This window comes from Bufo gargarizans, chromosome 3, assembly GCF_014858855.1.
Source record: "Bufo gargarizans isolate SCDJY-AF-19 chromosome 3, ASM1485885v1, whole genome shotgun sequence".
Classification (NCBI taxonomy): Eukaryota; Metazoa; Chordata; class Amphibia; order Anura; family Bufonidae; genus Bufo; species Bufo gargarizans.
Genome location: NC_058082.1, coordinates 259,635,197 through 259,779,375, shown reverse-complemented (window position 1 = coordinate 259,779,375; position 144,179 = coordinate 259,635,197). Strand labels below are relative to the sequence as shown.

The following is a 144,179-nucleotide window of genomic DNA, read 5'->3' as shown; positions in this document are numbered from 1 at the left end:
AGAGGCTTTGGAGGCACAGTTGCAGCTGGCCTTGAGAAATGGGTTCTCAACACTGTATGGACCCTGTACAAAGTTCCAAGAGGATGGTGATGTCAGAAGATCCGATACAGAAAGATCCTGCGAGTTGGTAATTGGGGGAATCTCGCTGGGGGTCACTCTAGATGCCCGCCAGCAGGTCTCTCGCGTCAGGCCTGAAGTGCTGGACTTTCTGGAGAGAGGGCCAGAGACAGATGTCACCGTGTCTCTGACCTTTATAACAGACTATGGCCCTGTGCAATGGGAGCTCTTAAAATGTGAGACCCTGGAAGTGGAGTTTGTGCTTGGCAAAGACTTCCCATTATTTTGGCAGCTGTGGAGCGGAGAAAATGCTACAAATTGTGTACCTGGAGAATCCGATGAACAGCAGATATATGCCGTTGCCAAGGGCAACCGTCGGGAAGACAAAGAGGGGGAGAGCGGTGCGGTTCTCAGGACTGCATATCTTCCCTGCGACTGTGTCCGGAGTCCTAGAGAGGAAGTGCGGAGGTGCGGTAAAGCTGTTGCTAGGAGCAACCACAACCTTGATGAGTCCGCGGGAGAGAGTGTCACTGCTTTACCAGAATGGTTGATTACAAAGGGTAAGACTGTTCCTGTTATTAACTATGTGGCAGAGCCAGTGACAGTGAGCCAGCGGCAGGGGATATCTGCTGGGCCGGTAGGTGATAAGTCACACAGAGAAAAGACTGTGTCTGGACAGACGGATAAGCCTGCTGTGATTGCTCTCTCGCAGAAACCTGCAGGGGAGAAGGTTTCTGTGTTACCTCAGTTTCCCATGACCAAAGCTAGTTTTGGGATGACAAGGATCCGGGATCCCATGCTAGCCCGGGTAAGAGGTAGCACAATATTGAAACCTGAGACTGGTAAAATAATAAAGGTGCTGGACAGTCGTGCGGAGAAGGACTATCCACTGATTTTCACTGAGCGCGAGACTCCAATGAGAACAGAGACTGATGAACTTGATGTTACAGATAAGCTTATGCATGAGGGAGTGTTGGGGTGTACTTTTCCCTTATGCTGGGAGTTGTGGAGTAATGGAGACACTTCTGCAGAGAGTGCAAAAACTCCTGCAGAACCTGTACCTGTCCCTTTAAGGGAGCTGCACTTTGACCTGCATGGGGAAAGAATATTGACCATTGGAAACAATGGTGCTGGTCAAATGCAAAGTGATGGTGACAAAAGTGCGGAAATGCATAAGGAAAATGTGATGTCATATGAAATATGTGATAATGACATGCCTTTTCCTTTGCAGGCTGTGATTGGGGAAAAAGCTCCCCCTGTTGGTAAACATGTGTCTGATATAAAAGTGTTGATAAATGTTGAAGAAACACCGCTAGGAGACCCCATTGTAGACAATGTGGCTGGGGCTAGAGGGTGTACCACACGGACCAGAGGTGGATGTGCAGTCTCCACAGGTTTCTATGATTAATAAAATGTCCCAGGTGGGGATTGACTCAGGGGTGCCCCTAGAGGCCAGGGTTAATAATGACTCGAGCAGTATAAGTGGCCTATGTGCCGTGACAGTTAGCAACTCCGAGAGTGAGACTACCATGTCAAGACCCAGCAAAACTAAAGTGGTTACTAGTAGCGAGTCTAGCGACCAGATGACAGTTATATCTGACGAGACGAGAGTTCAGTCGGGTGACAGCCTAGTGTCTGAAGCTCATATCCTGACAGTTGTAGATGACCTGACAGGACAGTACAGCTACAAACTTGAAGATGTTTTCGCTCGCTCTGCACAGTCCCTAGATACACTAGAGATAGGGCTAGCGGTTCTCACAGAGCAACTGCAGGAATCTCCAGAGGAGTCACAGAAAGAGATGAATGAGCTGAAGGAACTAGAGTCACTAATAGAAGCGGAAATTCTCCAACTTCAAGAGGAACTTGCCGCTTCTGAGCGATCCAGACTTCATGCAGAGCAGGAAAGAGATGAGCTGGCTGATGAGGTTCTAAACAGCGCCTCAGAAAAATCTGCTCTTTTGGAGGAGAAAAGACATTTGGAAGCCAGGATGGCTCAACTTGATCAAGAGTTATGTGATCGCAAGGTGGACCTGGACCACCAGAGACAAACTGTATCTAGATTGGAGAAGAAACAAAAGAAGTTTGACCAGCTCTTGGTTGAGGAGAAATACATATCGGCTCGATATGCCGAAGAACGTGACCGAGCGGAGGCTGATGCTCGGGAGAAAGAGTCCAAGGCCCTCTCCTTGGCTAGAGCCCTTGAAGAAGTGCTTGAGGAGCGAAATGAATTAGAGAGGCTGAACAAGCAACTCGGAGCAGAGATGGAAGCTCTCATGAGCTCAAAAGATGCCATCTATGAGGTGGAGAAGCCTAAGCGTGCTCCTGCACAGCAGGTGGAAAAAGTGAGAAACCAGAAGAGGAAGATCCTCTGGAAGGTGCCAAGAAGTCAGAGCCTGGTAAGAGTGGGTCTGGAAATGGTGGTGCCAGGGTGCTGGCCAAGGCAGAGAAGGTGGAAAAGGTATCGGCTGAACCAGTTGATGGGGCTGATGTCGATGCAGAGGCCAAGAGTCTCATGACAGTGTGTAACCAGGACCAGGTCGCAAAAGGCGTCCCCTCCGCCTACAAGGCCTTCCAAGTAGCCAGCTGCCTGCTGGGGAAGAAATATGAGGAGATGGACGACCAGTATGCAGATCCGGGCTATTACGATGGGCTGTCTCTCCTGACTCCTCCCCAAAAGGAGAACAGTGTCCTGGGTGAGCCTCTGGAGAAAATGACAGAAGATGAGGAGTCTGCTGAAGACCCTGGTGCCTCCTGCCTCGATGAGAAAGAGGGGGAGGGGTTAACAGGGCAAGTGTATGGTGCCATGTCCGAGAAGGATGAGAAGGCGGTCAAAGAGACTGGAGACTTCAAGAAGACAAAGACTGAAAAAGTTAAGGCCGATGTGTTGGTTGACGTGAAGTCCCCAGGTGCTACAGAGACCAAAGTTAAGCCAAAGGGAGCCGCGGCCGAAGTGGCAAAAGCCGCTAAAGAAGCAGAGGTCTCTAAAACTGCCATAGTAGCTGGGGTAACTACTGCTGGAAAGAAGGAAGAAGTGACCCAGATGCATGTAAAAGAAGCAAGTAGGGGCAAGCATGCTCTGCTGAAGGAGCCCTGCAAAGCAAAGGAGAAAGTGTCGGGATATGACCATGACTGGGAACAGTTCAGGCAAGAGCTGCAGCAGTCTAAGAAAGGACGTGAGGAGCATGTACAGGAGCCAGAGGATCTAAAAAGAGAAAGAGATCAAAATATACGACAGCACATCATTATCACTCGGGAAAAAGTAGGAAAAGAGTATCTGGTCATGAGATGGGCACATGAGGCCTTTAGGCAGTTTCGGTTAGGCAAGATGTTGGTTTTGGTGATAAACCAAGCTCTGCTGGCGTGGGTCTGGCAGAACAAAGGGAAGGTACGTGTCACCGAGGTTCCTTGCCTCGGTGAAATAAGAACCAGTAATTTTCTGTGTCAGCGGCAGCTAGTGTTCGCTGACACTGTGTTACTTAGTGTGGCTGTAAAGCCAATCTGGGCCGGTTCTTATTGGGAGCAGCCAAAGAGCAGGGTGGGTGGCTGTTCCCCACTTCCAGGCCAGGTGGATGCCCTCTCACCAGCCTCCCGTGGTTATACAGGTGTTCACCCTCACGGGCTTGAACAAAGGGGGGGGGGATATGTGAGACAGTGACAGGTCTCACACAGGTTAGAGGCAAGGAAGGGGTGGATAGTTCGGTCCACACCCCTATTCCACCACAGGTGAGACCAGCTGGAAGTAATCGGGCTGGCACAAAGCACCTCCCAGGGTGTCAGCAAGGGGGGAGTGTGTTGCCTGTGGACAGAGGCCTGGAGGCGCTGTGTGGTCCAAGCCAGGAGGGCTGAGAGACCACTATTCCCCATATGTGCTGAGACACTGGACTGGAGGCAGTGGGCGTACTGTGCTCTGTACAGCCAGGAGGCTGTGGGACATTGGCTGAGAAAGCCGCTTGTGTTCACAGGGTGTGAACAAGGACTTAGGTGAGTCAGGAAACTCTGTGTTAGTTAAAGCCTAGCCGGGCAAGTGTTTATTATTTTATGTGGATGTCACATGTGTTAGGTGAAGCTGCGACTTTATGATAACCTGTATTAGTTGGAGTGTGCACAATAAATGCACGGTTTGGACCTGAAACCTGGTGTCCTAAAGTTGTATCTGTGAGAATGACCCCCAAATAAGAGGCGATCCCTTACACCTCCTTTCACTGCACAGCCCCACGGAGCTGTGATTGATTGGGACAGCCAGAAGCTTTGCCACTCGTATCCTCCACTCTGGCTCCTCCTGGCTTACTGTATTTCTTAAATAGCACCAACACTGACCGTATTCCAGTACAAATATTTTCATCACACACCCTAGTTCCTGTGCCTAATCTAAAACATCTAAATACTATGTCAAATTTCACAGGATGGCAATTAACCTACCAGTATGTTTATGGAGTGTGGAAGGAAACCTACATATCAACCTACACTGATGATTGTTGAGTTTTGATCTATTGTAATAACTGTGAACTGAGCTTGATTCTGTTGGTATATCTGTACAGAGATTTTAGTAACAAGTCTATGCAATGTGCTTGGTTCTGTCAACATAATTCTGGTCCTCTTACTGAATCTATGCAATAAACTTGGTTCTTGTATGATATATATGTACTGTACTGAGCTTTGTTATTGGTTTTAGTACTAAGAAATGACCTAAGTTAATACGGTATTTATACAACAGCCCTAGGTCTAGCACTGTATTGTTCATTTCTGTTAGAGAAGAACAGCGAAAATGACCGCAGTGCTGGATCCATCATATGATGGACAACAATGATGCCCGACAGACCCCATCGACTATAATGGGGTCAGTTGGCTGTTTATAATTTGTCCATAATTTTTTGGGACAAAATAGAACTGCATGTTGTGCTATTTCGCCATTTTTACAGAATCTTTGAGGGCGTCTCCAATGCAGTTTTATATTGACTCTGGAAAGAAGCTGCAAAGCAAAGCACCTCTCTCTCCTCTTTAGTACTGTAGTACTCCAATAGGAAAATGATATATAGGAAAAATGTGAGAAGTCCACCTGTTCACACGTTTTTAACGTATAGGTGAACCCCTGAAACCATTTGTATTAATGCATGGAGACTCTGCCTGCACAGAAGTCCATGGGGTCAGGGGAAAGGGTATGTGCCGGAGAAAGGTAGGACTGAACCTGGGTGTTGCGGCGGTAGGTCTTAGTTTGCTGATTTGTCTAAGTCTGGCGCAGCACGTAAAGAAACTGTTCAATCATGTTGAGGAGAATTGGTGGTTGCTGCTGTGGCATCTGCTGCTTGTAGCAGCAGAGATGGCGGGAGGCAGGTAACTCTGCAGAGGCATCTTCTCAAAGACAGTTGCAACAAGCTGCGCACATTTCCTGGTAATAAAGTAATTTGGCCTCCCTTTTGGCAGGAGGAAGAGATCCCCTCATTTTGCTTTGATAGTGAGGGTCTAAAATCATGGTTATCAGTAATCATCAGACAGAATGTGAATGAAGCATGAGGAGCCAGTTCTTTCCAGCTCCGCGCCCCAATGAGATGATTGGGTGTCGTGGCCATTTTGACATCCCTCTCCTCCTCCACTTGCAGCTCCTCATCTTCTTCCTCCTCTTTCATGGGAGTTTCTCCTTGCGGGTCACCAACAGTTACAGGGTGTTCAGCAAGATGCAGTAGCTGTTCTTCCTCTGTCCCCTGTTGCATTAGCGTCTGTTCTAAGATAAATATCAAAGTGATGACATCGTTCATGCCAGTTGTTTCTACTGACAAATTTCATGGCCTCGTCTGAATTTAATAATTCCAGTAAATGTCCTTGAAAGATTTGAAGCTGACAATTTCTGCATACAAATGCAGCAAAAATGGCAGCAAAAAATATATTAAAAGCACAAAGCACCTAAATAAGACCATGGGTGTTATTTGTCATTTAAGGTGAAGTGCTGCAACTTAATAATATATCTGGCATGAGTGCCCTGTGGTTTGCACTTTTAGATGCATCCTGGAGTAGGTTGCAACTTTTGCAAAAGTTGCACATAGTAAATGAGCCATAATCCAGGTCTAATCTCACGTTTACCTCTTAAACATAGACCAATGTGAAAAGTGAGGATCACGAAAGGTCGCAAATTTAATCAAATGTCGCAGAAAATGTCATAGGTGCCATGACGTGCAACTTTTTTAGACCACAAACTGACATGTCTGATTTGATAAATGTCCCCCTATGTGTGACACCACACTAATTATAGCAAACAAAAAAAAAAAAAAAACTGGAGCACCAAAAAACACAGATGAAAGCCTTGTTCACGTCAGTGAATCATGGACAACACACAGATAAATTGAAATCAATGAGGATATACAGATTGGTTCACAGACAAAAAAGGGGAGACATGCAGTACTTTGGTCTGTTTTCCAAACCAAATATGCCCATTCAAGTCTATGAGCCTGTGAAAACCATGAACAATACATTGATGCCATCCATGTTTGGTCTGTTTTTCATGGACCGTTGCCAGGAGATGCTCTGGAAAGTGGGATGGATTGATTTTTTTTCACGCATCTGAAAATGGATGACAAGGAGGGAAAAAAACAGACATAGGTAGCCTTTCACACTTGCAGCAGAGTGATCCATCGCCGGAACTGCCTGCTGGATCCGGCAATCTGCATGCAAATGGACAGCATTTGTTGACTGATCCGGAATATATTTTTTTCAAATTTTTACCGGTCTGTGCATGCGCAAACTGGAAGGACGGATCTGGCATTCCAGGATTTTTTATGCCGGATCTGGCACTAATACATTTCAATGTAAATTAATGCCGGATCCGGCATTCCGGCAACTGAACCGGAATTTTGGACGGAGAGAATACCGCAGCATGAACTGAACTGAAGTGACTGAACTGAAGACATCCTGATGCATCCTGAACGGATTGCTTTCCATTCAGAATGCATTAGGATAAAACGGATCAGTTCTTTTCCGGTATTGAGCCCCTAGGACGGAACTCAGTGCCGGAAAAGAAAAACGCTAGTGTGAAAGTACCCTTATGGAACAAAAACAGATGCAACATGAACATTGTCAAATTTTCGTAAATCGAAAATATGCGAAGACGTGTGAATAAGGCCTAACAGCTCAGTGTATTGTAATGATCCGCGCACCTGTGTGTTCATAAGATGATCAGAGAGATTTTTATCCACTGGAAGTATACAGAGAATTTTCCAACTGAATGACGGCAAGCAGAGCTATGATACAGTCAGTATATTAGAAAATTGCATAACATTATAGAAAAACAAGCCTTTTTTTTGTTGAAGCTGAAATACCCCTTTAATTAGGCAGGACAAAATCACAGAGCCACAGCCAGAAATGAGAGAAAATGGTTCTCAAACCGCAGATCTACAAAATCCAGCCGTGTGCATGACGCACTTTCCTCCGTCCCTTTTGTAGAAATGCCTACTCTTGTCCGCAAAATGTTCTATGATTTGACATCCGTGTATTCTCCACGTTGTTTGTGGCTCCATTGAAATGAAAGGGTCCTCAACTGAACTGCAAAAAATGAATAGACGCAAACCAAAAATATGGTTGTGGTCTGAGGTTAGGGTTACTTGGCAATCTTGGCTTGATTTCCTGCATATGTACTGCTGCAGTTGCTTTAGTGACTGCGACACTACACAATGAAACTGCAATATTCAAGTGCATAACAGGTGTCATTGCCAATATTGCTGTGTAGCCCTGGTCCAATAGTGAAGATGACAGCATCATGGTGGTAACAAACATCCATGTGATTGTGAGCACTTTACACACTATGCTTAGTCAGAAAATGACCTATTGTTTAAATCAAGTTTTTTATGTTGAACTTTTTTTTTTGGGGAGGGGGGGGGGGGGTTTGGTGAATTTAGATTTTTTTTATGGCAGAACCCCTGCAGAGGGAATCATACTAACCTAATCCCAACTGCGACTGTAGATCTCTGGTCAAAATCCAATAGGACCCAGGTCATGTGGCCACTTCATCCAATGACTGACCGCAGTAGTGACGTTTCCCCAGGTTTAATGTGACCCACTGACATGACATATAGAGGACATGTCACCACTGGGGCCAGTCATTGGCTGAAGCGGCCACGTGACCCACGTCAAATCGGATGTTGACATGGGGAGACTGGAGATCTGCAGCCAAGGCAGGAAAATGAAAAAGTAGCTCACCTTCAGCGATACTAGGACAAGATGAATGAGCAAGTGGATTGTTTTTTTTAAATTACCCACAAGTCACAAAAGATGCTGAAAGTGGTCCCTGTTCAAGTCTCTGCATCTTTAGGCAGATCGGATTATGTCGGCTGATACTGCTTGTTAGGCTGGGGATAGTGTTTGTGATGTTTTCCTTGAGTTCATCCAGGGGATGTGGATTGTTAGCGGACACTTTCTGTTATAAATTTCCCCACAGATAATAATCGCACGTGGACAAGTCTGGGGAACGTGGTGGCCATAACCCCTTGCTCACAGCTCGCTCCTCCGTAAACAGTCCATGATCCAGTGCCAGTGAGTGCCATGAGGTGCGGCATGCTGCCCCATCTTGTTGGAAAAAGCAGCATCACAAGCAGTATCAACCAACATAATCCGAACTGCCCAAAGATGCAAAGACCTGAACGGGGACCACTTTCAGCATCTTTTGTGACTTGTGGGTAATAAAAAACAACCACATGCTCGTTAATCTCGTTTTACTATCACTGGAAGCGTTCTATTTTTTTTCATGGGCCACCCTGTATAATATGTGTTCTAGGCTGTCTAGGCCCAACCCAATAAGTGTACCAAATACTAGCCCCTTTTTTTTTTATGGAAGCAGGGCTTGTGTCAAAATTGTCAACTTTTTGACAGTTTTAAACCCACTGATCAGCTGGTTGAAAAGAATGTGAAGACAAGTGTACAGTTGTGTTCAAAATAATAGCAGTGTGTTTAAAAAAGTGAATAAAGCTCAAAATCCTTCTAATAGCTTTTATTTCCATACACACAAATGCATTGGGAACACTGCACATTCTATTCCAAATCCAAACATGAAGAAAAATATATCAAATTTGTGTTGTGAATATTAGACTGTTCAAAAAAAAATAGCAGTATTTGTATTCTTCTTTACAAACTCAAACATTCACTATATAAACTCAAAAATGTTTGAAGATAATATTTAGTTGTATAACCAGTGTTTCTGAGAACTGCTGTACATCTGTGGTGCATGGAGTCAACCAACTTCTGCCACCTGTGAACAGGTATTCCAGCCCAGGATGATTGGACTACATTCCATAGTTCTTCTCTATTTCTTGGTTTTGCCTCAGAAACTGCATTGTTGATGTCACCCACAAGTTTTCTATTGGATTAAGATTCGGAGATTGGGCTGACCACTCCATAACGTCAATCTTGTTGGTCTGGAACCAAGATGTTGCACGTTTACTGGTGTGTTTGGGGTCGTTGTCTTGTTGGAACACCCATTTCAAGGGCATTTCCTCTTCAGCATAAGGCAGCATGACCTTATCAAGTATTCTGATGTATTCAAACTGATCCATGATCCCTGGTATGCAATAAATAGGCCCAACACCGTAGTATGAGAAACATCTCCATATCATGATGCTTGCGCCACCATGCTACACTGTCTTCAGTGTACTATGGCTTGAATTCAGTGTTTGGGGGTCGTCTGACAAACTGTCTCCAGCCACTAGACCGAAAAAGAACAATCTTACTTTCATCAGTCCACAAAATGTCTCTTTAGCCCACTCAATGTGCTTTTTGGCAAATTGTAACCTCTTCAGAACATGTCTTTTGCGGGGGCATCTTGCAGATAGCTTGGCTTCACATAGGCGCCTTCTAATTGTAACAGTACTCACAGGAAACTTTAGACCTTCTTTGATCTTCCTGGAGCTGATTGTTGGCTGAGTCCTTGCCATTTTGACTATTCTTCTATCCATTCGAATGGTAGTTTTTTGCTTTCTTCCACGTCTTTCAGGTTTTGGTTGCCATTTTAAAGCATTTGCAATCATTTTATCTGAGCAGCCTATCATTTTCTGCACTTCTTTATATGTTTTCCCCTCTCCAATCAACTTTTTAATCAAGGTACGCTGTTCTTCTGAACAATGTCTGGAACGACCCATTTCCTCAGAATTTCAGAGAGAAATGCACTGTAACCAGCATGTACAACATTTGCTGCCTTCCTTCCTTAAATAAAGGCAATAATTGCCATCTGTTTTTCAAAGAATGAATGACCTCACTCATTGAACTCTTTTTTTTTTTCATTTGATTATCTTTATTAATTAATATATCAAAAACATTACAAATAGAAAAAAGGATGCAATTCCCCCCCAACCCCAATTCCCTAACCCCTCCCCTCTCCCCCTACCTGTGGTGCGTCAAAGAGAAAAAAAAAAAAAAAAAAAAGGGAAAAAATTTATCACAGCTAATCAAGTCCTCCAACCACCCCATATCTTAGTCCACTTCTCCTCGGCTTCCCTCTGTTTATACATGATTTTCTCATAATTTTTTACCTTATCAATTAGATTTATCCATGTATTTATATCTGGAATATATCGAGCGAACCAGGTCCGACTGACCAACACTCTGGCCAACATCAGTATCCTACTCATGGGGAACTTTTGATACTTATGATTATTTATTTTGGAAAGATCATTAAGCACGAATACTTGTAGTTCAAAAGGGATTCGTATTTTTAGTTTATACATAATACAATTATTTATAGTATTCCAATAGTTTATGAGTTCTGGACAAGTCCATATCATATGAAGATAATCCGCTCCTGCAGTGTCACATTTAGGGCAGTTAGACGTGTCTCTTAATCCACATTTATTCATCCATAAAGGAGTGATATATAATCTATGGCAAATATAAAATTGTACTAAAACATGGTTGAAGTTCTGGGATAGTGAGCCTAAGTTCCCAAAAATATTCTCCCACCCTTCTAATTGTAAATTCGGACAATCCACCTCCCACGCTCTTTGTCCTGGTGACTGTGTATCACTAAACCGTGCCTTAAGTAGTAACTTATATATATTTGAAATCTTTATTCTAGACAATGTACCCCCTACCCAATCATTCAAAAAAGATGAGTTATCTATATCCAACACCAGTTTATCGTCCAGACTGGATAGTACTGAGCGCAATTGAAAATACCTAAACCATGAAAGGTTTTCTATATTATGTGTCATCTCTATAAATGGTTTAATATCTCTATCCTTAACTACCTGTGAAATATACAAAATTTTATTCTTCTGCCAAAATGTGTCGGCTGCAATATCATCTAGCCTTTGTAAGTACACATTATGCCAAAGAGGCGTAAATGTAAGTGAACCCTTAACCTTCAACCATGTCCTAGTTGTAGCCCACACTTTCAGGAGTAGTTTTATAGTCTCTCTGTAGCCTCGCTCATAACTCTTCAATAGCCCGGATTCCAACAGGGTAAATATATTATTGTGAGCGTGACTGTTTACCAACTTCCCCAGCAGTGCGCTGTTCTCTGATTCATAGCACATCAATAACTGGGCTGCAATAAAATACCCTTTAAAGTAAGGGAGATTTAAACCCCCGCACTCCACTGATTTATACAAATATTCCAACTTTATTCGAACTCGCTTTCTTCCCCATATTAAATCATTAATTATTCTTTCCATGAGTTTAAAATACTTATCATGTATCCAAATAGGTGTATTCCTGAGTACATAGAGAAATTGTGGTAATATCACCATTTTAACCAGTGAAACTCGGTCAGCTCTGGATAGGGGAAGTCTCAACCAGATCCCTATTTTAGCTCTAATCCTTACCATTATGGGGATCAGATTAAGTTGTACAAAATTTTCAACCCGGGGTGATATAGTCAAACCCAAGTATTGAAAAGTGTCAACAATGTCCAACTGTGTCACAGGAACCTCTTTCTGTGGCAGGGGGTCTATTGGCATCAAACTGGTCTTGGCCCAGTTTATAAGAAGACCGGACACCTCACCAAATGCTTTAACCATTTGAATAATCCTAGGAAGAGTAATTTCTGTATGGTCTATAAAAAAAAGAACATCGTCCGCATATAAGGAAATACAGTCTTGTGATCCTAGCGTACCAAATCCTTTAACCTGATCGTCCTGCCTAATGGCCATCGCAAGGGGTTCGATATAAATATCGAATAAGAAGGGGGATAGTGGACAGCCCTGCCGCGTGCCTCTATTTAAATCAATACTACTACTCAGGATTCCATTAAGACTCAATTTTGCCCTTGGAGATCTATACAATAACTTGAGAGTACCTATAAACTTTTCCCCAAAGCCCATCCTTGCCAGGACCTTCCAGAGGAAGCGCCACTCTACCCTGTCAAAGGCCTTGGAGGCATCCAATGACAGGATGGAGCGAGCGGTCCCCCCAGGGGCCTGAATATTAGAAAAGAGCCGATGCAAATTATGATGTGTACCCTTGTTTTGAATAAAGCCACTCTGATCCGGGTGGACAATAGAGGAAATAACCCTAGAAAGCCTTGTAGCCAGAACCCTCGCAAGAAGCTTTACATCTGCATTAAGCAGTGAGATTGGTCTATAAGATTCTAGATCTAAGGGGTCCTTGCCTTTTTTTTGGAATTAATGTTATTACGGCTTCCATCATTGAATCTGGCAACTTCCCATCCTCCATTGATTCAGAAAAGACTTCCAACAGTCTAGGGAGAATACAGTCCCCATATTTACTATAGAATTCATATGGAAGTCCATCTGAACCAGGAGTGGAATTAGCTGAACATAATTTAATAGCTCCCTCAAGTTCCTGAATTGAGACCTCTAGTTCAAGTGCTTTCTTTTGCGCCTCAGTAATAGTTGGAAAGACGATCCCGTCAAGATAGGAATCCATCTTATCATCTGTGATCTTGGATTCAGCTTTATACAAATCAAGGAAATAGTCCACGAAGGCCTTCTCTACCGGACCCTGTCTAGTGACTATCCTACCATCAGTCAGTCGAACCTTATCTATATATTTTTTGGATTGTTGACTTGAGATTACTCTGGACAAAAATTGACCAGGTCGCCCTGACTCCGTAAAGTATTTTTGCCCTTTAAAAAAAAGGCTCTGTTGGGCCTTGTCCAATAAAAAATTAGAATATATTTGTGTGGCTCTTTGCATATTTTCCCTATTCTCCTCCGTCTTATTCATATAGAAGGATTCTGTCGCCAGTGATGCACGTTCTTCTAGATTTTTCTGTTTTTTCCCGTACTCCTTTCTGAGGTTCGCGATGTTACTAATCATCAATCCCCTCATATACACCTTAAAAGTATCCCATACCACTTGAATTTTTGCTGAGCCATAGTTATTGTCCCAAAATCGGCCAATTTCATTTTGGATTATTTCATGTGTCTTTATAACTGATAACCAATAAGGATTTAGTCTAAAAGGAGGTTTTTGTGTGTATCTTTCGTGAGATAAGCAGAGTTCAAGTAATAGCGGAGAGTGATCCGATATTGACCTCGTTTCATATTTCATTCGCTTTACCAGTTTCACATGTTTACTACTTATCAGTGCAAGATCTATTCTAGACATCGATTTACCTGCTTTACTAAAACATGAAAAAGCCCTTTTCCCCTGTCCTAGATATTCCCAAGCATCTTCAAAACCAGCCTCCAGACAAAACCGTGCCAGGGGAGACCCCTGAACCGGACTATCACTCCTGACACTCATAGAGACCCTATCACGTAGAGGATCAATGACACAGTTGAAATCACCAATAATCAGTGTTGGACACTCTGGCCATTTATCCATAAATAATACCAAAGAATTAAGAACCGAAAAGGAAAATGGCGGTGGAATATAGACAAAGGCCAAAATACATATCTTCCCCCTTAACCTACAATATAAAAAGATAAATCTCCCCTGATGGTCGACAGAGGATGCCTCACAGACGAAGTCAATAAGTCTATGTATCAAGACAGTAACACCTCTCGAGTAACTGGAGAAAGTAGAATGATACGTGTACGCAGCCCATCCCCTGTCGACCACCCTAGAGGTCTCTTCAGTGAGATGGGTCTCTAACAAGCATACTATTGCTGGTAAGTGGACCTGAGTCAAGTCAAAAACCGCTTGTCTTTTTCCTCTATCCCCCAAACCGCGTATATTCCAGGCAATAATTCTAGTCGACATTATCAACAGCGGTTAAATGGGAAAAAAGGAAAAAGAAAAGAAGAAAAAAAAAAAAAAAAGAGATTGACGCACCACAGGTTAGTGATGTCTGACTGCTATTAGTTTGAACACAACTGTATAGGAACGAGCCGTCCCATAGAAGTGAATGGACTGGCTTCTTGTAATTACACCGCTCGCCGCTGTGATGTCAACAGCAAGCAGGTAAACAATGTAGGGAAGGCAGCGCTAGTACGAAAGCGGCCCTCTCTTCAAACAGCTGACCGCCGGCGCTTTGGGTCCCTGCTATGATATTGATTACCTATCCTGAGTAAAATATCTCAAAAAACCTCTTTAATGTGCCCTGACCGAAGCAATAATAGACATATGCAATACTTTGTCATTAATAATAAATCTGATGGAAAGTTGAAGTCCTTTCCTGTTAATTACTCCACTTTTCAAAAGTGCCAAGTTGGGCAGATTGGCCTTAGACGCTATAGAGTAATTTCCCATGTGGCTGATAGCCATGGGGCTGTACAAGCCCTTCTCATGGCCACTGGCTGGGTACATAAGGATCTGATGCTTTCAGCAATAATTTAATGCTAGGTGCATCAGCTACTAATGAACCTGGCCTACAGCCGCTCCACTGAATTTAACTGTATGGCGATCCTCAGGACATGATACAGTTAGGCCCCTTGCTGTCACGGCTGAGGATGGGGAAAACCCTCAGCCGTGTGATGCCAGATGATGTAGTGGCTACTCGGCCATTAGAACAGGATAGGGAGCAGGTCACCTCCTCAAGCATCCTTAACCTGACCCTAACCCTGGGTTCACACCTGAGCGTTTTACAGCGCGTTCAAACGCGCTGTAAAACGCTTAAGACATGAAAACCAATGCTTCCCTATGGGAAGGGTTCACACCTGGGTGTTTTACAGCGCGTACGAACGCGCTGTAAAACGCCCGACGCTCAAACAAGTACTTGAGCTTCTTTGGGGCGTTTTGACGCGCGTTTGTGGCCATAGGACACTGCAGTCAATGACACAAACGCGCGTCAAACGCGCGTTTACTATTACAAAAAACGCGCATAAAAACGCGCGACAAAAACGCGCGTAAAACGCGCGTTTGAGGAACGCTCAGGTGTGAACCCAGGGTAACTCCTGCCTGCATGGGCCGACCTTTAAGGTAGGAGGACCCATGCGCAGGAACCTCAGAGCCCTGACTTACCCTCCGCAGATCCCTGAGCTAGGAGCTGGGTAAGACGACCTACTCCTCCAAAGTACGGAGGAGCAGGAGTCTCCATGGCCAAGCTGCTGGGACAAGTGGAACACAAACAGCTTTACGGGTATGGCAGGCGAACTAGTAGTTCCACCAACCTGCCACAGCCTTGCTGACTGGATCCCTGCGCAAACAGGAATCCAGAACCGTAAGCTGCACCAAAACACATAGGAAGGTCCCAACAGAACATAGCATACAACATCAACACACAGCAAGACATAAACATAAGGACAATATCTTTATGACCACAGGGGTGGCTCTCACTGGCAGGTAATATGCACAGGAGGCTGCTCCAGCCAAGCATGACTGAAGCAACCTACTGAGCCATGCCAAACACCAAGGCTATATAGGCCAAGAAACCACACCCCACAGTCAGACACACCCAGTGACATCACACACACACGGGGAAGGGAATTAACCCTTCCAGCACCACAGAAGGGAAACACACATAAAGGGGAAGTGACCAAACTAAGATCACACTGTGGCTGTTGCCGCAGGCAACGACATGGGTGGCAGCCGTCCTGGGAGACAGCCCGAAGGCCGGGACACTGCCACCACATGTACAACATACCAAACGTTGCCACGGGCAGCCACAGAGAAAGGAAGATGTCAAAGTGCACACCAGACAACACAAAGTGCACACCAGACATACATAAGTGCCTACACACACGCACACAACTCCAAGGGAACCGCACACATAGCTGTTGTCCGCGGCAACCGCACTTGAGGCAAACAACATCAAACCTCAAGCTGCGGTTTAAACAACTACCCAAACCGTGGGCAACTGTATGCGGCTCCCAAGGAGTCACGGCCATTTCGGTGGCCGTGACACTTGCAGATGAGCATTCCTCCCGCAGTAAGTCCGCAACGCAGCTCCCGGCCTGAACTCCCAGCGCTGCCGGGGGTCACATAGCATTATATCGGCATAATGCTCCCAGTGTTATCTAATACATCCCAGAACTGTAAGGGTTACATAGCATCATAAATCAATATAATGCTATGTGAATCCCGTCAGTGCTGGTAGGTCAGGCTGGGTGCTGCGATGTGGACTGCGGGAGTCGCTGCGGGAGGAACGCTCATCTGGAAGGGGCCTTAGGGTTGCCACCTTTCCCAACAAAAAATACCTGCTAAGTTACAGGGGCGTGGCTTAACACAGGGTGTTAAGTTGCTATGTCATAATGTGGCTCCTAGAATTAATAATGCCTCCATTAGTGCCACCCCAGAATTAATAGTGCCCCCATTAGCGCCCCCTAGAATTAATAATGCCCCATTAGAGCCCCCCAGTATTAATAATGCCCCTTTAGCGCCCCCGTATTAATAATGCTCCTTTAGCGCCCCCCAGTATTAATAATGCCCCATTAGTGCCTTCAGTAATAGTAATGCCCCTTTAGCGCCCCCAGTATTAATAATGCCCCATTAGTGCCTTCAGTAATAGTAATGCCTCCCTTGGTGCTCCCCAGAATTAATAATGCTCACATTAGTGCCCCCAATAATAGTAATGTCTCTGTTGGTGGCCCCATATTAATGCCCCCGAGAATTAAGAGCTCCCATTAGCGCCCCCTAGTATTACAAATGCCCCCCAGAATTACTAATACCCCCATTAGTGCTCCCCAATATTTATAATGCCCCATTAGTGCCCCCCAATATTTATAATTACCCCCTTTTCTGCTTGTGCAAAAAAAAAACAAAAAAAACTCAGCTCATCCTTTGATCATGCCGCTGGAAGCTCATGACATGACTTACGCTCTAGCGTGATGACTTTTCGTAGGTCCTGCTTCTTCCAGTCAATACTATGAAATGTCATCACCCTGGAGCACAGGTCCTGACTCAAATTCATGAGGTTAGTTTTTTTTCTTAATAAAAGTGGGGGCTGGGGCGGAAGTTAAAGGCTGCACTAATGACAGAGCTCATTAGTAACAGTCCGTATAGGAAAATACCGGCAATTAGGACCACCGGCAGGGACATAAAATTTCAGCTTTGGCCGGTGAGTTACCGGCTGTATGACAACCCTAGATACAGTTGAATACTGTGGTGAGGGCAGCAGTATTTTCTGCTGCACTGTGATATTTCGCTCTGCAGGGGTGGTACATTGTACTATACTATGGTAATGCTGTCCTGCCTACTCCTGTTTCCAGCCTCCTGGCAATACATAACTCGCCTACATCATGGCCACTTTAGGTTCCCATTCCGGCCCTGGTGTCCGGCAGATAATAAATAAAATAAAAAAACATACATTTTAGGACAAAAAATTGTGTGTAGGAACATTTTAAATCAAAAAATAGCGTGTAGAAATTTCCGTCTATTATATTTTTTTTTATATATTCCAGTTTGGTTACGACAGAACCAGAACAAAATCCCCTGTAATCTGACAGGTTTACGCGCTACACTAGACCTCCTCCTCCTTCCACGCTTACGCTGTCGCTTAGTACTCTACGCGCTGCCGCTCCTCCTATTTATATAGTCACATGATCAGCGCAGGGCTCTCCTCTCTCTATCCCATTGGCTAAGGAGCTGGTGACGTCAATTCCGGTGACGCGCTTCCTTCTGCAGGGGTGAAAGGTCGGGGGTGTCACGGTGACCTCTTCTTCCACACGTGGGTCGTCGCCGCACCATGTTCTCCTCTCTGTCCCGCTCCCTTCTCACAGCCGCAGCCAGAGTGGTGGTCGCTCGGCCGCTGCCATTGCTGAGCAGTCAGGGTCCTGCCCGAGCTCTCACTCGGTCTTTATGGCTGCATGGCGGGGCCTCCAGCTCTCTGAGGCCAACCTTCCTGAACCCGCACAGGGGATTCCCGGCAGTGTCGTGTGGATGCGGGGGGCTCCATACTGAAGGTGAGTGCCTTCTCTGGTGGGACACTGCATGCTGGAAATGAAGCTGTGTCTTCACTGTTTCTCAGGGTTTCTAATAGTAAATCTCCCTGGTCTGTCATCAGGATAGGTCGCCTATATCGGATCAGTGGGGCTGGGCTGTTTGACTCTGCTGGAAGCTATACTATGGACAGCAGACTGGTCCTGCCATACTGCAGTTTAGCTTCCATTCACTTGAATGGGAGGTGAGGTATCTGAGCGAGGACACTGCACAGTGGATGGAGCCTTCTGCTTCCCCACAGATCGGATGTAGATGGTTTGTCCCGAGGATACACCACCAATACTGAAAACCCCTTTAATTCCCCCGACATGAGCATTGAGCTCTAATAGCTCCAGTCAGTTCAGTGTGGCGGTGTTTAGCATCGGTATTACTGGTGTGATGCTCATTGTATGGACTTGAACGTTGGTCCCTGTAGAATCCACTTGCCTTATACGTGGTGTCATTCTAATCTCACTCTACATGTGTGTTCCTGACATGTACAATCCTCCTGTACGACTACAAACCAGCAAGACCTGCTGAAACCTCGCCCTGTCGTTCAAGTTGTGATGACCTTTGAAGAGAGGTGACTAGTACTAGACGGGGTACAGGCCATCTGATCCTTTCTGTGTTGCTGCTGTTGAGCATATTTTCACACTACATTTGCTTCACAGGTGACAAAGCTTTTGCAGAGTTCCTAAATGATGAAATCAAAGAAGAGAAGAAAATCCAGAAACACAAGAGCCTCCCCAAGATGTCTGGCGGCTGGGATTTAGACGTGCACGGCACAGAAGCTAAGCTGACCAGAAAAGTCTCTGGAGAGAAGTGAGTGTTGGCGCAAATACTGTAGAGATTTATGCTGAATATATACGAAATGACATCAGACCTGTGCGCACTCCCACCCAATAGAAAACCGGTCACCTGTAGGAAACAGCAGACTTCATCTAATTTCCTTATAGTCCTGACATATTTCCCTGGTTATGCAGTGATATCCATCTATTGTACCCATATTTCTGCAGATCTGTCGCCCACAAAAGTTAGATGACTCTATAAGGAGCAGGTCACATAGCTTTTTGTGTAGCCAAATTTTCTGTAATTCTGCACCCAAAAAATTAAAGGGGTTGTCCGGGTTCAGAGCTGAACCCGGACATACCCAGAATTTCACTTAGGCAGCCCCCTGACAACAGCATCGGGGAGAGCAGCCAATGGCAGAAGGGGACGAGCCTCCCTAGCATCGCTGGTGATGCTAGAGGCTCGTCCCCCGCCTGCCATTGGCTGCTCCCCCCCCAAAATGATTACTTGAATGAGGCCTTGATTGCACATTGTTTTTGGGGAGTGACTAACCTTGATTGGAAATCTTGACTAAAGAGTGATACCAGTGATGAGTCTTCACCTTGAGAAATCATATTGGTTTCATCCATATATGTCATGAATATTCCTAATCGGTGAAGTCATTATTAGGCAGCTTTAAAGAGGTTATCCAGAAATTTGATATTGCCTTGTCCTCAGTATTAGATTTGTGGGGATCTGACTCCCAGTGATCAGCTTTTTGAAGAGACAACAGATAGCGGCTGTGCTTGGTATTGCACTTCAATGGGACTGAGCTGTGCCTCGGCCAAGTGACTGATGTACGGTAATGTCACATGGCCTAGAAAGAGGCCAAAGCGCTCAGAGTGCCAGGGCCTCTTCATACAGCTGATTGGCAGGGGGTCTCGGGTGTCAGACCCCTTCTGATCTGATATACGTGACCTATCCCGAGGGTAAGCGATCAATATCAAATTCCCTGATAACCACTTATTTTGGTAATCTACTTGGTAAGGTTTCGTGTGTCGTACATGTGTATGTACTGAGTGATCTCTTTACTGAAACCCCAATAATGGTGATTAATGTGGAGGTGATCAGGTATTATGTAATAACAGTTCTTTAGTGCAGCCTTCTGCGCTTGACCGCAGCTGGAGTGACATATTGAATACGTGGAGCCATCATCTACGTTTCTCTTCTACTTGAACCTCTTGTGTATAATCTGTTGATTTGAGATATTCAGTTAGCAGCTTTAGAGCTGGACAGGAAATGTCAGTATGAAAATAACAAGAAATATGAAGAGCATTTAGAAATATTTGTTATAGGATAGACCTTGTAGTTTGAATAATTGAAAGACCGATTATTTTTTGTTACCAGGATCACAGTGACATTCAATACGAACAACAGCATTCCACCATCCTTCGATGAGGAACCACAGGAGGGGCAGAAGGGGGGCGAGGAGGAGGTATGACACTAGGACCAACTTTCCAATTTAAGTTAATGTTAATGGGGTTGTATCACTTCAGCAAATAGCATTTATTATGTAGAGGAAGTTAATACCAGGCACTTACTAATAGTGTATTGTTTTCCATATTGCTTCCTTTGGTGCCTGGATTAATTGTTTCATCACATTATACACTGCTCGTTTCCATGGTTACGACCACCCTGCAATCCATCAGCACTGGCCGTGCTTGCAGACTATAGAAAAAGGCACCAGCCTAATGTGCACTCCCATGGTCCCAGCCACCAGAGAAGCAGGCACTTTTTCCTATAGTGTGCAAGCACGACCACCACTGATGGATTGCAGGGTGGCCGTAACTATGGAAATGAGAAGTGTATAATGTAATGAATCCAGCCAGCAAAGGAGGCAATATGGGCAATTGCAATACATTAGTAAGTGCCTGGTATTAACGTTCTCTGCTTTATAAATGCCACTTGCTGAAGTGAGACAACCCTTTTAAAGGGGTTGTACCACATATATAGATGTATCTTGCCCAACAAATATCACTGTTATATTATATTATTTTCCCCAGATACCACCAGTTATTAAAGCTACCTTATTCTAAAGTTATTAGCCTACCATTGCACCCTGTGGTGAATATGTTTTTGCTATTAGTTTGCTGTTGGTTATGTCCTGTAATGGAGCCTTGTAATGTAAGACGCACAAGGGCCTTTGGTAAGAACAAGGAGCAGGGGCGTAGCTAGAAATGACTGGGCCCCATAGCAAAAAAAAATTATGGGCCCCCCTCCCGGATCTACCACCCCCACATACCTCTCAGACCTCCCACCCCTTCCAGAGCTCCCACACAAATACCCCTCCAGGACCTCCCACCCGAACATCCCCACACCACTCCTAGACCTCCCACCCTCACACCCATCCTAAATCTCCCACCGCCAGTCCCCAGTTATAATGGTCCAGACATCAAGTGTCCTGCTCCCCCCTCCTGCCTATATAAGGTCCAGACCTCCAGGTTCCTGCTTCCCCCCTACTCCCCATATATATGGGTCCAGACATCCAGGGTCCTGCTGCCCCTATATATTGGTCCAGACCTCCAGGGTCCTGCTCCACCGTCTCCTTAAATATAATGGTCCAGACCTCCAGGGTCCTGCTCCCCCCTTCTTACAATATAATGGTCCAGACCTCCAGGGTCCTGCTCCCCCCTTCTCCTTAAACAGAATGGTCCAGACCTCTATGGTCCGGCTCCCCCGTGCTCATTAAATATAATGGTCCAGACCTCCAGGGTCCTGCTTCCCCCGCCTCCCCAGATATAAGGTTCAACCTCCAGGGTCCTGCCTCATATTGGCCAACCTACAGGGTCCATACCCCCTAAATTAATGGTCCAGACCTACAGGGTCCTGCCTCACCTCTCCCCAGATATAATGGTCCAGACCTCCAGGGTCCTGCTCCCCCTCAATAAATTGGTCCAGACCTACAGGGTCCTGCTCCCCCCTAAATATAATGGTCCAAACCTCCAGGGTCCTGCTTCCCCTCCTCCCCAGATATAATGGTCCAGACCTCGGGGATCCCACTCCCCCCTCCTCCCCAGAGATAATGGTCCAGGACTCCAGAGTAGGTTTTACCAGTCCCAGCCAGAGTCAGCCAGCCCTCACCTCACAGCCACTTGAACGTCTGCGCACCCACACTCCAGCAGCGCTTCCAGGCCCAGCAGCGCGCAGCTTTGCTGTACACACCGCCTCCTCCACTTCCAGCCAGTAGGACTGCGGCCCAGACTGGGAGCGGGACCACTCCCTCTCCTCACTGCAGGTAAGCCTCTCTGCCTCCGGCCGCCCCCTATCACACCGCCCTGCAGATAGCGCTTTCTCTGTCTGTCCTGGAGGGGCCTGCGATGCTATGCCACATGAATAAAAAAATAAAATAAAATCTTTAGCCGGCGGCCTGGGCCCCCAGTGGTGTAGGGCCCCATAGCCATTGCTATGGCTGCTATAGTGATCCCTACGCCCATGACAAGGAGTATGGTTAGTGTCACATGATCTGCTGATGTCAGGACACATCTCACTGCCCTAAGGCATGATGGGACGGCAGACACATGACAAACCAGGAAGTGGGATTCAAACTGGGGAGAAGAGAACTAGCTAGAAAATAGAGCGAATTAACTTTGGAGTGAAAAGCAGTTTATGGCACAACCCCTTTAATGCCTCCTATTCATTAAAAACAAAAAAACATGCTTGTGGTCATTGTTCATTAAAAGTGTGACTGCATTCTATCTTTGCTGCCTACAGACTTAGTTTGTCCATGTTGCTTTTTCAAGCCTTCGTGTTGCCCAGTGGTAACTACACTGCATTTAGGACCGCTGCCTCCATCTTCTAGCTGCAGACTTATATGCTCAGGAACAGACCGCTGTGGATTCTACAGTGGCGGCAGGGTAGCATTTGCATTAGAGGACCTATCGCCGCTCCTGACTTGTAGTAACTACTTGTACATAACACAATTCTGGATCATCTTAAAGGGATTGTCTGGCTGGCAGATGCCCTGTTATTCCTCCTAGAAACTTAAGAATACAACAACTAGGATAAATAACTGGAACGGTACAAACTTATTTCATTGTGGAATGGAAGTATATAAGACAAGTCCTCTACATACATTAAGATGTAGTTCTACAAACACTGACCTGTCAGATATAGAGATGCTGGTGGAGTAGATCTGGATACAGAGATTTAAGCTGGTGACTGTTATAATGACTTTGCATGTGTTTGTACATTTACATATAAGTCTTTGTTTTAAAGCTGTTTATTAATGTAACACTTTTCCTTCTGCAGCCTGATCTTGTTTCCACGCCTAACTTTGTTGTAGAAGTCACAAAACTAGAAGGCAGCCAGACATTGGTGCTGGATTGTCACTATCCGGAGGATGAGGTAATGTGCTGTTTCAGCAGTGTATAATGGGTTCTTGATGGCGATATACTGGGCTTCAGTATCCGTTCTCTTGTGAACCGCCTGCCTGCAGTTCTGTATATCTCATATGAATTAATAAATTATGGTTTCTTACAGAAACAGATATGGTCATGAAATGTGCTCACTATATAGTGTTTTTTTTGTTTTTCAAACCTGAAATGGGATTGGGACCCTGTTTGACAGAACTGCATAGACCAGCAAGCTTAAAGGGGCTGGAGATAAAGGATCTTATCGCCTGTCTACTGGATCGATGACAAACATCTGATCACCAGGAACAACACCGCAGGGACCCCACTATTCACTAGAGCTTTGGTCCAGAGACGCTTAATTCCTCCTCACTGCATGACTTGAGATTGAATTGAGTGGTGGTCACAAATGTCTGTAAGGCTAATGGAAGCGGCCACCTACAGCTCTTAGATGTCTGTCCCAGAGAAATTAATGGAGCAGCAGTGTACAACTATGACTACAGCTCCATTCATACTCTGTCATTTACTGTGGACCTTGGATCTAGTGATCGGTGGGGCCCACAGCGACAATCTGACAATCTTTACTTATACTGTGGACAGGTGACAAATGTCCTTGTATGGGACAACCCATTAATAAAGACTGCAACATTTACAGAAATGAGGCTTGTTATAAGAGCTGTCGGGAATGAATGTAACTGTATTGGGCTAGTTTCACTGACTTTTGTCAAATTTATGACTTTGTCTTGTCAGGCTTTTTATTTTGCCTCGGATTGCCTTTTACAGTTGTATATTTCTTTTTTTTTTTTTACTTTTTATTTTTTTTACTTTTTTTTATTTCTTTTTTTTGCCTTAATAAAGGTTGGACATGGTGAAGAAGAGGAAGAAAGTGATATCTTCACAATTCGAGAAGTTAGCTTCCAGCCCACTGGAGATACAGACTGGAAAGAGAGCAGCTACACACTCAACACAGATTCTCTTGACTGGGTTGGTACAGCCTCTTTTAATGGATCATTTCTATAGTATGAATCACATCAGTAGGTGCACTACAACTTCCCTTTTGGGGCACTTATTTCAAGCATGTGCTCTGTGCAAATTAATATCTTTGGCCGTGAACCCTTTAGACTACAAAGGGTAACCACTATTAAGTGGTGATGAGTGAGAGTTCACATCACTGTTTCATTTTACGTTCTTCTGATCTGTCAGAAGAGGGAAAAAAGCTGATTCTGTGGATCAGTTATGCACATTTGGCATCCGCTCGAGCCGTGCAGTACTTTTTTTTTTTTTTGTCTGTCTAAACTAAAAAAATTCTAAATAAAATAGATGTTAGACGTATGTGGCTCAAACAGATGCCAAATGTGCATAACTGATGCAGTGGATGCTTTGTTTTTGTTCTGACTGTTCAGAAGAGCGGAACATGAAACTGTGATGTGAACTCTCCCTTAGTTGCACCGTGTTACTTCAGATCAGTTTAGAAGGAGCAGCTGCATACCTATAGAAACATAAGTTAAAGTGGGGGTGGGGGGAATTAAGTAAAATTAATTAGCAATGGCTCATAATCTATTTTTGGTATGAAGTGTCACACCATAACCTACCCCTTGCAGCAGAAGGGCCTCAATCAGTGGGCTGTGCAAACCTCACCCTCTGTGTCCATAAGACACATGATGAATGCAGTGATGTGATTCCCCCTTGTCACCACTTTAAGTGCTGTCTCTAGGTTATTTCTCTTCTGCAGATGTGTTGGAACAGTAAATAAGTGTACAGTGCAAGCGCAGAACAGAATCAGTCCAGGCAGGCCGCTCTTTAAGGGTTATCTTTTGTCTAAAGATGTCATTACTGAATAAAAAAAAAAAATTCTGGGAGGTAAATGTTAATGACATATCCTCTGGGTCGGTCATCAATATGAGATTGGTGGGGGTTTGACTCCCAGGACCCCTGCCAATTAGCTGATGGTTGGGGCAGAGGCACTTGTTTGAGTGCTGTGGCCTCTTCCTCTGCATGTAAAATCGTGTCTATTGGTCTCTTGGCCTTCATGCAGCTCTGTCCCATTCAAGTTAATGAAACTGATCTCCGACACCATGTACAGCCACTACATGATGTGTATTATATAAGAATGCTGAATTCTGACTCCACAGATGTGATGCTAAACCCCTCTAACATTTGTTGTTTTAATGCAAAAAAAAAATGGAAATATTTCTAATAGATTTTTCTATCCTCTTTCCAGGCGTTGTATGATCATCTGATGGACTTCTTGGCAGACCGTGGAATCGACAACACATTTGCTGATGAGCTGATAGAACTCAGCACTGCTTTGGAACATCAAGAATATATCCACTTCCTTGAAAATCTCAATAAGTTTGTTAAATGTTAAGTGCAGTGTGATGGGCTTATCTCCATTTTTATTACAAACACCAAACTGTTTAGCTACTATGCTATCCACGTTTTAGCACTTAATTTGGTGTTTGTGGATGTGATTAAGAACTGTATTATGATTGTGGCTTAAATATGGCTACATTTCCATTCATCGGAGAGATGCAAGTGCCCTTTAGAATGCTCAATTTGTTAACATTATTTAATTTTTGTAAATCTGCTCCAGACTATAGACTTCTGTAAATGCGGCCAGGCAGACATCAGTGTTTTACATTTGGGAAGCGGGAAAGGTAAGATCCGTAGTATTAACCCCTGCCTAAACTGATTGTAGAGGAGAAATGTGCTAGATGTAAGAGGAGAGTATTTTTGGACCAGCCTACTTTCAACTCTGTTCCTTTATGTTTTGTACAAACGCCATTAAAAAAACTTACCATATTCCACTGACTGTCTGATAGTCTTTATTTATTTTTATTTTTTTTTCTCCCTGCTTTGGGAAGAAGGAACTAACAGTAAAATGGATCCCATCAACCAACTTGGTAACATTGATTGAAGGTGATAGTGTAGGGATGTAGTGCAGACGTGAAAACCTGTATAAAATAGCTTTAACCACTTCCCGACTTACCCGTTAACTAGAAATTCCCTGGGTGGTCGGGTTTATCTCTAAATCAACGTTCTGGAACTTCCATTCAGAGATTGCAGCTGCACGCTAGTCATGCAACTGCTGTGCTGGGGGCCCACTGTCAGTGACAGCAGAGACCGTTCCTGGATGTCCTTGCCTTCTAGATAGCTATACACAGCGCTGAATGAGCTACCTGAACACGTGAATTATTTGCAGATTCTCGTGGGGAAAAACCACAGTACCTGCAAAGTTTGAGATTAGATGCTGCTTTTTTTTTTCTTTTCGTGTGGAGATCTAGCTGATGGAGGTCTCCCGGAGTCAGTAACTGACTGATCTACTACTGCGAATATTCAACGTCATCTTAGGCTGCCTGCCAGGGACTCGCATAAAAAAATAGATGGGGCCTGCCGAATCCTCAGATCTTCTAACCCATATGGCGCTACACCAAGGGATGTCATTTGCAGAATCCACTTTTACGCAATTAAAGAACAAATCCTGAATAAAGCCTGACAATCCACCTCCCTATCCTACGAAGGGTCCCCAATCATGCTGCTGCAGGACCTGTTGGTCACAGACGAGGATCCCCCCTAGCCCCATTACCCGAGGACTTCCTGCGGATCCTGCCTGGTACTACTATTCTGTTGCCATAATGGCTCCCCTTTTTGCCTTTAGCTTATCTCTGTTTTCCTTGACACCCCTCAGTAGTAGGTGATATCCTTTGGTCAGTTTATTTAGACAGGGAATGTGGCATGTCTGCTCCTCTCTGGTTGTTACTTTTTCCCAATAGATTGAGATACTCCCACTCCCTTTTATTAGCTTTTTTGGTTCCTGTAGACTGTCTCCTTAGACCGTTTGGTCACACTAGATAGCTAACTCATCTTCCTCCTTTTCTCTTTGGTTGCTTTTTATTCCCACCGTCCCCCTGTTTTTTTTTTTTTCTTTCTCTTTTTACCTGCCTATTCTCCCTCCCCTTGTCCCTTCTATTTTTTGCTCACTCTCATATGTCGTCACTTAAGATAGCATCTTTCAATGCGAAAGGTCTCAACATTCCTGATAAAAGAACCCATCTTCACCGCCAGAAGGTACACATTATCTGTTTTCAGGAAACACACTTCAAGGAGGGTGGTGCTCCTGGCATTCGGCACCGGCACTACACAAACTGGCACCAATAAATAAGACTAAGGGCGTTGCGATAGAGATCCATAAATCTTTGCCTCATCAGGTGCTGGGCTGTACTGTCGATGCTGGGGCCAGGTACTTGATTCTCTCGCTATCGATTGGCGGATGAGAGTTCACACTTCTTAATGTTTATGCTCCCAATCAAAATCGGGCCTCCTTCTTCCTAGACTTTGTTGACGAGGACCTGTGCCTAATCCTTGTAATTGGTTGTACTCTATGGGGACCTCAACCTCACTCTAGACCCCACACTTGACAACTCTACTGGGCATGCTTCCCTTCCCTATCTGACCTTTAAAAAAGATAGGAAAGCACTCCTCCAATTACACGACGCGTGGCGTCTTCAACACCCGTCAGACAAAGATTACACTTTATACTCTGCCCCACGCTTTTCTTATAGTCGAATAGACTACATCCTACTACAACAATCAGCTCTCTCGTGGCTGGACTCCACACTAATAGGCAACATCTTGTGGCCGGACCATGTTCCTGTATACTGCTCCCTAAATCTCCCTTTCCTTACTAAAATGAATCTCTCTTCCTTGACTCAGTATGTGCAGCTGACCTTGACAGCACCGTTAAAGACTTTCTCACTGACCACTGCACAGACCTCACACCACACCTCTCCCAACACAATTGGAAGCTCTGAAGTGTGTTCTGCGCGGTGTTCTCATTAAACATGGATTCCGTCTCAAGAAGGAGAAGGCACATTCTCTAAAACTTGCATTACAGAAGGTTGCCCACAAGCAAGCACTCTTTATCAACGCTCCGTGATCTCCAGATTGCATGTCTAGATGCTAAACGCCTCCTGGAGTCATCCTACAAACGCATGATTCAACTATGCCGTAGTAAATTTTATGAATATGGCAACAACAGTGGTCGTATGCTGGCAAGGGCTCTCAGGGAGAAACTGGTTACCTCCCACATCCCCTGCTATCAAAAACCCTGCAGATCCCATGGGCCATACCTCAGCGGATGTTGCCTCTTCCTTTCACTCCTTGTATTCTGATCTTTATAACCTACCTCGCTCTGCCCTAGAGCAACCAGAACAAGGACCCGAACCCCCCTCTCAGCTTACCAAACTGTCAGAACTAGAGTCCACTAGTTTAGAAACTCCATTCATAGAGACTGAACTCCAGACGGTTCTCAAATCCTTACCGGGGGCAGAAGCCCAGGCCCTGCATTTTCATACCACTCTAGTTTGAGAAAGTGAGTACAGTTAACCTGTTGAGCAGATTTATTAAATTAGACTTTATAAGAAGTTGCAAAAAATTGTCCCAATCTTACTCCAGTAAGAGCTCATGCAAGCGTCCGTATGGTATCTGGATCCCGGCAATGTGCATGCTGCCATTTTCTTTTCCCCCTCTCAATAGAAATGTCCTTTGCTTGTCTGCAAAACGGACAAGAATAGAACATGTTCTATGTTTTTTGTAGGGCTGTGGAATGGATGTGCGGATGCAGACAGCACACTCTGTTCTGTCTGTATCTTTTGCTTCCCCACAGAGATGAACGGGTCAGCATTTGATTTGAAAAAAATGTGGCTTGCATGTGGACCACACAAATATGGTTTTGTGCATTAGCCCAAAAGGAGTGGGGTAGAAATTGGACTAACAAGGACCTGTCGCCACAAAATGCAATACAATCCTCAGGCAGTATGTCATAGAGTAGATGGAGCTGAGCAGATTGATTATATAGTTTTGTGGGGAAAGATTCAGTAAATACTTTATATTTCTACTCTTTCTGTCTTCAGTCTTCACTTGGGAGCTGTATAGAGCGATAGTTGTCAGTCACTATAGCTGTATCGGGAGGTGGTACACAGAGAATATTATCAATCACTAATAACTGTGTATACATTGACAGCTGTCAGTCACTGATAGTTGTACCTACCCCGTGTACAGCTATCAGTGACTGACAGCTATTTATGTATACACCCTTACACAGAGAATACTATCAATCACTGATAACACCTCCCCTGTGTACAGCTATCAGTGACTGACCGCTATCTCTGTATACAGACTTAGGGCCCTTGCACACGACCGTATGCCCTCCGAGACATACGGTCCGTGATCAGGCCTTAAGTCCCGGAGCCGCATTGATCATGCGCATGGGAGCACACAGCATAATAAATTACAATGATGCTGTGCACTTTGGCCCGCCCGCGGGGCTATTGTCCTGCATTCATATGATTTTATGAGCGCAGGACAATAACACCATGGGTGGACTGACGTGCACAGCATCATTGTAATCTATGATACCGTGTGCTTCCGTGCGCACGATCAATGCGGCTCCGGGACACATGGACCGTATGTCTCAGAGGGCATACGGTCGTGTGCAAGGGCCCTACGTCTGTATACAGAGATAGCGGTCAGGCACTGATAGCTGTACACAGGGGAGGTGTTATCAGTGATTGATAGCATTCTCTGTGTAAGTGTGTATACATAGATAGCTGCCAGTCACTGATACCTGTATACAGGGGAGGTGTTATCAGTGATTGATAGCATTCTCTGTGTGTGTATACATAGATGTACACAGGGAGGTGTTATCAGTGATTGATAGCATTCTCTGTGTAAGTGTTTATACAGAGATAGCTGTCAGTCACTGATAGTTGTACACAGGTGGGGTATTATCAGTGGTAGCATTCTCTGTGTAAGTGTTTATACAGAGATAGCTGTCAGTCACTGATAGCTGTACACGGGGGAGGTGTTTTCAGTGATTGATAACATTCTCTGTGTAAGTGTGTATACTGTGAGACAGTGACTGGAAAAGTTGTAGAAAATCGATATATTTCACCTAGGTTTCTCCCGTATGCAATGTACTAGACTACAGGAAGTGGATATCTCAACTAGGAAAGCTGGGTGAGATATCAGAAATCCAGGAAAGATGGGTTGTGTTAGCAATACATTGTTTGCTGAGGACTTTGGTAAATGGGGTTGTCAGGCCTGGATTTTTATGGAATGATGAGCAGGTTGGTAGTGGGGCTCCTCATTCCCTTCCTGTCCAGAAAAGTTTTCCTATAGAGCCCTCAGCCAGGTGATGGAGCTCAGTTCATTTCTGGGATTTAAAGGTCTGCACTATAAGCATGTCACCCTTACCACTTAAGTCTGCTAAAACGACAAAACGGATACTGTAAGTTTACTTTGAGTTGTGTTGTGTGGCTGGTAGTAGGCCGCCCGTATAGAAAGGGTGATCTTGTGTTTAGTTAGAATTTATTTTGTGTTTTTTTTTTTGCCTAAATGTAAAGGCCTTATTTCTTCTTCGTCCTACAGCAGCACAGAAGGGATATTTCCCGTCCCAGTCACTCTATCATAGGACCGCCCACCTAGAAAACAATTAACAATTAACACAATTGACAACACCCTAGGTACTCTATATAACACGCCAAGGCACTGCATCCATTGTGTTTTTTCTAGTCCTTACTCTGGCAGGTGATTCTCACCTTGCTGCCCACCTGGAAAGGACTTGAGCCTTGCGTTGTTCAGGCTCCGTCGGTCTGGCTAGTGGTTTCCTAGCCCAGACCTGCTATAGCGTATTGTGGCTGTTGCCTACCAGTGCGTTTGCCTGGTAATACCTGTAGCAGGTCGCCGGTCTGTGTCCAGTGCGTTTGCCTGGCTGACCTGGTTCCCGGTGTACAGACGTTTGCAGCCGGGTAAGTATTAGGCTGTCTGCCGGCGATGCCTGGCTCTGGTCTGATGGCGTTATCCCGGGTAAGTTCAGGAAGGGTTAATTACCTTTCTCTAGGTCCTGTGATGTCATCACATTGGGGGCGTGTTTTGGGCAGCAATTTCAAACTCTGGTTCCTATTTAGAGACTCAGAAGCTGTGTGCACATTCCTGCTGTGCGGGGCAGCCGAGTTCTGAGTCTCTGAAGGTATTTCCAAAGGGTTCTGCTGCCCTGTCTGTCTCCCTTATGCTCCATATTTGTACATCTAATAAATCTATTCTTTTCTTAGATGTCGAGCCGGAAGAGCCATAAAAAGACAAAGCACCGTGTTTGTGCAGGTTGTAAGTTGCCGCTTCCAGATGATTTACATGATGACATCTGTGATATCTGTGCAGAGAAGTTACGCACGCCTGATCCGCAGCCTGCAAGATCTAAGCTATGCATCACTTGTCTACAGCCTTTATCACCAGAAGCGACATCCAATATCTGTTTGGATTGTACCCCACAGGACCCGTTAGCAGAAGAAGCAAAACATTTTTTTTCCTGGTTCAGAGAAAATATGCAGAATTTGGCGTCTACTTCTGGCAGTAAAAAGGAAAGAAGCCATCATCATCATCATCATTCAGATGACATGTCTCAATCATCAGCTATTGTATCTCAATCTGACCTATCCTCAGATTCAGATTCAGGTAGTGAAGAATTTTTTCTATTGAAAAAGGATTCAGCAGAAAAACTCATCAGACGCGTAAAGCGTTGTCTGGAAACTAATGATGAAGAAGATTTGGTACAGGATAAGGGTAACCTGTATTACTTCCCTAAGAAGAAATCCAGAGTCCTCCCTGCTCATCCGGTTCTAAAGACCATCATGGAAAGGGAATGGAAAAGACCTGATAAACGCCTGGACTTAGGACCTCGCTTCAAGTCTCTATACAAGTTAGACCCGGCCGCATCAGAGGAATGGGAATTACCGTCAAAAGTTGATCCAGCCATTGCACGTCTGTCCAAAAGATCGTTTTTTCCATCAGACGATTCTTCTCTATTAAAGGATCCTATGGATCGGAAAGCTGACACTTTCCTAAAGAGATCTCATTGCAACCTGGCTTCTCTACAGAAGGCAGCTATGTCCTCAGTGCCTGTGGCAAGAGCGTTAAGAGTCTGGCTCAGCGAACTAACCAGAGACATCCAAGCGGGGGTACCAAGGCATGAACTGCTGGATCAAGTATCGACCCTTAAGACGGCTGCGGAATTCCTTTGTGATTTTCCGCTTGATGTCATAAAGATCTCAGCCAAGAACATGGCTTTAGCGAATTCCACAAGAAGATCCATTTGGTTAAAACCTTGGACGGGTGATGCTTCCTCTAAATCCAACTTTTGCGCTCTCCCATTTGAACCGGGAAAGTTAATAGGATCCCAGTTGGATAAGATCCTGGAAGAAAATAAAAAAGAGAAGGCTTTAGCCTTTCCGCAAACTTTCAAGCCCAAATCTACCAGATTTCGTACGCAGAGAGGAAGATTTTCTTTTCAGGGTCGTAATAGACAGGAGCAAGGAAAGAAGTTTCGCCCCCGCTACCAGGACAAGGGAAAGAAGAAACCCTCTGAAGCCCCTGCCTCCAATTCAAAATTCTGACGTCAAGCCTGCCCTCACTGTAGGCGCAAGGTTAAGAAGCTTTTATATGAAATGGGAGAGTGTCACTTCAGACAGCTGGGTTCGGAATATCATCAAGAACGGTTATTCACTCGAATTCGTTCATCTTCCAAGGGAAAGGTTCCTGTTAAACAACACGGAGGATCCAAGAATCATGCCCCTTCTTCGGGAGTTCCTACAGATGAATGTTCTGGAGAGAGTTCCAGAAGAGGAGGTGTATTCAGGGGTCTATTCAAGAGTGTTCCCCGTTCCAAAACCAGACGGCAGGTGGCGCCTCATCATAGATTTAAGGTTTCTAAACAACCATTTAAGGAAGATAAAATTCAAGATGGACAACATAAGATCTGTCCTGAGCATCCTGCAACCTGGGGAGGTGATGGCATCTATAGATCTAAAAGATGCATACCTTCATATACCCATCCACAAAGAATCGAGGAGATTTCTCAGGGTTGCAGTCAAGACTCTAGGTCGGATTTGGCACTATCAGTTCTATCTCCGGCACCTCGTATCTTTACGAAGGTGGTGGTCGTCCTTATTGCAGCTCTGAGGGTTCAAGGTCTAAGGATAGTGCCATATCTGGACGACTGGTTGCTTATTGCAGCTTCCGAGGAGGTTCTGAGATCGGATCTTCACACTGCTCTGAATCTACTTCAGCAAGTCGGGTTCATTGTCAACCAAAAGAAGTCGCAGCTGGTCCCCACTACGAGAATCCAGTTCCTGGGTCTTTTATTAGACTCAGAAGTAATGAAGGTATTTCTTCCTCCTCTCAAAGTGGCTCAGATCATTCGCAGAATTCAGTTGTTGATCTCTACAACGAAGATATCCATCCGTTCGGCGATGAGTACCCTCGGGTTATTGACAGCTGCTATAGAGGCGGTGCCATGGGCGAAGGCTCATATGAGAGACCTGCAAAGAGAGATTCTTCACTGTTGGGACAAGAATCCCAAATCACTGACCACTATGATGACGATATCATGTGCAACACGCAGAGGGCTGCTTTGGTGGACAAGAGAAGAAAATCTGGAAAAAGGAAAAGATTTCCGAGTCATTCAAAGAGTAGTGATAACCACAGATGCTTCCCGCAAAGGTTGGGGTGCGCACATGGGAGATCGGTGGATTCAAGGGGAATGGCCTTCAACCACAATGAGGCGATCCTCAAACTTCAGGGAATTGAAAGCCATTCAACTAGCCCTGCAGCATTTCGAACCTCATCTCTACCACAGATCAGTTCTCCTGCAGACGGACAACGCAACAGCGGCATATTATGTAAACAAACAAGGGGGAACGCGTTGTCTCTCTCTACAGTCCATTTGCGACAAAATAATGTCTTGGGCAGAGCCAGTCCTACACAGCCTAGTGGCAGTTCACATCAAGGGCTCCGAGAATATCAGAGCAGATCGACTCAGTCGACAGAAGGTGTGCCCAGGAGAATGGGAATTGAACCCGAAATATTTCACCCAGATAGTGGAGAAATGGGGTCGTCCAGAATAGGATCTGTTTGCAACGAGAAAGAACAAGAAAGCCCTGAAGTTTTGTTCTCTCAGGAGAGCAGACAGACCCGACTGTCTGGATGCCTGCTCTCTGAATTGGAGCCACAAGTTTGTCTACCTGTTTCCTCCCATACCAATGTTACCTCAGATCATACCGAAACTCCTCTCAGAAGCACCGGAAGCAATTCTAATAGCTCCATATTGGCCCCGCAGGGCTTGGTTTTCTGCCGTATCTCAACTTTCGAAAAACGATCACTGGACTTTGCCTCTTTACCCGGATCTTCTTCTACAGGAAGACCTTTACCATCCTCAACTGAACAAGTTGCATTTAACCGTGTGGCACCTGAAAGGGAAAGATTAAAAGAGAAGGGCCTTTCAGATGAGGTCATTTCTACTTTACTGTCCTCCAGAAAGCAGTCTACTATTGCAGTTTACAACAGATTATGGAGAAAGTTTTCTTCCTGGTTGCGGGAAAAAGAGTTACTAGTCTCTACCAACTCCATTTTGCAATTCCTGCAAGAAGGGCACGAAAAAGGCCTAAAGCCTAATACATTAAGAGTCCACATGACAGCTATTAATGCTTGGACAGATGGACAATATGCAGGTGACGCTTTAATAGCTAGATATTTCAGAGCATTGAAGAAGTTGAGGCCTTCTGTGAGACCGCCTATGCCAATCTGGGAATTATCACTGGTTCTAAATAGACTTACAGGTCCTCCCTTTGAACCTATTGCCGAAGTGGATCTTAGCTGGTTATCCTACAAGATCCTTTTTCTCATTGCCATCACTTGCGCAAAGAGGCTAGGGGAATTGCAGGCTTTGTCCTCCAGAGAGCCATATTTGAAAATTTTGCCGAATGGTGTCAGACTAAGAACCATGCCTTCATTTAGACCAAAAGTTGCGTCTTCAACTAACATCAATAGAGAATCTGTTCTTCCAGTATTCTAACCTGACCCTAAGTCAGATGAGGAAAGAAGACTCCATACTCTGGACATTCGTAGAGCATTAATTTGCTATCTTGACAGGCTGAGAGATTTCCGAAAGGAAGAAAATTTGTTCATTTTATTCTCTAGTCCGAGGAAGGGTATGAAAGCCTCAAAAGACACTCTGGGTCGTTGGATTAAAACAACCATCTCGGAGTCCTATATCTTAGATGGTAAAGAACCGCCTCGGCCGTTAAGGGCCCACTCCACGAGGGCAACCTCTACATCTTGGGCTGAAAGACAGCAAGTTGATCTCCTAGACATCTGCAATGCAGCTTCCTGGACTTCATCCTCTACGTTTGTTCATCACTACAGGCTCAGCAATGGACCCGAGAACTCAGCCTTCAGCACAGCAGTTTTGTCAGCAGTAAAACAAAGCTTTCCCCCCCTTTAATTTCTATGTTATATCCCTTCTGTGCTGCTGTAGGACGAAGAAGAAAGTTGGAATTTTACTTACGTAATTATACTTTCTTCGAGTCCGAAGGCAGCACACTAACCCTCCCAATAAATTTTACTTGCATGAGTTGGTCTACGTTATTACACAATGGATGCAGTGCCTTGGCGTGTTATATAGAGTACCTAGGGTGTTGTCAATTGTGTTAATTGTTTGATTGTTAGATTTTTTTCTAGGTGGGCGGTCCTATGATAGAGTGACTGGGACGGGAAATATCCCTTCTGTGCTGCCTTCGGACTCGAAGAAAGTATAATTACGTAAGTAAAATTCCAACTATTTTTGCTTGTGGATGAAAATAAAGAAAACAGGCAAATCCCTGTGTGAACTGTGGCGTTGTGTCATTGTCGTTGACTGCTGTGCCTACCACTATTGAGCTGACCCCCCAATTATGCTGGAGAATGCGGGCACTCTGATCTAAAATGCAGTCTTTTTTTTTTTTTACAATAGCTTTTTTGAGAAATACAAGAAATACAGTTACATAAGAATAACAGGATCTGGAAAATAATTGTTAGTACAGTGACTGCCATATACAAACAAAAAAAAAAAAGATTCCAGACAGGATGTCACAAAGGTGTACAAATATGGAGCATATACTTTTAAGTCATACATCAAACACTCTATGTTTGGGGGGAAATTGAGAAGAGGGAGGGGGATATGGAAAAGGGGATGGGAGAGCGTAGAGGAAAAGGGGTGGGGAAGGGTAAAGTAATAGTGATAAGGTGGGGTGATATATTGGTCTATACAATGCAAATGCTGGTCAAATATGCTGAAGCATACATAGGGTTGGTCTACATAATGGTCAAGTTTCTGATTAAACAATTACCAGGAATATTGCATACAGTGCTTTCAAGCCAAGCCTTCAATCTGTGGTGGAATGCACATTTTTTATTGTTTAAAAATGCTTATATACCTTCGAACCAACAGTTGTTGTCCATCTCTCTAGTAATTCTCTGTATAGAAGGGAGATTCTCCATAGGCGATTTATAGATGAGCATTCCTACCACATATGGAGGTACGACCCTAGTGAAGTTTGGCATCTCCAACACAGAAAGATTTTGTTGAGGGGTTTTGTACCATCTATATAAAATCTTTCTCGCTCCCTTAAGATGTCCTGCACATCTTTATAAGGCCTCATGCACACGACCGTGCCGTTTTTTTGCGGTCCGCAAACCCCGGATCCACAAAAAACAGAAGCCGCCCATTGTAGGCATGCCTATTCTTGTCCGCAAAACGGACAAGAATAGGATATGTTATATTTTTTTTTGCGGGGCCATGGAACGGAGCAACGGATGCAGACAGCACACGGAGTGCTGTCCGCATCTTTTGCGGCTCCATTGAAGTGAATAGGTCCGTACCCGAGCCTTTCTATCTGAGTTGTTTTTAGTAATTGACACCCTTTGGATATACCTTTATCAACTAGTCTAGTGGATATAAACCAGTCATGCAAATTTGTTGTTGAATTATTTTTATTACGGAAGTCATATATAAAGCAGCAGCACATCTGACATACAATAATTCCATCAAATTGAAATCATAGTACATATAAACTACTGTATGTGACGTTGAAATTGTGCAGCAAGACTGTACAATAACTTCTTACGGAGCAGTTTATGAAATAACGCCTATTCCATATAACAAGAACACTTAAGACGACGACAACACCAAGACGAAGGGGGAAGGGAAACACAAGAGGAAAGGTGACACTATGTTAAGGTGGGTAACTAACGCAAATTTACCCATTACAATCTGCCTGAGCTAACCAACTAAGAAACGCAGGAGTATCCTTGAATAAAATCCAGGGGGTCCACGTCTTAAGATACCTCCTATCGGAACCTTAATCTTCAGCTATTAATTCCTTCATCCTACGTATGTTTTCAAAAGTGTCTAACCATTCTTTTATGTTTGGAGCGTTCCGAGACTTCCAGTGTCTAGGCACAATCAAACGTGCATAGCCTACAACAACCCCAATAGCAATACCTAACTCCCCAACCTACTACAACTATACAACAAAAGAGCAAGGATGTATCATGGTAAAAAATCTAATTTTATTCAATTCAAATGACATAATCAATGCAAGTAAGAGCAAAAAGGGAACAGAACATGAAGACTGAGCCACAATAGGGCTCTACAATGTGGAGAATCACATTTGGGGATAATGTGACCATAAACAGCAGGTAACACAACAATTTGAGCAGAGGCTGTAAACACTGGAGTGGTTGCGGGTGCAAATGCTATTCCCTAATAATTAGCAACTAGCATATGGACACTGTGGGGTGTAAGAAGATGGTGATGTACTAACATGAAGATGGCATTATAAAGATAATTCTAACCACTCGTCCCACCCTGCTCCAGGTACCATGTTACCTACCCATGTTGCTGCTGTAAACTGGTGACACAGATCCCCAAACGCATCAACCTCGACACGTGTTTCACCACATAGGCTTCGTCACGACAGTGTCCATATGCTAGATGCTAAGACTGTGAGTATGCTAGTTGCTAATTATTAGGGAATAGCATTTGCACCGCAACAACTCCAGTGTTAACAGCCTCTGCTCAAATTGTTGTGTTACCTGCTGTTTATGGTTACATTATCCCCAAATGCGATTCTCCACATTGTAGAGCCCTATTGTGGCTCAGTCTTCATGTCCTGTTCCCTTTTTCTCTTACTTTCATTGATTGTCATTTGAATTGAATAAAATTAGATTTTTTTTACCATAATACATCCTCGCTCTTTTGTTGTACAAACAAACGCGCAGCCTGCACAAAAAAAAAAAAATCTCAGAAGGCCCCTCTTTAGAGTTTGAATGGGACCAGGGAGTATAGATAGCAGACACCCCTCCAGGGACCACTTTGATGAGGTGCTTATAACCTGGTTATATAGGTCATTCAATGCCTCCCATAATGGGGACACTTTAGGACAGTGCCACCAAATGTGAGACATGGTAGCCCTCTCCATTCCACATCTCCAACATAAGTCTGAGCAAGTTGGGTAGAAGGAATGCAAGACAGCTGGCATCCTAAGGGTACTTTCACACTAGCGTTTTTCTTTTCCGGCGCTGAGTTCCGTCCTAGGGGCTCAAATCCGGAAAAGAACTGATCAGTTTTATCCTAATGCATTCTGAATGGAGAGTCAGTCCTTCAGGATGCATCAGGATGTCTTCTGTTCAGTCTTTTTGACTGATCAGACTTTTCAGAAAAACGTAGCATGCAGTATTTTTACCTCCGGCCAAAAAGCCTGAACACTTTGACTGAACGCCTGATCAGGCTTTTTTTCCATTGACTTGCATTAACGCCGGATCCGGCCCCGTGTGTTCAGTCAAAACGGATCCGGCTTTTGCATGTTAAACCCGAAAAATGTGAAAAAAAAGTTAAAGTCCATAAATGGCGGATCCGTTTTTTCCAATGCATTTTTCCATTGTGATCGAAAGCCTGATCAGGATTCAAATGTAATCCGTTTTCACACGTTTTTCCGGATCCGGCGGGCAGTTCCAGTGTCGGAATTGAACGCCGGATTAAAACAACGCTAGTGTGAAAGTAGCCTAAACCATCTGGATATGATCTTGAAGTTTTATTTCTTGCAAACCACAACTAACAGAGGACTTATGGGACAGGGTGAATGCTTTTATCCACTGTTCCACAGATACATTTTTCCCCAGTTCCCTCTCCCAAGCCTTAACATATGGCAGAGAGGATGGAGGTCCCCCACTCTGCTGCAGCAGCCCTCAGATATAAATACATCTGAAGATTAAAGAACAGTCGTGGCCAAAAGTTTTGAGAATGACACAAATATTAGTTTTCACAAAGTTTGCTGCTAAACTGCTTTTAGATCTTTGTTTCAGTTGTTTCTGTGATGTATTGAAATATAATTACACGCACTTCATACGTTTCAAAGGCTTTTATCGACAATTACATGACATTTATGCAAAGAGTCAGTATTTGCAGTGTTGGCCCTTCTTTTTCAGGACCTCTGCAATTCGACTGGGCATGCTCTCAATCAACTTCTGGGCCAATTCCTGACTGATAGCAACCTATTCTTTCATAATCACTTCTTGGAGTTTGTCAGAATTAGTGGGTTTTTGTTTGTCCACCCGCCTCTTGAGGATTGACCACAAGTTCTCAATGGGATTAAGATCTGGGGAGTTTCCAGGCCATGGACCCAAAATGGCAACGTTTTGGTCCCCGAGCCACTTAGTTATCACTTTTGCTTTATGGCACGGTGCTCCATCGTGCTGGAAAATGCATTGTTCTTCACCAAACTGTTGTTGGAAGAAGTTGCTGTTGGAGGGTGTTTTGGTACCATTCTTTATTCATGGCTGTGTTTTGGGGCAAAATTGTGAGTGAGCCCACTCCGTTGGATGAGAAGCAACCCCACACATGAATGGTCTCAGGATGCTTTACTGTTGGCATGACACAGGACTGATGGTAGCGCTCACCTTTTCTTCTCCGGACAAGCCTTTTTCCTGATGCCCCAAACAATCGGAAAGAGGCTTCATCGGAGAATATGACTTTGCCCCAGTCCTCAGCAGTCCATTCACCATATTTTCTGCAGAAGATCAATCTGTCCCTGATGTTTTTTTTTTGGAGAGTAATGGCTTCTTTGTTGTCCTTCTTGACACCAGGCCATCTCCCAAAAGTCTTTGCCTCTGTGCGTGCAGATGCGCTCACACCTGCCTACTGCCATTCCTGAGCAAGCTCTGCACTAGTGGCACTCCGATCACGCAGTGGCACTCCGATTGGACGCCCTGAAGCCTTCTTAACAAGAATTGAACCTCTTTCCTTGAAGTTCTTGATGATCCTATAAATTGTTGATTGAGGTGCAATCTTAGTAGCCACAATATCCTTGCCTGTAAAGCCATTTTTATGCAACGCAATGATGGCTGCACGCGTTTCTTTGCAGGTCACCATGGTTAACAATGGAAGAAAAAAGCATCATCCTCCTTTTAACAGGTCAAGTCTACCATTTTAACCCAATCAGCCCGACATAATGATCTCCAGCCTTGTGCTCGTCAACATTCTCACCTGAGTTAACAAGACGATTACTGAAATGATCTCAGCAGGTCCTTTAATGACAGCAATGAAATGCAGTGGAAAGTTTTTTTTGGGATAAAGTTAATTTTCATGGGAAAGAAGGACTATGCAAAGGATCTGATGACTCTGATAATATTCTGGAGTATATGCAAATTGCCATTATAAAAACTTAAGCAGCAACTTTTCCAATATTTATGTAATTCTCAAAACTTTTGGCCACGACTGTACACTTGTTAACCGGTCTCTATCTGACCAAGAAGGGTCATGTGTACATTTAGTCATGGGGGATCCGTGGTTATAGGTATAACTCCTTTTTTTATCCTTGGGTGTTCTTTATCATCCCCTTTCCTCAGGTGGTGGAATGCATGATATCATTATCTGGTCTGTGAGCTTGCGTTCCAACAATGCATTCGCATCGCGCATTTCACCATGGGGAAGTCGCTCCTTCTCCAGCGATAGCTCTTACTTGTGTGTCCACTTTGAACTGGTGGGCCTGTGTATATGCACAATAGGGGCACATTGTATTGGCTTGTGACCAAATATATTTACTATGTCTCCTGGAGCACCAATATTTTATTGTTGGAATGCATTTGTGTTCCATTATAACGGAAGTAAGGCAGCGCTATATCCTCTTACGGCTAATCATGCCCCTAACAGCAGGAGTGCCATTTAAGGTATAAGTAGGGGAGTCTTTGGACACTATTGCACCCACATCATCTTGGTTGCCAGCATCTTCCCTTCATCTGATACTGTTCGTTTTTTGTCCCCTGGTGAACCATTACCATCTTCACATCGGGACTCATTTTGACAAGCTTTTTTTACGGCTTTCTAGTATTTAGCCATCGATAAGTGGGTCGCCCCTTTCGGGGCATGTGCTCTGCTTTTAGGCAGGGATAGCCAGAAGGGACAGTTCATCTCCCGACACTGGTTATGATGATAAACTCTGGTGGGCATAATTCCAAAACAGGAACCGTGAGTAAATTCACCAAATAGCCCACACTGTTTTCACATGGTATTGTCTATGTATAATTGCTCAGGATATGCACAAGTATCTGTTTCAATACATCTAGCCACTTTTAGTGGGCACATATATTATCTTTGTGTGTAATATTTATGTGGGGGTTATATAGATTTCTTTTTTCCATTGGTTTTATTATGTATAATTGAAAGGTTAAGTTTTATAGGTTTTTTTCCATCCCTCTTACAATAATGCTTCTGTGAACCACAGCCCATGTAGTTAACTTTTAAATAAAGGAACAGGTGTCTCTACATTAGGGCAAGTTCCTTTAAGGGCTGTTTCACACAAGCAAGTCCATTGCGGGAATCACGCTGTGTGAGCACGTGATCCTCCATTGTGAACTTGAAGGAGCCCTTCTCCAGGTTCATACTGACAAATAGTTTCAAATAGTTGTGATACTCATGCGCTGCTCCTTCCTTTGTAGTGCAGGTTAATTACAACTGCCCATTCAAGTGAATGGGATAATGCGGTTGTAATTACCCTGCACTACAAAGGAAGTGGCACATAGGTAAGCTTAGAAGAAGCAGGCTTGCGCCAGCACCACAACCCACTCAAATAGCCGATCAGTGGGGGTGACCGGAGTCAGACCCCCACCGATCTGATTGATAACCCATCTTGAGGTTACAATAGGTCATCAATATTACGCTACTACAAAACCCCTTGTAATACTGATTTAATTTGATATAGGTAGAATTTTTTTTTGCATCAGTTTTTTGCAGTAAAAATGCCACCATCAGATATTAGCTGACGGTCTGTGGGGAATATTAGAGGAGACATTAGCAGCATTTTGGTCTTTCCCTTCAAAATGCAGCAAGCTGTAGCTCTGGTGTTTTCACATCTCTAATAACTATAGGGGGGACCCACACAATTCAGCTGCTCTGTAGACATACACAAAGCACAAACTTAGTTACAAAGCCACCAAAAGTTTTACTTTATTTATAAATATAAAAAATATACAATGTATACAAAACAGATACAAAATGTAAGACTTTACAAGCACAGCCCTGAAGAAAATCCTTTCAGAGTACTATCACCACTGCGTCACACACCTAAATGGAGACAGAGGAAAAAACATTTCTTCATGATTTTCATGAGAAATTAAAGTAACATTCTTATTAAAATTACCATGACAGATTTAAAGGGAACCTGTCATCACCTTTATGCTGCCCATACTAACGGCAGTATAAAGTAGAGACAGGTGAGATGATCTCAGCGGTCTGTCATTTATAAGATAAAAGTAAGTGGTTGCCGAGAACCAGCATCACAATCATTGCAGACTGGGCCTGGAAAAGAGTCCCGGCCACCTGAGAAGAGTCCTGGTTACTCATGAATTCCTGCTCTCCTGCCCACCTGCTGATGGCTGACAGTCTTCTACCTAGTTTTCTCCCTTTCTGTCTAGGAGAGAACTGCCAATCATCAGCAGATGGGCGAGAGAGCAGGAGATTATAATAACCAGGACTCTTCTCAGGTAGATTTGACTCTTTTCCAGGCCTGGGCTGCAATGATTATGATGCTGGTTCTCAGCAACCACTTACTATTAGCTGATGAGTGACACACCGCTGACATCAGCATTTCTGTCACTAGTTTATGCTGCTCTCAGTGAGGTCAGCATAAGGTCAATGACCGGTTCCCTTTAAATCTGCTCCATTGCTTACTTTCACCATTAAACAATACAGTAAGATTTAAAGCATGGACAGTCTAAAAATGCCCCAGACTGATCAGTGGCTGATACGGGATGATAAATCCAGTGCACTTTGAGCTCATTCACATTCATTTTCCACAGACATGTGCCATCTGCATTTTCTGCAGATGGACTCAGGATAAATGAGCAATATTAGATAGGTGGGGGTGCCATGAGTTGGAACCCAACCTATCAGTATGTGGAAGAGAAAGCAACAGTAGTGTGAGCACTTCATTCACTTCACTTTTGGTTGCCATTATGCCGTGCGCTCCCTGCTGCCGCCACAGTATCATACCAGTGTATTACTGTATTGCGGCGGCAGCATGGAGCGCACGGCGTCATAGCAACCAATGAAGCCGTGCGCTCCTGCTCTCAGCAGGAATCCAGCCCGTGGTTCCACAGACTGCTCAGAGCCGTGAAAAACAGCCGTGTGCTTTCAGCCTAAGAGTGAAGAGAAAGCAGTGCTCACACAGGCACTGCGTTCTCTTCAAACTGGTGATCATGGGGGGTGCTGGGAGTCAGACCCCCACCAATCTGATATTGGCGACATATCCGAGGATAGGTTATCAATATAGGAAGCTGGCCAAAACTTCATGTATTGCAGTAATCTGCAAGACCACACAGCCATTAACAGTGAACTCTGAATAAATAATTCCATTCTAATGGCTTGTGAGGAACTCCGCAGCTACATCCAAGCATGGCCACGCTGTGTGGTTGTACCCTATAAATGAATGATTGCAAGTAGAGATCTTGACAAAAAATAAAAAGGCTGTTGACAGAATCCCCTTCAAGTGGAACTGTCTTTGTTCTAGGCTTTCTGCACACGACAATATCAGTTTTTGTGGTCTGCAAATGACAGTGCAAAACAGATACCAGCCATGTATGTCCCTCATTTCGTGGATTAGTACGTCCTGATAGACATCTGTTAGAAATGTCTATTCTTGTCTGCAACATCGACATGAAAAGGACATGTTCTATTTTTTGCGAGGCTGTGGAATGGAAATACAGATCGCACATTGTGTCCACATCCAATCCCAAAAAAATAAAAAACACACATGGGACACTGTCTCAGAGGAGATACAGTGTGGTTTTCATTGCAGAATTAGTTGTAAAAACCCACTGTGTGAACATCCCCTGAAGATGTATTTCCTGAAACTAATGCTCTGAGGAAAGTTTCAGTGTTTCTCAGGAAAGTCACTTTCACAAGCAGTTTCTGCCAAAGAAAGAAGTGGATTTAACAAATGGAAACTAAAGTTACCCCTCTCTGAACTGACTTCTGGCTTTGAATCAAAAACTGCAGTGACATTTTTCTTAAAATGCTGTGCAACACCCACCCACCATTTTGGATTTGTACTAAACCTTAAAGACCAGCAGGAAGTCACTTACCGAACAACTCATGAACATACTGGACATCCCTTCTGCTCCCAAGCCGACTGAAAACACCGGTTGCTCACTGCAGTAGCTGGCGTGCGCCGATAAGTTTGCTTCCAGCAACGCTTGTAGCTTCTCGGTGTCCATGCCTTGAGACTGAAGTCAATTATAATATCAGATGGTAGATAAAGTCACTTTATGGCCACTTTCACACGGCACTATTTTGCCTCAGTATTTGCCATGTGAAAGTGGCCAGAGGCTGGATTCACAGACTGCATTCAACCCACAATACACAGAATGGAGTTAACCTTATTCATAGAAAGTGGGAAAAGAAAAATATACTTTGAACCATTCCCGTAGCGACAGAGGTCGCTTTTTTTCCCCCCAACACCACTGGCACTCCTGCTCTTAACTACCAATAGTGCAAGCGCAGAAGTTCTGCTTCTGGAGCAGTGACTGCATGTGGCCATTCCGGGTAGCTGCACATGAACAGTCACTGCTCCCGAAAAGCAAAGTCACTGCGCTTACACTGCTACTTGCAAAATGGTCAGGGCCATGCGAGATGTCCAGCCTTGTCAATCTACAGGTACGTGGGTGCTTCACCAGTAGAGAAACCCCCTCACAAGTGATGAGCTATGTTACAATCCCTCTCTGAATGAGAGGAATCGATCCGTCACAATTAATCTGCTGATCTCTAGTTAAATGGTTAACAGGAGCCGAGCTGCAGTAAACCGGCACAACCACTGCACAGAGGATGGAGGTTAAGGGACCTGCACATGGGTGCAGGTGAGCGCATTGAAGATCCACACCTATTTCTGCAGATTTGCAGCGGAATGGGTCCGCAATCCGCTGCCCCGCGGACTGTGCTCATGCATTGCAGCCTGCATTTTGCAGGCCGCAACACGACCACGGGGCGCACACGCTTGTGTGAAAGAGGCCCAAGACAGCATTGCTGGAGATAGCCTAAAGCTATACTTCACTTAGTCCTGTAGGAGTCTGAATGGCGTGTCGGTGTTCATCCTTGACCGCCACCCCATTAAAACAGGATATGGGACCCCTGTTCTTGTAATCAGTGGGGGCCCCAGTAGTCAGACACGTATCACTGATCCCGTGAATAGGGGGTGGATCAGTATCGATTTGGGGAAAACCCATTCATACCTTAGCAGAACAAAGGGGGGGGGAACCCACTTACTTTACAATTGATGTACACTCCACACTGACACACGATAAAGCAGCTGGTTACCGTTAGATTATTCCTGCAAGACAAACAGTTACACTAAAACATGGCAAAATTTAGAGATATGTGCCTTCAAGTATAGAGGCTTACCTATTACAGACAGGGCACACCACTTCATTTCCATTATTCAGTCCAACTACTGAGTCCAGACACTCCGCTTCAAACTGAACAATCCTTTCAATTTCTAAAACCATTGCTTGTTCTGCAAGGAAAGAAAACAGTTCATTTTATATTTAAGATTTAGGATGCAGTGGAGAGAACTACATGGTAGAACTCATCGTGCCCAGATGGACAGGCAGGACCCAGTTGTTAAAACTACCAACTATCCAGAGGATATCCCATAAATGTATAGATAGAAAATGCATTTAATGGTATATCCACAAGGGACTGAAATACAGCACAAACGGACCAGTGGTACAGAATTTAACCCCTTCACACAATGCTACAGTCTGCATCAACAGACTTCCAGAAAATAGAAGTGGGAGGCTGCTGCTCCCTCTAGTGCACCCAAACCCATTTATCAAGGAACCTTTCTACTTTAGCACAGGGATGCTCAACCTGCGGTCCTCCAGCTGTTGTAAAACTACAACTTCCACCATGCCCTCCTGTAGCCTGTTCGGGCATGCTGGGAGTTGTAGTTTTGCAACAGCTAGAGGGCTGCAGGTTGAGCATGCCTGGACTAGATGAGCGACACTAAGGGTTTTAAGGCTATGGCCCAGATTTACTAGTGCGAATGCGCCTACAATCTGTGGAGCAAGTAGGGTTTCTACAACTTTTTTGGACTTGCTCAAAAAAAAGCTGGTATTTATTGGAAGGGGTGAAACTTCACAGCATTAGGGATGTGACCCAAGAGGTATCATTTGCACCAAATTTGCAACAATTCTGGCATAAAATTATGCCTCAAAGTAAACCAACCATAGCTGTATAGAGTCAGAGAGAAGTGTCTAAATCTGCACCATATTTACCATCCAGCCCGAGCCCCTGTGATAAATCGGGTGCAGGTCTAAGCTTAGTAGTTTTGGAAAAATGTGAAAAGATCCGAATATCCAAGAGTAAACCAGATGCCAAATTACTAACCATGAATCTTAATTTTCATATTTACCTTCTAGTAAAAGCTCTTGCTTGATTTCTTCCAGAATAACCAGCTCTTCAGGGTCCTGTAATACGCCAAAAGGCTAAAAGCAAAACATAGGTTATGATGTAATGTCTGCATCAAGTTGTAGGTTTTGAAATGTTTGGGTTGTGAACATTCTGACTCCGGAGCACTATGGGGTCATTTACGATCAGAAAAAAGTCTATATTAGGCACATGTCTAGCAAATTGCAGCAGAAAGGTTATTTGAGCCGCGATCTGCAACTTCACCAAGCTCATGCCATGGCCGTAGAGTGGGTGGAGAAGGGGACAGGCCCATCTCAGTCATCGTTTTCTACGCCTGTTTTAGGCATAGAAAATGGTCTCAATGTAAGACCGCTCAGAAGCAGAGCTGGATGCGCTGAAGTTACGTAGAGGTCAGCACCTCTACGTAACTGGCAGATCCACCCTTTCACGCATTTGGACGCAACTGTATGTCCAAATTGCAAGTGACTTACTGCATTTGGACGTACAGTCGCTTCCAATTTTCTTACGGGGGTTGTGAGACTATAAAGTGTCACAGCACCAGAGCCTCTGTTCTCCCGGAGAGCAGAGACACCGGGGAAGCCGGCAAGGGACCAATCAGAGTAGTCCCTTGCCGGAAAGCGCTCCGATTGGTTAGTCTACAGAGACTAACCAATCTGAGCAATTCATTGAGAAAAATGCCGGTTTCAGGCCGTGATCTCCACCCTTGAGATCACAGCCTGAAATCAGGCATGACTGCCCCCCACATGTGGCCATTCTCCCCTGTGGCAGCTCAGGAACTAAGCCGCTGCCATTAGCAGAGTGTCTGCTGTAACTTACGGCTGAAATTGGTGATGGCATAGATATCGGCCATTTAACCCCATAGATCCCCGAGGTCAGCAGCCGCCCGCAGCATCCATGGGGTTGAGAGGGAGGGAGCTCCCTCTCTTGCATCGGGCCGATGCAATGGCAGCAGCCCATTGGTTGCCATGGCAACCAGACCATGAGGGTCTGATCAGCCTTAGTGTAAGTATAGCACTGACTATACAGTGCATTGCAATAGAGGATTATAGCAATGCACTGTATAGCCATTAGGCCTACTGGATCTTTAAGATTCAGATGGGTCTTGATAAATTAAAGTAAATAAAAGTTGTCTTCTCATATACATTCATTTAGGTAATAAAAAAATATATATATACACACATAATTGGTATTGCCATGTCCATGACAACCTAATCTATAAAAGTATCAAGTCACTGCCATGCCCCCAGACAGCAGTTTATGACCACGTATGAGGTGTTGCCGTATTCAGGAAAAAAAAAAATGCATGAAATTTTGGGGTGCGTTTTCTCCTGTTACCCTTGTGAAATGAATAGTATCAAGACGCTTTCAAGCAGGATAAAAAGCACTGCATGTAATGGGGGCCAGCAGTGAATGGCAGTATTAGGGTACTTTCACACTAGCGGCAGGACAGATGCGACAGGCTGTTCACCCCTTCTGATCCGTCCTGCCGCTATTTAGCTGTTCCGCCGGACTGCCACTCCATCCCCATTCACTATATAGGGGGGCAGATTTCCAGCGCTGCACAGCAAGAGGCGGTGGCCGCCAGACTAAAAAGTCAGACATGCAGTACTTTTAGTCCGGCAGCCTTTCGCCGTGCACTGCACCGGAAGTCCACCCCCTGTCCCCATTATAGTAAATGGGGACGGAGCAGCAGTCCGGCAGCACGACAGGGTGAACAGCCTGTGGGATCCGTCCTGCCGCTAGTGTGAAGGTAGCCTTAGACAGGCTGTTCTGTGCTGGAAAAGCCTGCCAGATCTAATAAAGGCAAGTGTGAACCTACACCAAGGAGTGCGCACAAGTATCCACTCCATTCAAATGGAGAACACAGCCCCCAGAGTGAGGGGCTCCAGAAGGTCGGACACCTATCCCCCTAGTTGTTGTAGTAGTGGGACAAGCCCTTTAATGCCATAATAAAAGCCCAGGCGCAGTTACCTGTGAGAAGGAAGCCCTCTGCCATAGCGGTGGGAGACTGCCGCTGTGCATCTGCATGGCCCTCCACTCCTCCTCCATCACCTCCTGCACCAGGAAGGAGCCTCCGACGCCCGCACTGCCGCACTCCCCGACCTGGCGGAACTTGTCCAGCAGCCTGGAGCGGTTACTCTTCAGCCTCTCCACACATCTCTAGGGGCACAAGGCGGGAGGTCAGCGCCCTGCACACAGCGGAGAGCCGCCGGGCACGGCGCCGCCATTACCTTCCGATAGGTCTCCTTCCACGGAGGGGTCGTCCCCTTGTACAGGGCGCGATGTCTCTGCGAGGCCTCCATCCTCTCACTTCCTCGCCCGACAGCCTGATGACCGATATTTAACTGCCCCGCCCCCTGTGGTGACCGCGGTGCATGCCGGTACTTGTAGTCCTGTACTCTCGCCTTAGCATAGCTTCATCAGCTCTGGTGGAGAAATCTCCCCTGTACGCGTCCGCCTTAGGATAGATCCTGCGACCACTGCCTTCCTCACACAGTTTTAATACATGGCAACCAGAGTTTTTCTTTTTTTCTGGACAACTTATCCTAAAATCACAGCCAATATTTTTACAAATTGGAAAACCATAACTAATGATAAAGATTATTTCATCCATGTCTATATAGTTCGCATTACCAGCATTTACTGTGAGCTGTAAAATAATGATAATCACCACCAAAACAATCTAGTCAAGTACCCTCAGCCTCAAATAAATCACAGACACTTCTATTTTTTTCACGGAAAGATTAGTTTTTTGTCCCCCTGCGTTTTTTGTAGTGTTTTTTGCACAGTGTGGGGGAGATGTTCCCATCGACCAGTCTTGATGCCTCAATAAATTAGGCGCAACTTTGGCACTCCGTGCACCAAAAACTAAAATCTACACCAGCTAGGAGCTGGTGCACACTAGCTATAACTTAGGGCTCTTTCACACTTGCGTTGTCCGGATCCGGCGTGTACTCCACTTTCCGGAATTACACGCCGGATCCGGAAAAACGCAAGTGAACTGAAAGCATTTGAAGACGGATCAGTCTTCAAAATGCGTTCAGTGTTACTATGGCACCCAGGACGCTATTAAAGTCCTGGTTGCCATAGTAGTAGTGGGGAGCGGTATACTTACAGTCCGTGCGGCTCCCGGGGTGCTCCAGAGTGACGTCAGAGCGCCCCATGCGCATATCACGTCATCCATGTGCGTGGGGCGCCCTGACGTCACTCTGGAGCACCCCGGGAGCCGCACGGACGGTAAGTATACTGCTCCCCCGCTCCCCACTACACTTTACCATGGCTGCCAGGACTTTAGCATCCTGGCAGCCATGGTAACCATTCAGAAAAAGCTAAACGTCGGATCCGGTAATGCGCCGAAACGACGTTTAGCTTAAGGCCGGATCCGGATTAATGCCTTTCAATGGGCATTAATTCCGAATCCGGCCTTGCGGCAAGTGTTCAGGATTTTTGGCCAGAGCAAAAAGCGCAGCATGCTGCGGTATTTTCTCCGGCCAAAAAAGTTCCGGTCCGGAACTGAAGACATCCTGAACGGATTTCTCTGCATTCAGAATGCATTGGGATAATCCTGATCAGGATTTTTCCGGTGAAAGAGCCCTTATACCAGTTTCTGGCGTAAGTTATAGTAAATCCATTGGGCAGTGCTAAGCCCCGCCCCTTTAGTGACACTTTTGAAAACTGAAACTTTTTTACACCATAATAAATGTGCCCCCCCAGGATAAACATACCTTTTGTGGAGCATTTCTCATCAGGAGTAGTGAAAATATGAAGTTTTGTTCTGCCAAATATATCTTTCAAGTGCCTACAAAGCTCCGCCTCATAGGCACTTCAGAGAGCAGCATTTGGCAGAATAAAACTTCATATTTACACCACTCCTGATGAAAAATGCTCCACAAAAGGTATGTTTATCCTGTTGTCTCTACCTAGTGCTGTCAGCCGTTAAGCATGGTCTAAACTGCTGATGGACTCAGTGGGTGTCTCCTGGGTGCATTAGTGCCTGCACTTTTGTTTTAATGAAGGTTTCTAGTAGATGGGATTTAATTGGGCAACCTGTGCGTGTATTACACTATCACATGAGATTACAGTGAAGCGTCAAACGCAGCAGAGGTTTAAGGATGGATTCTGGCAGTGATGTAAGACTCATCTGTGTACAGCCGCAAAACATTGACTCTTTTTTCAAACAGATTGCACACAGGTGGCATCTTCATGCTGTCCGAGGAGAGGGGAATAAACCGCTACTAGACCCCTCTGGCCACGGCTTATCCAACAAAAGGATGGGGCATGTTGAAATCTTTATGTCCCCTGACTTCAGCCTAAGGGCTCATGCACAGAAATGTATTTTCTTTTCGTGTCTGTTCCGGGTTTTATTCGGACTGTATGCGGAACCATTCATTTCAATGTGTGCATTCAGTTTCCGTATGTCCGTTCCACAAAATTATAGAACATTTAGTATTATTGTTTGCTAAAGGATAGGACTGTTCTATTAGGGGCCAGCTGTTACGCAAAATACAGAATGCACACGGACGTCAACCGTATTTTTAGCGGATCCGTATTTTGCAGACCTCTAAATAAATACGGTTGTGTGCATGAGCCTTACACTGGCTGAGATTCAGTCAGATAACCATGTTATAAGGGAAAATAATACAATCTACACTAAAACTAACCCAAACCCGAACTTCTGTGAAGAAGTTCGGGTTTGGGTACCAAACATGCCGATTTTTCTAACGTGAGTGCAAAACGCATGTTTTGCACTCTCGCGGAAAAATCGTGCATGTTCCCGCAACGCACCCGCACCTTTTCCCGCAACGCCCGTGTGAACTCAGCCTAAGGCCTAGTTCACACGAATGTTTTTTTTGCGAGTGTATGGGCCGTTTTTTTTGTGTTCCGTATACGGTCCGTTTCCGTATTTCTGTTCCGTTGAAAGATAGAACATGTCCTATTATTGCCCGCAAATCACGTTCCGTGGCTCCATTCAAGTCAATGGGTCCGCAAAAAAAACGGAACACATACGGAAATGCATCCGTATGTCTTCCGTATCCGTTCCTTTTTTTCTGAACCATCTATTGAAAATGTTGTGCCCAGCCCAATTTTTTCTATGTAATTACTGTATACTGTACATGGCATACAGAAAAACGGAACGGAAAAACAGAAAGGAAACACAACGGAACTCAAAAACGAAACAACAGATCCGTGAAAAACGGACCGCAAAAAACTATAAAAGCCATACGTTCGTGTGAACTAGGCCTAAGGGTTACATAGCATAGTAATATTACGTGACCCCATCAGTGCTGACAGGTCGGAACAGGAGCTGCTGCATTCTCACACGGCGAGTCTGATGCATGGAACTCGCTCGTCTGAAAGCGGTCTAAGGGTATGTTCACAGAGTTTTTTTTACAGTGTGGATTTTAGTGCAAATTGCGTGCCTATAATCCACACAGAAAACACATGCAAGCTACCTTCCTATTTATTTCATTTGGAAATCCCCATGGTAATTTATAGTTTTTTTTTTCCTCTTGTGGTTTTAAAAACCATGGTGCAGAAAAATAGAAGTGACTAGGGATAGGCGCTCTTTTGTTTTCAAGTTCGGCGTACAAGGTACGGGTTTTCTAAGAATTTCGTTATGGATTCCGCTACCATGGACCAACGGAATTCTTAGGGCTCTTTCACACTTGCGTTCTTTTCTTCCGGCATAGAGTTCCATCGTCGGAACTGACGTTTAGCTTTTTCTGAATGGTTACCATGGCTGCCGGGACGCTAAAGTCCTGGCAGCCATGGTAAAGTGTAGTGGGAAGCACGGACGGTAAGTATACTGCTCCCCCGCTCCCCACTACTACTATGGCAACCAGGACATTAATAGCGTCCTGGCTGCCATAGTAACACTGAACGCATTTTGAAGACTGATCCGTCTTCAAATGCTTTCAGTTCACTTGCGTTTTTCCGGATCCGGCGTGTAATTCCGGCAAATGGAGTACACGCCGGATCCGGACAACGCAAGTGTGAAAGAGCCCTTAGATAACCCGAACCTTGTACGCCGAACATGAAAACAGAAGAGCGCTCATCGCTAGTAATGACAAGTTCATTCTCGGTGCGTGTTCTGCACTGAATCCACATCCCGTTGACATTGGGAGGATCAAAGACCACTTCAAAAACTATGTGGAAAAAACTCTGTATGAACAGACGATCCCACATCGTGTACAAACCTGCAGGGTAAAGCCAGCAACACACGTGATAGAAAAATCCACTGCGGTTTATTTGCTGGGGAAAAGCCCGCAGATTTCACCCTCTCCAGAGGCGGATTGGCCATAGACCTTACAGGGAAATTTCCCGGCGGGCTGATACCCAGGGGGCCGCCTGAGCCCTCCTCACGGCCGACCAGTGGAAGTTTTGGGGGATGTATTTTGTGATGGACTGTGTACAAAACGGGAAGTTCCCAGTCCGCCCCTGACCATCTCCATTGGAGCGGGTGAAATCCACAAGAGAAATCCGCTGACATGTTGCGAATTCCAAATCCTCAATGCCGCTGCTTTTTTCTCATGCGGCATGTGGATGGGAATTCAGAAATTCTCATCCACTTTGCTGATACTGTACAACTTGAGGATTTGCCGCACGAAAATCCGCAGCTATAGTCACATGTGACCTCGGCCTAAACCTACAGTCAATTTATGCTGCATATTTCCACAGTGGATTTAACCCTTTGCAGTGCATTGGGCGAAATCCACCTGTAAAGCGCTGCAGATAATGCACATGTGAATATAATCTGCATTGACAAACTCCCACTGTGTCCTGCCAGCTACAGACTTTTAGCACATGCTGGGAGTTGTAGTCTCACGAGAGCTAGAGAGTGTGGAGTCCAGTAAATTATCAGTGTAGGGAATAGATATATAAACATGTAGGTTTCGGGCAGCTGAGGGCGGCAATACAGCAGAGATAACGCAGCCCCGGTGCCACACAGTGGGACGAGCCCCCGCCTCGTGCGGTTCACACGGTCCCTCCCTCACGTCGCCCTCCAATCACCAGCCAGGACAGACCGCGGTCGCTGAAAACTGACATCACAGCCGTGGGCGGGCAGGCCGGTAAACATGGCGGCGGTGGGGAGAAGCGGAGACGGCTGGCAGAACGTGTTGTGTGAACACCCGCTCTTCCAGCAGCTGAGGAAACAGGCGGGCAGCACGAGTATCGCCCAGCTGAAGAACCTGGTGTGCTGTGTGGACGGGGACCTGCTGGCCTGGAACCAGGAGGACTGTGCCCTCCACACCGTCAGACTCCGCAGCCTCAACGGGGGCAGCTCGAGCTGTGAGCAGGTGAGGCCGTCTTGCCCCGACGTGATCGGCCGATATAGCCCTCTAGTACAGGCTAGGCATTGGTCAGACATCTGTAGGGCTGTCTTGTATCTAGAAGTCAAAAGTTTAGCGCTTTTCCAATATACTTTCTGTAATAATTGGTCTCCGGCTATTCTTATATTGTATTCCTTTATATAGCGCCGACATATTCCGTGGCGCGGCCATCGTCCTCACTAGGAGCTGAATTCAGAATGAGCCTTTCAGTATATTTGTGGGGTCCGGGAGGAGGCCCCACAAATTGGGGGGAACATGTGCGCTCCGCACAGATGTTCAGGACCCAGCGCTGCACAACACAGTGCAATGTGGTCATAGTCGTCATAGAGCCCTTTCCTCATGGTTTTTAAGATCTCTGCTTGTTGTCACTAAATGGGACTCTACGTTATTTCCTGGTAGAGTATGGGAATCTGTCCTGGTCCTGTGGTGGACTGCAGAATCTGCATGTGTAAGGTTAGGGCGACAGAAAAGTCTACAGCTACGTCGCAGGTGAGTCGTGTCTCGCCAGTGACTTGCGTTGAAGTAAACGGACAGTCCAGCAGTGTTAGATTTTATGTGACTTGTTGCATCACAGCCGCAGAATGTCGTATGACACGTACAGTACATGAAATGTCATGCAACACGTGTGCAACCGTGTAGCCTGAGCCTTCGCGTACAGCTACATGACCAAACTGGTGTAGCAGTGCGACACAGAAAATCCAGACCTGATGTGTGACTTGCTCTATTGACTTCAATGTAAAGTTGCATGCGACTCCCCTGCAACTTGGTTTTCACAGCTGTAAAATAGTTGCGCGACAGCAAGTTGCACATATTTGTGTCGCCGCGTAAGCCCTGCCCTTATGTACAAGTTTCTCTCCCTGTGATATTTTTTGCATCATGTCCACTTTTTAAACCACCATTCACATATATTGTAGAGAATCCACACCAGAAATCTGCTGATAACGGCAGTGACTCATGCGCATGGCGATGCCCGTTCTTAGAGGCACTATACGATTATATAGCAGCCCATCACTCAGGGGTTAACCCATCTGGGACAACTGGGATGTCGCACAGATATGCCATCAATGTCCCAGAGGTGGGACCTGCACCTATCTAGAGAACGGGGCTCCTGAAAAGAGTGCACCGTGCAAAAGTGACAGCCACCTCTTGGCTTTTTTTTTTTTTTTTTTTGTACTCCTATAGGGATGAACAGAGGGTGGCCGAGCATGCAGTCCCATTCTGGAGATAGGTGAGGGTCCCACATCTAGGACCCATTCCTATCTAATAGTAATGGCATATTTTAGCGATGGGAATACCCCTTTAAGTAGTATTCTGACTCGTTTTGCCTTGTCACTAGGGCGTAATAGTAATTAGTGGTTGCACCAGCCCTCTGGTAGGAGACTACTAGTGTAGGGCATGGGTCCTTCTGCCTGAGGTCCCGATGAGGGCGTCATGAACATATATTTATATATGGCAATGGTCTAATGAGACCTTGAATCCCTGTAGGGGTCCCTAACTGATATTAAAACTTATATCTTTAATGGTTATTAATTAAAAATTTGAAACGAAAAAGAAAAAACACGCTCAGAAGAACAGTTATTTAAAATTATCAGTGTCTGATATTGGCTAGGGTTAATTCGGAGTGGTGTGGTCGCGTTCCCTTTAAATCAACGGGATGTTTTGATGGATGTGAATACGTCCCACCTAGTGTTGTGGGATAATATTGGAACCAGCAATTGGATTGAGGGTGATTTGCTTTATTCAGAGTGATTCTTAGTCACATCCCGTTGATTTAAAGGGAACGCGACCACACCACTCCGAATTAACCCTAGCCAATATCAGACACTGATAATTTTAAATAACTGTTCTTCTGAGCGTGTTTTTTCTTCTTCGTTTCAAATTTTTAATTAATAACCATTAAAGATATAAGTTTTAATATCAGTTAGGGACCCCTACAGGGATTCAAGGTCTCATTAGACCATTGCCATATATATATAAATATCCCGAGGGTCTCTAAAAGGGACTTTTGTTTATGAAAATGAACATATATTTCTACACATGATAGAGGAGGAGGACCACATTGATGGGTTTCATTCATCCTACAGAAGCTGCTGTGTATCAACGCCCCACTCTTTGATGTTACCGAAGTCCAGCTCAACCCGACTCAACAACACATTGCGTTGATTGGAAGCAAAGGTTTGATGGTCCTGGATGTGCCTAAACGCTGGGGCAAAAACTCTGAATTTGAAGGGGGTGAAAAAACTGTGAATTGCAGGTAAAATACTGTTCTGTAATTGCTTCAAATTGTAGGACGGGTTGGCCAGATTTCACATGGGAACAGCACATGCATGCTGCTAGTAATAAGCATTAGTAAACGATCAGCGCCTACGTCCAGCGGTTTAATATAATACTTCAGGTCTGCACTGGTGATGGAGGGTCCCGTCCATCAGTGGGCTACATGAACCTGACCGTGTGCCCCCTTGGCATACAGTGGGTCCGCAATACATGGGCACCGGCCGTGTGCATTCTGCATCACGGATCGCGGACCCATTCGCTTGATTGGGTCTGCAATCACAGAGGCACAATCGGAACCCCACGGAAGCAGTACGGAGTGCTTCTGTGGTGTTTCTGGCCGTGCCTCCGCACAGCAAGAAAGTAGCGCATGCACTACTTTTTTGTGGTGCGGACCCCATTCAGGTGAATGGGTCCGCGATCCGCATGCGGCTGCCACACTGTCTATGCCCGTGCATTGCGGACCGCAATTTGCGGTCCACAGCACGGGCCCGGAGCCCTAACGTTCGTGTGCATGTAGCCTTTCACTGGGGATTGACTAGTAGTGAGTCACATTAACTCTTACAGTCTAGAAGCTCTGAGCCAGATAAAGTCGGCTATATACACTCCGCATGTGTCATGGTCCCTCCTCGTAAAGTGCTGGGCTGTGTTCACACTTGCATTCGGTGGTCCTTCGGCAGTTTTGTCACTTTTGAGCGCGTGCGTGCTTGACAGTCTATTGTGCCATATTCCAATCATATACATGAACATTTTCTTTTATACTGTGTTTTTTATTTCCCATTTAGAACTATCCCCATTGCAGAGAGGATTTTCACGAGCTCCACTTCCCTGGTTCTGAAGCAGGCAGCATGGTACCCGAGTGAGAGTCAAGAACCTCGTCTCATTTTACTGACCTCTGATAATACAATAAGGTAAAACAATGTACCACATCTCAGGCATTGTTGGCATCTTAGACTTATTAGGAATTTTAATAAGTTACAGGTAACATAGAAACATAGAATGTGTCGGCAGATAAGAACCATTTGGCCCATCTAGTCTGCCCAATATACTGAATAGCCCCAGGCCCTATCTTATATGAAGGATGGCCTTATGCCTATCCCATGCATGCTTAAACTCCTTCACTGTATTTGCAGCTGCCACTTCTGCAGGAAGGCTATTCCATGCATCCACTACTCTCTCAGTAAAGTAATACTTCCTGATATTACTTTTAAACCTTTGCCCCTCTAATTTAAAACTGTGTCCTCTTGTGGTAGTTTTTCTTCTTTTAAATATTCTCTCCTCCTTTACCGAGTTGATTCCCTTTATGTATTTAAAAGTTTCTATCATATTTTAAAAAAACTGAGTGGAATTACACTTTAATTTTTATTTAAAAAAAATGCATTTTTTTAAAAGCTTTAAACAGAACCCCCCTAATAAAAATTTGACCCACCCCTTCCTGTCAAGGCCAAACCCCTTTCTCTCTAAACCCCACCCCTTTCTATGTGCCATCCACGGATCCCCCTCCCCTAAACGGTGCCATCCACGGATCCCCCTCCCCTAAACGGTGCCATCCACGGATCCCCCTCCCCTAAACGGTGCCATCCACGGATCCCCCTCCCCTAAACGGTGCCATCCACGGATCCCCCTCCCCTAAACGGTGCCATCCACGGATCCCCCACCCCTACACGGTGCCATCCACGGATCCCCCTCCCCTAAACGGTGCCATCCACGGATCCCCCTCCCCCTCCCCTAAACGGTGCCATCCACAGATTCCTCCGCCCCCTGACGCTCACAGGAAAACATTTAAAAACAAATCAGTAGCCTAAACTTTATTCATTAGTGATGTCTTTACTGTATACCTTACTCTGTCTTTCAGCTTCGGTAGCAGCAGGCAGTGCGGGCGGGCGGCGCTCACTCACTGACGTCACGCGCCTGCTCCTCCCACTAGGCGGCGCAGGCGCGTGACGTCAGTGAGTGAGCGCCGACTGCCCGTACTGCCTGCTGTTACCGGAGCTGAAAGACAGAGTAAGGTATACAGTAAAGACATCACTAATGAATAAAGTTTAGGTTACTGATTCGTTTTTAAATGTTTTCCTGTGAGCGGCGGGGCCCTGTATATTCTAACCCCCAGGCAAGCGTCCCTGTCACCATGGGAACGCCTGCGGGTTAGAATATACCATCGGATTTGTGTTTTCACGCTCTCACTGAGAGCGTGAAAACTCAGATCTGATGGTATATTCTAACCCCCAGGCAAGCGTCCCCGTCACCATGGGAACGCCTGGGGGTTAGAATATACCATCGGATCTTCTGAATATACCGGAGGCAGATGAGACTGATGGGACAAGGGGCAAACAAGGCATTTTGCCGCCCCATTGGCAAGTGCCGCCCTAGGCAAATGCCTTGTTTGCCTCGTGATAGATACGCCCCTGTATACGGTAGTGGAGGTCCAGAAATTCATCACGCCATACCCTAAAAGATATATGTAGTATCTATCCAGTGTGGTATTCAGTAGGTGGTGACCCATTTGTTGGCCCTCACAAAAAAATAAATAAATATATATATATATATATATATATATATATATATATATATATATATATATATATATATATATATATATTTATTTATATTTTTTAAATGAGATGTGAAATGAATTGCTAAAGTAACTGCTTATTAAATATATTTTACAGAATATACAAACTGCACGATCATTTGTCTGCAGAAAAAGTAATTCCACTTTCCAATGCAGACGAGGAGACGTCGCTTCCCCAGAACAAGTATGCCTTTACCATTGCCTTGTCCTGTTGTATAACATGAATAGTTATTTTTAAAGGGATTATCTGGGATTAGGAGAAATTAGGGCAGAGGATGGCATAAAATAACAAAGTAAACATGAATTACCTGTTAAGACCCCTACTGCTCCAGCGCTGCCGGTAGAGTACCTTAGAGACCCGTGATCACATCCTCTCTGCAGTCCTGTAAACAAAAGGTGGGGGGTCCAACAGGTAAGTGACGCCTATTTTGTTATTGAACACTATCTTCTGCCCGTGCCCCAGTTTTTCCTCATCTAGGACAACTCCATTAAGTTTCTGATGTGATATTTGGCTAAGGCCTCATTCACACGACCGTATGTATTTTGCGGTCCGCAAAAAAATACGGATGACGTCCGTGTGCATTCCGTGTTTTGCGGAACGGAGCAGCTGGCCCCTAATAGAACAGTCCTATCCTTATCTGTAATGCGGACAATAATAGGACATACTATATTTTTATTTTTTTTGCGGAACAGAAATATGGACATACGGAACCAGAATGCACACAGTAACTTAAATTATATATATTTTTTTTTTTTGTGTGGACCCATTGAAATGAATGGTTCTGCATACAGCCGCCCGCCCCCCCCCCCCCCCCAAAAAAAAGTAAGACACGGAGAGAATATACGTTCGTGTGCATGAGCCCTAACAGATCTGTCACTCTTCGGTTACAGGAGCTCATACAAAGCCTCTCTTGGCGAGATCGCAGTGGCGTTCAATTTTGGCCCATTAGCTGCCGTATCAAGGGGTTTCGGTCTGCACGGTAAAGAGAACACTGCATATCCCCTCTATGTACTTTACGAGAATGGAGAGACCTTTCTTATATACGTTGATTTACAGGGCAGGTAAGATGTGTTGACCTGTTTATCCGTGGTATAGATCTTTATTAGAGCGGCATCAGGAGTGTAGATTTGTGTTGTAACTACAGTGTGTGAGATGCAGGTTATTTATCAAGATGCTGCCTGAAATGTTGCCTTTTAGAGAGTCACCTCTTCTGACATGTTTTAGTAACCACTTGTATTCCCCATGTAATAACCGTTCTGGAGCATTTACTCTTATGATTGTATGCTAAGCCTTTCTCCCTACAATCTTATGAATAAAGGTCCAGCTTGGGGTTAACAGTTGGGTTGTGCCACTACAGTTTGCCACTGACAGCACTGATTGGATAGTGTTAGACTATGTAGGGACAGGTCCTCTTTAACCCCCTTCAGAACTGCCGCCATACATGTACAGTGGAAGTGCAGGGTTTAAAAATGGGGCCTGCACGTGAGCACAGTGGGCGCCACAACTGACGGGTTTTTGCGGTTTTTAAACAGCAGAGAGCCCAGGCTAATGCAATAATGCCGATCACACACCTGTAATCTGTCACATGCCATAGCCAATTGTGACCACGGCATCTGAGGCAGCTTTCCCCAGACTGCTGTGCCCCTGGGGCCTGAGCGGCTTCCCAATGCTGAAATCGAGGAAGCTGTTAGTTGTAATAGCTTGTTAAAGCTGTAGTTCTTATGGAGGCCTGCAGGGGGCAGGGCTCCATAAGAACATGGCCAGTCTGCCATACATTGCAATGACTCATTGCAGTGTAAGAGTAATTTCACACTTGCGTTGTTGGATTCCGGCAGGCAGTTCGGTTGCCGGAACTTCCTGCCAGATCCGGAAACCCATATGCAAACGGATGGCATTTGGATCCGATTGACAAATGCATTGAAACACTGGATCAGTCTCTCCGGTGTAATCCGGAAAAAACGGATCCGGTACTATTTTTTTATTTTATTTATTTATTTTTTCTTCACACTTTTAAAGGTCTGCGCATGTGCAGACCGGGAAACCGGGTCTGTTTTTCCGGAACTCTTGGTACTGGATCCGGCATTTATACATTTCTTTTTCAATACATTCCGGCAAGTGTTGCGGTATTTGGCTGGAGAAAATACTGCAGCATGTTGCGGTATTTTCGCCGCCAAAATTCCGGAAGAGTGACTGAACTGATACATCCTGATGCATACTGAACGGATTGCTCTCCCTTCAGAATGCATTAGAATAAAACTGAGTTTTTTCCAGTATTGAGCCCCTGTGACGGAACTCAATGCCAGAAAACTTTAACGCAAGTGTGAAAGTACCCTAAGGAGAAGCAATCTCAATAACGCATGTTCAGGTCCTTTTTTTGAAAAAAAAAAAACATATAAAAAAAATTCAAATGACTCCCCTTTCCCCATAATAAAAATACACAATAAAAAACCTCCATGTCCCAAAACACCTGAACTATTGAAATATAAATGTATTTTTCTTGTACAGTGAACACCGTAATCGGTTAAAAAGTCAAAATGGCTGATTCACCATTTTGTGGCTAAATCTCCCCCCAAAAATGTAATGAAAAGTCATATACACCCCAAAATGGAATCACTGCAAAAAATTTGTCTACAGACCTGTAGACATAACTATAGAAAAAGAGGGTCAGAATATGGTAATTTGGAATCCCCCTCCCAGCTTAACACTACATTGTATGCAATATTAAATAGTGCCATTAGAAAGTACAACTTGTCCCGCAGAATACAAGCCCTCATACGTAGTGAATGGGACACTAGAAAAGTTATGGCTCCTGGAAGGCTGGGAGTAAAAAACAACAACTTGAAATCGCCTGTCTTGAAAAGGGTTAAGAACGGAAAGTTGTCCTCTTGACTGTGTCTGACAGGCTGTATTGTATTTGCAGCAGCAGCAACGTTGGCAGGCTGCTAGGCCCTCTCCCTATGCACCCTGCGGCTGAGGATAACTACGGGTACGATGCCTGCTCAGTGCTTTGCTTGCCCTGTGTCCCAAACATTCTTGTGATTGCGACTGAATCTGGACTCCTATATCACTGTGTGGTGTTGGAAGGAGAAGATGATGATGAGCAGAGTGTAAGTAACAGATCTGTTTGTGACGACCTGAACTATATTATTCCATGTTTGTTACATATTTCTTCAGAAAAAGTAATTACCTGTAGAAATGTAAGAGATTTTAATGTATATATTCAGTGGGCTCATAGGTGCGCTCCTACAGGGTGTATGTACAGTGGTCCCTCAAGATATAATGGTCTCAGGATACAATATTTTCAACATACAGCGGTCTTTTGTGACCCATCGTAAGTTGGAACTAGACCCAACCTACAATGTCTCAGACTTGGATCCAACCAATCAAGGTCACTTCTCTGGTGAAATAGCTGGATTAGTTACTAGTTAGAAGCTCTTCCTGACTGTTATATGTGAAGGTCTGGTTTTATCTGGCTTAGTTATCTGCTTATTTTTCTTACATCTTCATTTTCTCTTCTCTTGGATGACATTTTGGGGTTTTGGAACCGATTACTCAAGTTACAATGGTTTCAACATACAATGGTCGTCCTGGAACCAATTAATATTGTAACTTGAGGGACCACTTTACATTTAAGAACTGCCCCATCAGCCCCTGCACGGGGCTCTGGAAGCAGGTTTACCTGCGCTGAAGCTATTGCTGTCACAATGATATCTGCTTCAATTGGATGAACTTTTTCTGTTTGTCTATCTGTGTAACGTTTGGTTTTGAAATCCAGTTCCAGTCTTCAGTATCTTCTTGTATACACCTACTTAGACGCTAATAGTTCCATTGTTCTCATCTATATTATTGGCTAGGTAGTGATTTATTACTTTAATGAATATTTATCATCCCTTATGGGACAGCATAAGTGGCTGCTTGCTTTATTCTATGGCTCTCCTAGCTTCAGTCTGTATATTTGTATTCCTGTAGTCTGACAAGTCTTGGATCCCCAGCACTGACCCGATCCCGTCCCTATATGTGTTTGAATGTGTTGAGCTTGAACTAGCTCTGAAACTTACAGAGGAGGATGAAGAATCCATTGAGACCGACTTCTCGTGTCCCATTAAGCTACACAGAGGTAATTTCCTAAGGATAAGGGCTTGTTCACACGACCGTTTGGCTTTCAGTGTTTTTCGGGCCCTTTTTAACAGATCCGTTCCGTTTTTTTTTGTTTTCGCTGTGTTTCCAGTTCCATTCATTTTTTCCGTATGGCATATACAGTATACAGTAATTTCATAGAAAAAATTGGGCTGGGCATAACATTTTCAATAGATGGTTCCGCAAAAACAAAACGGATACAGGAGACACACGGAGTACATTCCGTATGTGTTTTTTTTTTTTTTGCTGACCCAATCACTTGAATGGAGCCACAGAATGTGATTTGCAGGCAATAATAGGACATGTTCTATCTTTGAACAGAAAAACGGAAATACGGAATGCATACAGAGTACATTTAGTTTTTTTCTTGCGGGACCATTGAAATAAATGGTTCTGTATATGGAACTCCAAAAAAAAAAAAAAACAGCCCGTATACGGAACGCAAAAAAAGTTTGTGTGAACGAGCCCTAAAACTGATGGTTTTGCATGCAAGTTCAATCAGTTATTTTCTGCGATTGCATATGTTTTTCACGCACGTGGAAGAAAAACTGAAAAATAACATCTCCTAGCAACCATCAGTGAAAAAACGCTCCTGGAGCCTTCCGTTTTTCACAAAAGCTTATTCGCTTCTATGGAGCTGCACAATATAGAACAAGCTGCAATTTTTATATATTTTATTTTTCCTGAACGTAAAGATGATGCATGAAAAACGACGCTTGTGACATTGAAATGAATGGATCATGATTCGGTCCGGATGCTATGCGTTGACTACACGCCTCGCATCTGGACGGGAAACTCGCTCGTGTGAAAGAGCCCTAAGACCTCTTTTACACGTGCGTGTCCGGATGCGTTGCGGTAAACCCGCGTAAGTAGGTACCCAATTGCAGTCAGTTTTGATTGCGTTTCGATGTTTAGTTTTTGTCGCACGGGTGCAATGTGTTTTGCACGCGCGTGATACAAAACTGAATGTGGTACCCAGACCCGAACTTCTTCACAGAAGTTCAGGTTTGGGTTCAAGGTTGTGTAGATTGTATTATTTTCCCTTTATAACATGGTTATAAGGGAAAATAATAGCATTCTGAATACAGAATGCTAAGTAAAATAGGGCTGAAGGGGTTAAATTATTAATAATTTCGCCTTAATCCACTTGTTCGCGCAGCCAGCATCTCTTCTGTCTTCTCCTTTTGAGCAATAGGACCTTTGATGTCACTGTGCTCATCACATGGTCCATCACATGATCTTTTTTACTATGGTGATGGATCATGTGACGGTCCATGTGATGAGCGCAGTGACGTCATCATAGGTTCTTTTTCCTGTGCACAGCAAAGATTAAGACAGAAGAGAAGCCGGGCTGCGCAATCAAGTGGATTAAGGGGAGTTAAATTTTTTTTTTTAACCCCTCCAGCCCTATTGTACTATACATTCTGTATTAAGAATGCTATTATTTTCCCTTATAACCATGTTATATTATATAAATAATAATGATCGGGTCTTCATCCAGATCGTCTCCTAGCAACCGTGCATGAAAATCGCACCGCATCTGCACTTGCTTGCGGATGCTTGCGATTTTCACGCAGCCTCATTCACTTCTATGGGGCCTGAGTTGCGTGAAAAACGCACAAAATAGAGTTTGCTGCGGTTTTTCACGCAACACACAAGTGATGCGTGAAAATCACCGCTCATGTGCACAGCCCCATAGAAATGAATGGGTCCGGATTCAGTGCGGGTGCAATGCGTTCACCTCACGCATTGCACCCATGCGGAAAACTCGCCCGTGTGAAAGGGGCCTAACAGTCTCTGAAAGAAAAAGGCCACAGGTCTGATTAGAGTATTGCATATGGCCATTTGTTTCATCACGGGCACGTGTATTTATTTCCGAAATGGGAGTGTTTTTAATCAGAGCCACTTCTCACCCCATGATCTTGTTCTTGCGGGCCGTGCTAGGATGCCCACTAGATCAATAGTGGGTGATGGACTGTAATACAGACAGGAGAAACCCCCAGCTTTGGTAGTTGACCTCTAGCTAGTCCAGTGCTTCAATAATAGGAAGGAACCCCCAGGGCCTGACAAGGTTCTAGTGTTTATGCCCATTAGGGCATCCTGGTATGTGCCAATGCATATTTCTCAGCGCAGGAAGAATGCCAACATATTGTTACTAAAAGAATAAATGTAAAGTTAAAGTCCCTATATGGGATAAATAGTTTGCTGGCACCTCCAGAATAAAATTTTAATAAAAATGTAATGCATGCCTGACGAAAATGGTGGCAGTGTGAAGTACGATGGCAAAAAAAACAAAGCCTCATTCTGCATGAACAAAGCAAAAAAATAAATAAATGCTATATGGTCTAGTAGGGGTGGGTGATATTGGCGATATGAGTGCCACAATATGGATTTTGTGTATATTGCCGACCCGCGATATGATTGCGCAGAAGCTTCTGGCTCACCGCTCCTTGGCCTCCCGACTGAGCGGGCTGATGCTGTACTGGCCAGGGCCGGCGTGCACACAGCGTCAGCCTGCCCCGTGCTTGAAGAAGACGCCGCATCTGCGGACTCCATTAGCCGGCCGCTGCCGAGCAGCCTGCAGGAAAGGTAAGTATAATAACGGGGACTCTTGCTGGAGGATCGGGGATGGGTGGGGGGGGGGGGGGGAGTGGATAAGGAAAGGATTATTTCTCGCCCATATTCATTGGGGGACACAGAAACCGTGGGTATAGCTTCAGGGATCTCCTGAAGATTTTATTTTATTTTTTTTCCTTCTTTTTCAAATGGGAGAACAGTGGACGCCTCGCCTCCCTATTCTCCCGGGGTCGAGTTGCGCCAGTGCCGGTCACCCGCACTGCTGCCTCCCCCACAGAAGACAAGGGGACCAGGGCAGCCTCGCTCCCCTGCATCCCGCCAGCCAAGGGGTCACCTAGGTCCACTAAAGAGAAGACCCTCCCGCCATTCCAGACTCCTGCCACTCCGGTGCCAGCTGCTGAGGAGGTGACCCTGCTGGAGAAGGTACCTTATGGGCCCACTTAGGGAGGGTGACGAGAAGAGGAGGAAGATAAGGTAAGTACACGGGATTAGGTGAGTGTCCTCTCCCTCCCTCCCGATTTGGCAAGCATCGGGCTCTCTGCTTCCCCCTCCCTCCATTGTCTCTGTGACAGCATCCCTAGCCCTGGACTTTGGTCGATTCCCTCCCCTCTTTGCCGACATAGTAAGTGCCCAGTTTTGCCGGCACTGGCTGAGTAGCGGCACTGTTGTTCCGCTCACTCTATAGTTGTTTCTGAGGGGGTGGCCACAGGCGCATAGGGGGTTAATGGCCCTTTCTCTGAGTCACTGTTAGGCACCGCGGGCGGCCGTGCACACCGCTGTGCTCTGTATTATTTATTGGGGCGCTTGCTACCTCGCTACAGGAGGGGAGCAGAGGAGGTTCCCGCTCCCCAGCGCCATAATCCGCCCATCCAGGGAGCGAGCGCTAATCGTGCTGCTCCAGTAAAGAACCGCCAGCACTCTTCCGGGCGCCCCTAAATTTAGGCCCCGGCTTCTTTTCGGGGCCTTACCCCTTCCTTCCTTCGGACCCGCGCGCACGACCAGAGAGCGCACTCGGATGTGATGTAGGGACCGAGCGGCGCACTTACACCTCTATGCACGGGTGGCCTGACAGTTCATTCCGGTCGGCCGTGTTACAACTTAGGTCCTGGCTTTGCGGCCTACTAGGCCCCGCAAATTCATGCCCGGGTGTGGAGGAGGAGGGGGCTTAGGTCCGGCGCAAACTCTTCCCGCCTTACTCCGTCCCCCAACCCTCCCCCCCCCCCCGTAGCCTCAGCCTCACCCCCGGTTTTCAGGCAGTTAACCCTTCCTGGCCAGCCATCTCTTGAGGCTAGTGCAGGATAGTGCCCACCTGCAGAGCAATGGGCTTCAATGATTTAACCCCTTCCTCGTCCCCTGAGGCTGGGCGTCCCATATGTTTTTTTTAAAACAATAAAGAAAGTCCATAAAAGATTCGGGTCCTGCACCATCAGGCCTCATCGCCGCTGGACCACTCTGTCTGTGTCAGACTGGGCTGTGTCCTAGTACGGACAGAGAAGGACCTCTAAGTTCCCAATCCACCCTCCAGGGTCATTTGATTGGTATTCTCCACCTGCGAATCCAATGGTGGACTTCCGGGCCTTCCCAGTCGCCCTCCGGACCGTTTGGTTGATAGACACCACCTGTGCAATCCTATGGTGGCCCTTCGGACCTTCCCAATCACCCTCCGGGGTCGCTTGGTTGATGAGCACTGCCTGCGCAATCCAATGGCGGACCTTCCCAATCCCTCCGGGCCGTTGGTTGATAGGCACTACCTGCGCAGTCCTATGGTGGACCTCCGGACCTTCCCAATCACCCTCCGGGGTCGCTTGGTTGATGAGCACTGCCTGCGCAAGCCAATGGTGGACCTCCCCAATCGCCCTCCGGGCTGTTTGGTTGATAGGCATCACATGCGCAATCCAGTGGACCTTCCCAATCACCCTCCGAGGTCATTGGGTGATATAGCACTACCTGCGCAATCCACTGGTGGATGTCTGGACCTTCCAAATCACCCTCCGGGGTAATTTGATGGATAAATCGCTTCCTGCAAAATCCACTGATGGACCTTCCCAATCACCCTCCTGGCTCGTTTGTTTGATATTCTCCACCTGTGCAGTCCATTGGTGGACATCTGGGCCTTCCCAATCACCCTCCGGGGTAATTTGGTTGATGAATCACTATCTGCGAAATCCATGCGCACTCCAATGGTGGGTCTCCGGACTTCCCAATCTCCCTCTGGTGTCGTTTGGTTGATGAACACTGCCTGCGCTATCCGGTGAGTGATTCACTAGAAGTTCCTATTCCACCCCCGGGTAGTTTGGTTCATAAATCCCACCGGCGAGCCTGCGACTGCCATGGCTGGACTCTGAGAGGTAAGGCTAAACACAGCTGGCCTGAGCAGGATATATATTCCTCCTTGGTCACCTCCAGATTCCCACCCCTCCTCCCTAGCGTCAATGGCGTCCGAGGTAGACAGCAATACTTGTCGTATGCATTACCCCTTCGTTGGGCGGGGTATTTGCACTACTGCTGGATGCAGTACTCCCTGGGATATTACCTTACTTCATTGGGGTCTACCGTCCTAGAACTTTGCAGTGCCGGCGGTAGGCGTTCCCCCTGTTAGTTAGGTGGCGGAACTGCATTCCCACTGGGGACAGTACTATGTGGATTACCCTCTTCCATAGGCGGCGCTATGGCATTATCCTTGGTTCAGTGTTTACTGTCTGTCTTACCCCCTTACCTAGGTGGGGAATGGATTCGGGACTCTCCATATGCCTTGCCCTTTCAGTAAGAGTCGTATTTTTCTCTACTTGGTTTCAGTTCCTGCTAGATGCATTTCTGCATTGCCACACTTCATGGTGGAGGGCTTGCCGCGAGCGCTGTGCTTGCCGTAAGCGTTTCCCCTTTTCTTGGTGGGATTTTTTTGCATCATTGCCCCTTCCACAAGTGGTCCACTTCCGTGGGGAATGGGTGCACATCTTGATGTTGCACTTCACCCACGCCACGGCTATAGGTGCCTTGGCTTTCTTATACAAGTGGAGCTCAGCGAGTATCGTTACACGCTGGTGCCCTTTATTTTTCCTCTACTGGTATTTCGGTGCCGCCAGTAGATACTGTGGCTGTTTCCATGAATATGACAACTTCTCTCCTCAGGGGGTTGCCCAGCGTCTCTCATTTGTCCCAGTGTTCCCCATCTCCATGGTCCTCCACTGTTCCAATGTGTCTTCAACTATATGTAGTACGTACACCATAGCACGTAATATTGTGATTACGTCCCACTGAGTCGAGTGTTACACTGACTCTATATTCTCCTTCCACTATTTCTTATGGAGGAAGTGGTTGCGCTGGCACTCTGGTTTAGAATTGCAGCCTATTCTCCTCCGCTGGTGCAGATTTTACGCTGGTACTAGTGTTTGCAGTCGCTACATTGGGGCATCCCCTCAAGTAAGGGTTTTACCCTGACGCTGGCTTGGCGGTTGCTTCTGTTCAACGCCCTTCCCAGGTGGAGTGTTGAAGGTTGGCTCTCCTTCCCTGGGGCAGTATGATACCATGGCTTCTACCGGATTCCTCTACTCTGCCCCTCAGTTTGTGCTGGCTGGGCACGCGGCAGCTCCTGCGGTATGGGGGTCCTGGAGTAACCATTACAGTCTCTGGCTCCTCCTGCACGGTTCCTTCGTCCGTTGATGGATTCTTCTAACGCTGAAATCGGTGGTGTACGCTGTATGGCCTCCTCCTTAGGCGGAGTATGGCACCATCACTATCATCCAGTGGCTACTTCTGTGTACTACCAGGCTCAGATGGGGAATGGGCTTCGCAAATCTTGGTAGCTCACACGTTATAGCTTCCCCTCATCTACATTGATGCGGGGTATTGGGTCTGTGGGTTTTTCTTCCAGTCTTGTTCTGGACCGACTGTTGGGCTGTGGCGTCTTTTCTATTTTCCTCCTCCTACAGGTGAATCCTACCTGTTGGTCCTGGGTGTGCTAACCGTTTCTACAACTACCTCTTTTGGGACTTAACTAGTGACTGCCATGTCAGTCCAGTGTAGTCATGCCTTTTTCATGGCACATTCCATGGCTAGACTACGAGACTCACGACGCCTGGCTGTGCGGGGGTACTGTCACGACGGTTGATGGAGTTTCGTTCCTCACCTGGCACACCCCTTCTATTCTTCCTCCTCAAGGCAGGAGTTTTATTCCCTCAGTCTTGGTCTGGTCGAAATTTCTGTCAATCAGTGTTGCTACGCCAGTCAATACACGGTCGCTGATGGAACTCCACCGCCGGTGATTCTCACATAGTCTCTACTTTCACCTATCCAATATGTTGGTTCCTTGACTTGCGGTTGGACATGCCTCATTTAGGCGTTCCTTTCTCGGTGGTTTATCACCAGCTTCTCAGTCTCCCCACAAGCCTCTTCGGCTCGGGGGACATTGGTGGCCACGTACCGTTCCTTGGAACGCTTCCCTTTAGCAGGTGTGGATCCTGAAGTCCTGGGTTTTTTGGTTGACCATTAGTTCCTTACTGGGTCAGGTTTGGCGCTGTGTATCCTTTCCAGCGTCCTCTGTCTCACCCAGGGCCCATAATACCTTCCTTCAGGGAAGGGCACAGACGGTTCCCCCATACCGTCCTTCCTTATCGTCTTGGGATCTGACCTTAGTCCTGTCAGCGCTCCGAAAATTTCCCCTGGAACCCTTGCGGATGTCCTAGGAGGTGTGTGTTTTTTTTTTTTTTTTTTTTTTCTGGTGGCTATCACATCTATCAGATGGGTGTCCGGGTTAGGGCGCTCTCTCAAAGAGTAGCTCCTGGTTCGGACAGGGATAAGCGGTTCCCCAGCCCGTTCATTCCTTTCTCCCGACGGTGGTCTCTGCTTTCCATTTCGATGGAGAAACTGTCCTTTTGATCTCTGGGTCCTCCCCTTTACACCCTAGGATGAGGGAGTTAGGTCATTTGGATGGTCAGGGCTTGGATGATTTATTGGCCAGCCTCCGGTTTCTTCTGGCGTACAGTCTCTCCTTTTTTTTGTCATCCGGAGGCTCCTCGCAAGGCATTGGCGGCCTCCAGGCTGGCAATTGCACGTCAGCATTTGATTAAGCATACTGCACCTGGGGCAGGGTTCCGCCCTTCGGTGTCACGGCTCATTCCACCAGAGCGGGGGCGCTCTTGGGCTCGGTGGATTCAAGGTTCGGCCGTGCAGTTGTGCAGGGCGGGTTCTTACACACATTCACTGAATTTTGCCAGGTGCATATTGATGCATCGGCGGGCGCCGCCTTTGGCCCGCCTGGTTTTTCAGGCGGCAGTTCTTAGTTGCCTGCAGGGGCGCTTGCTCCATGGGTCTGTGGTTTTTCCCTCCCCGTGGACTGCTCTGGAACGTCCCACGGTTTCTGTGTCCCCCAATGAATATGGGCGAGAAAAGGAGATTTTTGTATTACTTACCAGTAAAATCTCTTTCTCGCTCTTCATTGGGGGACACAGCACCCACCCAGTATTTTTGTCTGGCCACAGTTGTAGCTGTCGCTGGTTTGGGCTCCGTTGGATCCTTGGACATGGTTGGTTCTCCACGTGTTTTCTCCTTGGTTGGCTTGCTTCTCCTACTGCTTCTCACAAACTGAAGCTCTCTCTCCAGGCTGGAGGGGGTATAGCTGCCAGGGGAGGAGATAACAGCTTTTACTAGTGTCAACGCCTCCTAGAGGACATAGCTATACCCACGGTTTCTGTGTCCCCCCAATGAAGAGCGAGAAAGAGATTTTACTGGTAAGTAATACAAAAATCTCCTTTTTGCAAAGGATGGCCAGAACCTAATCATCTTCTGATGGCACTGTGCTGGGGGACACATGTCTGATGATGGCAAATGCCATGGGGCTGATGGCACTGGCTCTGGGGGACATGTCTGGCAATTGGCAAATGGCATGGGGCAGACGCTGACTGATGGCAAATGGCATGGGGCTGATGAAATTTCTTGCAAAGTTTATTAATTTGTATTTTTTGTATACATACAGAAGAAAATAATATATCGCACATGCTTCAAAAATATATCTCTATAGATTTAAGGCCATATCACCCACCCCTACGGTCTAGAATGCTGAGGCAAAAACATGTCGGCTCAGAAATGGCCTAGGCCCTATGGTGTTACAAGGCATCAAAAAGAATGTGGGGCACATTTATTAAGACCGATGACTTAGACGCCCCCGTGCTGGCGGTGGATATGCTGCAGTTATGTAGAGACATTTTCTATGCCTAAACCAGGCTCTCTTTTCATTTTAGACCCAGTGTGTCCATCGCGATATCATTGTACTCACGTGGCTGGCATTCACAGTGTGGGCCTGACTTGGTTCAGCAGACTGGAGAAGTTTCTCAGTGCAGGTATCTTATTTTATGTAATTGCCACTCACTGGTAATGAAAGAGGAGTCTGCTGTCAGTGTCCCAATTATTCTGCATCTGTTTGTCTCAGGTGAAGAGGATAAAGACAGTCTACAAGAACTGGCTGCAGAGCAGAAGTGCCTGGTGGAGCATATTCTATGTACTAAGCCCCTGCCCTGCAAGTAAGTGTATGAGCGGCATGAGTTCTGGTGCTCAAGTAGCTTTGTCTTGTGCATCTACTCTATGTGACTCTAAGGGGTTAGCCAAGCTTTATTAAAAATGTGAATTAATGTACACTTACAAACATATATTTTGGTAGGAAACGCTACGGCATGATAGCCACTTAGATGAACAAGGATCCATGTGAATCAAAGATGACTTGCATCTTGGGCTCCCCCTCTATCATCTTCCTATGCTCCGATAGGATTTATACTGTAAAAATTTAATCAAACCTTTTATTCCATTGTTGAGGCATAAAAAAAAAAGTTGCAAATTTATGGAGCACGGAATATTCACATCATAATATGTGACTTTTTAAGCTTCTTGGCGCTTTTAAAAAAAAAATTCTAACGAAAAGGAGATGAGGCTGTTATACGGTCACATGACCGTATGGCTTTTTCAGTATTTTGCGGTCCATTTTTCACGGATCCGTTGTGTTTCCGTTCCATTTTTCTATATGGCATATACAGTATACAGTAATTACATAGAAAAAATTGGGCTGGGCATAACATTTTCAAAATATGGTTTCGCAAAAATGGAACTGATACGGAAGACATATGGAGTACATTCTGTATGTGTTCCCTTTTTATTTAATTTTTTTGCGGACCCGTTGACTTGAATGGAGCCACGGAACGTCATTTGCGGGCAATAATAGGACCTGTTCTATCTTTCAACGGAACGGAAACGGAATGCATACGGAGTACATTCCGTTTTGTTTTTTTGTTTTTTTTTTTGCGGAACCATTGAAATGAATGGTTCCGTATACGGCAGGACGGATCCGACAGGCTGTTAACCCTGTCGGATCCGTCCTTCCGCTATTTCGCCGGACCGCTGCTCCGTCCCCATTGACTATAATGGAGACGGGGGCGGAGCTCCGGCACAGCACGGCGAAAGGCCGCCGGACTAAAAGTCCTGCATGTCCGGCGGCCTCTCACCGCGAACTGCCGTACTGCTCCGGAGCTCCGCCCCGTCCCCATTATAGTCAATGGGGACTGAGCGGCGGCATGGCGAAATAGCGGAAGGACGGATCCGACAGGGCGAACAGCCTGTCGGATCCGTCCTGCCGCAAGTGTGAAAACGAGATTTTTGTGAACTCACCTTGTAAAATCTCTTTCTCGCTTTATTCATTGGGGGACACAGGACCATGGGTATAGCTTGCTGCTGCCACTAGGAGGCGACACTAGGCTGAAAGCTGTTTGCTCCTCCTCTGCAGGCTATACCCCCTCCAGCCTGGAGAGAGCATATCAGTTTGTGCTTCAGCAGTAGGAGAAAAGTACTGAAACAAAACAAAAACAAAGACCACAGTCCAACCAAACAACCGAACCTGACCTCAGTCCCAACCGGCAACTTGGACCACTGGTCTCAGTAGAAACCAACAACAATGGGTGGGTGCTGTGTCCCCCAATGAATAAAGCGAGAAAGAGATTTTACAAGGTGAGTTCACAAAAATCTCGTTTTCTCGCTCATATCATTGGGGGACACAGGACCATGGGACGTCCTAAAGCAGTCCCCAGGGTGGGAAAAACCGCTGACTCCACCTCCCACAGTCGAGCCACTACACTGCGGCCTGTAAAATCCTACGGCCAAGAGCAGCATCCGCCGAAGCGAACGAATGCACTTTGTAAAACTTGGTGAAGGTGTGCAACGAAGACCAAGTTGCTGCCTTACACAGTTGAGACGCCGAAGCGTTGTGAAAGTGCGCCCAAGAAGCCCCGACCGCCCTGGTAGAGCGAGCCGTTATACCAGGCGGAGGAACCCTGCCTTTGGAGTGGTAGGTCTCGTGAATGGCCAGTCTAATCCACCGAGCAATCGCCACCTTGGATGCCGCCAAACCCTTCCGAGGACCCTCCGGAACTATGAACAGAGAATCCGCTCGCCTAAAGGAGGCTACTGCGGCCAGGTAGATCCGTAAGGCCCGCACCACATCCAAACGATGAAGCGCCACTTCCCTAGGATGGGAAGGTTTAGGGCAAAGCGAAGGGAGGACAATGTCCTCATTGACATGGAACGCCGACACCACCTTCGGCAGAAACGACGGCACCGTCCGGAGCACCACCTTATCCTGATGGAACACAAAGAAGGGCTCCTTGCCGCCAGTTCCGATACCCGACGTATGGACGTAATGGCAACTAGGAATGCGACCTTCCATGACAACATGCGGAGGGAGACTTCTCGCAGGGGTTCAAACGGCTCGGCCTGAAGTGCCACCAGCACCAAATTCAGGTCCCAGGAATGCAACGGTGGCCGATATGGAACCGCTGTGTGCGCAACCCCCTGCATGAAGGTCTTGACGGGCCCCAGCACCGCCAGCGTACGCTGGAAAAATATAGAAAGGGCCGAAACCTGCCCTTTCAACGAACTTAGGGCCAGACCCAGCTCCAAACCCGCCTGAAGAAAGGCCAATACCGTAGGGAGGGAGAACCTCCTAGAGGGGAGGTCCCTGTCCTCACAGAACTTCAGGAACGACTTCCACGTACGATAGTAGATTCTCGCGGAGGAGGGCTTCCGAGCCCTAATCGTCGTGCGAACGACCGCATCCGAGAAACCCCTTTTCTTCAGCAGGAAGGTTTCAATAGCCACGCCGTCAAACGCAGCGTATGTAAACCCTGGTGGAAGACTGGGCCCTGTGAGAGCAGGTCGGGCCTGAGTGGAAGAGGCCACGGCGCGTCCCCCAGGAGCAGAACGAGCTCCGAGTACCAAGCTCGGCGCGGCCAATCCGGGGCAATCAGGAGCGTCTGAACACCCTCCATCCTGACTCTGCGAAGAATCCGCGGTAGCAGCGGCGGGAACACATACAGAAAACTGAAGTCGTGCCACGAGTGCGTCTACGCCATAGGCCACCGGGTCCCTTGCGCGAGACAGGAAGCACGGGAGTTTGTGGTTCAACCTAGATGCCATTAGATCCACTTCCGGGCGACCCCACCGGAGACAAAGGTCCTCGAACACCTCCGGGTGGAGAGCCCACTCCCCCGCGTCCACCGTCGTACGGCTGAGGAAATCCGCCGTCCAATTGTCCACGCCCGGGATGAAAATCGCCGAGATCACCGGAACATGGGCCTCTGCCCACTGCAGGATCCTCGCGGCCTCGTCCATCACCGTTCCGCTGCGCGTCCCCCCCTGGTGATTGATGTAGGCAACCGCTGTCGCGTTGTCCGACTGTATCCTTACCGGACGGCCCCGCAACTCGGTGGTCCAATGGCAAAGGGAGAGGTAGATGGCCCGGAGCTCCAGGATATTGATGGGTAGTTTGGACTCCGACAGAGACCAGACACCCTGGGCCGTCCGAGTACTGAAAACCCCTCCCCAACCGCGGAGGCTGGCGTCGGTCGTGATCACCGTCCATGACACCGACAGGAACGACTTCCCCGACGACAGGTGGTCCGGAACCATCCACCAGGCGAGAGCCTCGCGAACGGGCTGAGACAGCGAGATCCTGCGGTCCAGTGAATCCCGGGACTTGTCCCAGGAGGACAGAATGAGCCGCTGAAACTCCCTGGTGTGGAACTGGGCGAACGGTACCGCCTCGAATGAGGCCACCATCAGCCCCAGAACTCGCATGCAGTCGCGAATCGACACCTTGCGACGCCGGGCGAGCAGATCCACTGCATTCCGAATGCCCGAACTCTTGTCCAGAGGGAGACTCACCACGGCAGCCTCGGAATCCAGAGTCATACCCAGGAACCTGATCCGAGTGGTCGGAGACAGGCAAGACTTCCCCCGGTTGAGAATCCACCCGAAGCGAGTGAGCGTGCTCATTGTAATCCGAAGACTGTCTGCGCATTGCGACGCTGAAGGGGCCTTGACTAAGATGTCGTCCAGGTATGGGAGAAGGGTAATGCCCCTGGACCGCAGAATCCCCAGAAGGGGTGCCAGAACTTTCGTGAACACACGCGGGGCCGTCGCCAGACCGAATGGCAGAGCGACGAACTGGAAGTGATCCGACTTGATGGCGAATCGGAGGAACCGTTGGTGCATGGTAGCGATAGGTATGTGGAGATGCGCATCTTGCACGTCCAAAGACGCCATGTGCTCCCCCTGCACCAACGAGGCCACAACAGAACGAAGAGATTCCATTCTGAACCCGTAGATAACGGTTCAGAAGTTTGAGGTCCAGCACCGGTCTCACATCGCCCTCTTTCTTGGGGACCACAAACAGGTTGGAATAAAAACCTGTGAAACTTTCCTCCGGAGGCACCGGAGAAATCACCCCCCGCAGAAGTAGGGACTGGACGGCGTTCAAGAAAGCCGCGGCCCGGACGGGATCCCTGGGAGGCTGGGAAAGGAAAAAACGGTTGGGGGAAGGGATCTGAATTCTATTTTGTAGCCTTAAGAAACTACCTCGAGCGCCCATGCGTCCGGAATGTGGGCGTGCCAAATGTCCTGGAACAGGAGAAGACGCCCCCCCACCTGCGAGGGTAGGGACAAACCTTCATGCGGAAGGCTGCTTACTTGGGGCTGTGCGAAGTTGCTGGGCCCGCGGACGCCAGGCCTGCTGGGGCTTAAAAGACGGACCTTTCCGCCGATCCTGGTTGGACGGCCCCGCCGCGGAGGTGGGAACTGAACGGGTGCCCGAGAAACGGCGAAAGGACTGAAAACGTGAAGACGCGGACCTGGACTGAAAGGGCCGCTTCGCTTTGGGTTGGGGCAGATGGGTGCTTTTCCCACCCGTAGCTTCTGAGATTATTACATCCAGTTTCGGCCCAAAAAGCCGAGCCCCAGAAAACGGAAGCTTTAACAGAGAACGTTTAGAGGAAGAATCGGCCTTCCAGGCCTTGAGCCATAACTCCCGGCGAACCGAAGTGGTGAGAGCCGAGGCACGGGCCACCATTGACCCAGCGTCCAGTGCCGCTTCGCAGAGATATTTCCCCGCATGGGAGATCTGGAGCGCAGACAACTCGAGTTCCACGGGCGGGAGGTTGGATAACACGTCCCGGCTCAAACGGAGGGACCACTCCGAAACCGCCTTGGCTACCCAAGCGGATGCGAAAATCGGACGCAGCGCCGAACCGCTCGCCGTAAAGATGGACTTGGAGAGCGACTCCACGCGACGGTCCACCGGATCCTGGAGGGAAGAACCATCCGCAACCGGAATGGTCGTAGATTCCGCCAAGCGAGCCACCGGCGGGTCCACCTTTGGTGGGGAGGACCACTGTTCCACGGCCTCGCGTGGAAAGGGGTAGAGAAGGTCTAGGCGTTTCGGGATAACAAAACGCAAACCCGGTTGGTCCCAAGCCTTGTTAACCACAATAGAAAAATCTTCGTGCAACGGGAATGCCTTAGGAGTCTGTTTCGCACGCAGAAACGACACCCCTTGTTGACTAGTGGAGGGAAGATCCTCCTGAACCCGGAAGGTGTCCCTTATCGCCGAAATCAGGCTATCCACCATGGAAGCAATCTGAGAAGAGTGCTCCAGATCCATATCCGCATCCGAATCCCCAAGCTCACCCTCTGACAGTGCGTCGCCTAACAGGGAGGACGCCTGTGACTGGGATCCAGGAGCAGGGGGGGATGCTGAGGCGTCAGAGGAGGAACGGTTACCTGCTCTGGGGCGCTTACTAGGAGGTCTGCCTCTGGTTTGTGTGCAATGCGGTTGCGCGGATTGCACCGGTGGCGATTTCTCTACCAAACGACCCAACAGAGAAAGGGTGGAATGGGAGATCTTAGAGAGGTCCTCCACTGCCCGAGACGGGGACCTTGCCCAGTCTGGTTCCCCCTGAACAGGGCGATCTAAGGTTTCTGTGGGCTGCAGTGTTCTAGGGGGATTGCTCTGCGCAGGCTTCTGACAAGCCGAGCACAGTGAAAGTGACTGGCCCCAAGGGAATTTAGCTGAACACACTGAACAGGCATAGTGAGTGGTCATACAGGTTGCCTGAGGGGGGTCAGTGGCCGGGTCAGACATGGTTAGATATCCTGCTCAACGGGGTATCTATCTCCTACCAGAGTGGAGCGAAAGCCAAGGTCCTGTGTCCACCACGCTGCGCCGGGAGGAAGAGGAAGTTTCAGCAGGGTGGGAGAATAAGCCACGCCCCCTGACAGCCCGGGAGCGGCAGGTTAATTGAAGAAGGACACAAGCGCCGCCCACCCCTGTGCCCGCAGCCGCGGCCAGCGTGCCTAATGTCCCCGATAATATGGCTGCCCAGAAAGGGCCGCTTCGCTGCAGAAGAGGGGAAGATCCCGACCCCGCCGTGCGGTAACGAAGGTCCCGGCGCGCCGCGAATGGCGCATCTGCCCTGCGCAACCCGAGTGCCGGCTGCGATCGCACTGAAAAGATACTGCTGTGTGCGATGCAGCGGCGAAGAACGGAGGGAGACGGAGCGGACGGCGGATAGGCCCGAGACAGGTGCCGGCGGCCGGGGGGCGCTTAGGGGCACTGGTGCTGTGCAGTACGGCACGCTGTTAAACCGAGAGTGGGGGCCTGGGAGGCGAGTCACTTACCTATTTTCATCTGTAGACTTCACCCTCAGATGTAACACCAGCAGGACCACCCTACGGCCGCTGGCACCAGGCAACAGGGGTCCGGGCTGAAGAGAGGGTAGTCCTGTAGCTGGGGGGAAGCAGGGGAGCGAGGCTGCCCTGGTCCGCTTTTTCTTCTTGGGGTGGCAAGGCGGTGAACAAGGTACACTGGCCCGCCTCCCGGGGATGCAGGGACGCAAGCGACCCTGGACCCCCCATCCGGATTCTGGAAAAAATAAAAAAATAAAATAAAAAATCATAGTGCCACCCTGCAAAGCAGGGAGGTCTGCCTCCTACGACACTAAGCTAAAAACTGATATGCTCTCTCCAGGCTGGAGGGGGTATAGCCTGCAGAGGAGGAGCAAACAGCTTTCAGCCTAGTGTCGCCTCCTAGTGGCAGCAGCAAGCTATACCCATGGTCCTGTGTCCCCCAATGATATGAGCGAGAAAGAGGCCTTAACAGGAGTAGTGCTGCAGTCTACTGGAAAGCCAGAAACTGGCTCAACTTTATAGCTGAAGTCTGGGCCAGCCGATATGTTTCTAGCACTGCTTCTTAATAAATTAGGCGCCTCTTACTCTGGTGCACAGAGGATTAGGACTGGCATATGGGAATGCCAGTCTTGATAAATCTTGCCCATTATTTTTGAGACCATACCTTTTAAGCGTATATAATGTCTAACGTTAAAAGGTCGGTGGACTTCATGCTGCACTTTAAAGTTTTAAAAATTAAGAGATTTCTGTAAAATAAAATATTGTCCGTTTTTAGATAAATTTTAACAATTTTCTTTTTGTCCTAGGTTCCCGTCACCCATTCAAGGATTTTGGATTATTTCAGACTTTTCACTTGGCACAACTATGATATGCCTTACTAGTGGCTATGAATGCATCACAAGACCATTACTGTATGTATACATTGTATTTTACATTAACCCTTTCTACCCTGTTTTTTTTTTTTTTTTTTTTTTTTTTACTTTTCATTTTCATTTTTTGCTCCCTGCCTTCCCAGAGCCATAACTATGCCCCCGCCCCACTGTTCACGTAGTCGGGCTTATTGTTTGCGGTACAAGTTGTACTTTCCAACGACACCATTAAATATTGCATAGAATGTAGTGGGATTTTTTTTTTTCCAAAGTTGGAGGAATTGGGGAAAAAAAAATATATGCAGTTTTGCCACAGTTTTACAGGGGTTAGTTTTACAGCGTTCATTGCGGTATACGGTAAAACTGACTTTGTGATTTTCATTCTCTAGGTCAGTACGATTCTGCCGATACATATGTATACTTTTCCTTGCGTTTTGATGCTGAAAAAAATAAAAATAAACTTGCAGTTTTTTTTATTTTTTCGCTGTCCTATTCTGATCCCTATAACTTTTTGTACTTGTGTGCGGAGCTGTATAAGGGCTCATTTTTTGCGGGGCGATCTGTACTTTTCATTGATTCCATTGTGGGGCGTGTACGACTTTTTGATCACTAAAAAAAATAATAATAATAATATTTGTGGGAGAAGCGACCAAAAAATGGAAAATTTGGACCCTTTTTTTCCGTTTCACCTTTTTCCATATGGGATTAATTCTGTCATATTTTGATAGTACGGGCGTTTACACACACTGATACCCACATGGTTTACACATATGGTGATGTGTATTTTATTTTTTTTTTTTACTTTTTATTTTTTTTATTTTACATTTTCTATTCTATTGGGGGAAAGGGGGTGATTTGGAAAAAAATTTTTATTTTTTTTTTTTTACACTTTTATAGTTCCCTATGGGAACTATAAAAAAAAAAATCAGTCATTTGATTGCTATTATAGACTCCAATGCACTAGCATTATTACAGGCAAGGGCTCCATAGGAAAGACTGTGCAGCAGCCTCCTGTGATCACCTTATAAAAGTATATACATAACGGATGAGTTAAATGGATGACCTACAGTGGCTATGCCTAAAAAAAGATCAGATACTGGACTCTGCAGGATGGAAAAGCGTAGTGTACTATGCTTTTGCATTTATTTTTTATTTATTTTTGCAACATATGTTAAATGTGGGACAAAAATGTGACTTGAACAGCCCCTAACTTCAAATGATCTAACAATTGAAATCCTGAATTTAAAAATAAATTCTTTGTTTTTTTTCTTTTTGTCCAGAACGACTATCCGACCACCGTCACCACCTCTTCTCTGCTCCCAGGTTGACAGCCGCATCGCAGAGACTGTCCCACATGTCTTGGAAGATGTGAAAGTCCCATTTGAGAATCACATTAGAAACCTTCTTATTCGGACCTCTGCAAATCCTTTACTTCTAAAGTGAGCAAATATGGGGCAGGGTCTTTTCAATCCTGTAGTGAACACGGCTATCTGTAGATGGGTTAACATGGCAGCTTATCTGTTTATGTGCCGGTGTTTAATGTGCTCAGTTGCTTACATTGTGGTTATTTTTATGTAATTGTATTATCTAAAAGTAAGTTGCCAGCACTTTTAACAAGCATTCATTAACCCCTTCACGACTGCCATACGGCTATATACGTGCTATGTGCACATACCCCGTGCAGATAGCACGTATATAAACGTTTTGGCAGCTCTTTAATCCAAGCGCTGCAAAGCACTTGGTTAAAGCTTCTGCCGCTGTCAGGGACAGTGCAGAGTTCAGTAATGCCGGCATGGAACCAATTAGACCAATTAGAGTGGTCCCTTGTCGGTGATCGCTCCAATTGGTAGGTTATTCTGCATAGACTAATCTGATCACGACGGTGTAAGGGTACATTCACACGTCAGTATTTTCCTATATCCCGATTTTCGGTCCGTTTTTTGCGGATCCGTTGTTCCTGAAAATGTTTCCGTATGTCATCCGTTTTTTGCGGATCCGCAAAAAACGGAACCATGTATACATTTCAATAATCAAATAAAGTTGTTTGGATTTCTTTGTAAAAAAAAAATAGAAACATTTTTTTTTTATGTGTTTCCAGGAACGGATTCCGCATAAAACGGATAACATACGGAATGACATCCGAATGTCTTCCGTTTTTTGCGGATCCATAGACTTTGTATTGTACCAGGATCCGAATTTTGCGGAAAAGAATAGGACATGTTTTATATTTAAACGGACATGCGGAACGGAACAACAGAAACTGACAGCACACATTGTGCTGTCCGATTTTTTTTATTTTTTTTTATTTATTTTTTTTCCTTCCAGGATCTGGTCCTGATCTGTTCCGCAAAAAACGGAACAGATCGGGAAAGAAAAAACGGATGTGTGAATGGACCCTAAAAGTGCTGGTTTCAGATCTGATCTGCAGATCAGAGCCTGAAATCAGGCATTAGCTGTATCTGTGCCCCCAAATAGCTCCTGCCCCCCCATCTGTGCTAAGTAGCCTTAACTTGGCTGGCCGTGCTCTGCATGTGCTGGCTCGTGGCTCCCACTGTGCACATCTGTGCCCCCTGTTGTGGTCATCTTGAATGTGATGGCGGCCGCCATCCGGAGCTAGTGTTCAGCTGTATGCTGACACTGCTATAACCCCTTAGATGCCGTGGCAGTGGCATCCATTGGGTTAATAGAGGGAGGGGGCTCCCTCTATCAACCATGGATGTTACTGCGATGCCATTTATGAACATATCCCTATGTTCCAGATATCTGCAGATCCTTCATAACCAATTCTTTGAACAGTTATCTGTAATATTAATTGTGATTTTTTTTTTGTTTCTAGTTCATCTAGTAAAGACTCTTCTCCTCCACCAGAGGAATGTCTTCAGCTGTTAAGTCGAGCAACCCAAGTTTTCCGTGAAGAGTATGTCCTCAAACAGGATATGGCTAGGGAGGAGATTCAAAGAAGGTAACATATTCAGATGTTAGTGATATTTGAGCATTTGGTTGAGATTTTAGTTTTGACCCGACTTTCCTACCATAGGATAAAATTGCTTATGGCTCAAAAAGAAAAGCAACTAAAAGATCTGCGGTACTATAAAGAGGAAAGGTGAGCAAAAAAAATCTGAAACCTTGTCTTCTGGAAAATGCTAGAAATTAAACTGCTTTCTTGTTGGATCTCACCGATAATAGAATATTTATCTGGGAGGGGATTCTTTTTTGCACTATTTGAGAGGCTCTGTTGCTTGCATTCTCTCGTAGGACAATGTTAGTCACCCATTGATCATAACTTTTAATAAAACGTGCATAAATCTTCATGTTTATCTACAGAGGATGATCATATTCAGCATATTTTTGGACTATTTGTAGAAAAAGCTATATCAGCACAAGGCTCCAAATGTATAATAAATCTTATTCAAAAACCTATACAAAACTTTATTAAAAAGAGACAAAAGACATCAAGAATGAAGTGCGGTATACACCTGAGGTGACTGAGTAGGAAAACAAATATCATATGAGGGAGTTAAAGGGTTTCTACTACCACGTTTTGACCCAATTAGCGGTCAGACACTAGCGATCTGCTAGTGTCTGCTGTACCTAACCATGCTATTGTAATCCCTTTCTCTGCAGCTGTTACCCTAAAAAAACTTTTATTGCTATGCAAATGAATCTCTAGGTGCTATGGGGGCGTCTTTTCAGCACCTAGAGGCTCCGTCTGCTGCCCAGCTCGTCCCTCCAGCCCGCCCATCTCTAGATTGACAGCGTCCATCGTGGCTGAATTCTCGCGCCTGCACCGTGTGCGTCTGTATTCGGCGCAGGCACAGTGACTGTCAGACCGCTCACTGTGCCTGCGCATCTCGCCTGCGCATCTCCACTGCTTGAGGCCGGGCGTCGTCTGTTCCTGGGAGCACTCTGATGTCATAGGCACAGTGGAGATGCCGGCGCAGTGAGCGGTCCGACAGTCTCTGCGCCTGCGCCGAATACAGACGCAGCCTCTAGGTGCTGAAAAGACGCCCCCATGGCACCTAGAGGCTCATTTGCATAGCAATAAAAGTTTGTTTTTTAGGGTAACCGCTGCAGAGAAAGGGATTACAATAGCATGGTTAGGTACAGCAGACACTAGCAGATCGCTAGTGTCTGACAGCTAATTAGGTCAAAATGTGGTGGTAGAAACCCTTTAATACAAAAATTAGTGTGGGTATAATTGTTACACTATTACTGTTGTCAAATCAATAAAATTGACATTTACGCCAGCATATCATACCAATGTATATAGCAGTGTTTCCCAACCAGTGTGCCTCCAGCTGTTGCAAAACTACCTTTGGTTGTGCGGACATGCTGGGAGTTGTAGTTTTGCAATAGCTGGAGGCACACTGGTTGGAAAAAACTGGTATATAGCATCCCCATTTACAAAAGCATGAAATGCAGAACAGAAATTTGCTAGTAATCCTGACTTTGCTAGGAAAGAATCAATATTACAGCAAACTGTTGAAAGGTTTACGGCCCAATTAAGAGGGGAAACGCTTCCAATACGTCAGGGATTCTTCTGACTTGAAGGACGTATGTTTGATTTTTGGTGCCAAACAGAGCAAAGCTCTAGAACTAGAAACTGAACAGTCTTCTTCTGAAGTGGAAACCGATGCTGAGCTTACTAGTCAGACTGTTGCCTACCCACCCATACCCTCCCTTCCCTGTACATCATCTAGGGGCAGAGGAGGTAGGAGAGGGAGAGGTACCTATCTAAGGTTGTTTTTTAGGGAGGGGGTCCGTCTGTAAGCGATTATCTACTAAGAGAGAGAAGAGAACTCAATTTACAATGTGCTAATCATCAAGAGATGAAATGCAAATAATCAGTCTCCAGTAGAACGTTCACTTCCGATGAATTGAGAGTACTGAGTAGAGGGCTAACCTCTGTATCAACTAACACCTTTATAATATGCAAGTAGATGAAGATTTTTAGAATAACAACTTTTCATATTAGGTTGATTCTGTATTCATAGGTTTGTCGAATTTAGGATTAATGTCTTTTTTTCAACTCTGTTCATGTTATAACATTTTTGCTGTGAAGAAGAGGCATGTGATCTCTGCTGAGTCAAATTCAGTTTTGAGAACTGCAAAAGTAAACCAAGCATCTGTGATAATATCTTGTAGGCAGAGAAACTGCCCAATAATCTTACAAAAACCTCTCTAAGAGCATGGCATTGTGAATGGACAAAGGGGGAAACTAACTCTCCTAAGGAGAGAGGACCTTAATCGGTGTGAAGAGACTTTTAGGCCATACATGCTCCTCTGCAATTCTGGGAGGGAAGAAATGCAAATGAGCTCTTAACAAGCTTTGCCTCCAATGCCACCAGATGTAAGGCAGCTATCCTATAAGTAAATTTTCAGCTCTTAAAATAAGCCTTGAGACGAGGCTTATTTTAAGAGCTGAATCTTGACTTATAGGATAGCTGCCTTACATCTGGTGGCATTAGAGGCAAAGCTTGTTAAGAGCTCATTTGCATTTCTTCCCTCCTATTGCGAATGGATTAATGTAATCAAACAATCAAACATTTTTTAACATATACAGCCTTAGGCCTCTTGCACACTGCCGTGTTTCACGGCCGTATGCGGGCCGTGGAACCGCGGCCTGGATCCCTGCTGCCGACACAGTACAGTAATACACTGGTATAGATCATACCAGTGTATTACTGTATTGCGGCGGCAGCAGGGAGCGCACTGCGTCATAGCAACCAGTGACGCCGTGCGCTCCTGCTCTCAGGAGGGATCCAGGCCGCGGTTCCATGGCCCGCATACGGCCGTGAAACACGGCAGTGTGCATGAGGCCTAATTCTACATAATTAAAAAAACTAATCTTGTTTCATGATGGAATAACCTTTTGGATGGTAATATATTTTCCTCCAAAAAGCATTTTATATAAAAAAAAAAGCCAGATTTTTTATTTATTTTTTATGGAAATCGGATAGAAAAGAACTGAATGAAATACTCTCACAGGCCCTTCGATCCAAACTCATCAGTAAAACTGAGATGGGTTTTGTTTTGTTGCCCCCATATCCAAAAATGGCATATTTCCACTTCACCACCATGACGGCCCAGAGAGATTGACCCCTGACCTCTGTAGGGGCAGGAACAGAGGTTTAAAAGGACCCCTCCCACCACCATTCACCAGTGTGTTCCTGCCCCTATAGTGGCCAGAACAGAGTAAAGTCCTCTCTGGCTTTCAGGGAGGTGAAGTGGACCTCGTTTTTATTGTTTTAAAATACCTGGGTGACCGCATCGGTGGTGTTCCTTGCCTCCCTTGCGGGTCCTTTTCACCCAGAGATGCGTCCCCTGCTCTACGGCGGACTCGTTCTCAAGCTGACAGGGGACGCTGGGGTCACGCTCCCTGTTGTGGGAAGCCTGCCCTGAGCTGCCGCGGGTCGCCTACCTCTCTGTAAGTAGCCGACTGGAAAGACGCTCTGCGCTGTCGCGCGCGTCTGATGTCACTTCTGGGCCGCCGGCCGAAACCCGGAAGTGGACGGATTTTTATAAAAGATGCTACCAAGCACTTTCCCGCTGCGCTCTCTGCATCGCTCTCCTACCGGAACATGTCGGATCAGGAGATAGAGCCACAGCAGAAGGAGCAGACCGCTCCCGAGCGCCCTTGCGTGAGTAGCCCACCTGGGCAAAACGGCAGCTTCATGGGGGTGGGGGTGCGCCTTAGAGGGTAACCACTATCCCCTCCCCCTGGTGGTGTCTGCTGGTATACTGCATCTAGTCTTTGCTCCTATACCAGATTAACATAAATTTAATGGGCTGCCTCTCTCACTTAGGCCAAACTTACTTTAAAAAAAAAAAGTAAAGAAGACCGCCAGATGCATCCAGTGCTCAGTCAGGCTTCCTGAGGATTACACAAAAAAACTGTGCAAGGATTGCATCGCTAAAATAGTGAGAGACGAACAGCCCTCAATTATGCAGGAGTTTAGATCCATGATCCAGGAGGAGGTTAAGTCTTCACTGGCCTCCCTCCGTGAGGATACCAGGGAGATCCGCCCACCTAAAAGACCCAGGGGGGCAGACATCCCCTCTGACTCCGAAGATTTAGAGGACGATGCCTCATCCTCTAAAAAAGAGAACGACGAGCACCTATCTGAGGGCGAGATCGTTGAGGATTCCAGAAAATTTTTCTTCACTCCCAGTGAAATGAGTGACCTTCTAAAAGCTGTCAGGGATACCATGGGGGTAGAAGATATTCAGCAACCCCATACGGTTCAGGAAGAGATGTTTGGGGGATTGAGGGTCAAACGCTCCAGGGTATTCCCCATAAACGAAAACATTAAGGAGAAGGTGATGGATGAATGGGCCCATCCAGAAAAGAAGCTGGGTATATCCAAGGAATTCAGAAACCGCCTTGCATTTGACCCATCAGACTCTAAAATTTTTGACGAGGTCCCTAGAATTGACGTCCAGGTGGCCAAGGTCAATAAGAGAACCTCACTTCCATTTGAGGACTCCTGTCAATTAAGGGACACTATGGAAAGAAAGGCTGACAGCTTATTAAAAAGGTCCTGGGAGGCAGCTATGTTTAGTGTCAAGACAAACATAGCCGCTACTTCAGTCGCTAGGTCTATGTGGCTGAATGAGTTAGAAAGTCATCTATGCAGCAAAACGCCCAGGGAACAAATACTAGATTCCATTCCCTTGCTAAAATCTGCCACAGGTTTCCTTGCGGACGCCTCTGCAGAGACAATTAGATTTTCAGCCAAGGATGCAGCCTTTTCCAATGCGGCCCGGAGGGCACTTTGGATGAAATCTTGGTCGGGAGACATCTCTTCCAAGATGAAATTGTGTTCCATAGCCTTCTCGGGTGAATACGTGTTCGGTCCTGTACTGGACACTATCCTCGAGAAGGCTACTGATAAAAAGAGGGGGTTCCCTGAGGATAAGACCCCTAAAAAGAAACCCTCCTTTCGTGGTCAATATACCCAAAGTAGTTCCTTTCGTGGTAAAGGTAAAACCGGACGTTGGAGTTACCCCAAAAGGGGGAGAGGTAGAGGGTACCTGCTTAATCCCCAAAACAAGGGCGGTGAGAAACAGTGACGCCAGGATAAGGGGAAGACTAGCCCAACATTTTGCTCAGTGGCAGCAGACTTCTCCGAGCCTCTGGGTGCAAAATCTTGTCAGGTTTGGATACAGAATAGAACTATCTTCCCCCCCCCCCCCCCCCCCCCCCCCATCGAATGTATTTCTGATTTCTCACCACCCTTCTCCTTTTCAGTACAGCCAGATCTGGAAGGAGGTCCAGAATCTCCTGGACCTAGGAGTAGTAATTCCAGTTCCCGAGCTTCAACGAGGGTGGGGGTTCTACTCCAGCCTCTTCTTGGTAAAAAAGCCGGGGGGCTCCTTCCGCATGATCATAAATCTAAAGAGGCTAAACAAATTTGTGATCTACAAAAGGTTCAAGATGGAATCTTTAAATTCTACCATCCCCTTAATTCAAAAAGATGCGTCCCTCTGTACAATCGACCTGAAGGATGCATACTATCATGTTCCCATTCACTCCCAGTCTCAGAAGTTCCTGCGTTTTGCAGTAAAGGATCACAGGGGGTCTGTTCACCACTTCCAGTTCGTGGCTCTCCCCTTTGGGCTGGCCTCAGCCCCAAGGATTTTCACGAAGCTGGTGGTAGAGATGGTCGCCTCCCTGAGACCTCAGGGGGTGACTGTCGTCCCTTATCTAGACGACCTTCTACTAATTTCAAACACGGTGGTTCAGTCTATAGCAGATCGAGAAATCTTCTGTTCCCTTCTGACATATCTAGGTTGGGTGATGAACCTAAAGAAGTCCTCCCTAGTTCCGAATACCAGGGTAAAATTCCTGGGGGTTTTGCTGGATTCGGAAAAACAAACAACCTTCCTTCGAGCAGAAAGAATCCAGAACCTACAGTCATCAATCGGGGCCTTCCTGAGACGTCGCTCCTCCTCGTTCAGAGAAACGATGAGCCTTTTAGGTCAGATGACAGCCTGCATTGTAGCAGTCCCGTGGTGCCAGGCCCATTACAGAGCCCTTCAGTCCTGGCTTCTAAGAAAATGGGACAAAAATCTGACCTCGTTGGACAGAAAGATCCTGATCCCGGGCCACCTAAAATCTTCAGTCCGGTGGTGGCTTCAAACAAAAAAATTAAAAAAGGGCATGGTCTGGTTCAAGACCCCAGCAGTACATATTCAGACCGATGCCAGCATAAATGGATGGGGTGCAAAAATTTACTCCAATCTTTACCAGGGAGACTGGCCTCCGAAGATTGCAGCTCAGTCCTCCAACTACAGGGAGCTCAGGGCAGTTTGGGAGACAATACGAACAGCCGCTCCAAAACTAAGGAACCAACATATAAAGGTCTATTCAGACAATGTAACGACCGTGTCCTACCTCAAGCATCAGGGGGGCACACGGTCTCAGAAGCTGGAAGGTCTGTCCAGAAAAATCTTCCTCTGGGGAGAAAAAAATGTAAGATCAATATCGGAAGTTCATTTAAAAGGAAGCCTAAACTGTGCGGCGGACTTCCTCAGCAGGACTACCATAGACCAGGGAGAATGGTCCTTAAACATCGAGATCTTCAATCTGATTGTCCAGAGATGGGGCCTTCCAGTAATAGACCTATTCGCTACAGGGATAAACGCAAAGGTATCAACCTTTTGCTCCCTAAACCCAAGGGACAGGCCCCTAGCGATCGACGCCTTCTCCCTGCACTGGGACTGGGACCTTGCATATGCCTTCCCTCCATTACCATTAATCCCAAGGGTTCTCCAAAAGATCATCAGGGACAGAGCCAGAGTAATCCTGGTCACCCCGTACTGGCCCAAGAGGAGCTGGTTCTCGATCTTAACCAAACTCTCCCCACAGGAAGCATTTATTCTCCCAGGGAGAAAGGATATCCTGATCCAGGGGCCGGTTCTTCATCCTCATCCGGAAATCTTCAGCCTCTCGGCCTGGATCCTGAGTCCAACCTCCTAAGGCAGAGAGGTCTCTCTGAGGGTGTTATATCTACCTTGAAGGCCAGCAGAAAGAAGGTGACTAACTCCATTTATTTTAAGATCTGGAAAAGATTCTGCACCTGGTCAGGCGACGAAGCCCCAGATCAAACCAGACCAAATATACAGAGGATTCTGGATTTCCTTCAGAAGGGACTAGAGTTAGGGTTAAGTCCTTCTACCCTTAGAGTCCAGGTCTCAGCACTTAGCGCCTATTTCGATTCCGAATTAGCCAGCCATAGATGGATCCAAAGATTCCTAAGGTCTGCAGCCAGACTAAGACTGTCCCTCAGATCAAAGATGCCTACCTGGGACTTAAACATTGTCCTTAGAGGACTCACAGGTCCACCGTATTAAACCGTGGATGCAAGTTCCCTGAAGAATCTTTCTCAGAAGGTGGCTTTTCTTATAGCCATAACATCAGCAAAAAGACTGAGTGAGATCCAAGCATTGTCAATAAGGCAACCATATCTCACGATACAGGAGGATCGTATTACCTTGAGGCTAGACCCTACGTTTTTGCCAAAGGTAGTAACAGACTTCCATAGAAACCAGGAGATCATTCTTCCCTCCTTTTGTGTAAATGCTAAAAATTCTGGAGAGGAATGTTTCCATACGCTAGACGTCAGACAAACAGTACTAAAATACCTAGAGGTCACTAAAGACCTGAGGAAGGTGGACAATTTACTAGTGCTCTTCTGTGGTAAAAATAAAGGGAAGGCAGCTTCCAGATCTACCATTGCCTGTTGGGTAAGACAGACTATTACAGACTGCTACAAGATCGAAGGCATCAGTTGTCCACAGGTCATTCGGACTCACTCCACAAGAGCTATAGCTGCCTCTTTCGCTGAAAGGGCAGGAGCTTCCCTAAATCAAATATGCCAGGCTGCAACCTGGTCTAATGTTAACACCTTCATTAAACATTATAGGCTTGACTTATCCAGGTCTTCCGACCTCGCATTTGGTCGCAAGGTCCTTCAGGCCGTTGCCCCACCCTAAGACATATATAATCTGTTATGTCTCTCTGGGCCGTCATGGTGGTGAAGTGGAAAGCCGGAATTAGTAATTCATTTTCCACGAATCCACCATGACGGCATGATATCCCGCCCAAAAAAACAAACAAAAAAAAAAACACTTTGAGTTGTCTCACTTGTAACTGGTGGTTGTAGCACTATAATCTGGAACTCACTGGTGAATGGTGGTGGGAGGGGTCCTTTTAAACCTATCTCTGTTCCTGCCCCTACAGAGGTCAGGGGTCAATCTCTCTGGGCCGTCATGGTGGATTCGTGGAAAATGAATTACCTGTAAGTCTAATTCCGGCTTTTTATGGCCTACTGAAGGTCTACAAAAGCCTGAAGCCACTAAAAAGGGAGACCGATAGTCTCGGGTACGGACAGTTTCACACATCGTCAGTACCTATGTGGTTCAAATATTGGGGTCCTTTGTTACTGTCCTTCCATCGTACGTCTGATTCGATGGATGTATGCCTGGCCAGCTTGGATGTGGAGGCACTGTATAACTCAATCCCACATGATAAGGGATGTGCAATTGTGGCATCATTTTTACAACAAAGAGGTGTACATCTGTGGCCCCATAATGACTTTGTATTATGGTTGATGAAGTTTATTTTGAACCATAATAACTTCATGTTTACCACCAAGTAAGGGGCATGGCGATGGGGAGCCTCTGTGCCCCCACGTATGTAAACCTTTACTTGGGTGGCTGGGAACGTGATGTGTTTGGGGGACACATGAGTGGTTTCACGTAGTCAATTGTGCTTCGGCTGAGGTACATTGATGACGTGTTGATCCTGTGGAAAGGAGACAAATACTTTTTCATGAATTTGATATATACATATTTGTATATTCATCTATGTATGGTAATTCATACAATTATGTATTAGTTTGTATTCTTGGTAATGCTACTTTCACACATCGTTCGGGGCTCCGCTTGTGAGTTCCGTTTGAAGGCTCTCACAAGCGGCCCCGAACGCATCCGTACTGCCCTAATGCATTCTGAGTGGATGCGGATCCGCTCAGAATGCATCAGTATGGCTCCGTTTGTCCTCCGCTCAGCAGGCGGACACCCGAACGCTGCTTGCAACGTTCGGATGTCCGTCTGGCCGTGCGGAGGCAAACGGATCCGTCCAGACTTGCAATGTAAGTCAATGGGGATGGATCCGTTTGAAGTTGACACAATATGGCTTAATTTTCAAACGGATCCGTCCCCTATTGACTTTCAATGTAAAGTCTGGATGGATCCGTCTGAGCAACTTTTCACACTTAGAATTTTTTCTAAACTATAATGCAGACGGATCCGTTCTGAACGGATCCCATTGTCTGCATTATAGGAGCGGATCCAGTCTGTGCAGACACCAGACGGATCCGCTCTGAACGCAAGTGTGAAAGTAGCCTAATCACGCACGATGTGTGTAATTTTTTTTTATATATATTTATATCCAATGAATTATAGTTTTACCCTGATTTAGTATTATATGTAGCATGCCTTTTGTGTGTGTGTGTGTGTGTGTGTGTGTAGTGTATATATATATATATATATATATGTATGTATATATAGATATATAAAATTTCCATCTATATCTTTATATCCATATTCGAATGCCAACTATTCCAATATCGCACCTGTTTTGATGTTATTAGATATGCGCTTCCTACTTTGCCGATTTGTGATCATGTGATGCGAGTGGTCACGTGACTGTAGCTGGTCATGTGATTGCTACGCATCCTGGTTACCTATACGCTTCAGCTCTTAGGCTTGATGTGGATGGCGTCACAGTATACAGGTGCGATATGGAATCCATTATTAGGCACACACATAGGGATCTAATTAGGCCAATCAAATCGATGTCCATTGATTGGTGCTTTGAGGACTTAAAAGGAGCGCACTTTCAAGGAGAGCCATACCACCATAGGAAGGTGTCGCCGAAACGCGCGTCGGGGTGTGTTCGGTTCTCCAGAGGTGAATTCCCCATCTTCATGGGTATGCCATATATGCTGCAATTTGTATGAGGAGTGTTTTATGTTATCTGGTATGGGTATTATGATATGCTTATGTCTACCTGGCATACTTTGACCATGTGCAGACCTTCGGTGCGGGGATATTCATTATTATTTTATGATGCATTAGCATCTTCTGTATTATGTACTAGCCCCTTACTTGATTATTTTTTTTAAAACCATTGGACTGTGTCCAATCAAGATGTGAGTAGGCTTTACACACTATACAGCATTAGCATTTACCGGACATATTTAACTATGAACTCCCTCATATGATACTGATATTCCTGCTCAGTCACCTCAGGTGTATACCGCACTTCATTCTTGATGTCTTTTTGTCTCTTTTTTTTTTTTTTTTTTTTTTTATAACGTTTTGTATGTTATTTTATTATACATTTGGAGCTTTTTCAGACTCAGTTTTTCTTCTTGTGTTTATATATCCTTTTCATGCTGAGTGGGCTTTTTGAGGGTTTGTGATACTGCCCAATATTGCTTTTGGGCTTTTATTTTGGTTCAATTCTGTGTAACCTGTAGAGATTAACGATTTGTAGAAAAAGCCTCAAAGAAATGGCTGAACGTCTTGCTGAGAAATATGAGGAGGCCAAGGAGAAACAAGATGATCTCGTGGACAGGTTAGCTTGCTATTCTTCTTACTCTTAGCTTTGGGTCTTGGTGTTCCATTATAGATGTTCATAATTGTTTTTCCTGTGTGGATTAGAGTCTGCTCCCATGATATCCCTAGTTATGTTTCAAAGCTTTTTAAAAAAGGTTTTCAGGAGGAAAATATTGGTGACCTATCCTCAGGAGAGGTAGTCAGTATCAGGTCGTAGAGGTCTGACACCCAGCATCGGCACTAATCAGCTGTTTGAAGAGGCCGCAACCTCTTCACTGCATACCAAGCAGAGCGCTGTTCATTGTATAGCACTATGCTTGGTTTTGCAGCCCAGGGCCATTCTCTTGAATGGGACTGAGCTGCGTCTTGGCCATAAGACCGATGAACATGACATCACTGGCCTAGGAAGAAGCCTCAGCCCCTTAAAATAGCTGATTGGAGGAGATGCCCAGAGTGAGACCGCCACCGATCAGATATTGATGACGTATCCTCAGGATAGGCCATTAGTATTAAACTTTGTGTAAACGGGTCAGACCTTGACTTGCAGTGTATTACCTGCAGTTCGCCCTAGAGCAGGCGTCCTCGCAATGCGGCCCTCCAGCTGTTGTAAAACTACAACTCCCACAATGCCTTGCTGTAGGCTGATACCTGTAGGCTGTTCAGGCATGTTGGGAGTTGTAGTTTTGCAACAGCTGGAGGGCTACAGTTTGGGGATGCCTGCACTAGAGAGACTTTTCGTGTGTGTGTGTGTGTGTGTGTGTGTGTGTGTGTGAAGAGCCGTTTCCGCTGAATGGAAAGAACCGTTCACACGCAGCCACCTCTCCATTCCTGGCTGGGCACAACAGGGCAGGTCCCACCTCCTGGAACCCACTTTTATCACACATTTATGGCATACCCTGTTATTATGCCATACATTTCCCAGATTGGTATACTCCTTTAAGTCACAATATATACCAGTTCTAGCCCTCAGTTTTGTATTGTATGCGATAATGGGTGGTTTATAAATCTTGGTGCAAAGAAAAAGTAGAGTAGTTGCTGGTTCTTTCATTTTCATAATGCAAGCAATTGTCTTGTGTCATTTCTTGTGAAGGCTAAAATCTGTGCTGCACAGCTTCAACACTCGACATCCGGTCTTAACCAACAGTGAACGAGATATGAAGAAAGAGCTGCACACAACAGATGAGCAGCTACACCATCTGGATAATGCTATAAAACAGGTGCACAAGCGACTAACCAATAGGCAGCACCGAAATCCTGGGAACTTCACCAGTGCAGGGTTTTTATTTATTTTTCTTGTACACAGGTTAAAATGAAAATGGACTATCAAGAGCGCAAGATGAAAAAAGTAAAAAGTCCAAGGAAGTCTAATCTAACACTCAGCGACTACCAGCGCAAGAATATCCAGACTGTGTTAAAAGAACAGTAAGTATTAGCTGAGGGGATATTCAGAATCTGTAGGAGTTCGCTGTGCGTACTTGCTCCAGGTTTGGTAACAAAAGATTTTTAATTTGCCAAGTGTGGCACTTAAAGGAGTTTTCCAGTAACATATTATTATTATTTTTTTTTAAGCAAGTGCCCGTAGCCTTCTTCCTGAAGTAGAAGATTCATACTTAAAGGGGTTCTCCAGGAATTAAGAAAATGAAACCACTTAAACGTTACTTTTTTTATATAACTATATTTCCAAATACCCTTCATTAGGGAGCAATTACACAGGAGGACAAGTTACTTCACAACACTGAGCTAAAGAGCTGCCTCTCACTGCTTGTCAGGGATAGTCTTTACATCAGTAATCTGTTGTAGGAAAAACAAACGTATCCATTTCAGTATATGTGCTCAGCTACGCTGTTAGGGTCCATTCACACGTCCGCAATTTCCATTCATTTCTATGGGTCTGCATTTCCGTTCCCGAAAAAATTTAAAAATAAAAGTCCTATTCTTGTCCGCAATTCCGGACAAGAATAGGCATATTCTATTAGTGTCGGCAATGTGCGGTCCGCACATTGCCGCTGTCCATGTTTTGAGGATCCGCAAAACACGTTACGGACATGTGACTGGAGCCTTGGGGTAAGAGTAAACAGGGTGGCACTGACACAGGCCACTGTCGCTTTCAAATTGAAGGGAATCTCTCGTCACCTCAGACAAGCCCTTTTTTGGTACAATAATACATGTATAGAACGCCTGCAGCTGACTCCAGAACAGTAAATTGGATTTCCTGCAGTCCTCTCCATTATGTACATTTGCACAAGAGTCCTCTCAATGCCTTCCATGGCCAGTTTGCGGGCGCACTGCGTGTAAATGGGTATATGTATTGACACATGTATACCTATATTAGGGCTTGTCAGAGGTGACAGATTCCCTTTTGAAGGGGTTATCCAGGAACTGATATTGATGACCTATTCTCAGGATAGGACATCAGTATCAGATCAGTGGCAGTCTGACTCCCAGGACACTCGCCTATCAGCTGTTTTACACGGGCGTTGCGGGAACATGCATGATTTTTCCACGTGAATGCAAAACATTGTAATGCGTTTTGCACGCGCGTGAGAAAAATCGCCATGTTTGGTACCCACAGAAATTCGGGCTTGGGATCGGTGTTCTGTAGATTGTATTATTTTCCCTTATAAGATGGTTATAAGGGAAAATAATACATTCTGAATACAGAATGCATAGTACAATAGCGCTGGAGGGGTTAAAAAAATAAATTCTGTGTACAGGAAAAGGACCTGTGGTGATGTCACTCTGGTCATCACATGATCTTTTACCATGGTGATGGATCATGTGATGACCAGAGTGACGTCACCACAGGTCCTTTTCCTGTACACTGCAAAGAAGACGGGAGAGAAGCCGGGCTGCGCGAGCAAGTGGATTAAGGCAAGTTAAATGTTATAAGGGAAAATAATAAAGATCGGGTCCCCATCCTGATAGTCACCTAGCAACCGTGCGTGGAAAGTGGAAATCGCACCGCATCCGCACTTGCTTGTGGATGCTTGTGATTTTCACGCAGCCCCATTCACTTCTATGGGGCCTGCGTTGCGTGAAAAACGCACAAAATAGAGCATGCTGCTATTTTTCACGCAACGCACAAGTGATGCGTGAAAATCACTGCTCATGTGAACAGCCCCATAGAAATGAAGGGGTCCTGATTCAGTGCGGGTGCAATGCGTTCAACTCACGCATTGCACCCACGCAGAAAATTTGCCCGTATGAAAGGGGCCTTAGAAGAGGCTGTGGCACTCTGTGAGCACTTGCACCTATTCCAGTGGCGTCGTCATGCATCAGTTACATGGCCTGTTTGCAGCTCAGTCCGATTCAAGTGAACCCCTTTAAAATGGATGATTCAGGTCGCTGGGATACAGCCATTTCACTTCTAAAACCACATGGCTAATTGTAATGGTTTAGCTGCCCTTTAGCTTCATGAGCTGAACACAAGTAGTTCAATTGTTCCAAATGACAACCAGCTGAATTCTGAACACCGCTCTGGGGCATATCACGGCGCGCACACACAGCAGACTTTTTGCAGAAAATTCTGAGACTGTCCAGGTCATCTGTATGGGGCTTGCTGAAATCCATGCACATGCTGCAGGAACAACCATGTTGAAATGCACATTCAGATTTTCAGCTGCAGAAATTTGTGCAGCAAATCTGCTGCATGTGAATATACCCCAATAGATGCGGTAACACGAATGCAGGGTGAGTAATGCAATGTATTCACAAAGTTTATTTACTTTTTTGTGAGCATGTAGATATATGAACTCCTTAATGCATTTCTTTCACCCTGTGCTGTACTTACTGCTAAATATATATATATATTTTTTTTTTCTACTACAGACATGAACATATTCAACAAATGGTGAAACAAATAAATGATATCCGAAGCCATGTGAACTTTTAACAACAAGGATTTCCACCCATGATCTTTAAACCTGAGGCTTTCCTATATTAAGAAAGTGGCAGTAGGAAAATATATGGACTGCAAATTTGTGAATTCCCGGATTCCATTAGTGTACATACCATGCTTAAATTTATTGAAGTATCTTTTTAACACAACTGTCTGACAGATATTGTACAAAAAAAACAACTTGGAATGTGTTTTTTTTTTTTTTTTTTTTTCCAAGCTTTTCTAATACAGAACTTTAAACCATTATTGGATAAACTGAACACATATCTACTTCATATGTGATTAGTGTTATTAAATGTGAAGACATTTTCTCATTCTCCCCTCTCATGCCAGTTTTCTAGCATAAAAAGGTCTCAAACACTGTTTCTCCCGAAAAGTGGTCTGGGCCAGCGACCCCAGCATAATTCCCTTCGTTTACACCAGTTTTCTGAACTGTACACCAGTTAGAGGTTTTGTGTAGATGACAGTTTAGGGGCATAAATTAGGCACAGCCTCCAGCAGCACACGGGGATATCATAGACCGGTGTAAAATGCTGAGCTATGATAAATTCCCTCCCAGAGTCTTGTCTGTAAAGCTTCTGTACTGTTGCACCACTACAATAAAGGATTACTATAATATGACCTTTGTGGCAGAACCAAATGCAAAATTGTGCATGGGTGGGTCTCACTATTTTGCCCCCTCCTCGTATGTGGGGGTAGAAGGGTGTGACGTGCTGGATTTCAACATGCTGGAATTATTTTGTGGGAATGTAGCGGCTACTTCTACTGCTACCCTCTCCCAGCAGAAATAGAAATGCACGTTCTGCCTTGTCGAGTGGACATTTTAATGGTGGAGTTCGGGGGAATAACTGACTGCTAAAGCAAGCAATCTAAAATATATGGGCATATTTTGAAAATTCTTATAATTATTCTGGCTGAATTTTATTTCTCCCAACTCTAATAGAAACTTGTGCTGAGTGTACTTGTATGCTTCAATGGGGAGAAGGAAATAAGCTGTTGTAAGATGAAGCCAGAAAAAAAGATCGGGCATGTGGAAGCCCAACCATAAAAATTAGATTGTCGGCTGGTTTAACCGACTTTGACAAAGTGTATAACCAGCTTTAGATGAAGGGGCAAATGTTACATCTGCAAAGAAGCCTTTATTGTACACTATATGGGCAAAAGCATTGGCACCTGACCAGCTTGTTGGATGTGCCATTTCAAAACCATGTGGCCTACGAGCCGAAAAGTCCAGAAGTTCTGACTTTTTATTTTTAATGGAGCACATGTGAGGACCATCGAGGCTGTTGGCTCTGAGGCTGGATGACCAGGAAATGGCTGATGCAGGAACATGAACAAACACTTCCCATGATGTTGGAATCATATAATGGTCTAAAATGTATGTGTTAAAGGTTTTTATTTTTAATTTGTTCTTACTGCACTCCGCCTTGATTAGAGTAACAAAGTCTTTATTGGTACTCATTAAATGGTGCTGGCCAGGCCAGTGCTGTGCTCCTGGCACTTTTGGTGTCACGTGCCATAAAGTTGTGCCTGTGATCCTAGCCTCAGTGTTATGTGTGAGAATTTCTCTCGCCATAGCTAGTGAGATTTATTCTCATGTATGCGCTGTTGGTTGTAAACAGGCTAGGATCAGAATGCACGTGATCCTGCTAGTGACAGGAGAGTGCAGCGGTGAACAACATTTAATAAGTACCAAAAAAAAGTATATATTTTCCTGTCGCCCATGACAGCACCACCAGAGAGAGGAGGATCTGCCCCCACGAGACAGGAAACCTGCAGAACAAAAAGGGCGGACACTCTCCTCCCCTTCAGTGTGGTTTCCTGTCTCTGGTGGGAAGCCTGCAGCATGGAATCACAGTTCCCCCTCTCTGGTGGTGCTCCACTACTGAGCTGCGGTCCCTGGTAAGGCTGGCGGCATCGAGGTGCGCTAAGGGCTGAGCAGAGGCACAGCTGAGCTCTGCAGGGGGTATTCAGTGTGCTGGAGCAGTGGAAAGCCGACACCTTCATGGAGGTGCCGCGAAGATTGAACGCTGGCCACCAGGGGGAGGAAGAGGAGGGACTTTGGCAGTGAGAAGCCGGGTAGCGCTCATGCAGTCATGTGAACGTCGGCAATGACCGTGTTTCCCTGTGGAAGATACGGAGAAGCTTTTAAAGGTCGTTCACTCAACTATGGGCATAGAAGAGACCCGGGAGCCCCGTTCTTTTCAGGACATGTTTGGGGGGTTAGAGGCCAGACAACATGGTACCTTTCCAGTACACAAGAATGTGGCAGCTTTGATTAAAGGAGAGTGGAAGAAACCTAATAAAGTGTTTATATCCAAAAATCTCAAACGCAAATATCCCTTTAAAGATGAGGACTCTGCCACCTGGGACAAGGCTCCCCGTATTGATGTGGCCATTTCCAAAGTCTCAAGGAAAACTGGCCCTCCCATTTGAGGATACCGGCATATTGAAAGATCCTCTGGATAAAAAGGCTGACGCTTTTTCCCCGGCGCCTCCACAACGGCATTCACAGGAGGGTGTCCCCGCCTCCAGGACAGGAAACAACGAGGAAGCACAGGATTTAAGGAGCCTCCTCCTCTTAACTTACCAGTCGTTGTTTCCTGTCCTCGGATGTGCGTGGAAGCCGCTCCTGGGGTTATCCAGGAAATTGGATACCGCACCGGCCTGGTCCTTTCCCTGTTGTTCAGGAGGGTCGGTGCAGGGATTGGGGGACTCCGGGGACGCATTGCCTCCCCTCCTCGATCCTGCGGAGTAAGCCCTGTCTTCAGGCATCCCCGGGCTTGCGAGTCCGTCGGAACTCGCGCGGTGACGTCAGCAGAGCGAGATCTCCTTGGGCAAGAGGTTCTCCTGCGCTGCGGCGGGAGATTTAAAAAGAGCATCACATCCTCCTACGCCGGTGATCTGCAGAGATGCCTTCCAGCGACAGAGAGTCGTCCAAATGCTCCGGTGATCCCGCTGTCTCGGCCCTCAGCCCGGTAAGCCTCCTCCCGGGGGGGAGTAATCCCTATTTCCTTATGTCTTCCTAGCAATAGGTATATACAGGTTGTGGGATCCCGTACCCCCCCCCCCCCCCCTACACGCTGGGTGTCCGTAGTTTTACTATACTGACCCCTCACCACCCTTACTCCGGGTCCCTCTTTGGCCTATACAAAGTTTGTTTTATTCCCTTTAGGACAGTGAGTCTAGGAAGCTTAAAGCCAAAGGGGATTCGGGGCGCAGGAAGTGTGGTGGTTGCCGTAAGGGCCTGGTGTCGGACCCCAAAAAGTCCCTCTGCCCTAGATGTATTGAAAGGGTTATCGCTGAAGAATCCCCTTCCTTCGTGGAGTCCATGCAAACCCTCATTAGAGAGGAGATTAAGGCTGCAGCTGACTCTAGACAACTGGCGCCTTCCCCTGGGCCTTCCCGTTCCCTAAATCTGGAAATATCAGAACAAGTGGATCTGGATGAAGGGGAGTTGCAGGATGATCAGGTCTCCTTATCCTCTGAGGAGGCCGCAGGGAGGCCTATGTGCTTTCCCGAGGAAACACAGTCCCTACTGAAGGATATTAAATCTACCCTGGGATTAGAAGATGATAAAGAGACTCAGTCCCTTCACGATCAAATCTTTCTGGGCTTGGGGGAGAAAAAGAGATCCTTCCCCATCCACAATAACATCAAAGCCCTTATTTCCAGGGAATGGAGGGATCCTGATAAAAGGTGGACTGTCTCGGCCGCCTTTAAGCGCAAGTACCCCTTTTCGGAATCTGACTCTGATTTGTGGGACAAAACTCCCAGAATAGATGCGCCAGTGGCCCGTATTTCTAAAAAATCCTCGCTGCCCTTTGAGGATATGGGTCTCCTGAAAGACCCAATGGACAAAAAATGTGAAAACCTATTAAGGAAATCCTGGGAGACAAATACAGCGATGTTGCGCCCCAGCATAGCGTCCACTTGTACGGCCAGAACCCTCCCGGTTTGGCTAGACCAGCTTGAGAGCAATCTGTTGGGGGGTACGTCCAGAGAGGAGATCTTAAACTCCCTTCCCTCCCTGAAAAGAGCATCCAATTTTTTAGCAGACGCCTCGGCCGACTTGGTTAGACTCTCTGCGAGAAGCAGTGCTCTAGCCAATGCGACCCGTAGGGCGGTATGGCTCCGTTCATGGACTGGGGACGCAGGTTCTAAAAACCGCCTGTGCTCCATCCCATGTGAGGGGGATAGATTGTTTGGCTCCGCTCTGGACGACATTCTGGAGAAGGCCTCCAATAGGAAAAAAGGTTTCCCCTCTGATAACCGTTATTACCAACAGAGACGCTCCTTTCAAAGTCAAAAAAGGGCAAGATCTGATCAAAGTAAAAGGGACGGCTCAAAAAGATGGCAACCTTCTAGGGGTAGAGGAAGAGGATACCTTTCTAAGCCAGAAGCCTCTACCCGCCCTACCCAGTGACACGCCAACCCAGGTAGGAGGCAGACTAAAGCAATTCTCCTCCGCCTGGCAAGGAATTCACGCCTCCCCTTGGGTCACTCATACCGGAAGAGAAGGCCTAAAGTTAGAGTTTGTTTCCCCACCCCCAAGTCTTTTTTGTATCAACCAAAGGCAACAGCCCGACAAACAGGCATCCCTAGAGTCAGAAATAACTACTTTAATCCTCAAAGGAGTGCTCATCCCTGTTCCGGAAGAACAACACGGCAAAGGCTTCTATTCCCCTATATTTTTGATAAAAAAACCAAACGGCTCCTTTCGCCTAATAATAAATTTGAAGTCCTTAAACAGGTCCATCGTTTACAAAAGATTCAAAATGGAGACCATAAAATCTACCACTCAGATCCTTCCGCAGGACTGCTTTATGGTTACCGTCGACCTTCAGGACGCTTACTACCACGTCCCAATATACCACAGGCACCAGTGTTTTCTGAGGATCGCAATTTATTATCAGGAAAGATTGTCCCATTTTCAGTTCACAGCCCTTCCTTTCGGCCTATCCTCTGCCCCCAGAGTTTTTTTCAAAAATAATGTCAGATGTCATGAAGTTCCTTCACCTTCAGGGGGTACAGATCGTCCCATACCTGGACGACTTTCTGGTGTTTGCAGAGTCGCGCCAACTTCTACATTCACGTCTCAAACAAATCCAGGACTGCCTTACAACTCTAGGGTGGATAATAAATCCCAAAAAATCAGACCTTATCCCCAGTCAGGAAAAAGTGTTTTTAGGGGTGCTGTTGGACTCAAGGCGTCTAATGTCTTTTCTTCCTCAAGACAAACAGTCTCACTTAATCCAGACAGTGTCTCTTTTTTCCAGCAAAGATCGGTCCTCGATAAGAGACATCATGGCGGTGCTGGGACTGCTAACAGCCGCAATCTCGTCGGTAAGGTGGGCCCAGAGTCACACAAGAGTCCTTCAGGCCTTTCTCCTATCTTCATGGGACGGAAAGAACTCATCTCTAGACAGAAAGGTTCACGTTCCCAGACAGGTAAAACAGTCACTAACCTGGTGGAGAGTAAAAGGGAACCTGAGCGTAGGGGTTCACTGGCGCCCAAGAGATGTCATGGTCATTACAACAGACGCCAGCAACTCAGGGTGGGGAGGTCATTCTTCAGGAGCGGTAGTTCAAGGATCCTGGGGAAAAGACATGCAGGACGCCTCCTCAAATTTAAGAGAGCTGTCAGCTGTCCACAAAGTTCTCCTTTCCCTTTACAAAGTTCCCTCTCCAAGACACGTAAAAATATTAACAGACAACACTACAGTCGTGGCGTACATAAACAAACAAGGGGGAACCAGAAGTCGCTCACTGGCGGAAGTGTCAAAGGGCATTTTTTGTTGGGCAGAAAGAAACCTTCTGTCCCTTTCGGCGGTACATATCAAGGGGGAAAAAAATGTGGTGGCCGATTATCTCAGTCGACACCTCTTAAGGGAGGCCGAATGGTCCTTAAATCACCACGTCTTCAGCCAGATCTGCCAAATGTGGGGGACCCCAGTGTTAGATCTGTTCGCCACCAAAAGCAACAAGCAGGTCAGAAAGTTCTGTTCCCTCTCGCAAATGGATCATCCGGTATGGCTAGACGCCCTCTCCAGGCCGTGGCCAAAACAGCTCCTTTATGCCTTCCCTCCATTCAGCCTCATTTCAAGAGTCCTGGTAAAGGCTCAGGAAGAAGGGGTCCATGTAATTATGAAGGGCTTGGTTTCCACTCCTGCTCAGACTGTCAGCCGGTGTTTATTGGACACTGCCATCAATCCCGGACCTACTCCACCAGGGACCAATAAATCACCCCAGGGTAAAATCAACTCAGTTTGACGGCCTGGAATCTGAACGCCTCCTGCTAAAACGGAAGGGCCTGTCGGACGCAGTCATCTCCACGATGCTCAAAAGCCGGAAACCGGTAACTTCCCGGATCTACCTGAGAACCTGGAATGCTTTTTTTGTCCTTCTTGGGAAGTGTAGATTTTCCTGATATTCCTCAGGTCCTCCAGTTCCTGCAAGCGCTAGAAAAAGGCCTCCGCCCATCAACTCTAAAGGTTCAGATTTCCGCGCTCAGCGCCTTCCTGGACGTAAAACTAGCAGATTCCCCTCTGATCAAACGTTTTTTGAGGGGGGCAGGAAGAACTTCGATCCTCCCTCGTCCGGTGGTTCCTCCCTGGGATTTGGGCCTGGTTCTTTCTGCTCTCACTACTCCTCCGTTTGAGCCAATTGATGATATCCCTCTAAGGCTCCTCACCATGAAGACGTTTTTTTTTAGTTGCCATAACCTCTGCCAGAAGAGTGGGGGAAATTCAAGCATTCTCTTGTAAGCCTCCCTATCTTACAATTCTGGATGATCGTATAATCCTCAGGCACTGTCCGGCCTTTCTCCCAAAGGTGGTATCCAGATTTCATCGTGAGCAGGAAGTCTCCCTACCTTCTTTTTTCCAGTCTCCTTCTAATGATTCGGAGGGTACTCTCCATAATCTGGATGTTAGGAGATCAGTCCTTTCTTACCTTCAAGCCACTAAACCGCTTAGAAAATCGGACCACCTCTTTTTGCAATTTCAGGGCCCTAATAAGGGGCAAGCGGCTAGCAAGTCAACCATAGCTAGGTGGATTAGGAACATAATATCCTCTGCCTATGTTACCAAGAACTGTCAGCCACCAGAGGTACTAAAGGCTCATTCTACAAGGGCAGTAGCCTCATCCTGGGCAGAAACGAAAGCAGTCCCTCTGGAGCAGATCTGCAGGGCCGCCACATGGGCCAACCCTATGACTTTTTTTCGGCACTATAAGCTAGATGTAGTAAGGGACCAGGACTTGTCCTTTGGTCGTGAGGTCCTATCTATTGTGGCCCCCCCTAATATTGATTACTCTGTTAATCCTCCTGTGAATGCCGTTGTGGAGGCGCCGGGGAAAAGGGTAAATTACTCTTACCGGTAATTGGATTTTCCAATAGCCTCCACAACGGCATTGGGTTCCCTCCCAAGCTTTAAATGTAAATGAATGATGTAATTTGTTTACTATAATATATAATTTGTTATGCATCACTTCTGTGTCCTCTCTTATTGACAGGTAAGGTAAGGGGAGGAGGCTCCTTAAATCCTGTGCTTCCTCATTGTTTCCTGTCCTGGAGGCGGGGACACCCTCCTGTGAATGCCGTTGTGGAGGCTATTGGAAAATCCAATTACCGGTAAGAGTAATTTACCCTTTTCTTAAAGGAGCTTGGGAGGCATCAACTTCATCCTTTAGGCCCAGTATAGACTCCACCTGTACTGCCCGATCCCTAATTGTTTGGCTGTCTGAGATAGAATCTCAGCTTAAAAAAACAGGAGTCCCCGTGAGGAGATACTCGCCTCCCTCCCTATGATTAAAAAAACAGACGACTTTTTGGCAGATGCTTCTGCTGACTCGGTCAGACTGGCCGCTAAATCAGCAGCCTTATCCAATTCAGCACGGAGAGCGCTTTGGATAAAAAAATTGGAGCGGCGATACTGCCTCCAAGACAAAGCTCTGCAGAGTGCCGTGTGATGGGGAGTACCTCTTTGGTCCTAGTTTAGATGACCTACTGGATAAGGCGGCTGACAAAAAGAGAAAGTTTCCCGGTTTTCAGAACTCTTTCCCCAGTAAAAGCAGATTTAGTCGCTCCTTTCGTCCCTTTAAAGGTAACCAGGAACAGGATAGAAAGCCTAGAGAAGACCGGTTTAGGGGTCAAAGAAAGAACAGGAATTTTTTTCTTTAGTCAGCCCTCCCCCGATAAAAAGAAGTCAGACCAACAATGACGCCAGCACTCCGGTAGGAGGCAGACTGAAGAATTTCGCATTAGAATGGAGAAAAATTTCATTAAGCGCTTGGGTGCTCAATACCATATCCAGAGGCCTATGTCTGGAATTCCTTCAGTCTCCTCCTGCCAGATTCTTTTTTTTTTTAAATTGTTTATTTTAATAATTTTTTTTGTCATTGAAAAAGTAGTACAGATACAATGTCACATTGCACATCCACAGGAAATATCACAAGTACAATGTTATATTGCATAACATCAACCTCAAAGTTACCCATTGGTACATCAAACATAAATTCTGCATTAAAAGTCAATAGGCACATGAAAGCCAAAAACTGAGTCATAAGACAATTACACAGACACGACACATAAGGGTAAATAAAAAAGTTAAAAAAAAGGGATACAGATAAACCAAAGTTCAGTGACCTTTTATTGTAAATGGTCGAAAGCATCATCCCATGGTTGCCAGATCTTAGTAAATCTATCAACTGAGTTAGTAATGCACGCAGTTAGATATTCCATTTTCCTAACTTCCCCTATACTATGTATGAGATCCAATCGGGTAGGTGCGTCTGTCCTCAACCAAAGCCTCGCAATTAGGCGCCTAGCCGCCGTCAACACCTGAAGGACTAGGAGCAGGAAATGTTTCTTTAATATTATTTTTGGCATGTTCAGTAGGTAAAAAAAGAGGTGTGAAAGGAAAATGAATTGCGAGGAGTTGAAAGAGAACCGATCCCACCATTCTCCAAAAGGGCTCAATCACAAGGCATTCCCCAAAAATGTGAAGGTGAGATCCTTCACCTATCATACACCTCCAACATCTATCAGAGGTATCTCGGTTAAAGTGTTTTAACATCTGTGGCGTATGATACCAGAACATAAGCACTTTATATGTGTTTTCCCTATATGTAGCACACGAAGACGACTTCGCTGCTCGCTCCCATATCTGTTTCCAATCTGCACACATTATAGGATGTCCTAGAATAGTTTCCCATTTAGTCATATAGGAGTGAGTAACAGAGGAGGATGATAGGATAAGATAAATATCTGATATGAGACCTTGTGTGGTAACCTGCATTTTACAAAGTTTTTCAAACGGTGAGGGGGTTGACACCTTTAACGAGTGAAAGAGACCCGAAAAGAAATGACAAATTTGCACATATTGAAACCTAGAAGACTCCGGTAATTGATGCAAGGTTCGCACCTCATCAAATGATAATAAACCCAGAGTCCTATAGTTACAACATCCGCAAATCTAAACAGTTTCTTGGGAAACCATATTTTAAGAAAGCTGCGTGCATTCCCACCGTAAATAGCTGATTATACAGAAAGGAGATCATAGAGGATTTTTCCGACGCAAGTGAAAACAGTCTATTACATCTCAACCATATGTTACAGGTAAAGGACATGGGACCCAGTAGCTCAGGTCTAAGTGAAGGTTGTAAGGAGCACCAAATGAGCGAGTTCGGATGTACCGGGGCTATCCACAACTTTTCTATTTCCATCCATCTGGAGTATGCATATAAGTTGGACCAAGCCGGCAGTCTTCTAAGATGTGTAGCCCAGTAATACTTTTTGATATCCGGAACCGCCAGTCCTCCCTGAGTTTTAGGTGACATTTCCATTCCAGATGAACCTGAGTATACATGATTGAAAATCACGCAGCTCCTTCTCAGGAACAGGAATTGGGAGAGTTTCAAACAAATACAGCAATTTAGGCAAAATATTCATCTTGACTGATGCTATACGGCCCAGTAAGGAAATGGGAAAAGGCATCCATTTAATCAGCGAGGCTTTAAGTTCTCGGAACATAGATGGAAATTTTGAGCGTACAGCGAAGAATAGGTAGGGGTCAAATTTACCCCCAAATATCTCAGGGACGTTTCCGTCCATTGAAAGTGAAAGTTAGACTTTAAAGTGACCAAACTATCAGGAGATAGGTTAAGAGGGAGAGCTTCCGTTTTTGTGGCATTAATTTTAAACCCGATATCCTACCATAAGTCTTCAATAATTTAAAAAGGTTGGGGAGCGAAGTATGCACGTCAGTCAATGTTAGCAGAATATCATCAGCGAATAGTGAAAGTTTGAATTCAACTGTATTCACCGTAATCCCATGGATATCAGGGTGAGAACGTATGGCCGCCGCCAGGGGTTCTATGCACAGAACAAAAAGCAAAGGTGATAATGGACACCCTTGACGCGTACCATTTTTTATAGGAAAGGGTAAGGAGTGAGCATGTTTCATTTTCACCGTCGCTGTAGGTTGGGCATATAGAACACGAAGGGCTGTAAGGAAGGGGCCTCTTCAAACCAAAAGCCTCCATGGCTGAGAACATAAAAGGCCAACCTAAGCGATCAAACGCTTTCTCCGTGTCCAGACTTAGCAACAAATGCTGAAGTCTCCGCGTCTATTCATGATGTCAATTAGATCAATGGTCCGCCTTGTATTATCTCCGCCCTGTCGGTCTCGAACAAAGCCCACTTGATCCTTATGTATCAGTTGGGGCAGCCAATCCGAGAGTCTGTTAGCCAAAGTTTTCGTGAAAATTTTCAAATCTGAATTAAGAAGCGCAATGGGCCTGTAATTTCCACAATCTAGGGGGTCTTTACCCGGCTTAGGAATTAATGTTATATAGGAATGTGACATTGAGGTGGGTATTGGGGACCCTTGTAAAAAGGAGTTAAACATGAGTGTCATATGCGGCAGAAGAATGTCGGAAAATGTTGCATAATAAATGTATGGCAGGCCATCTGGCCCCGGGGCTTTATTATTGGGCAGTTGCTTCAGTACCTCCTGCAATTCCTCTACAGTAATAGGAGCATTCAATGAGGCCAGAGCATCACCAGACAGCTGAGGGAGGTTACATTCAGAAAGAAAGGAATCTAGGAGGAGCCGACCACGCCCTGGATCAGATGGAAGCTGCTGCGGGATAGAGTAGAGCTTCTTGTAATATTCCTGAAATAGGTTGGAAATGACCTCTGGATCATATACTATAGCACCATCCTGCCGCCTCATAGCAGTCGGGGTGCCTATAAAGCTAGACTCTCGAAGCTGTCGAGCCAAGAGGGTATGAGGTTTGTTCCCCCACATATAAAACCTTTGTCGCGAATAAAGTAATGTTTTCTCAGTCCTATAAAACATTAATTCCCTCAATCTGGCACGTAAAATAACAATGCGTCTAAGCAATGGCCGCGAACATCGGGATTCTAGCATTCTCTCTAAGTCCTTCAGCTGTGAGGTGATAGTACGCTGTTGTAGAGTACGATCCTTTTTTAATCGAGACCCCATGGCTATACATGTTCCCCTAAAGACTGCCTTGTGGGCTTCCCATATTGTAGATATAGGAGGGCCAGAGGACTGGTTGAAGGTAAAGTATTCTGTGAGGCCTTCCCGCAACTCCTGTCTAAGAGGCAGCTGATGCAAAAAGGACTCATTTAGCCGCCAATGGCAAATTCTAGAGTGGTATCCTGAGGTTTTAATATCAATTGTAACCGGGGCGTGGTCAGACCATGATATAGGCCCTATGTCGGCATCTGTGAGCATCCTTAGGATTGGGACATTACCAAAAAAGTAGTCTATACGGGAGTGCGTATTATGTGGGTGCGAGAAGAAAGAGAATACTTTTGCAGTGGGATAGTTAATTCTCCACAAGTCATATAATTCAAACTTCCTAATAAGACGCCTAAAAAGACGTGAGCTCCGACATTGTTCTCTAGTGGGCGGTCTGTTCTGAGGTGTTAATCTATCTAGGCGTTCAGAAAAAGAGAGATTAAAATCTCCCCCTATCAGTAATGCAGCTGGGAGCAACTTAGATAATTTCAAAAACACCTTATTAAGAAAGGGGATTTGGGCAGTATTTGGAGCGTACAGATTGCACAATACATGCGGGTCACCATTGAGTGTGGCTTTTAGTATAATATACCTGCCAGCAGGATCGATAATGGTGTCCTCCACCTGCAAAGGGCAATCAGCAGACATGAGAATGGCAACACCTGCCCTCTTCCTCCCAGAGGTAGCAGAATATATACGAGGGAATAAATATTGCGCAAACTTGAAAGAGCCCTGGTGATCGAAGTGGGTCTCCTGGAGAAAAACTATGTCCGCCTTTTGAGACTTGCACTCAGTAAGCGCCAGGCGTCTCTTCACGTTAGAGTTAAGGCCTTTTACATTTAGTGATACATATTTAACCATTTTCAAAACAGGAGAGAAATGTACTTGCTATGCGACTGCCACAAATCTCCTCTAGGGACAACGTCAGAGATGAAGACACTTCAATGCGTTCAGACATTTGCGGATGAGAATCCAGAAACCTAAATATAAGAAGCATTAAAAAAAGACACAAGAGGGGAGGGGGGGGAAACACAAGACCATACAAACATTAAAGATATACCATACAGTATCAAAACATTGGGTGCTGTCACCCAGATACAGATCGGTAAGTAGCAACCAACTATAATAATATCAGCAAGCTGCCGTCCCTCCATCTCAACTAACAAAAGCTGGGGGGAGAGGGCGAAACTACCGGTCTGCTTAGTGGAAGCATGACTGGACTGGCACAGGATGGGCCAGATTACAAAGCCGATGAAAACTTGAAAGAACCATAGAATTAAACAATAAATCAATTCTACAATCATACGACCTCAAACAAGGAACCATAAGACCGTCGCCTCCTAGCGAGTAAAAACATTAGGAGATATAAATTGAGCAAATGATGTCCATACAGCAATCATGGGGGATCATCTTGTGGTGCACGTGTGGGGGTCCCTCCAGCAGGGGACGATCTTCTCCTCTTCTGTCTGGCAGGTTGCCAGATTGGACCCAGGGCAGGCTGCGGATCCGGCAGTTCCCAATCCGTAATGGATGGAGTCTCAATACCCAAAGCAGCACAAAAATCAGGGACGTCTGCATGCTGACGTAAGATGGAGGATCTGCCATTTTTCGTGACTATTAGCGCAAACGGGAAGCCCCATCTATAGGGTGTCTTCTTTTCTTTTAACAGTTGCAATAAGGGTTGTAAGACTCTTCTTTTCTGCAGCGTCCACCAAGACAAGTCCTGGTACAAATGGACAGAAGCACCATGAAAGTCAATGGAGCGTAATTCCCTGGCTTTGGACATAATGCTCTCCTTTGTCTGAAAATCATGCACACAGCAAATGACATCTCTAGGCTGCAAAGAAGAGGACTTAGGCCGCAGTGCTCTGTGAGCCCTATCCAATTTGATAAGCTGGGGTGGTTGAGTGCCTAATAAAGTATTGAAAAGCTCAGATAAAATGTCCTGCAGATTTTCTTCCTCAGAGGCTTCAGGCAAACCCCGTACACGAATGTTATTTCTGCGCCCTCTGTTATCCAGGTCTTCAAGATGACGCGCATTGTCCCTAATGACTTGAGATTGAGATGCAATAACGGATTGTAAATGTGCCACACTTCTACGGGTGTCATCATGATCTATTTCAATAGTGTCCATGCGGTCTGCTAAATGCTTTAAATCCTGCCTCAAAGATGAGATTTCAGATTTGCAGGCATTTCTAACTTCTGCGACCAGCATTTTAAAATCCTCCTTGGTAGGCAAGTGTTGTAAAGTTTGCTGCAATATTGCAGAGCCCTGGGTAGGTTGCAGAAAGTCATCTTCACCTTCATCCACACAATCACTCCCTTGCTCCCAAGTGGCCGCTTCTCCTCCCTCTCCCCTCTTTTGAGACAGTTGGCTGGGGATATCATCAGAGGATTCGGCCCAGTCCCGCCGCTTCTGGGACGGAGTGGCCACGTGCTTAGCCTGCTTAACTGCCGATTTTGGCGGCATAATGGCGATGGCGTCTCCCGCTGCGTAAGACCCCTTTGTCACTTCTGTGGGATTCAGCTGTACTACCCCAGCGCTGCCAGGCAAGAAAGCTTTTGCTAGTGGGGACAGGGTGGAGGTAGGAAGCTGTTTGGCCGAGGTGCAGCTCGTACCTGATGACAGCCGTGCGCTCGTCTCCTCACTCCTGCACGCGCCCGAGGCCTGAGGTGGAAGCAGGCCGCTGCCGGACGGGACCGCGTGGAGAGGACGGCTCAGGTAGGAATCGAGAGTTGTATTCACCCAGGCGGACAATCGGGTTGAGCTGGAGGGTTTGCCCGATAATTTTCTCCCCATGTGCTGCACTGGAACGGCCGGAGAATCTCCTCTAGCAGCTAATGGCGGCGGAGCACAGCCTTCACGCGGCCATTCCTGAAGACGTCCAGGCCACGCCCCCCCCTGCCAGATTCTTACCCACCGTAGATCCTTGTTCCGTGCGGGGAAGATCCATCGTGGAAAAAGAGGTGTTGAAATTAATAGAAAAATCTGTTTTAATCCCGGTATTAGAAGAAGAAAGAGGAAAAGGATTCTATTCACCACTATTTCTTGTAAAAAAAAAAAAAAAAACTGATGGTTCCTGGAGAACCATCATAAATCTAAAGAAACTAAACCTCTTTCTTCAACCAAAGAAATTCAAGATGGAAATGATAAAATCAGCTATCAATCTCTTATACCCTCAGTGCTTTATGGCAGTTCTCGACCTAAAAGACGCGTACTACCACGTCCCCATTGCTGTAGAACATCAGAAGTTCCTAAGGGTGGCAGTTTTCTTAGACCAGGCATCCTCAAACTGTGGCCCTCCAGCTGTTGCAAAACTACAACTCCCAGCATGCCCGAACAGCCTTCAGGTATCAGCCTACAGCAGGGCATTGTGGGAGTTGTAGTTTTACAACATCTGGAGGGCCGCATTTTGAGGATGCCTGTCTTAGACGGTCAACTTCGACATTTTCAATACCAGGCTCTCCCTTTCGGACTTTCCATGGCTCTGAGAGTGTTCACAAAGTTGGTGGCAGAGATGGCGGCCCACATAAGGGAAAGGGATATTCTTTTTATCCCTTACCTAGACAACTTCTTAATCATAGGTCAGTCAGAAGAGGCTTGCAGTCTAGCAGTTCTAGAGGTCCGTACCATCTTAGGGAAGTTGGGTTGGATGATAAACGAAGAGAAATCAAGATCCCGTCCAGTAAAGAAACAGGTGTTCCTGGGCTTGATTTTGGACTTTTCTCCCCAGAAATGTTTTTTGCCTATAGAGAAGGTACAGATTGTCCAAAGCAAGATCACAAGCCTAACCCAAAGACCAGAGACATCTATAAGGAAGGCAATGTCAGTCTTGGGCTCCCTCACGTCCTGTATCCCGGCAGTAAGGCGGGCGCAGTTTCATTCCAGGGCCTTACAGTGGGAGATTCTGGCCAGTTGGGAGAAGAGCAAGTCACTGGACGCCAGTTTGGAAATCTCATCCCAGACTGTCCAGGAATTAGCCTTGTGGCTAGTAAAGGAAAATCTCACACAGGGGACCCCGTGGAAGATAGACAGCTTGGTTTGCCTGACTACGGACGCAAGTCCTTGGGGGTGGGGGGCCCACATTCAAGGTTCATCCTGTCAGGGCCGTTGGAACCCCCTTCAGAGAAGTCAGTCCTCAAATCTAAAGGAACTGATGGCGGTAGGCAAATCTAAAGGAATTGATGGCGGTAGGCCTAGCTATGAGGAATTCACTTTCAAAAATAAAAGGAAGAAATTTAAGAATTCTTTCAGACAACAGGACTGTAGTATCCTATTTAACAAACAAGGAGGAACAAGATGCAGAGCCCTTATGGAGGAAGCTTTCTCTATTTTGGAGCTAGCAGAGAGAACGTGTACCTCGATTTCAGCTGTTCACATAAGGGGTGTGGAGAACAAACAAGCCGATTTCCTGAGCCGTCATACCCTGTCTCAGGGGGAGTGGTCTCTGAATCCGTTAATTTTCCAGAAAATTTTAGATCTTTGGGGCCTTCCGGAAATCGACTTGTTTGCTACCCATTTAAACAAGAAAGTACCGAAGTTTTTTTCTCTAGCTCAGTCGGGATCCCCTTGTGGGATGGATGCTCTGTCCCAGGAGTGGAAGTTTGGCCTGGCTTACGCCTTCCCCCCTGATTTTGAGGAAAATTCGGGAAGAGAAGGCCAGGGTAATTCTAATAGCACCCTTTTGGCCCAGGAGGGCCTGGTTCATGGGGCTCAAGACCATGTCGGTCTCCGATCCTTGGGTTCTTCCCTCGGTCCGGGGGCTTCTAAGCCAGGGACCAGTGATACATCCAGCCGTGGAACACCTACACTTAACGGCCTGGAATTTGAGAGGTGGTTACTAAAAAAGGAAGGGTTTTCTGATTCCCTAGTCTCTACCCTGCTAAAGAGCAAGAAAGAGGTCACTGTAGGAATTTATATAGTCTGGCATACATTTCTAGACTTCGCCCAGATCCAATTAGGGGACATCCCTGCAGTAGCCCCCTTACATACTATCCTGGAATTTCTCCAGAAGGGGCTGGAGCTAGGCCTAGCAGTCAGCACTCTAAAAGTTCAGGTCTCAGCTCTATCAGCCTTGTTTAACCAGAACTTAGCTGGGAGTCCGTGGGTATCCATATTTTTTCGGGCTGTAGATAGAACCTCCCTAGTTTCAGTTCCTAGGCCTCCTCCCTGGAGTTTAGAGGTGGTGCTAAAAGCCTTATCGGAGTCTCCCTTTGAGCCTATTGATTCCTCCACTATTAAACACCTGACCTTTAAACTGGCCATATTAATAGCCTTGACCTCCGCCCGCAGGATTAGTGAGATTCAGGCCATCTCCATAAACCCTCCGTACACCTTAATATTAGAGGACAAAGGTCATCGTTCATCCTGACCCGGCTTTCCTCCCAAAAGTAGTCACCAAATTTCACTGTTCTCAGGAGATTATTCTTCCTACCCTTTTCCAGAATCCTTCCACTGAGAAAAAAAGTCTCTCCATTGTCTAGATGTCAGAAGAGCTCTTTTAAGCTTATCTGTCCTCTACATCTGCCTGGCGGAAGTCTTCTTCACTGTTCCTTCAGTTCCAGGGAGTGAATAAAGGTTTGGCTGCCTCTAAGTGTTCCATCGCCCGATGGATCGTTGCTGCTATTTCCTTATCTTATCTGTCCTCTGGTCTGTCCCCTCCTGTTGGGTTAAGGGCTCACTCGACCAGAGCGGTTGCAGCATCTTGGGCAGAGAGGTCCTCGGTTCCAATCGAGAAAATTTGCAAGGCAGCCACTTGGTCTTCACCCTCTACCTTTTTTAAACATTATAGGTTGGACCTAAACTTTTCGGGGGATTCTTCCTTTGGTGAAGGGGTCCTTCTTTCTACCTCCCACCCTTACAGTTTCCTCTAGTAAGTCTCTGGTGGTGCTGTCATGGGCGACAGGAAAAAATGTTATTACTTACCGGTAATTTTATTTTACAGAGACCCTGACAGCACCACGGCTTTCCCTCCCTATATGTCCTTCCTTCTGCACGGGTGTTGTTTATTATAAAAAAAAAATAAAAAAATATTTATATGTCTAATATATGTTGGCGGTCTTCCTCTGATACTTGGAAAACTCACTGAAGGGGAGGAGAGTGTCCGCCCTTTTTTGTTCTGCAGGTTTCCTGTCTCGTGGGGGCGGATCCTCCTCTCTCTGGTGGTGCTGTCATGGGCTCCGTAAAATAAAATTACAGGTAAGTAATAACATTTTTTTACTCGAATCAATCGGGAAGAGGGACATGAAATTATAAAAATCATCTAACCTATATAACATGCTGTATCACATTACCCTGCAATGGATGTAGTCCATACTGTGTGGAAAACAACCTCATACAGTTATCCCACCTCTACCACATAGTATGTACACATAGTACAGTATGCATTCTACATGCAGCAGCCAAAGCCTTTTTTGCTCACCAGAAGCGTTCCTTCCCAGCAATCGCTTGCTAGCTAGCGGAGGGGACAACTGCTATTACATGCAGCGATTTCCTCCGCAGCATAGGGAGAAGTGAACGCTATGCCATTGCTCGTCCCCCATACTGTCTAGTGGTTTGCCAGAGGCCCCTGACAAGCGCTGATTTTTAAGCGTGCTTAAAAATCAGAATTGCCTGACCAACATTGTTCTTCAGGTTATTGGCGGCAGTATTACACTGTAAGATCACTAACAAGCGTTCATGTGAGGCCTGCTGCATGGTTATTGAAGACAATGCACTGTAAGCAATGAGAGTGGTGCTTGAATGCCACAAAGCATTAGACTTTGAAAACTGAGTGCTTGGTAGGCCGCTTTCAGAAGAGTGTATGTGCATTGCGTATACAGTCTGGATACAATGTAACAGAATCTGCTGCTAATATTAATGAATGAAGCTATTCACATGGGTGTATAATTTCCATCAGTATTTGAAATCCGCAGCATGTCTGAGTTTTGTGCGGATTAGTTTCCAAATACGCACATTACAGTCTGTGCAGTACATAAATAAGGAAGGAAGAAAATCCTAATGGTATATCATCAGGATCCTCAGCCAGAATACTCACTGAGTTCAATATGCTCGTCTGAAAGTGGCCTTTCACTTCACACATATATCGCTTAAAATTGACTAAGGCCTCATGCACACGACCATTCAGTTTTATGCGGTCCGCAAAAAACGGAAGCCGCCCATGTGCCTTTTTTTTTTTTTTTTAGAGGGGCCGCGGATGCGGGCAGCACACGGAGTGCTGTCCGCATCTTTTGCGGCCCCATTGAAGTGAATGGTTCCGCATCCGAACTGCCAAAACTGCGGCTCAGATGCAGACCCAAACATCGGCAGTGTGCAAGAGGCCTAAGGCAGATCTATTAGATTACACATTTTCACACTGTCATTTTACACAATTAAGGCTACTTTCACACTAGAGGCAGGACAGATCAGACAGGCTGCTATTTTGCCGTGCTGCCGCTCTGTCCCCATTCACCTATACAGGGAGTGCAGAATTATTAGGCAAATTGTATTTTTGAGGATTAATTTTATTATTGAACAACAACCATGTTCTCAATGAACCCAAAAAACTCATTAATATCAAAGCTGAATATTTTTGGAAGTAGTTTTTAGTTTGTTTTTAGTTTTAGCTATTTTAGGGGGATATCTGTGTGTGCAGGTGACTATTACTGCGCATAATTATTAGGCAACTTAACAAAAAACTAATATATACCCATTTCAATTATTTATTTTTACCAGTGAAACCAATATAACATCTCAACATTCACAAATATACATTTCTGACATTCAAAAACAAAACAAAAACAAATCAGTGACCAATATAGCCACCTTTCTTTGCAAGGACACTCAAAAGCCTGCCATCCATGGATTCTGTCAGTGTTTTGATCTGTTCACCATCAACATTGCGTGCAGCAGCAACCACAGCCTCCCAGACACTGTTCAGAGAGGTGTACTGTTTTCCCTCCTTGTAAATCTCACATTTGATGATGGACCACAGGTTCTCAATGGGGTTCAGATCAGGTGAACAAGGAGGCCATGTCATTAGATTTTCTTCTTTTATACCCTTTCTTGCCAGCCACGCTGTGGAGTACTTGGACGCGTGTGATGGAGCATTGTCCTGCATGAAAATCATGTTTTTCTTGAAGGATGCAGACTTCTTCCTGTACCACTGCTTGAAGAAGGTGTCTTCCAGAAACTGGCAGTAGGACTGGGAGTTGAGCTTGACTCCATCCTCAACCCGAAAAGGCCCCACAAGCTCATCTTTGATGATACCAGCCCAAACTAGTACTCCACCTCCACCTTGCTGGCATCTGAGTCGGACTGGAGCTCTCTGCCCTTTACCAATCCAGCCACGGGCCCATCAAGACTCACTCATTTCATCAGTCCATAAAACCTTAGAAAAATCAGTCTTGAGATATTTCTTGGCCCAGTCTTGACGTTTCAGCTTGTGTCTCTTGTTCAGTGGTGGTCGTCTTTCAGCCTTTCTTACCTTGGCCATGTCTCTGAGTATTGCACACCTTGTGCTTTTGGGCAGTCCAGTGATGTTGCAGCTCTGAAATATGGCCAAACTGGTGGCAAGTGACATCTTGGCAGCTGCACGCTTGACTTTTCTCAGTTCATGGGCAGTTATTTTGCGCCTTGGTTTTTCCACACGCTTCTTGCGACCCTGTTGACTATTTTGAATGAAACGCTTGATTGTTCGATGATCACGCTTCAGAAGCTTTGCAATTTTAAGAGTGCTGCATCCCTCTGCAAGATATCTCACTATTTTTGACTTTTCTGAGCCTGTCAAGTCCTTCTTTTGACCCATTTTGCCAAAGGAAAGGGAGTTGCCTAATAATTATGCACACCTGATATAGGGTGTTGATGTCATTAGACCACACCCCTTCTCATTACAGAGATGCACATCACCTAATATGCTTAATTGGTAGTAGGCTTTCGAGCCTATACAGCTTGGAGTAAGACAACATGCATAAAGAGGATGATGTGGTCAAAATACTCATTTGCCTAATAATTCTGCACGCAGTGTAATGGGGAAGGGGGGCGGAGCTCCGACGCAGCACAGCGAGAGGCCGCCGGACTAAAAGTATTGCATGTCTGACTTTTTAGTTCGGCGGCCTCTCGCCATGCACTGCCGTGCTGCACCGGAGCCCCGTCCCAATTATAGCCTTTGAAACACCTGAACTCACTATTTAGGAGGGTCCACGTGCTTTTGGCCATATATTATTTTAGTAACATGAAGCTTTTGTTTTGTTTTTTTAACTCAAACATCAAATTGCTTGATTTTGAGTTAAACCAAATACAAATAAAAAATAACCAGACATTGACTCTTCAGCAGCTTTTTAATTGTCAACACTTTTCAATACAGGACACATCTGTAGCTTGTTACATAGGGTTATAGAAAAGAATCCCGTTATCAACCGAACTCTGCAGACTTCCATCAGCCTGTACAGAAAACTGCATATAGTACACCCTTATCAGTGACGTAGTATTTTACATGAAATGTTCTGGTAACTGTTCAGTGGTATTATATTTGCATTTAATAAATTAAACTGAAAATCACGTGCTGCTGTTGGAAATGGCACATGATATCCAGACTGCATGCATTTTAGGAGTTGTGTGTTTAGTACATAGGAGAGAGAAATGCAACAGCGGGGCATAAGAGACTTGTCCAAATAAAGGAAACAGTCAAAATCTTGATATCTATGGAATTGTTTCGCCTACTAGTCATTCAGATAGAATCCTGTATGTTTCCCTCATGGACTGAAAGGAGGTGGGACTGCAGAAAATAAATGAATAGCTGACGTTTGTCATCGTACCTAGATCCCATGTCCCTAGCGATGAGCCATGTGTTTTATTACCAGTCTACATCTGGAATGTTCAGAAGAGCAGTTATATTAGAAATGTCAAAGGACAAGCATGGGCAATGTTCTCTATTCCAGGAGGACTGCAAGTGCTTATCTCCTAGCCCAGGCATGCTAAACCTGCGGCCCTCCAGCTGTTGCAAAACTACAACTCCCATCATTCCCTGACAGCCTACAGCAGGGCATCGTGGGAGTTGTAGTTTTACAACAGCTGGAGGGCCGCAGGTTGAGCATCCCTGTCCTAGTATATTCATATGGCAAAACCGTGAATGAATTCCAGAAGAATGGTCTCCATTTCAGTCTCTGGCATTAGAGTATACTTCTCAAGTATAAAGATAGTCATAAGCCCTTGGTAACAAACAGAAACTCAGGCCTAGTTCAAACCAAGAGTGGAGCCTACACTGAGAAGGTTTTGTTTTTGGCTCTCAGTCACTCATGGAAATCAATGACCAAAACTCCGTTGTGTGAACTGGGCCTTATTATTTCAGCTTATTAAAGGGAATCTGTCAGCATGATTCTGGATTATCAGCTATACAGTAATACAAGACTAGTACTACAGATAAGGAGTCCAGATCACTTTATTGTTCTACTGTCCCCTCACTGTCAGCGCTCAAAGCTGTGTAGAGGACTCCTGGGCGTATGCACAATATGTACAGTAAAGGACTCCTGGGCGTATGCACAGCAGTCCTGACAGTATATTTCAGTGTAGCTTTGACAGCTAACCAAGGGGAGCAGTAGACAAAGAATAACAATCTGGAGTGCTTATCTACAGTACTACTCATGTATTAAAAGTCTAAGATCACAGTGACAAATTCCCTTTGTAGGGAGATGTGACGGCCAGAGAGTGGGGCAAGTATAACCTACATGAGCGGACAGTCATTACAGGGGTTGGATAACCCCTTTAAGGCCAAGTTCACATATGCATTCCATTACTTTGTTCCACCAGAGTAACAGAAAAAATATAAACAAATCTGTTCATTAGATTGAACAATGTATACAAACAGGAACACCTTCCATGTCTGTATGTCATTCATTGGCTTGAATGTTTAAAAAAAATATATAAAATTTGTATTATTTTTGGAGGAAATCAATAACTGAAACCTGGCAGAACTTGCACTGACAGGGCACAACTGATGCTCAAAATGACCCATTCAAAGAAATGAGGACTAGACTGGATCAGTTATTTTCTGTTCGGCTGACAGAACGGAATAACTAAAACATTAACTGCAAAGAAATGTAGTTGTGGTCTCACACCTCCAGGTAAGTTATTTGCCATTTATCTTCTAGTGTTGGCTGCTTTGACTAAAAAAACATCACATCCTCCACCACAAACCAAAATGCTGGGTGCAGAAATATTAATTTGTTCCTATATACATTCAGCAAACATGACTGCAAGATTTGAGCTTTTTGGGGGGAATGCTTAAATTCTGTGTGAAATATGCCTTAGGGCTCATGCACACAGCCATACCAATGTGTACAGCACAGGCTGTCCGCATCTTTTGTGGCCCCATTGAAGTGAATCGGTCCACATCTGATGTGGACAAAAAAAACAAATTTTTTTTTTTTTGCCCTTATAGTGCACACAATCCTGAAACTTTGTAACTTATGCTGTCTCCCTGATGAGGTGGTCAGGACATGGTGAAAGGTGTAGGAGCCTTGAGCCTAAACTTCAGGACCTACTTGATAGGATTAGAGGTGGCTCATTTCAGAGTGGGTGCTCCATGCAATTACCACTGTCATTCAGAGCTGAACCCGGACATATCGCCATTTTCACCCAGGCAGCCACCCCGATATGATGATGTTCTCCCTTGCCCTGAGCTGTATCGCGCAGGACAATGGCTTTTTGTTTATACTTTTTACACTGCTAGGCGGAGCCTTCCGCTTAGCAGTGTTGCCAGTGCCATCACCAGCACTGATGGGCGGGCTTTAGCATGGCCCTAGCTGTTTTACAGGCTAGTGCAGCACTAAAGCCCACCCATTAGTCACTGGGCTCACTGCTAGGCACACACTTCTGCCTAGCTTACCTATGGAGAGCCCGGTACGTCACCAGATCTCCCCCCCAAAAAAAAAAAAAAAAGGCTTTGCCTGCACTGGAGCATGCCTGGGTGAAAATGGGGATATTTGGGTTCAACTCTGAACCCGGACAACGCCTTTAAGAGTACAAATGCTGTGGAGACCAGTATCCCATCTGGCTCACACATAGGGGGACACCTATGCCACTTCGCAAAAGGGAAGTATATACAAAGGGGAAAAACAAAAACTACTACTGTAGCCAGAGAATGTTGACTAAACAGGTAGGTCCCTGCCTTGTGTTTAACCAATTCAAGATCAGGGCAATTTCTCAGAATTTTTACTTATTTTTTTGTACACGTGCTTTCAAAAGTTTAGTTTTAGTTTAGTTAATTAAGTATTTTTTTTATACCTGGGATTTTTTTTTTGTGCGTCTATTTTTTCACATTTGTAAATATTATTAACAGCACAAAGGAGGATTTTGTCCTCCTTTCCATTATGGTCATTTTCATACAGGAGATATATGGTCACAGGGGAGGGGGTGTCTATGTATTTTAAAGGGGGTTTCCCATCATATACAATGGGGGCAGGTCCCACCTCCGGGACCCGCACCTACAACGAGAATGGAGGGCGCATGTGCAGCAACCCTCCATTCATTTCAATCGGGCCACCGAAAATAGCCGAGCGCTTGTTTGGCTATCTCCGTCTGCCCCATAGAAATGAATGGGAGCAGGGGCCGCATGTGTGCGGTGCGCTCACATTCACTTGTATGGGAGCAGCGCTTGGTGGTGGATGGACCCCAGGAAATCAGAATACACCTTTAACTGCTGATTTCCCCTGTAATGGGCTGACATTAGTCCCAGTTAGGCCTCATCCGCATTTTCCACAGACCGCACATTTACCTATTGATTTTAATGTGTCTGTTTACACATCAGTGATTTTCCACTGGCCATGGGGGGTCACTGAAAAAAAAAATCTGACATATGCACACACTACTTTGGTCCGTTATGTGGATCAAACACCCATTGAAGTGCCCTAGAAGTTAATTTTCAGCCACACAGAGGCCAAAAACACACAGACCAAACACTTATCCTTTACGGACATATTCATGGATGAAAACCAGATGGATTTTTTTTTTTCCATGGGGCATCAAACGGACACGGAAATATGAATGAGGTTTTAGTTTTGCTTTTTTTTTTTTCAACACAAATGTGTTACAGGAAATATGCTCTGTATGATGGCCACATTTCCCAAACCAAAAGCCGGTTCTCTGACCAGATCTCACAGCATCATAATGCAGTGACTTCCTGCCTGACTGAAGGTCTAATGTATTGTACTCATCAATAATGTGAGCACATGACAGACAGGAACTCACAGCATCATAAAGTCATTATGATGCTAAGAATTCAGTCCAGGAATGATGTTTCACGAACCAAATACACTTGTGTGAAACTAGCCTGACAGGAAAAATACTGGGTCTGCTAAGACCTAGCACCTCTTGCAGTACCTGATGATCACCGAGACCAGAGGAGTGTCATGGCTACTTCTCACACTGCATGCATGGCGCTCATTGAGCACCATCTATACATCATTGGGGAAGACAGGTGGTATTTAACCTGGATGTCAGCGAGTTGTAAGTTTTAATACAAAGAGTGGTAAAGTACTATGACCTAGTCCTTAATGGTCTGTGAGCCCACCACAAGTTCAGTGAATGGTTAGCATACTCCATTACACCAAAGGCAGAATGATTAACTTAATTACAAACAACTAAACCACTAGTATGAGATCAGGTAACTGCCACAGATATGCTGAGGATCTGGAGCCTCAAAATGGTGAATCTAGGGGTTCTTCTTTAAAGGGGTTGTCCAGGATTAGAAAAATGGGGCTGCTGTCTTCAAGAAACACCACCCCTGTCCACAGGTCATGTTCAGTATTGCAGCTCTGTCCTATTGTCTCCAATGGAACTGAGCTGCAATACCAGACACAACACAGACATAGGTGGTACTGTTTTTTTTTGAAGAATTCAGCCCTGTTTTTCTTGCTTTTGGACAACCCCTTTAAATCTTTCTGAGGAAATAGGAACCCCTCAAGGTACTCATAGGCGTAATAGCACAAAGCCCTGTTTCGGACGAGCGTGTCCTGTGTGGGAATGGCGCTGTGTGTGAGCGTGATTCCCGTCATGGACACTGCTCATTTCTCAGGAGCGCACAGCATTATACTGATTTATAATGCCGTGCGTCTCTGCATGACCTGTATCTGCTGAATTATACTGACATAACACTGTCTGTATAATTCTGTAAGGTCATGCAGAGACATACAGCATTATAAATCAGTATAATGCTGTGCACTCCTGAGATACGAGCAGTGTCCATGACAGGGAATCACACACACGGCGAGGAGCCACTTGGCTTATCCATCTCAGCCCAACAAGAGATGTGCTGCTTTGCATACAACAAGCTCTTCCTGTAGACCATGGAGCCATTCACACCGAGTATACCGTAATATCAAGTGATCATCTCTTGCAGGGTTAGGTTCATCCTTCACAAGAACCTAATGGCTTTGATAATTTGTCATATTAGCAACGTTTGTAATGTATTCAAACAATTGTGCGCTATAAATCTATATCTGTAAACTATTACCGAAAGTTAAAACAATTGTTTCACAGAAAAATTTATAACCGGCTTATTGTAATGACTGCTGTATAACACAATATAATGTACGGCTATGTAATGTGGCTACTAAAATGTGATTTGGGTGTTCAAATCGATGGCAAAAAATCTGTCACCATAGAGAGCACATCAGAGTCACCAGTAACAGTAAACTGGTACATGTACTCTGTATGTAAACCGTCTTTGTATACCTCATGGATTGTTTGATTGCTTTCCCCCAGAGTGTGGCGCTACCGTTACTAGGACAGCTTCCTTAATGGGAGTCGATGGATCTGTCCCAGTGACAGGTTCTCTCTGCATAATTATACATCAGTACTTATGGCTGCCATATGGATCGGCATGGAGCAGTATCATATCCATCTATGATAAGTGAACCCAAACGAACCCTTTGCACAGACAAATGCAGAAGTATGACATGAGCATTTACTATATATGTTGTACAAAACTAACATGGCATGCAAGACAGAATCACTGTTACTGCTGTACACATTTAACTGGCAGTGCATGCTGCAATACACAGAAAGAAAAATCGGTTTTCAAGTCTATTTACTGCACAACAGAATTATCATCAGACCACACCACTACTCGATTTGCTCCAAGTCCTTTTAAAAAAAAAAAAAAAAAAAAAACACTGCATATTGGAATTGGTATTGCTAATGTTCTTCATACGTGAATGCTCAGTCACTGCAAATCCAAATCCTGACCTGCAGCCAACGAGGAATGAGTACTAATATACCATGATATGTACACAACATTACTGTCTGCACCAGACCCTTTTTTTCGCCATCTTGGATACCTTTGTAATAACCAGATTTATATTCATATGATAGATCCCAAAATTGCCATGAGGTTGGAATTCAATTACAGATGGGCATTCCTGTCTAAAGAGTGTTTAGATTATAATGTGCAGAATAAGCCTGCCAAATTAACCCACAGAGGGGCTTCGTGGGCTGCCACCATACCGGACGGGTCAAGCAGAATGGTGTATGTAGAGGCCATCACAAAGTCCTCCATAATCTGCCCTAAAGATTTTACTTTGCCTGTGTAACCCAAAAGTAAAATGAAAGACAAAAATACGCATACTTTTATTATTGGAGAGACAGCACTGTTTAGTCAGAGAAAGCAACAAGTTTCATTAGTGTTCCTCATGGAAAGATTTTGCTCCTAGCTTTCAAGACGTCTACCTGCACTATGATTTATTCCCTTATTCAGTGCTCTTATTCACATACAGCCACGGCCCCTGATCTGGGAGAAGAGTTAAATAATAATTAATTGTTACTATAAAGAAGAGTTTTTCTTTGGAAAAAAAAACTCAGTTGCAACCATAGATGTGTGTGACACAGGAGTGTCATGTCTCAGGAAGCTGATTAATGTCAGTTAGTCTTGTATCATTCAGGATGGCACGGATTGCCTCTAATGACTCAGTCTGTCGGATACGTTCCAGCTGCACCTGAGAAACAAAGCAAACTTGTTAGAGAAATCAACATTGGTTTAGGTCTCCTAAGTAATACTTTAAAGGGGTATTCCAGGATTTTGTTATGGATGGCCTGTCTGACAGACAATGCGCCAATGTAGCTCCCGTGCCAAAACTCTGTCCTCTGTGTAGTGAATGGAGGTGGTTACTACACTGCTCCACAGTTCCAAAGCACTAACCAGTGCTGTAGCTACAATGAAACATCTGATCATTTATAGTGTGGTGTGTCGGACCTCTGCCGATCAGATACTGGTGGTCTATCCTGAGGATAGGCCATCAATAACAAAATCCTGAATACCCCCTTAAACATACAATTCATACCAGTATACATACATTCAGTACCATCATGCAGTTCTGTGCTGAATTATCAAAACTTCTGTATTATCGAGTGTCAGACCAAAGGGGTTATCCAGCAATTTGTGGCCTATCCTTAGAATAGACCACCAATATTAGACCAGTTCAAAGCTCAGCACCCCCAAGCATGATAGCTGCACCTGGTAAGCAATGAAGGGGAACGCCACAGTCCCTTCATAAACAATTTTAACCCCTTAAGGACAATTTCACCTTCTGGACTTGGCCATTTTTTGCAAATCTGACCAGTGTCACTTTAAGTGCTGATAACTTTAAAACACTTTGACTTATCCAGGCCATTCTGAGATTGTTTTTTCGTCACATATTGTACTTCATGACACTGGTAAAATGAAGTAAAAATTCATTTTTATTTATTTAAAAAAAAAATACCACATTTACCAAAAATTTTTTAAAAATTGCAATTTCCAAGTTTCAATTTCTCTACTTCTATAATACATAGTAATACCTCCAAAAATAGTTATTACTTTCATTCCCAAAATGATCCAAACATGAAGTAGACATATGGGGAATGTATATTTTATTTTTTGGGGATGTTACAAGGCTTAGAAGCAAATCTTGAAATTTTTTTGAAATTTTAGGGGACAGTTCAGGTCTGAAGTCACTTTGCGAGGCTTACATAATAGAAACCACCCAAAAATGACCCTATTCTAGAAACTACACCCCTCAAGGTATTCAAAACTGATTTGACAAACTTTGTTAACCCTTTAGGTGTTACACAGGAATTAATGGAAAATAGAGATACAATTTCAAAATTTCCCTTTTTTGGCAGATTTTCAATTTTAATAATTTTTTTCCAGTTACAAAGCAAGGGTTAACAGCCAAATCAAACTCAATATTTATGGCCCCGATTCTGTAGTTTACAGAAGCACCCCATATGTGGTCGTAAACTACTGTACGGGCACATGGCAGGGCGCAGAAGGAAAGGAATGCCATACGGTTTTTGGAAGGCAGATTTTGCTGGACTGTTTTTTTTCACACCATGTCCCATTTGAAGCCCCCCTGATGCACCCCTAGAGTAGAAATTCCATAAAAGTGACCCCATCTAAGAAACTACACCTCTCAAGGTATTCAAAACTGACTTTACAAACGTTGTTAACCCTTTAGGTGTTCCACAAGAGTTATTGGCAAATGGAGATGAAATTTCAGAATTTAAATTTTTTGGCAAATTTTCCATTTTAATCCATTTTTCCCAGTAACAAAGCAAGGGTTAACAGCCAAACAAAACTCCAAAAAAAGGGCTACATTTTAGAAACTACGGGATAGGGTGGCAGTATTGTTAGTACTAGTTTAGGATACATATGATTTTTGGTTGCTCTATATTACACTTTTTGTGAGGCAAGATAACAAGAAATAGCTGTTTTGGCACCGTTTAGATTTTTTGTTATTTACAACATTCATCTGACAGGTTAGATCAAGTGATATTTTTATAGACCAGGTTGTCACAGATGCGGCGATACCTAATATGTATACTTTTTTATTTATTTATGTAAGTTTTACACAATTATTTCATTTTTGAAGCAAAAAAAAAAATCATGTTTTAGTGTTTCCATAGTCTGAGAGCCATAATTTTTTCAGTTTTTGGGCGATTACCTTGGGTAGGGTATGATTTTTGCGGAATGAGATGACTGTTTTATTGGCACTATTTTGGGGTGCGTGTGACTTTTTGATCGCTTGCTATTACACTTTTTGTGATGTAAGGTGACAAAAAATTGTTTATTTAGCACAGTTTCTATTTCCAATTTTTTACGGTGTTCATCTGAGGGGTTAGGTCATGTGTTTTTTTTTTTTATAGAGCGAGCGGTCGATATGGACGCGACGATACCTAATATGTATACTTTTTTTTATTTATGTAAGTTTTACACAATAACAGCTTTTTTAAAACAAAAAAAATGATGTTTTAGTGTCTCCATATTCTGAGCCATAGTTTTTTTTTATTTTTTGGGCGATTGTCTCAGGTAGGGGCAAATTTTGAGCGGGATGAGGTGACAGTTCGATTGGTACTATTTTGGTGGGCAAATGCCTTTTTGATCGCTTGCTGTACTTTTTGTGATGCAAGGTGACAAAAAAATTGTTTATTTAGCAAAGTTTTTATTTTTGACAATGTTCATCTGAGGTGTTAGGTCATGTGATATGTTTATAGAGCCGGTCGATACAGAAGCTGCGATATCTAATATGTATACTTTTTTTTCTCCCTATTTTTTTACCAATTTTTTTTAACTTTATTTGGGGAAAATGACGTTTTTTTTTTTTTTTACTTGAAACTTAATTTTTAAGTGAGGACTTGGAAAGGTTGATTATCCAACCGAACCGCTCCAAGGTTTGCAGCGTTAGGTCCACGCTGGTTGACGACTGGGAAAAGGAGGGCGACTTGATGAGCAGATCGTCCAAGTAGGAAAGGAGAAAAAAAAACCTGGAGCGGAGCAAGGCCAGGACAGGGGCAAGGATCTTGGTGAACACCCGAGGAGCCGTCGCCAGGCCAAAGGGCAGGGCGACAAATTGAGAATGGTCGTTCCCCACCGCAAAGCAAAGGAAACGCTGGTGACACCGAGCGATCAGGACGTGGAGGTAAGCATCCTGGATGTCGATAGACGACAAAAACTCCCCTTGTTCCAGAGAGGCCGCCACGGATCTGAGGGACTCCATCCTGAAAACGGTTTAACCGCTTGAGGTCCAAAATTGGTCTTACCGAACCTTCTTTTTTGGGAAAGAACCCCCTTTGAGTAGAACCCCTTGAACCGGTCCCTTAGAAAAACGGGAGTGATCACTCCTTTGTCCAGAAGGGTGCGAATGGCTTCAGAGAAGTCGGCCGCACACTGGGGGTCCCTCGAGGCACGGGAGCGATAGAAGCGAACCGGAGGCAGGGATGCATATTTGATTTTGTATCCGGAAGTTACAACTTAGAGAGCCCAGGCGTCGGAGACGTGCGCTTGCCAGATGTCCCTGAACAGGAGGAGTCCCCCCGCCACCCGGGTGGGTGGGGGCGCACCTTCAGGCAGGGGTCTGCTTGGCCGAGGGAGGGCGAGCAGGCTGGGACTTACGCCAGGAGGGTTGAGTCCGAAAAAAAGGCTTTTTAAGTCTATCCTGGAAAGAATTAGATGACGGGCCTGACGCGGATCGAGGACCGGAGGCCCTGCGGGAGGATCTAAAGCGAGAGAAACCAGGACGGCCTTGAGAGGCGCTCTTGATCCTATGCTGGGGAAGATGGGTGCTCTTACCCCCTGTGGCTTCAGAAATGATCTCGTCCAGGCGGGTCCCGAATAAGCGGAAGCCCGCGAAGGGAAGACCAGCAAGTGACCGTTTGGAAGCGGAATCCGCCGTCCAAACCTTTAGCCAAAGTTCTCTCCTAGCTGAAATGGCCAGAGCAGAGGAACGGGCCATGAGGGCACCTGCATCAAGGGATGCCTCACAAATGAATTTTCCTGCCTGAACAATGAGTTGGGCTAAAGCAGGGAGGTCCTGAATAGAGACGTCCGAGTCAAGTTCCTGATCCAGCTGGGAAGCCCATTCAGAGACCACTTTTCCGGCCCAGGCAGAAGCAAAGACCGGCCTGAGGGCTGAACCGGAGGCGGCAAAAATGGCCTTTGTAAGGGATTCAATGCGTCGGTCCTCCGCGGACTGAAGAGAGGAGCCGTCCGCCACAGGAATGGCCGTGCTTTTAGATAAGCGGGCCACGGGAGGGTCAACCTTAGGCGGAGACGCCCAAGTGGAGATGCAATCCGCCGGGAAGGGATAACAGATATCCAACTTCTTAGGGGGTATAAAACGGGCATCAGGGCGAGACCAAGCCTTAGAGACTACCGACGAGAAGTCGGCATGGAGAGGGAATACTGTGGACTCCTGCTTGGGGCGGAAAAAGGACACACCAGCCTTGTCAGAGCTGGGAGGGTCATTGTGAATTTTAAAGGTATCACGAATGTTGGCAATGCGATAGCCCACAGCAGAGGCCAGCTGGGACGGTAAAGCCGAGTCCATATCCCAATCTGAATCCACTAATTCTCCCTCTGAGGGCATGTCCTGCCTCCACGACATTAGTGAGGCTTTCCACGGCCTGGGACAGGGATCTTGCCCATTCAAGAGGATCCAAGAGGACAGGGGGCGGCACAGCAAGTGGCGGACCCTGTATTGGGACCTGGCATGCAGAGCAATGCGGGTCTGATTGCCCCCATGGAAAGGGTGCACCACAGGCGGTGCAGGCGTGATACCAGGGCCCAGAGGCCCCTGAGGGATCGGACATGTTGGCTAGAAAGGCTAGGGGCTGCTGGTACTAGGAAGGGGTTAGCAGTCCTACCAGACCGAAGACCTCAGGGCTGGGAGCAAACAGCAAGCAGCAGGACCGGAGCAGGAGTAAGAGACAGAGCACGATCTCTTCTCAGGGCAGGAGCGGAAGCAGAGATTGCTGGTCTCTTGGAATAAGCAGAAGGCGGGAGTAAAGCGGAGCGGGAAGCAAAGCCCCGCCCCTGCTAGCTTAGTTCGCGTGCGCGATTTAAATACACATAAGGCCGGAAGTGACTGCCTGCGGCGCAGTAATGGCGCCGAAGTGTGGCGATTATTTCATTCTTCCCCTGTATACTTATGGGGAAGGGGGCAGTATGCGGCGCAGCAATCAAGAGAAGTCGCTGCAGAGAGATACTGGCCGTACCAGCACAAGGGCAACGCCTCGATCTCTGTGCGGCCGTCACGCGGCCGGCAGTTAAAGGGTGCCGAAGTCCGGTACAGAGGCAGGCTCAGCCTGCCGGCGCTGTTTGGGTGCGCTGCTGCAGTCCCTGCAGCGAGTACAGAGAACACTGACCCCCCCCTGCGGGTGGCTCTGGGGAGCTCAGCAATAACCCTTTAGTGGCGGAGCGCCTGCTGCTTAAGGAGCCTGGAGAGTGGCCGGCTCCTGGGAATCGAACTCATAGCTTCTGCATCACAGCGCAGAAGGAATTGTGGCTTCTCCCTGTTCGTTCTTCTCAACCCCCCTGTATATCGCCCCACTTCAAGGAGTGGGGGTCCCTGTAGCCCCAGAACATCTGATCCGGCGTCAGGGAAGGGGCCTTGGGTAGGAAGGGGGGGGGGGGGCAGGGCTGGAACAGCCACTCTCACCATCCTGATGTCTTCACCCTCTATCCGTTCCAGCAGGGTCGCCCCTTCAGCTACTGGCACCGCAGTGGCAGGAAGCTGGAGAGGGGCTTGGTGTGCGGGCGACCCTTGTGCTGGCGGGATGCAGGGGAGCTGGGCTGCCCTGGTCCTCCTTGTCTTCTGTGGGGGAGGCAGCAGTGCGGATGGCCGACACTGGCGCAGCTTGACCCCGGGAGAAACAGAGAGGTCCAGGCGTCTCTGTTGTCCCTGTGAAAAGTAAAACAAAAAATAAAAAAATTTAAATGAAGGAGAAAAAACAGCCCTGCAGAGCAGGGAGTGACTTGCCTCCTTGGACACTAAGCAAAAAACTGGTAGTCTCTCTCTCCAGGGTATAGCTGCTGGAGGAGGGGCTTAACAGTTTTCACTTAGTGTCACGCCTCCTAGGGAGTTGAGTTATACCCCAAGATTTCCTGTGTCCCCCAAGGAATTGGGCGAGAAACTTTATTTAAAAAATAAATAAAAATTCACTGTTTTTTGTCCCACTTTTGGGGGGGGGGGGGGGGGGGGTATAATCCTTTACAATGCATTCCAATACTTCTGTATTGGAATGCATTGGCTGTATGAGTAATACAGTGTGTATTACTCATACAGATTCCGGCCTGTGAGATCCAGGGGGCTGGATCTCACAAGCTCGTCACCGGAAGGAATCGCGCTGCCTTCCATGCCATCGGGTCCCGATGGCATGCGGCGGTGATCGGAACACCACACGACATACCGGTACATCATGGGTCCTTAAGGACTCGGGAACCATGCCGTACCGATACGTCATGGGTCCCTAAGGGGTTAAAGAGGTTGTCTGGAATTTTGATATTGATGGGCTATCTCGGACAACCCATTTAAAGAACTAGATAACCACTAGATACAATTTACTGTGTAGATTATATACTGGCTGTCCAAGCTGTAGATTTTTTTATTTTATTATTTTAATCAAGCTAGATATAAACTCCATATTTTGGTAACTGGAGATGAAGATGGGTAGTGAAAGTTGCTTTGTTTTAGAATACTAAAGGACAGTAAAGGGATACAGACTTTAAATGTAGACTACTGAGCTACACAGAGGATCCCTACCCCACCCAACAAGGATGTCAGATTAAAGAAAATGTTTATTCAGAAAATGACCTATTGTTAAAAATCACAATTTAAGCTGGCCCCATAATCATATACAGAGAATAGAATAAAATAGCTACAATATTTTTTTTTTAAAAGACTAGAAAAGAATTCCTTGCTCAGGCCCCCTTTATAAGCTGGAATGGAGAGGCACTCTGTAGTAGATGCTCCTATTTTGGCAGACCCAAACCATACTTATATACATTCCAATGGCGGCCAAGAAATATTATATTTCCCCTGTAGTGGCCCAGTTGGCCATGGCTTTCCCTGGCAAAATAAGCTGTTTAAGTGAAAATAAAATAGAAAATGGAGTATATGAGTGGGAAAAATGTGATTGGGAGGGAAAGGAGGGAGGGCACAGGGTTGAGCACCAAAGAAGAAATAGATATTACAAAACAGACACCAGGTCGTGGTAACTCGTTACAATGGAAGGTAGCTACCCACTTGGAAAAGGCGAAACACAAGGATACTTATCAAGTGCACCGCATGCACAAGAGACAGACAATGGTATAGTAAGGCGCCAGAACAGGTAAATGGTTAACGGAAGGGTATTTGTAAAGGGATGGAGCAGGTGTATATAGGCTCAGGTGGCAGATAAGCCAGCGGTCAAGTATAAAAAAATACACATAAATCATCACAAATGTTAAAAAGGGAAGGTGGTATTACTAATTGAGTCAAGGGACTTGCTTCTCTAGGGAGGAGGGTGAACAGGATAAACTCAAGACACCTGTCCTCCTAACCTCCCCCGCCGAGGTCGCCTGTAAGATGGATGCACACCCCGTCCTCGTGATGGAGATGAACTGAAACTGAAGGACTTCCAAATCAAGGATGCTTTTTTTTATTATTATAAGAATAAAAAAAAATCCTTGATTTGTAAGTCCTCCAGTTCATCTCCACCACCTTATCCGCCACCTAAGCCTATATACACCTGCTCCATCCCTTTACACATACCCTTCCGTTAACCAGTTACCTGTTCTGGCGCCTCATAAGCTGTTTGCCATGTGTGGTGAGAGCGAGACTTGTGGAGATGATTGCCCCATCAAAATCATTCAGAAAGGAGTGGTCCCGAAGACAACCTCTTTGACAAACACTGGTTATATGCTCCGCAAAACTTAAATCTAAAATCTTTAGTCCTTATATCCATTTCTGTACATTATAACACATAAAAGTTAAAACCAATCTAACAATTAAGTGAAAAGGGGAAAAAAACGGTTGCTACACTGAAACCATGAACAAGCAGCTGTTTGACGCATAATGACATTACGCCTGATAATTAAAGGACACCTGTCAGCAGATTTGTACTTATTAAACTGGACGACCTGTTACATGTACACTTGGCAGCTAAAGGCATCCGTGTTGGTCCATGTTCATATGTGCCTGCATTGCTAAGAAAAATGTTTTAATACATGCAAACAAGCCTCTTGGGAAACAGGCCAGGCGTGATCACGTTTAGGGTCTATTCACACGTCCGTTTTTTCTTTCCTGATCTGTTCCGTTTTTTGCGGACCAGATCTGGACCCATTCATTTTCAATGGGTCCTGAAAAAAAATCTGACATTGTGCTGTCCGTTTTTTTTCAGGACCCATTGAAAATGAATGGGTCCAGATCTGGTCCGCAAAAAACGGAACAGATCAGGAAAGAAACAACGGACGTGTGAATGGACCCTTACACTGCCTAGCCTTGTCAATCAAAGTGCACAGGACGTGGCAGTTGTAGAGACAGTAGAGCCTCTAGGTGTAATAGCAACACCCCCGTTGCTCCTAGAGGCTCATTTGCATGTATTAAAACTTCATTGCTCTCAGCAATGCGGACACAAATGAACATGGAACCAACACAGATGCCTTCAGCTGTCAAGTGCACATGTAACAGGTCAGCCAGGTTCATAGGTACAGATCTGCTGACAGATGCCCTTTAACATGTGCAAATATTAGAACTTAATAAAATTACTACCTAGGTAATAAAGATGTTGAAGATATCAACATTTATTTCTAGAAATAAAGTTGGTAAAAACAGAAGACTACACAATGTAGATACACTTGACAGCGTCCCTGTGCTTTTACCTGCAGAGTTTGCGACAACTTTACAAAGTCTCTTTGCACTTGCTCGCTAACATCCAGCTCTGTTTGTAGGCGCTGTGCTTTGTTCTTTTCTTCAAAGAGCAACTCCTCTAGGCTGGTCTGAAAACAGGAAATAAGGTCCGTCATCAGTCAACTGAAACATCGAGTTTAATGAGCGGACACCGAGCGTGCACCAGAGCAGGGAATGCTGTGCTTGCTTGAGGATTGAGCTCCACTACATTCGCAGCACAATATGCAACAAATCCCAAGGCATCACCAAAGTGAAAAGCTACAGGCATTTCAGACCACAGAAGCATACAGGACTTGAAGGCCAGCTTGCCAAAACTTTTCTGTGCTTTGAACTATTCACTTTGGTGGTGACTTGGACTTTCATAAAGAAATTACAAGCTATTTAACCCCTCAACAGTCAAATTAAAATTGGAAAAATCCTCCTGAAAAAGTCACTTTTTTTAAATCGCAGATTGGACCAGCACTGTGGCCTCTTCATACTACACCAAGCGTAATGCTGTACATTTTATAGTGACTACTTGGTTTTGCAGCTATCTGAATGCCAGTGAGCTGCACAAAGGCCATATGAGAGATGCATGTGACGTTAAAGCTCTAGGAAGTGGACAGGATGTCAATATTTGAACCCTGGAACCCCTCTTTAATAATCACTTATTAATATGCTACTAAGTAATAAATGGGATTGGATCACCAAGATGATCTCCAGCTCTTAAACAAACTGTAGGAACCAGACTTGTGGTGAAGACAGAGTGAAGGGCTTTTGTATATAGGCTCACCCCTTTGGCTAATAAAGGGACTCCCATTATAAATACTTAAAGGAACATTTATTAGGACTGGGGTTTTAGATGGTGTTTAAGCCCCTGTGGATTGCTTAAGGTATATAGAGTCGCCGGCCACTACATAACTTCAGCGGATCCACTGCAGATTCTAAATGTAAGACCGCTTCCTTGCTGTCTTACATTTAAGACCACTTTCTATGCCTAAACCAGGCCACCCAATCATTTTCCCACCTACACCACGCCCCCATTTTATACCTGGCGTGATCGGGGAAGAAGTTGCAGATTCTGCTGCAATATGGCATGCAACAGAATCTGTACCAGATATATGCCACAAAAGTGTTGTTTATCTGTTTGTAAATTACCCTCATAGTCCCTTCAGCACTTTACCAAGTGAATGGAGATCAAGCATATAAATGATGATCAGGTAACTGGCTTCAGGGATTCCTTGCTGAGCTGCTTCACTGAAGATAAGCACCTCCATGCAATACATATGCACATATAGCTGATCTATGCATGCGTATTTATTGGGAAGTAAGGGACGCAGGTGACGGCTCAGCGAGCTTCGTGTCGCTTACATTTACCTTGCTTGATGTCTCTTTACTAAGCTGCTCTTCTAAAGAGATTTTCAGTTCTTGAACATCCTGAAGTTCTTTTGTTTTATGCTGCAAGCGGGATTCCAGCTGTATGACAAACAGAATGTTACACCATTAGAAACCAGAGCTGCATTCACACTTCTGTTGGCTACAGAGATGAAACCATCTAGAATTTGTAGACTTATTAGGACACATTTACTAATCTTATAGATGGCATAACTTACACAAGCTGTCTAAAGATGCTACAAACTGATCTCTGGCTGAGGCTGGATAAACAAACCTGGTTGCTTGCTAGTCACTTTTGTCTACCTTTATACTTTGTGTCAAAATTTTATACCTCAACTTCCGGGCCAAATCCTTGCTTCCTGGTGAGCTAGGAGCAGCGGACTGCTCCATAACTCGATACACCAAATGCCACCAAACTTTAGTGCATTGTATGACAAGGTCTAGGTGCAATCATCTTGGTAAATGTGGACCATAGTCTAGATCAGCTCTGGTGATCTGCATTCTATGAAGTGTTGTCTTGACACTAGGTAATAAATAGTATTCTGATGTAGCTCACATCAGTCAACTGTACTTTAACAATGTGTGTGTATATAATTCCAATAAGAATATATATTTACATTCATACCTCCTCTTTTTCCACTTTTATCCTGTCCAACTCAATTTTTAAACTTGATATCGATGCTGTTAAAAGAGAAAAAAAAAAAAAATCATGAGCAAAACAGAAAAAAAAATGAGTGAAAATATTCCAACAAAGAAAACACACGATACAAAACGATGGCACAAACTCATAATGATAACATACAGCTTTCATACAACTTTTTTTTTTTTTTTTCAGTGTCTTTCCAGGTGTTTTTCTTCACAGCATCTCAGTATTTTTGTAGTATGTTACATCCAGAGGTTTTCTGAAAGCCTTTAGTAAATCATTACATACACTACAAACAATGCGCTTTTTCTCATGGAGTTTTTCGGGTCCATGGTGTTTTGTTGTTTTTTCAAAACACAGCATATTCTAGGTGTGGCTTTTTTTTTTTTTAGGTGATTCCTGTAGGATTCTATGTAAGAAGTAATGAAAGTTAAAAATTGTATGAAAAAAACTACTACCCCAAAAATATGCATTTATTTATTTATTTTAACAAAAAGGCCACAAAAATGGTGTGTGAAGGAAGCCTCTTAGATAACTTTACAATAGAATAGCAATAAAAACCAAAAGCATTAGAACCACCCAAATTACAGTGCAATCTGAAGTCTTCAGATCCTTGTTTTTCAGTCTTAGGACCATATGCGGGCCACAAATCGTACTGAACTGAAGTACTGAAAGCAGAAACTGAGTGCAGAGACATGGGAGAAAACGAGATTTTTGTGACCACACCTTGTAAAATCTCTTTCTCGCTTTATTCATTGGGGGACACAGGACCATGGGTATAGCTTGCTGCTGCCACTAGGAGGCGACACTAGGCTGAAAGCTGTTTGCTCCTCCCCTGCAGGCTATACCCCCTCCAGCCTGGAGAGAGCATATCAGTTTGTGCCTCAGCAGTAGGAGAAAACATACCGAAACAAAACAAAACTAGGAAAGACCACAGTCCAACAAAACAACCAAACCGGACACCAGTCCCAATCGGCAACCTGGACCACTGGTCTCAGTAGAAACCAACAATGGGTGGGTGCTGTGTCCCCCAATGAATAAAGCGAGAAAGAGATTTTACAAGGTGAGTTCACAAAAATCTCGTTTTCTCGCTCATATCATTGGGGGACACAGGACCATGGGACGTCCTAAAGCAGTCCCCGGGGCGGGAAAACCACTGACTCCACGCCTCACAGGTGAGACACTACACTGCGGCCTGTAAGATCCTACGGCCAAGAGCAGCATCCGCCGATGCAAACTAATGCACTTTGTAAAACTTGGTGAAGGTGTGCAACGAAGACCAAGTTGCTGCCTTACACAGTTGAGACGCCGAAGCGTGGTGAAAGTGTGCCCAAGAAGCCCCGACCGCCCTGGTAGAGTGAGCTGTGATACCAGGTAGAGGAATCCTGCCCTTGGAGCGGTAGGCCTCGTTAATGGCCAATCTAATCCACCGAGCAATCGCCACCTTGGACGCCGCCAAACCCTTACGAGGACCCTCCGGAATCACGAACAGGGAGTCCGCTCGCCGAAAGGAGGCCACCACGGCCAGGTAGATCCGTAAGGCCCGCACCACATCCAAACGGTGAAGCGCTATTTCCCTAGGATGGGAAGGTTTGGGGCAAAGCGATGGCAGGACAATGTCTTCATTGATATGGAACGCCGACACCACCTTCGGCAGAAACGACGGCACCGTCCGGAGCACCACCTTATCCTGATGGAACACCAAGAAGGGCTCCTTGCACGACAGCGCCGCCAGTTCTGACACCCGACGTCTGGAAGTAATGGCAACTAGGAATGCGACCTTCCATGACAACATGCGGAGGGAGACTTCTCGCAGGGGTTCAAACGGCTCGGACTGAAGTGCCACCAGCACCAAATTCAGGTCCCAGGAATGCAACGGTGGCCGATATGGGACCGCGGTGTGCGCAACACCCTGCATGAAGGTCTTGACCGGGCCCAGAACCGCCAGCGTACGCTGGAAAAATATGGAAAGGGCCGAAACCTGTCCTTTCAAACGAACTCAGGGCCAGACCTAGCTCCAAACCCGCCTGAAGAAAGGCCAACACCGTAGGGAGGGAAAACTTCCTAGAGGGGAAGCCCCTGTCCTCACAGAATTTTAGGAACGACTTCCACGTTCGATAGTAGATTTTCGCGGAGGAGGGCTTCCGAGCCCTAATCATGGTGCGAACGACCGTATCCGAGAAACCCCTTTTCTTCAGCAGGAAGGTTTCAATAGCCACGCCGTCAAACGCAGCGTATGTAAACCCTGGTGGAAGACTGGGCCCTGTGAGAGCAGGTCGGGCCTGAGTGGAAGAGGCCACCGCGCGTCCCCCAGGAGAAGAACGAGCTCCGAGTACCAAGCTCGGCGCGGCCAGTCTGGGGCAATTAGGAGCGTTTGAACACCCTCCATCCTGATTCTGCAAAGAATCCGCGGCAGGAGCGGCAGCGGCGGGAACACGTACAGAAAACTGAAGTTGTCCCACGGTGCCACGAGAGCGTCTACGTCGTAGGCCATCGGGTCCCTTGCGCGAGACAGAAAGCACAGGAGTTTGTGGTTCAACCGAGATGCCATTAGATCCACCTCCGGGCGACCCCACCGGAGACAAAGGTCCTCGAACACCTCCGGGTGGAGAGCCCATTCCCCCGAGTCCACCGTCGTTCGGCTGAGGAAATCCGCCGTCCAATTGTCCACGCCTGGGATGAAGATCGCCGAGATCACCGGGACATGGGCTTCCGCCCACTGCAGAATCCTCGCGGCCTCGTCCATCACCGTTCCGCTGCGCGTCCCCCCCTGGTGATTGATGTAGGCAACCGCTGTGGCGTTGTCCAACTGTATCCTGACCGGACGGCCCCGCAAATCGTTGGTCCAATGGCAGAGGGAGAGGTAGATGGCCCGGAGCTCCAGGATATTGATGGGTAGTTTGGACTCCGCCAGAGACCAGACTCCTTGGGCTGTCCGGGTACCGAAGACCCCTCCCCAACCGCGGAGGCTGGCGTCGGTCGTAATCACCGTCCATGACACCGGCAGGAACGACTTCCCCGACGACAGGTGGTCCGGAACCATCCACCAGGCGAGAGCCTCGCGAACGGGCTGAGACAGCGAGATCCTGAGGTCCAGTGAATCCCGTGACTTGTCCCAGGAGGACAGGATGAGCCGCTGAAACTCCCTGGTGTGGAACTGGGCGAACGGTACCGCCTCGAATGAGGCCACCATCAGCCCCAGAACTCGCATGAAGTTGCTAATCAATACCTTGCGACGCCGGGTGAGCAGCTCCACTGTATTCTGAATGCCCGATCTCTTGTCCAGAGGCAGACGCACCACGGCAGCCTCGGAATCCAGAGTCATACCCAGGAACCTGATCCGAGTGGTAGGGGACAGGCATGATTTCCGTCGGTTGAGAATCCACCCGAAGCGAGTGAGCGTGCCCATCGTAATCCGAAGACTGTCTGCGCATTGCGACGCTGACGGGGCTTTGACTAAGATGTCGTCCAGGTATGGGAGAAGGGTGATGCCTCTGGACCGCAGAATCCCCAGAAGGGGTGCCAGAACCTTCGTGAACACACGCGGGGCCGTCGCCAGACCGAATGGCAGAGCGACGAACTGGAAGTGATCCGACTGAATGGCAAATCGGAGGAAACGTTGGTGTGTGGTAGCGATAGGTATGTGGAGATACGCATCTTGCACGTCCAATGACGCCATGTGCTCCCCCTGCACCAGTGAGGCCACAACGGAACGAAGAGATTCCATTCTGAACCTCTGAACCCGCAGATAACGGTTCAAAAGATTGAGGTCCAGCACCGGTCTCACATCGCCCTCCTTCTTGGGGACCACAAACAGGTTGGAATAAAAACCTGTAAAACGCTCCTCCGGTGGCACCGGAGAAATCACCCCCCGCAGGAGTAGGGACTGGACGGCGTTCAGGAAAGCCGCGGCCCGGACGGGATCCCTGGAAGGCTGGGAAAGGAAGAAACGGTTGGGGGGAAGGGACCTGAATTCTATTTTGTAGCCCGAGGAAACTACCTCGAGCGCCCATGCGTCCGGAATGTGGGCGTGCCAAATGTCCTGGAACAGGAGAAGACGCCCCCCCACCTGAGAGGGTGGGGACAAACCTTCATGCGGAAGGCTGCTTACTTGGTGCTGTGCGAGGTTGCTGGGCACGCGGACGCCAGGCCTGCTGGGGCTTAAAAGACGGGCCTTTCCGCCGATCCTGGTTGGGCGGTCCCGCCGCGGAGGTGGGAATTGAACGGGTGCCCGAGAAACGGCGAAAGGACTGGAAGCGAGAAGACGCAGACCTGGGCTGAAAGGGCCGCTTCGCTTTGGGTTGGGGCAGATGGGTGCATTTCCCACCCGTAGCTTCTGAGATTATTACATCCAGTTTTGGCCCAAAAAGCCGAGCCCCAGAAAACGGAAGCTTTAAGAGAGAGCGTTTAGAGGAAGAATCAGCCTTCAAGGCCTTGAGCCATAACTCCCGGCGGACCGAAGTGGTGAGAGCTGAGGCACGGGCAACCATCGACCCAGCATCCAGTGCCGCTTCGCAGAGATATTTCCCCGCATGGGAAATCTGGAGCGCAGACAACTCGAGTTCAGTGGGCGGGAGGTTGGACAAAATGTCCTGGCTCAACCGGAGGGACCACTCCGAAACCGCCTTGGCTACCCAGGCGGATGCGAAAATCGGACGCAGTGCCGAACCGCTCGCCGTAAAGATTGACTTTGAGAGCGACTCTACGCGACGGTCCACCGGATCCTGGAGGGAAGAACCATCCGCTACCGGAATGGTCGTAGATTTAGCCAAGCGAGCCACCGGCGGGTCCACCTTCGGCGGGGAGGACCATTGTTCCACGGTCTCGCGTGGAAAGGGGTAGAGGAGGTCTAGGCGTTTTGGGATAACAAAACGCAAACCCGGCTGGTCCCAAGCCTTGTTAACCACAATAGAAAAATCTTTGTGTAACGGGAACGCCTTGGGGGTCTGTTTCGCACGCAGAAACGACACCCCTTGTTGGCTAGTGGAGGGAAGGTCCTCCTGAACCCGGAAGGTGTCCCTTATTGCCGAAATCAGGCTATCCACCATGGAAGCAATCTGAGAAGAGTGCTCCAGGTCCATATCCGCATCCGAATCCCCAAGCTCACCCTCTGACAGTGCGTCGCCTAACAGGGAGGACGCCTGTGACTGGGATCCAGGAGCAGGGGGGGATGCTGAGGCGTCAGAGGAGGAACGGTTGCCTGCTCTGGGGCGCTTACTAGGAGGTCTGCCTCTGGTTTGCGTGCCATGCGGTTGCGCGGATTGCACCGGTGGTGATTTCTCCACTAAACGACCCAGCAATGAAAGGGTGGAATGGGAGATTTTAGAGAGGTCCTCCACTGCCCGTGACAGAGACCTTGCCCAGTCTGGTTCCCCCTGAACAGGACGATCTAAGGCTTCTGTGGGCTGCAGTGTTCTAGGGGGATTGCTCTGCGCAGGCTTCTGACAAGCCGAGCACAGTGATAGTGACTGGCCCCGAGGGAATTTAGCTGAACACACGGAACAGGCATAGTAAGTGGTCCTACAGGTTGTCTGAGGGGGGTCAGTGGCCGGGTCAGACATGGTCAGAACTCCTGCTGGACGGGGTATCTATCGCCTACCAGAAAACGGAGAGGGATCCCAGGTCCTGTGTCCTACCCACGCTGCGCCGGAAAGAACAGGAAGATGTAGCAGGGCGGGAGAATAAGCCACGCCCCCTCAAAGCCCGGGAGCGGCAGTCCGATTGAAGTGGGGAAACCGCGCCCCGCCCCCCTCCGTGCACGTGACCGCCAGCGCGCCTAATGCTCCTCCCCAATATGTCTGCCCGTGGAGGCCCCCTTCCTGGTTATTGCGGTGTACCGTGTGTCCCCGGCGCCCAACCAAAGGCACTCTCACCACATGAGGCCCGAATGCCGACTGCAACCGCACTGAAAACATGTGCTGTGCGCGGCGGCGAGGTAAGCGGCGAGGTACGCGGCGGAAGCGGACGGCGGACAGCATGAGGCGCCGGAGCGGACCGCCCGATGTGGCGGTGGCCGACAACCTGAGCTGCGCGGGAATAAAAACAGCGCGGTGGAGGGGACGGAGCTGGGAGGTCGGTCGGCTTACTGCACGGGCCCGTATGTGAGCACTCCTCCCGTGGACGTCGCACTGAGAGAGGGGGGTCTGGTAGAGGAGAGCGCTGAGGGCGAAGATCCACTCACCTGTCTTCATCTGTGGTCTTCACCCTCAGTTGTATCACCAGCAGGGTCACCCTTAAACCGCTGGCACCAGGCGACAGGGGCCCGGGCAGAGGAGGGCTGAAGGGAGGATGACCCTGTAGCTGGGGGGAAGCAGGGGAGCGAGGCTGCCCTGGTCCACGTTACCTTCTTGGGGGGGGGGGGGGGCAAGGCGGTGAACGAGGTACACCAGCCAGCCTCCCGGGGATGCAGGGACGCAAGCGACCCTGGACCCCCATCAGGAATCTGTGAAAAAAATAAAAATAAAAAATTGCAACGCCAGGGAGGTCTGCCTCCTACGACACTAAGCTAAAAACTGATATGCTCTCTCCAGGCTGGAGGGGGTATAGCCTAGTGTCGCCTCCTAGTGGCAGCAGCAAGCTATACCCATGGTCCTGTGTCCCCCAATGATATGAGCGAGAAAACACTTTTTTGTTTTGTTTTAGCACAAAGCCGAAACATAACAAAATGGGAGAAAAGTGAAAGGGTCTGAAGACTTTCCAAATGCATTATGGCAGGGATCAGGTAAGTATGATTACTACCGAGTGCCTGGCCATGCTGGGGGTCTGAAGAAAAAGTCACCAGGAATGAACATGCCGCCATAACTACTTTTGCATTTATGGAATAATTGACTGAAAACACCATGCCTATGTGTGTGTAAGATGTAGCCAGAAAAAAACTAAAAGGACTAAATATGGAGACAATGGGAATGAAGACATTGGGACACAAGGAGTGACAGATTCCTTTGTCTCTCGGACTGTCAACAGAAAATTTGAGCCTAGTTATTTTCTTACATAAACAGGGAATTAAAAAGTATCTCATACCTTCTAAGATGTCTTTAACATGATCAGTGATAGGTAAAGAAGGAAAGAGAAGAACATAAAGGATCAACCAGAATAAAGGAAAACAACATAAAAATAGCTTTAAAAGAAAATTAAAATAAAAGCTGGAGTAATAAAAATTGCATATGCTTCAAAGCGGATTTCCAGCCCAAACATAGAAATGACCCCATGCTAGTATATCAGGAGTTATAACAGTACTTATGTTGCGACATTGGAACTTATCTATTCAGTTTTAGAAGGAAAATGTAGAAAAAAAATCCATGCCGAAGGTCCACATGCTCTTTTCTGCTATTGATTCCCTATGGATTTCATTGTGGTATTAAAATTTATATCTGCACAAGCATCTTGCAGCCCTATTTATTACCCCTTTAACTATCTTTATCTTTTTTTTTTTCAAAATGTGCAACATAAAAGCAATGCAAAATCGTGAGCAAATGCCTTAAATTTTATTTCTACAACCTTATTTTACCAGCACATCTAGTTCTGGATAAGCACATTGAATCGGTTACCTATTTCCTCTTTACAATTCTCTATTTCAATTTGAAGTGTTTCTTCTATGTTTTCCTTCTGACACTGTTCGGCCTGAATTTGCTCTTTTAAGAAGAGAATCTCTGCTTTCAGCTTTTCTTCAAGGTGGTCTGATGCTGTACGGACACTAATAATATCTTCACGGTATTTTAAAACTAATTCATGCAACTCCTAAAAACAGAAAATCAGAGCTTTTTATTGTGTCAAATATTATAGTACAAATAAATTACTAAAAGTACACCGACGAGCAAAAGGGTAACAATGTTTTGAACTTTTGACTTTCAGGCTCCATATTTCACCATCCACTACAGCTTTGAACTTGAGACTACCATCATTTTATAGACAATCTTCTTGGCTATCTCATACATAAATTGGACTTGCAGCTATTTAGCATATGATTAGTTATGCAGATTCTTGTCATGTAACTGCATTGTTACGGTTTTGCTCCTAAAAATTCAATATTTTAATTTTAATTATTTTGCCAGAATTTTGCAAATCCACCTTTGTTTTTCAACACTGCCTGAATCCTTCTAGGCATGCTCTCGTTCAGATTCAAGCATGTCTCAACCAAAATCTGTTCCCGGGTCTCTTCTACACGTTCCGAATGGTGCATACTGGTCGACTCACTTGGATACGAATACAGTTTTTTATTCAGCTCTACCCACAAGCGTTCCATTAGGTTGAGGTTTGGGGACTGTGGGGGCCAAATCCAGCAACTCTACTTAATCATCATTGAACCATTTCTTCGCCAATCTCAACGTATGCTTTG

At 46.0% G+C, this 144,179-nt stretch overlaps 4 protein-coding genes across 5 annotated transcripts in view; 2 read left to right on the top strand and 2 right to left on the bottom strand.

Annotated features, from left to right (window-relative positions):
* Positions 1-17,976: 17,976 nt before the first annotated feature.
* LOC122931120 (complement C1q binding protein) lies at positions 17,977-26,270 on the top strand. Its single transcript, XM_044285071.1, has 6 exons — positions 17,977-18,275; positions 18,963-19,113; positions 20,467-20,554; positions 23,368-23,463; positions 24,327-24,452; positions 25,690-26,270. Exons 1-6 carry the CDS (start codon positions 18,059-18,061, stop codon positions 25,834-25,836), a joined length of 825 nt encoding a protein of 274 aa, XP_044141006.1. The 5' UTR covers positions 17,977-18,058; the 3' UTR covers positions 25,837-26,270.
* Positions 26,271-42,815: 16,545 nt separating this feature from the next.
* RPAIN (RPA interacting protein) lies at positions 42,816-49,665 on the bottom strand. The gene is made up of 7 exons (XM_044285339.1): positions 49,548-49,665; positions 49,288-49,476; positions 47,300-47,372; positions 46,288-46,399; positions 46,153-46,216; positions 44,976-45,116; positions 42,816-42,957 (listed from the first exon to the last, which is right to left on the bottom strand). The coding sequence occupies exons 1-7, from the start codon at positions 49,617-49,619 to the stop codon at positions 42,928-42,930; spliced, it is 681 nt and encodes a 226-aa protein (XP_044141274.1). The 5' UTR covers positions 49,620-49,665; the 3' UTR covers positions 42,816-42,927.
* Positions 49,666-54,381: 4,716 nt separating this feature from the next.
* NUP88 (nucleoporin 88) lies at positions 54,382-98,212 on the top strand. Of its 2 annotated transcripts, none has more exons than XM_044287564.1 (17): positions 54,382-54,614; positions 56,732-56,901; positions 57,704-57,829; positions 59,588-59,674; positions 60,382-60,552; positions 62,415-62,598; positions 63,461-63,608; positions 72,442-72,540; positions 72,630-72,720; positions 80,008-80,112; positions 81,351-81,509; positions 82,907-83,032; positions 83,108-83,173; positions 93,638-93,718; positions 94,790-94,916; positions 95,003-95,121; positions 97,528-98,212. In XM_044287564.1, exons 1-17 carry the CDS (start codon positions 54,393-54,395, stop codon positions 97,589-97,591), a joined length of 2,145 nt encoding a protein of 714 aa, XP_044143499.1. In that variant the 5' UTR covers positions 54,382-54,392; the 3' UTR covers positions 97,592-98,212. The 2 variants fall into 2 exon arrangements, with proteins under 2 accessions (XP_044143499.1, XP_044143498.1); XM_044287563.1 differs by having other exon boundaries at positions 62,412-62,598.
* A 20,236-nt stretch (positions 98,213-118,448) lies between these two features.
* RABEP1 (rabaptin, RAB GTPase binding effector protein 1) overlaps positions 118,449-144,179 on the bottom strand; it is a 95,786-nt gene continuing 70,055 nt past the window's right edge. The window contains exons 11-16 of the mRNA XM_044285590.1: positions 143,392-143,581; positions 142,865-142,876; positions 135,827-135,882; positions 135,184-135,282; positions 133,800-133,916; positions 118,449-125,118 (exon numbers count right to left, since the gene is read on the bottom strand). Of these exons, the coding sequence (XP_044141525.1) occupies positions 125,017-125,118; positions 133,800-133,916; positions 135,184-135,282; positions 135,827-135,882; positions 142,865-142,876; positions 143,392-143,581 (576 nt within the window). The 3' untranslated portion in view covers positions 118,449-125,016. The remainder of the gene's footprint in view (positions 125,119-133,799; positions 133,917-135,183; positions 135,283-135,826; positions 135,883-142,864; positions 142,877-143,391; positions 143,582-144,179) is intronic.

Coding starts and splice junctions, on each gene's coding strand:
- LOC122931120 (XM_044285071.1), top strand. CDS start 18,059: ATGTTCTCCTCTCTGTCCCGCTCCCTTCTCACAGCCGCAGCCAGAGTG. Junction 18,276..18,962: donor CGGGGGGCTCCATACTGAAG/GTGAGTGCCTTC, acceptor TTTGCTTCACAG/GTGACAAAGCTTTTGCAGAG. Junction 20,555..23,367: donor AGAAGGGGGGCGAGGAGGAG/GTATGACACTAG, acceptor TTCCTTCTGCAG/CCTGATCTTGTTTCCACGCC.
- RPAIN (XM_044285339.1), bottom strand. CDS start 49,619: ATGGAGGCCTCGCAGAGACATCGCGCCCTGTACAAGGGGACGACCCCT. Junction 46,217..46,287: donor GTGTGCCCTGTCTGTAATAG/GTAAGCCTCTAT, acceptor TTTGTCTTGCAG/GAATAATCTAACGGTAACCA. Junction 42,958..44,975: donor GTATGTTCATGAGTTGTTCG/GTAAGTGACTTC, acceptor GTCTCCATTTAG/GTGTGTGACGCAGTGGTGAT.
- NUP88 (XM_044287563.1), top strand. CDS start 54,393: ATGGCGGCGGTGGGGAGAAGCGGAGACGGCTGGCAGAACGTGTTGTGT. Junction 56,902..57,703: donor GAAAAAACTGTGAATTGCAG/GTAAAATACTGT, acceptor TTTCCCATTTAG/AACTATCCCCATTGCAGAGA. Junction 63,609..72,441: donor TCCCATTAAGCTACACAGAG/GTAATTTCCTAA, acceptor TTTTCATTTTAG/ACCCAGTGTGTCCATCGCGA.